The 110,464-nt window shown below is 44.4% G+C and overlaps 3 protein-coding genes across 5 annotated transcripts; 2 read left to right on the plus strand and 1 right to left on the minus strand.

The window, feature by feature from the left end:
- Nucleotides 1-4,134: 4,134 nt before the first annotated feature.
- ZBTB7A (zinc finger and BTB domain containing 7A) lies at nt 4,135-28,508 on the plus strand. Of its 3 annotated transcripts, none has more exons than XM_074204033.1 (3): nt 4,135-4,223; nt 21,221-22,446; nt 24,865-28,508. In XM_074204033.1, exons 2-3 carry the CDS (start codon nt 21,236-21,238, stop codon nt 25,301-25,303), a joined length of 1,650 nt encoding a protein of 549 aa, XP_074060134.1. In that variant the 5' UTR covers nt 4,135-4,223; nt 21,221-21,235; the 3' UTR covers nt 25,304-28,508. The 3 variants fall into 3 exon arrangements, with proteins under 3 accessions (XP_074060134.1, XP_074060133.1, XP_074060132.1); XM_074204032.1 differs by lacking the exon at nt 4,135-4,223 and adding an exon at nt 5,488-5,515; XM_074204031.1 differs by lacking the exon at nt 4,135-4,223 and having other exon boundaries at nt 21,043-22,446.
- A 10,468-nt stretch (nt 28,509-38,976) lies between these two features.
- Nucleotides 38,977-92,281, minus strand: PIAS4 (protein inhibitor of activated STAT 4). The gene is made up of 11 exons (XM_074204034.1): nt 91,734-92,281; nt 86,581-87,004; nt 73,541-73,625; nt 69,621-69,662; nt 69,143-69,233; nt 68,775-68,903; nt 68,588-68,693; nt 58,148-58,221; nt 57,518-57,678; nt 40,779-40,909; nt 38,977-39,472 (listed from the first exon to the last, which is right to left on the minus strand). Exons 1-11 carry the CDS (start codon nt 91,758-91,760, stop codon nt 39,258-39,260), a joined length of 1,485 nt encoding a protein of 494 aa, XP_074060135.1. The 5' UTR covers nt 91,761-92,281; the 3' UTR covers nt 38,977-39,257.
- On the plus strand, nt 72,231-72,462 carry LOC141500648 (small ribosomal subunit protein uS14-like). Its single transcript, XM_074204035.1, has one exon. It carries the CDS (start codon nt 72,275-72,277, stop codon nt 72,443-72,445), a length of 171 nt encoding a protein of 56 aa, XP_074060136.1. The 5' UTR covers nt 72,231-72,274; the 3' UTR covers nt 72,446-72,462.
- Nucleotides 92,282-110,464: the final 18,183 nt, after the last annotated feature.

Genomic DNA, 110,464 nt, shown 5'->3' on the forward strand with positions numbered 1-110,464 from the left:
GGTCTGGAAATTATATAACTAAAGTAAGTCAATGAAGTTGACTTGGCATGATTCATTCTGGAGTCAGGAAAATCTGAGTTCAAATGTGGATTCGAATGCTTCCTAGTTGTGTGCACCTGGACTAGTCACTTAACTTCTGTCTGCCTCAGTTTTCTTGACTGTAAAATGAGGATAACCATAATCCCTCCTTCCTAGGGTTGTTGTGAGGCTCAAATTGTAGTTGCAAGAATCACTGTATTTAACACAGTATTGGGTCCATAAGAGGGGCTATGTACATGCTAGCTATTGTTATCTTTCTTCTTAAGGAACCCATGCTAGTTCCTAGTGATCACTCAATGATTGACAACTCTCTGGTGACTAACATGTGGTGGAATTTGGCAGGTATCAACATGAAGTCTGTTGTTTCCTGAATCCACTTTTTTTTCCCTCAGAATTTTGAAGGTTTGGAAGATATGTCTGTCTACAGGTTTTTTTTTGGGCATACCTAAAATGAAGTTCTTGCCACACAGTCTAAGAGGACAGATGCTAGCCAATTCCATTGTAATTTTTTGCTGACATGTAAATTTCCTGGTCATGTGTCAGATATGTAGAGGACACCCCATTGGGCTTAAGGCAGGATTCATTATGACAGATCACTCTCAGTTCATCAGCTCCCTTGGAGGATTAGAGTATGTTGGTGATGTACATGCCTCCATGTTAGTGGAAGAGAAGCTGGGGCATGGATACTCCAAAATAATAGATAATCAAAAATATCATTATAATGTAGTTAGCTTTTGAAGGCAGTTTGTGATGATTATTTTGATTGGACATAGATTGAACTCCCTATTTGTATGTGCTTCTGTTTCCTATTCAAAACAAACTGGAAAGGATCCTAGAGAGGAGGGGAGGGCTTACAGGGGTGGAGGCAAGTTGGCCTGGGAGTTAATTTTTTTGGTCATAGTCAGTGGTTACCTTTTGAATTCCCTATTTCCTCCCTGCTTCTTCTACTGGTAACTCAGTCCAATTTATCTCTCTCCTGTTTTATAGAATTTTTTCTCCCTGCCCCCATTCTTTCATGCTTTTTTGATCCATCTCTCCCTCCCACCCAAAAGGGTAAACTGAGGCACTTAAATGGGAGCTGCTTGTAAAAGACACCGACAATTCCTAGGGTAGAAATATAGACCATCTACCAAGGATAGTTTTGGTTATTGTCTGCATAAAGAAATGAATTGCAAGCCCTCCATTAGACTGTCAACTCCTTGAAGGCAAGAACTATCCTTTGGCTCTTTTTGTACCTGGCACATAATAGGCTTAATAAATGTTTATTGATTGACTGATTGATTGGAAGAACAATTCATCCATACTTTTCTTTAGCCTTTTATTCCTGAGTCTGATTTTTGTTAAGACCTCCTGTCCTAATCAGCCCAGTTCCTAGAGGAATTCCCACCAAATGTGGGTTTTTTACAGCAGAGGACTGAGGTCAGGAGTGATTTCTCACAGCAGAGGTAGAGCTGGGCAAGTTTGGAATAAACTCTAGCCTTGGTAGAAGGCAAGGTGGCCCCCGGGAGTGCCACCTGGAACAGAGGAGAGAGCCTTTGCTGGACTCTGCTCCTCAGCTTTCTAAGTATAGCTCAGAATAAGAGCATGAGCCTGGGGATTATAGCAACAGGGATGCTAATTTCTCCCAGCTCTGGCCATCTTGGACTGTATCTCCTAGAAACAAGTTAAATCCCTTTCTCTGTACCTGTTTCCCTTCCACCCCCCTCCCCTAAATGGAGATAATGGTATCTTTTCTCCCTCCCAGGTCTAAGTCAAATCAAGAGACCATAGTTCTTTGTTTAGCTGGAAAGATGCCATATATATTCAATCTATTAAACCCTGCCTCAAATATTTAGTAACTGTATGACTGTGGACATGGTTGTTGCAACCACTCTCAGCCTCAATTTCCTCATCTGTAAAGTGAGGTTAGAAACACTTTCCTCACAGGAATTTTGTGAGGATTAAATGAGGTACTCCAGGTAAAGCTTTTTTGCGAATCTTTCAAGAGCTCTATAAATGCAAATTATTTTTTTTCCTAAGTGGAGACTGAAGTCCAGAAAACTGGGTTTAAAACCCATTTGTTAGCTGTAGTTCTTATGGCAAGTCACTCTCGTCCCTGAGCCTCATTTGCCTCATTACAAAACGAATAAATTCATAGGGCTGGGGTTAGGAAAGGACTTTGTAAACTTTAAACATTGTAGAAATGTATTTCTATCATTGTTATTATTATTATTATTTGCTGTTATTAGGGACTGAGCTTGTAACTTCTTTTCTATGAGGAAGTCCTGGTGGAGGAAAACCCTGGTTCCTAATGTAGGTCTGCAACTTCTCTGTCTATTGTTTCTAGTCTTGAGGAAGTCGCCTACACAGGTTCCCTGAGAGCTGAGGTGACTTGCCCAGAGTCACTCAGCAACCATGTCAGAGGTGGCCCAAGTCTTCTTGGCTTTAAAGATGGTTTGTCTTTCTATTACTTTGTGTTGCTTATGCGTGTGAGATTCAAATTTAGGGATGAACAATGCTTGACAGAGATCATTTAGTCCAACCTCTTCATTTTACAGTTGAGGAAATTAAGGTTCAGAGAGGGAAAGGAACTTGGTAAAAGTTGCAAAGATTCTCCCTGTTCTCAGTTGCTCATTCTCGCCCCTTTCCCTTATGCCTTCTTCCGGGGTACTTATTCCTCAAGCCCCTATTTTCTAAGAATCTAAAAGTTCTTATTGCCTTTCCCCCTTCACATCTGAAATTCTATAACCTTCAAGTTCTCTCTGCTTTCTGACAGAAGGTAGTTTAGGGTGGGGCGGCTAGGTGGCACAGTGGATAGAGCCCTGGCCTTGGAGGCAGGAGGAGGGAGTTCGAATCCAGCCTCAGGCACTTAACTCTCTTTAGCTGCGCGGCCTTGGGCAAGTCCATCTCTCCCCGATGGCCTCACACCCAGGGCCATCTCCAGCCGTCCAGATTCCTATCGGGCGCTGGACCCAGATGCCTCTGGAGGGGAAAGTGAGGCACAGCATCCCCTCACTCAAAAGTGTTTGTCATGACATCACCTGACGTTGTGGTCTTCTTTAAAAAAAAAGTTTAGGGTGAGAGTTTTTGGGGGCTTTTTCGCCCGTACGCCAACCTCGGGGCCCGCTAGAAGGGAGCAGGTGAAGTCACCTGTATTAGAGGGCCCGGAGGCAGTCAGAAGCACAGGCGCCTCGGAGGTCGCCTCGCTCCGCAGTTAGGGGCATGTGGGATGATGGTGGGGGTGGGGCGTGGGAAGTGACAAGCCCAAGGTCACTCGGGCGGCCCAAGCAAAGTTGGACTTCCCCGGGTGCGATCTTCCATCCGCTCCTCCCAGCACTTCTCACGACGGAGCCGGCGCCTGCCTTTCTGGCCCCCGGCTCCCGCCTGGGGTCTGGGTTCGAGTCCCGCCGCGTGGGCGGCTGCCCGTGACCTTCAGCACGGCGGAGGGCGTCGCCTCCCGGCCCCCCGGCCCCCCGCGTGTGAGTCCGGAGGCGGCCCGCGCCGGCCCGGGCTCCGGAGCCCGCAAGCGCCGGCCCGGCAGGGCCGCCCCGGGGGGCGCTCCGCAGGGGGAGCCACGCGGCCCGCGCCGCCGCAGCCCCCCGCCCCGCCTCGCGCCCGGGCCTCGCCCAGGTGGGGGCCGGGGGCCGGGGCCGGGGGAGGGGCCGGGCCTGGGCCGCGGCCAGCTCTGCCCCCTCCCCTCCCCCGCGCCCCCCCCCCCCCGGCGCCGGGCCCCAGGGCCGAGACGTGGCAGGAGGGGGCGTCCTGCCCTTGGCCCGGGCCCCGCGGGCCAGCGCCAGCCTCCGGGGGGGGCGGCGGGGGGGAGGCGCGGGGGCCGGGAGCCGCGCTGCGGCACCTTTAAGAGAAGGGAGGACCCTCTGCCCCGAGCAACCAGGAAGGGAGCGGAGAGCATCACACGGCTCCGCACCCGTCCAGCCACAGTCGGGCCGCGGCGCGGGCAGCGCGGGCAGCGCGGGCAGCGCCGGAGCGCGGGCAGCGCGGGCACCGCCGCCAGGCCGCGGGCACCGCCGCGAGGACGGCCCGGCCCGGCCCGGCGCCCACTGCCCGGGGGGAGCCGCCAGGGCCGCCCCCGCCCCGCCGGCTGCGCCGGCCTCCTCCCCTCCCCTCCCCTGCTCGCCTCCTCCTCCTCCTCCTCCTCCTCCTCCTCCTCCTCCTCCTCCTCCTCCTCCTCCGCCCGGACCGGCGAGGTAAGAGCGGGGGGCGCGGGGCAGGAGCGCCGGGTCTCGGCCCGGGGGAGGGGGGGCCCGTAAGTTGGGTCCCCGAGGGCTCATCGGAGCGGAGGAGGGGGGCGCCGCTCCGAAGTCTGGGCGCCGGGAGAGTTGGAGGCTCGGGGGAGGGGAGCCGCCGCGACCCCCCGGCTCCTTGCCCTGCCCTCGCCGAGGAAGAGGGGCGCCCGCCGCGTCCCCGAGGCCGCTGCCGCGAGAGCGGGGTGCTCGCTTCGCGGGGGGGGGGCGCGGGGTAAGTTTGCAACCGGCCTATTGGGGGGGGGGAGCGGGGCGGCCTGCGGGAACCCCCAAACGCTTATTCTGTGCTGCGTTGCATACGTTGTAGTTGGCCGGACCCGAGCTTCGTGGGGGCCGAGGGGGGGGAAGGGGGGCCAGAAAAACAGGGAGGGGGGCTTTGCGAAGGGAGGGAGGAGGTGGAGTGTCGGGGGTGGGCGATCGGGGCCGGGGGGGTCTCTGGGGCTTGTAGTTCTCCCGCCGCCTCCCGCCAGCAGGTGGAAGGGGTCGCCCGGACTACCCGTCCCAGGGTACCCCGCAGGGGCGGCCGGAGCCCGGGCCAACCGGGGCTCGGGGGAAGGGGCGGTGCGGAGGAGGGGCGATGAGCGGCGGACCAGTCGGCCAATGGGCGCCGAGGGCCGGACTCGCCGGCCGGCCAATGAGCGGCCGAAGGAGGCGGGGAGAGCGGCGGGTCACAAGTCCCCGGGAGAGAGGAAGGAGGGGAGGGGGGGCGGGGCTCGCGGCCCGAGTTCCTCTCGCCAGCGGCCGGTGGCGGTCCCCCGACTTCCGGCTGTGCGGCCGCGGGCCGGCCCCCTCCCCTTTGCCCCCTCCCCCGGGGCCCCTCCCAGCCCCCCCCCTCCCGCCTGGTTGTGTAACCGTCCTCGGCCGCCCCCCCCCCACCTCCGCCTGGGCCCCGGGGGAGGGGGCGAGACGCCGGCGCTGCCCGGGGAGGGCCCGGGCCCCCCGGGGCGCGCCTCTCACGAGAGGCCGGGGCTTCGGGGCCTGGCGCGGGGCGCGGGGCGCGGGGCGGGGGGCGGGGGGAGGCGGACCCAGATCCGGGCTCATTTGCATCGCCCTCCCCTCAGCTTGGGCGGGGATTGGCCGCCGGCGGCGGCGGCAGCGGGGGGCGGGGGGTCGGGGCCAGCCCCAGCCCGGCCCCGGCCCCGGCCCCGGCCCCGTCCTCCGCCGCCGACTCCCCGAGCGCTCGGGCCCGAGCACAGCCGCCGCCGCCGCCGCCGCCGCCGCCGCCGGGGAAGGAGGTAGGAGCCCCCCCCGAGCCTCCCCTCCGCGGCGCCCCCTCCGCGGGGCAGGGGCGGGAGGGGACGCCAGGGGTGGGGTCCCCAGGGCGGAGGCCCCGGCGCCCGGGTCGGCTGACGGGGAGGCCACTCCCTGCCAGGCAGCCCCTGGGCCGGGGCGCCCGCTGGAAGGGGGGTCACCGCGCAGCCCAGAGGCCTGGGCCCGGGCCTGCCGCGTGGGGGTGGGGCTGGGCCGGGGCCGGGGCCGGGGCCGGGGCCGGGCCGGGCCGGGCCGGGCCGCGCCGCTCTCCGGCCGGACGCCCCGGCCTAGTCGGGGCACGTAGGCCCCACGGGGCCCGCCAGGCGCCCGCCGCTGTGGGGCCCCCGGCCGCCCGGCCCTGGCTCCTGGGCACCGTTTCCCCGACCTCAGTGTTCCCGTCTGTCATCTGAGGGCCCGGACTAGGTGAAGTCCAAGGTCTGGGCCGGCTCCTGCGGCCGGGGTTTACCCCCGGTCCTGCGTGCCGAGGGCCCCTGCGCCACCACCCCTGCCCCGCTCCCGCATTCGGCGTTCCGTCTCGGCAGCTGGCACTCTAGACTCCTACCCCAGCGGAGGCTCGCTGCCACCTCTCGCCGCCTTCCTCCCTCCCCTCCCCCTCCCCAGCAGGAGGCCTCGCTTCTTCGCCCCTCCGACTCCCAAGACCCACCCTGGGGCTAGTGGCCTCTTCCCTTACCATTCCTGATCTCTTGGGTGCCGACCCTGGGGGGTGCTTCACTTCCCTCCCAGGCTGTGGCCCTGGGCCTGCCCTGGCCACTCTCTGCCTTGACATTACAGTGTGGGAACCTTGAGCCCCCAGTGACTCAGGAGTGAGGGGGTTGGAGCCCAGCAGTCTCCCTCTCCCTCAGTCATAGGCAGAACCTGCAGAACCCATTAGATGGTTTTGAAGGTTGTCAGACATACCCTTGGCTGAAGAACCACCTTCTCATAAAGCCAGCATTCATTCCTCCTTCCTTCCCTCCGACCTAGTGCTGCTCTAAGTCAGTAGAGAAAGGGCAGGAACGGCTCAGATCCATTCTCAGAGATTTGGGGATATCATGTTCCCCAGCCAAAGTGGGTCTGAACCACCCCAGTTAGGAATTCTAGATCCTCCGCTTCATTAGTTTCCAAACATTTTATTCTTCCAATCAGGTTACTGGAATTCATCAGGGGCAGGATAATGTTGTACTTTTTTTCATGACTTTCTCATGAAGATCCTGATTGTAGGACATGAAGCTATAAGTCTTAGAGATCTTTTTGGCTTACCCTCCCACACCTTCCATATTTCAGATGAAGAAACTTCAGCCCGAGAAGTGACCTACTCAGGATCAGTCACTTAGATTATTATTAGTGGCAGAACCGCACTCTCTTCACTTCATGTTCTTTTCATTTCACCACTGACTTTGTGGTTGTGACGTTAAATCAGAGGTTTTTCGGTTTTTTAGGCCTAAGCATGGAGCTAAGGCTCCAGGTAGGACTAAGGAGAGGGGAGTGGCAGGAAGAGAGCTGGTAGTGAAAGGGTGGGGAGTGGTAAAGAAGTTGCCCCTTGGTGGCATCCATGATGGAGTTTGACCTCCCCCTCTACTAGGCAGGGAGTTGTTTTGTTTATCCGTCTATTTTTTAAACTTTCTCTGTTGGCAGTTTATGGAGGGGGTGCGTGGTATCCACAGTAGTAGAAAACAGGAAAGTCTTAAAAGTGCTTGTCAGGCCTCCTCTGCTCACTCTCCCCTCCCTATCCCCCCCTCCTCCTCCCAGCAGAGCCTGGGTGGAGCCCACCTAAGGAACCGCACCCACTCCAGGGGGCCCTCCCTCTGGGACCCATCCATTCACTTCCTCTTGGCAAACAGGTTGATTGGAAGAGGTTGGCTTTGGAACAGTTTACCCCCAGATACCACTCTGAGCCTAGACGGAAGTCTTGTTCCCTGCTTTTGTGTCACGATTAAGATTTCTTCAGAGTGTTCAAGGGACCCCCAACTCCAAATTGGAGAAGAAAAATAATAGATTTTATCCCCCCATAGGCTAGAACTAGAAGCAAAGATTAAAAATCATGGAGAGGTAAATTTTACCTTCAAATCGGGAAAGACTGCTTTACAAAGTTGTAAATTTCTGGTTTTAACATCATTAAAAGAGGAATGGACTAATAATATAAATGACAATGGGTTCCCCATAACTCATTACGTAAAACAGAAGTCTTCAAGAGCAGGGCTAGATAACCACTTCTTTGGAATATTGTCATTTTAGAGATGGTTGGATTCCTGTTCAGCTTGAAGTTGGACAGCATAACTCCTGAGATTCCTTTCAACTTTGAAATTTTGTGATTCTGTGAATCCAGTAGAGCAGAACTGGGGTCAAGGATAGGATGAAATTGGAGGTCCGAGTCTTTTGAAACCAACTTGGGTTATTGCTTAATTGGAACTGGGGGCTTGGTTTTGTGTTTACTAAAAGCTATCTCTGTGGTAACAGGAGCCTAGGGGAAGAAATACCTGTGAATTAGATGATGGATAAATGAGGCCTGCAGCTCCGAATGCTTAATGAAAGGAAGAAGAGCCAACAGGGACAGTGGAAATTTAATTCATGGGTTGTTTTGGGGGGTATTCATTATTCAGTCCTGATTGGCTAGCATGTTGGCAACTTAGCACTGAGGTAAGCTGTTCATTGCCTGTGTCTGAAGCATTAAGTTAAGACTGGATAGAGTCCAGTAACCATGCTCCTATGGAAGCAGAAAGATTCTGGTTGTCTGCAGTAAACATTTTGTGTCAGTACTTCAGATGGGGAAACTGAGACCTTGGGGAAAGACATTGGCTTCCCTTGGAGAAGATGAATAATAGAAGTTATTTTCTGTAGTGTTTTATTGTACTGTTTTTCTCTGTTAATCCTCATGTTAGCTCAGGGAAATTATTGTCCCCATTTTTCAGCTGAGGTAATGGAGGCTCCTCTAAGTGATCTCAAGAGTGGGCGTAACTTGCTCAAGGTCACAAAGCTAGTAAGTGACAGAGTTGGGATTGGAACCCAAGTCTGTTGTCCTTTCAGTTCAGTAAACATGTTAATGCTTGCCTGTTAAGTTCAAGATGCTTTCTACTTCCTATGCCATGGCAGCCCTAATTGTAGAGCCTATGGGGAGGCCCATGGGACCGGGGCCTCTGTCGGTAGTAATAATACTACCTAGTTAGAGGATGTTGCATGTGTTTCAGAGTACTTTCACCTCCATTCTCTTATTTGATTCTCACAAATTGTTCTGAGAAAGACAGAAGAGACGCCCCCTCTCTGCCCCCGTTTCTTAGGCGAGGAAACTGAGGCAAGGAAACAGCAAAAGAGGAGCCAAGCCCATAGTCCCAGTGCTCTTTGTGCCCTTCCAGGCTGCTTCCCTGCTGAGGAGATGGGATAGGTATTAGCCTAGAGCTTGATCAGCCTGTTTGCCAGTGCAAGACAAGGAAGGTTGTTTTCTTGGTCCAAATTTTCACTCTATTGAAGACCCCAAAATCAAACAAGATGACTGAAATAAAGATGATGATGATAATCCTGAACTTTGTATGGCCCTTTTTATACTTATAGTAAATTAAGTTTTTTCCTATGTTTGATCCTCACAACTTGGTGAATTTGGTAGCAAAGGAGTTGCTGACCCCCATCTTGCAGATGAGGACATAGAACCTCTCAAAGCTGGAATGGAATTATAACTTCTGTGTGGCTTCCTGCCCTCCTTTCCTCCACCACCCCCCCTCAAGTTGAAAAAGCACAAGGCTCAACCGCAGACAACCTCATCCCAGTTTCTGCCCCTGCCTCCCCTCACCCTTTGCCCCAGCCCCAGCCCCTTCCTCGGCTGGGCAGCCAGGTTGGTTCCAGGCTCTGATCAAGGGTGTTTTATTTGAGTGTCAGGTGCAGGTCACAGCCAGAGAGACAGTTCTGCCAATCTAATAGTCAGAGAGCCTCAGCCGGTGTCTGATTTAATACTCTCCAAGCATGTGTTAAATAATAAACAGCACCAAAGGCCGAACATTCCCCAAACTCAAATATCACCGGTGACAGTCTGTGCCTCTCTGCCTCCCTGTCTCTTTTGATTGGCTACTGTCACTCTCATGACATCTCTGGGGCCACAGCCATACACCGGTTATGCTGGTTGTACGTTGTCTTCTCCTTGTTGCCTAATATTATATTTAATACTCCAGCCTTTCCATCTGAGGTCCCTGAAAAATAGCCATCAGTGAAAGCTATGATAGTGGGTCACTCTGGGTTAGTTATCACCAAGTGGAGGGTGGGGGAGGGTCTGGTGTGACTTCATTGTTCCACTGGAGCAAGAACAGACAACAGTATGCAATTTAGAGTGATACTGATCTGAGTTCAGTGGTGGATCATACTTTCTAATCAGAGAATATAAATGTCAGAGCAAGTAAGGACCTTTAGAATATAGAATGGTAGAGCTAGGAGGAACCTGGAGGCAGAATATTAGAACTGGTAGTGTTCAGGGTAGAGAATATTCGTCACAACTAGGGTGGATCTAGAAGTTACTGATATCAGTGGTGTTTATAGCTCTCTTAGGCGTACTGTATTTGACACTTCAGGGGTTTCAAAGAAGTATAATTTAGGAAAACATTTTCAAACCCTTAATTGTGTATAAGGCCACTTGGATTGCTCTTGTAGCTGATCATTTTGTGAGTAGTGAAATAAGCATACGGAGAAGTATTATGAAAGGAAGGTTATGATCAGGGCCACAAGACAGGTGCAGAGTTTTGTGGGGTTTCAGAGACAGCCAAATGACTTCTTGATCTCTTTTGATTGGAGTGAGGGGAGAGATCAAGGAAGGCTTCGTAAAAGGCCCTGCCTTCGGTGTGATCAGACTCATAGCACCCCAGGTCTCACAGGCTCCAAGTGAGCTCAGAATACAGAAATGGATCTGAACAGTAAACGCTGGAGGAGGGAGAGGCCTCTGTGGACCGATCTGGGAAGCTGTAGTAAGATTCAGGCTCCTGGACAGAACTCCCAACAGTCCTGGATGCCATCTAGTCCAGTGCCCTCATTTTCCAGATGAGGGACATGAGGCTGGAGAGAAGCGACTTGCTGGTACCTGTAAAGTTCAGAGTGAAGCCCAGTCCCTCTAAACTCCAGACCTACTGAGCTTTCTACTAGGTTAAGCACTTGGAAACAGTTCAATCAGTTAGAAAGGGGTCTTCAGTCATCTCTGGACAAACAGGAGGCTTCTTGAGGGCAAGGTCTGTGTCTTCTTGCAGTTTTTCTTCTAGCCCAGATCTAGGTCCATTGGGGGACTCAGTAAAAGTAGGCCTGACATGGAAGGAAGGTTGGGTGGGAAGGGGAAGGGAGTTTTGTTAGGGAGTTGAGGGTGGGAGACTCTAGTGAGCCAGAATCAGTCTAGGCCAGAAAGAGGGAGTGGCAGGGGTCCTTGAGCCAGAGCTGAGTTCTTGGTGGGGGAGGTACTCCAAGGGTTTTTGGCTAGGACCCTCCTATTGGTTGGTTGATGTTCTCTTGTGCAGATAGATGCAAGTTGAAGCAGTCTCCTCCCTCCTCTTACTACCTTCTCTCCCCTCCCTCCCCCCCCCATTTTCTCCCTCTTGCCACCCCCAGTCATCTATCTTAATTCTGCTCTCTTGGTTCAACTTGGAAACTCGTTGATCATTTCCACCTCTGACTTTCTCTGACTTTGGAGCTTTGAGATGGGCTTTAATGCAGACTTGTAGCTACAGGTACCATCTGCCTCTCTTCTAAAGCCTCTTGCCCCAACAGGCCAAGAGAGTTGGGGAGCTGATCTGCCCTCCCCTCTTCATCTGGGCTTCTGAGCTTGGAGACTCCTGGGGGGCAGAGGAGGAGGGGCAGGTGCAGGCTTGTGAACCCGTTTCTCTCCAACTTGCTTCTCTCCAGACTTGTTAACATTTAGAGAAAGGAAAGTAAGAAGTAATTTTTTGTTATCTCTCTGTCCTTGAGTGAGGTTCTCAGTTCACCCAGGTGCTAGGCATGCAGGGCTTTATCCAGAAACCCTAATTTTTCTGTCTTCCCCTTCACCTCCCCCGCACTTTCCCAAAGTGGAAAAGATCTCTGCCCTGAGAGGTGCTATTCACGGCAAGTAGAGTAAAATCTAACCTGAAATATTGTCATTTTTACTGCCAGAATGAAAGAGAAAGAAGTTGGGAACTGTGAGTAGAGAAAGAAAGTCTCTCAAAGTGGCTATTAGTATAGATCACCCCAGGGAGGAGTAGTGGATATCTCTGAGGAAAAGAGGCCTGTTCCAACCTGCTATATTCATTTGTACACTTGTGTTCGATGGGGGTATGTGTGTCTAAGGCATGGGGTTGGTACACCTGGACATTGAAGGAGTAAAGAAATTGGAATGGGAGGGGATATGATAAGAGTTAGAGACTCTTTACTTTGGGGCCTAAACAGAGAATAGCAGAGTGGTAACATTAGCCATTGCCCCTTTATAGAATGCTGGAAGAGACCTTGAAGAGCATCTAGTCAGACTTCCTGTCTAGGGCAGGAATCCCCTCTGCAGCTTCCCCTTCGGAAGACTTGGGGTGGGGTGGGGTGGGGGATGACCTGTTGGCAAGTTTGGGGCAAGACTGTCATTTAGAAGAGGAACTAGCTTGGTTCCGCTTGGCCCCAGAGAGCAGAACTGGGTCCAAAGTAGAGTCCCAGGGAGACAGGTTTCAGGTTGATATAAGTAAAACTTCCTTACAATTAGAGCTGTCCAGCAGTGGAATGAACTGCTCTAGGAAGGAGTTCCCTGTCCCTGGAGACCTGCAAGCAGAACCTGGGTCATCATTGGTTGGGATGTTGTTGTAGGGCTTGTACATCAGTTATGAGTTAAACTGGATGATCTCCAGGAGTCTTTCCAATTCTTGATTTTGTGATTAAGGATAGGAAGGTCATGACCTCTGCCAATGCCCAAGTTCATTGTTGGATAGTTCTTGTTAGAAAGTTCTTTTTAATGAGGTGAAATCTGCTTTCCTCTGATTTCTCTCCAACTCTTGGTTTGAGCCTCTAGGGCCACAAAGAGCAAGTCTGCTCCCTCTTCTGTATGCCAACCCTTCAGATATTTGTTCTGCTCTTCCTCAGGTTTCTCTAGGGCAAACATGCCTAATCCCTCATAGTTATTTGGTTTCCAGCCCCCTTCTAATCTTGGCTGTTCATGTTTTGACACTGAGGAAACCCACCAGCTTTTGGTCATCTTCAAGGAGGATCACTGCTCTCATTGCCTTGGGGATTTCTGACTTTTCACATTATGACCTTAAGCCTTGCTGAATTGGAGGTTTCTGAAAACTCAGGGCTTTCTATCTGTGAGGCCATTCTGGGGACCACAGTAAGTGAGCAGGGCTAAGGGCCCTTTGCCAGCTCTTCCTGGCTTCTTGCAGAGAGACTCCCTCCCATCCCTGAGGTTGAGACCAGTCTAGGTGAGCTGAACAGGTGGAATTAAACCCAAGGGCCCTCACCCCACCCCTCTGTCCCCACCCATCTCCTGATTTCCACTCCAGGTGGGTTCTACAAGTTCCCAGATACTCCTTCCCTTTTTTCCCCTTCCACCCCTCCCCAGTACAAGGATCTGCCCCTTTAAGGCTTAGGGCAGGAAGCCCCTCCCCATTTGGTTGCAATAAATCTGTAGATAAAATGTCTCCCTGGTCTGTTTGTTCAGGGCCCTGCCAGAGGCCTTAGAAGGCCAGACCAGCCTGGCAGGGGCAGGGTAAGTGCTGCCCTCACCCACTCTCCACGACCCCCCACCCCCACCCCACCCCCCCACTCATCAAGAGGCATTCCTTGGTGATTAAATGTAGTCGTGATGACACAGTTGGGAATTGGCTCGGAGGTCAGGGTGGAGTAACCAGTTAGGAGGAACCTTGCAACATAGGAGAGCTTAATTATGAAGGGGGGTGGATTGGGGAACAGGATGGAAAGACTGAACCTGGGACTCTGGGGGTGGGGTAGATCCTTCAGCCTTCTCTCCCTCCGTATCCCAAGATCTGAGAGCTGGTTGGAGATCTGGATTTAGGAGCCCTGTGCTAGGCGAGACAGAATTGCTGTTACTGTTGTGTCGAGGCTCCCCATGAAGAGTGTGGGCCTTGTGATCCTTACTTTATAGAATGTAGCGCGTGGTACATAGTAGGTACTTGACGGACTGACATAGTATTTGTTTGATAAATGCCTGTTGACTGAATCCATTTGCCCACCACACAGCCAGTAGAGAGCCACTCCACATCCTGTAAGTCCAAATTCAATGCTTCCCCCCCCCACTCTGCTCCTCATTTACTTCTTGACTCTGGTTCCTGATTTCTGGGTCTTGATTTGCCCCCCTTCAAAAGTAGTTTGTGGGTGGAATCCCCCATCTCTGATTATGCTGGGATGGACTGTGTGTGTTCTGAGTTCTGGGGTTATAGGCCAAAATAGCAGAGCCAGTGCTCTTTTGTCTTAATTCCCTTTCTTCTCAGACCTGGGCTTCCTAGGAAGATGAGTTGGGCAGGGGAGAGAACAAGGGGAACAAATGGCCAAAGCAAACTCTGTGACGCCTCCTGCCTCCAGTCCTAGGGAACTCAAGATTTCTGCCACAGCTGCCCTTGGTTCCATACCCTGATGTATTACTGGCATTTACTACCAAGTAGTTGGGGATCTAGTGATTGGAGGATACCTGGAAGGGAGGTGAGGATGAGGTGGGTTTTCTCAGCTTTCTGAAGCTCATTTACCCAGTTTGTGGACTCCCCTTACCCCTGGGAGGTGGTCTTCATAGGATGATGGAAACCCACTGGCAGAGTTCACTGGGAAGATCTGTGAACTTGAAGTCACAAGATCCTGCTCTGAGTCCCCCAGCGGTGATGCTTCCTAGAACCTCCAACAAAGTCCTCATTTTTGAGCTTTATTTTCCTATCCTATAAGATCTGTACTACTCCCCTCCCTCTGTTGTTGTGAAACCCTAAAGGGCCATAGAAATGGAAGATGGTGTTATTCTGAAGAAACTATCCCCATTTCTCATTTAACCTTCACAGCATCCCTTAGAAGGAAGGCAAGGCAGGAGTTATTATCCCCCAGAAGATAAAGGGACTGGGCCAAGGTCAAACATGTATCAGTGGCAGAACCAGGATTCTTTCAGGGTCCCTTCCATCAGGGCAGAGCTGCTTTATTCACCACCCCCAGTCTGTTCTCTCCCTCAGTTTTACGGGAAGTCCCCCACCCTCATCACCTCTTTCTGCCTTTCTGTGCCGCACTTGTTCTTCAGCCCCAGGGGTCAGGGGATAGAACTCAGCATTTAAATTCTCCTTAGTTCTGGAGGAGATGTAGCTGGGTGACAGCTCTAGGCCCCCTTAACCTTTCATTAAGCTTAGGCAGAGTGCCTGAAAGACCAGCTTTCCTCAGGGAGGTTTGGGGAGGATAGGGAATGCAATTATCAGCTGTCATCTCTAGGAAGAGGAGGGTAGAGGAGAGCTGAGTGGGCCAGAGCCAGGGGTTGCTGCTGGCTGTAATTAGCCCTGTTTTTCTAGAGTTCTGAAAGCCCCTCCTGGACCCACTCTTTCCCTTGTGCCAAGAGGACCCCCCCCAACTCCCCCTGCACCTTTCAGCTGTCTTTCCTCCATAAGCAGAGCAGACCACTCTGCCACCAGGGAAATGAAACCTGAGTTTCAGGCCCCAAGGGGTCTTAGGCTCTTGAAGCTTCCTGGGAGTAGGATGCTTTGGGTAGATGTTGACTCTGGATGGGATGATCGGAGAGGTTGGAAGGTAATGAGTCTCCAACTGGGGGTCTTGAGGCTGTCCCATTCCACCTCCTGCCAGGGACATTGTCAAGGGATTGCTTAATTAAGGCCATCCCACACTGGGGATCCCAGTTCCCCATCTGACAGATGATCATCTTGGGCCTGATGGTCTCTAAAGGCCCTTTTGGACAGTGTGTATGCTGTGTTCCAAGGACTGTTGCAGATCATTTAAGATTGTGACCCCAGAGAATAGAATAATAACAATAAATAATAATAATAATAATAATAATAATAATAATAATAGCATGGAGTTCTTACATGGCTCAAGGTTTACAAGATGTTTTACAAATATTATCTCATTAGATCCTCACAAGAACCCTGTCAAATGGGTGCTGCCATTTATCCCATTTTACATATGGGGTAGCAGAGGCTGACAGAGGTCACACAGCTATTGTCTGAGGTGGGATTTGAATTGAAGTCTTTCTGACTTCAAGTCCAGCACTTTTCTCTGCTGTGCCTCCTGGAGAGCCTATGGGAGGAGGCTAGTGAGGAGCTTGCAAGAAAAGGGTTAAAAAGAAGTCTTCAGGGATAAGTTAGAAAGGCTGACCTATGGGGTAGACAGTGAGCCCTCTTTTTACATCCAGAGAAGATGAGGAAAGGACCTCTGGTGGTGAATTTATGGGAGATTATGAACAGGAGTGGCTCATCCAGGGGTTGAGACATACAGGTCAGTGAGTAGCTCATGGAGCCAGATGAGCCCCTAGGGGGTGGGCTTGGGTCCAGTCCTGCCAAGAACGTGACCACTCATCCTGGTCTCTGAGGTCAAAGGTTGCTGCACATTCCCATATCCCAGATTGGTGGAAGGCTTGGAAATATGGGAAGGATTTAGGGAGGATGGGGAAAGAGGACAACACTGTTGCAGACATTGAGTCATGATCACAAAATATTTTTAAAACATGTTTTTATTTTCTGAATTTAGCTAAAACCAAATAGGACGGGTGTTTGCCTATACACAGTAGTACAGAGAAAGAGAATCCTACTGCAGTGCAAAGAGCATGACTGTGGTAGGGGGCCAGGGTGAACCTGGGGCTTCTGGAGCCCACCTGCTTCATATCTTTGAGGACAGGGGAACAGGGTAATAGGTGGGTGGACTGAGACCCTCCCTAACTGGGCAGGTATTGAAGAGTCAGAAAAGGGGGTGCAGGGAAAGCTCTTGGATCAGAGGATCAGCTTCACATCACAGCTGCTGCTTAATACCTGCATGACTGTGGACTTCCCTTCTCTGGGCCTCAGTTTCCTCTGGATTATGTTTGGGTCCCTTCTGCCTCTTATCATTCTGTGATCCTCTCATGATAATCCCTCACATTCATAAAACCCCCTTGGAGCTGAGATAGATATTTCCTGTCTGGTCTCTCATCATAACGACTGTTTTGGAGATGGGGAAATGATGGGGGGGGGGTTGATGGCTTGTCCAGTGTCACATGGCTCATAAGAGGCAGCACCTCCTGATTCCAGGTTCTCTTGGATCTCCTAGGCTGTTCTGGGCAGTGGGCTTAGGGGTTAGAGTGGGAGCACTCATCTGGTGTAAGGTCTTCAGGCTCTTGGGCTTTACTGGGGACTAATGATTGGCCATTCACTGAATAATCAACAGTTGACCCCCATTGCCCATGGAGGTCACCCTTGGGGTGAGTTCCTACTAAATTTGAACTCTCATACCCTGGTTCTGCCACACTAATGGGATGGCGGAATGGGGAAGGAAGAGTATATATGCTTCTGCCTTCTCTCTTTTCTGAACCCCAACTGATCCCCCATTCTCATCATTCAGACAGACTTTTCCTTCGTCTGTTGGGTCTAGTCTAATGCTTGGTCCATGATGCAGCAGCCTGAAGCAAGGTTAAGAGGCCTAGACAGATTGCTTTGCTCCCTCTTAAGCTCCCTTCCCTTCTCTAGGTCTCGCTTTCCCCATCTGTAAAATAGTAATAATAATAATAATAATAATAATAACAGCCATTACTTCCTCATCCCAAGGACTGATGGAAGACTTAGTGGGTAATGGATGGGAAAATGCTTCACCAATATAAACATCAACATGTGAGGCGGAGCCCGAGCCCTTGCTCCTGGGGCCTCCATGTTAGAGAACAGCTCCAGGCAGCTGGGCTCACGTGCTGATTGGTTCCTGCTCTCTGGGCTAGTGCGGCGCTGAGAAGGGGAAGGGAGGGGAGGGGCTGAAAGAAGAGGTTGGAGGGTCAGGGAAGAGTAGCAGGGAGGAACCCGAGCGAGGCCGGCAAATGTGGGTAATAGGAGGACGAAGCCACATCTCTCTTGTACCTTTAACCTGCAAATCTCTCTGCCCCCTCTCTGGTGGGCTAGGTGAGGGCTTCAGGTTATAAAGCCCTTGTTTTACAGAAGAGCAAAATAAAGTTCCTCATCCCAGCTGTGGTGGGAGCTGAGGTCTGACCCCAAGACCAGCATTTGTCCCATTGTCCCAAGTTGAGATTAATAGGGGGGAAAGCTTGGGAAAGAGGATTTTTGGAGCTCCTGGTCTTTTGAGTGGGCCTGCCAATCTGACCTAAGGGTATAGAGTCCAGAGGAGGGAGGTAGTGGGACTCGGCCTTGTTAAGATCGCTGGAAGTGGTGCCAGCGGCAGATCCCCCTTCGCTCTGCTTATGTCCTTGCAAAGCTCTTCCCTTCTCTCAGTTTCCCCATCTATTAAATGGAGTTGCTGGCTTCTAAGGTCCTTTCCAGCAACTAGATCCTATGATTCGCTCTGGCCTGGAATCTGAGCCAGCATACACACCCTGCCCCCCACTATCCTCTGCCCTTTCAAATTCTCTCACCCCTGTCCCCAAGCAGCCTTGCAGTAAATGGCCAACTTTCCTCCCCCCCCTCCATTATATATATGAGGAGAGGGGGAAGTTGGAACTGAATGGGAGGGGAGTAGAAAGGACCAGGCAGCTTTGATAAACAGCCAGGATGAGACAGCAGGGACGGAGAAGGGGGAGGCAGTAGAGGAAAGGACTCCTGGGAAGTGTAGTCTCCCATCTTGACTATTTTGAGGCTCACAGGAGGCCAGCCAGCACAAAAGGCACTCTGTGCATCCGCCTGGGCTGCTGGGCAGGGCAGAGCCGAGCCCTCGTGACCTGTTGGCTAGCCCCCCACTTACCCTTCTTGTAGCTGAGCTGCAGCTACTGCAAACAATAATGACTGACATTATATACTGCTTTAAGGTTTGCAGATTGGCTTACATACTTTAACTCGTGAGCTGCAAGATACTTTCATGGAGAGGGGACTCACCTGCCCAGCCTCTCCTTCCTCAAGTCTTGTTTTCCCCCTGGAAGCTCCTGGTGCCAGGCTTCTTGCCTCTGAGGGATTTGAAAGCCACTGCTTGAGGGATCCGGGTTAGACCCTAGGATGAACCTCCTGGTGCCACAGTTGGGCAGTGCTTAGTCTGGGGCCCTGGGACCATCGCAGCTCTTGGCATTGTTAGGGAAGATCCTAACCCGGATCACTACCTCCAGGCCTTGGGCCCTGATGCCAGAGACTGGATTTCCTGGACTCCTCTCAGGGAAGGGCCTCACTGCCTTTTCTTTGGTCCTGGCCCCAACTAAAAGGAAGATTGGGGGTCCTTGCAGCCATAAAGTAGAAATGGTTCCCCTCTTGGGAGGCCTGTGGCCCACCCTTTCCTGCTGGCTAAGGGGAGGAGAGTTGGCAGGGCCCCGGGGGAGGCAGGAGGGGACAGGGCTTTCTCACTCTCCCCCAGCTCCGGGTGAGATTCTGCTGGGAAGGGAGCTGGGTGGGTGGGTGGGTGGGTGAGTCATGACCAAACTGGAAAAAGCTGAGAGGGAAGAAAGGGAGGGAGGGGGAGAGAAAAAAACCCAAATTCTAGAGAGCCCAGGAACGAAATGGGAAGAGCCTAAAACTGAGCCCCTTAAAGCTGGGGAAGCCTCTTCATGTTAAAGACTAGAGAGGCCCAGAGAGGGGCAGGGCCTTCCTGAGTTACCCAGCAGTTGGGGCCAGAGGCAGGCCTCTAGCTCCCACGGCTGACTGCCCGGCTGGGCTGATTTCTGCTCAGCTGCCCTACCCCCATGCCGCCGGCCCTTCAGGAACTGACCTTTCTTAAGGCTCTTGCTAAGTGGAGCTGGAGGAGATGGGGGCAGGGGCAGGGGCAGAAGCTGCATGTCTTGAGGGGTGTCTTTCATGGTGGGAAGGGCCCTATCGGGGAGTTCCAGATGGCAAACAGCCTGATTTCCCCATGATTACTCACAGGGAGGGCCCAGTACTGTGTCCTCGGGGGCTCTTTGCATCCAGAAAGCAGCAAGTTTATCCTGTATGGTTACTGAGGCAATGTCCTCTGTTACTTGGTCTGTGTGTGTGTGTGTGTGTGTGTGTGTGTGTGTGTGTGTTGGCAGGTTCTAGAAAGTCCCAGTTTTAAGGGAAAACTGAATGGTAGACACTGGGATCCAGGCAATAGGCTGCCGCTTGGGTGGCAGAGAAGGAACCATGACTCCAGTATCATGATGACTTTATACCCACCACTTCCTTCCTATCCTGGCTTCTCACCCTAGACCCCACCAGGCCCAGAGATGGTTCACTGTTCAACTGCTGCTGGGTCCCTAGATATTGTGGGGCCCATACCTCCAGTAGTATAGCAAGGTGGGCATCAGGGTCCAGCTTGTGACTGTCTCCTCAATGAACTGCCTCAGTTCCTTCTAACTCTTGGATTTTGGGACCCAGTTGCCCTGTGCCTCCCATTGATTTTGACTTGAAGCTGTAGCTCCAAACCCTGCATCAATCCGTGGGGGATGGGGAGGAAAGAGGAAGGTTATCTTCATTATTGCTTCCTTGCTCAACTTGTCTCTTAGAAGACAATGGAAAGAGAACCCTGCAGTGAAGTCAAATCCTGGGTTCAAATTTTGGCCATTTTCTAGCTTTATGACTTGGGTGAACGTCATTAACATTCCCCTTGTTCAGAGTTTGCCTGTAAAATGAGGGAAATGATTTTGTGCTCATTCATAAAATAAGGAAAATAATTTTGTACTACCTACCTCCTAAGGTTTAAGAGAGAAAAGTCTTTTCGGAACTAAACTTGATTATTTTAGTCTCGGTTCTGTGTATGACTTGTTTCATGACCCTGCTTAGGTCAATTCCTCTCTCTGGGCTTCATTTTTCTCTAAGAGGACAATCTTGTGAAATCTTTCATGTCGTTGGTGTGCACCTGGTTGGGCCCTGGCATGGCTGGAGATCTAGGTTTGGGTCTCAGTGGGTCTGCTGCAACTTGGCCCCTCCCTGTCCCTCTGACTCATCTCTAAAGGGGCTTGGCCCTGCTCTTCTATTTTCCCTAGGCCAGACCCTCTGCTCAATGAAGGAGTGTTAACTGAAGGGGACCCCCTGCATCTTTGCTCTGTTCTCATTGAAGAAGTTTAGTGGAACAGAAAGTCTTTTTTTTTTTTTTTTCATTTTATTTAAGACAAAATGGTTAAGTGTCTGAGATCCGATTTGAACTCAGATCCTCCTGACTCCAGGGCTGGTGCTCTATCCACTGCACCACCTAGCAGCAAATCTTTACAGAGCCTTTCGTGTCCTTAGCCTAGTGCTCGGTTTGGAGTGGGATAGTAGATATCAGTCTAGTTGGAGTAGAATCTTAACAGAGAAAAGCTTGTCAGAGGCCATGAGGGTCCTGAGGAGGGAACTGGGGGGAGGGGGCAGGTCTGAGGACCAGAGGACAAGAAGTTCCCTAGAGCAGCTGACCTTGAGTTGGGCCCTGAAGGTCATTTCCTGAGGAGGCAGTAGAAGTCCTAGAGGACAGGGTGGGTGGGTGGGTGGGTGGGTGAGCAAGCAGAGGGACTGGCCATGTGGGGGGTCATTGAGGAACTAGGTTTGGCTCAAGTGAAACTGGCCCACCCAGTTCTGTTCTTCCTGAAATGGGGAAGAAGGGAAGCTGGTGGTTGAGGGTGGTCGGGGGGCAGACCCTGCTCCATGGGCACAGCTTCATTTTCCCCTCTTCCCCGCCCTGTCCAGATCTTGGCGTGGAAGATGGCCGGTGGTGTGGACGGCCCCATCGGGATCCCCTTCCCTGACCACAGCAGCGACATTCTGAGCAGCCTGAATGAACAGAGGACCCATGGCCTACTGTGCGACGTGGTCATCCTGGTGGAGGGCCGAGAGTTCCCCACACACCGCTCCGTGCTGGCTGCCTGCAGCCAATACTTTAAGAAGCTTTTCACATCAGGTGCTGTGGTGGACCAGCAGAATGTCTATGAGATCGACTTTGTGAGCGCAGAAGCCCTCACCGCCCTGGTGGACTTTGCCTATACAGCAACCCTCACCGTCAGCACATCCAATGTCAGTGACATCCTCAACGCTGCTCGCCTGCTGGAGATCCCGGCCGTCAGTGATGTTTGCGCCGACCTCCTGGACCGCCAAATTCTGGCCAAGAATGACCAGATGGATTTAGTAGATCAAATTGATCAGCGGAACCACCTCAGAGCCAAGGAGTACCTTGAATTCTTCCAGAGCAACCCCATCAACAGCCTCCCTAACAACTTCCCGTGGACCAACCCCAACTATGCCGGCCCGGAGGACGAGGAGGATGAGGAGGCGGCGGCTGCAGCCGCGGTGGCCACGGCGGCCACCGGTGGTGAATGCAATGGCCTGGACTTCTATGCCCAGGGTGAGCGACCAAAGGCCAACGACGGTGACCCAGACAGCAGTCAGGGCCTGTGGCCCGACCGTGACGAGGAAGCGGCCTCGGGGCCCAGTCTCTTCCCCCCCTCGCAAAATGGGCACTACGGAGGCCGCAGTGGTGGTGCTGGGGGTGAGGAGGAAGCAGCCTCCCTTTCGGAGGCACCAGAGCCAGGGGACTCCCCGGGCCTCGTGCCGGGGACGGCTGACGGGGAGGACGGCGACGGGGCAGAGGTGGATGGGCTGGCGGCCAGTGCCTTGCTGCAGCAGATGATCACCTCGGTGGGGCGGCAGGCCGGTGGTGGGGGCAGCGAGGAGGATCAGCGCAAGGAGGATGAGGGCGTCATGGATTATTACTTGAAGTATTTCAGTGGTTCTCATGAGGGCGATGTCTACCCGTCATGGTCCCAAAAGGTGGAGAAGAAAATCAGGGCCAAAGCATTCCAGAAGTGCCCCATCTGTGAGAAGGTGATCCAGGGGGCAGGCAAGCTGCCACGGCACATTCGCACCCACACGGGGGAGAAGCCCTACGAGTGTAACATCTGCAAAGTCCGATTCACCAGGTGAGGTGCGGGGAGGCTCACGGGGTGGGGCTCTGAGGGGCGACTGGGTGGATGCGCTAGGGGCCAGGAGCCACTCTTTCAGGGCTCAGGTCCTGTCAGCTCTGTGGCTCTCTGGGAAGTGATCCCATAGGCCTCTTCCAGCTCTTGACATTCTGGATATGGTTCTTTTGAGTCCTACACGAGGCAGGAGCTTATGAGGCCTTTGGGAAAGCTGCAGAAGGGATGGGGTTGTGCCTCTAGGGAAGAGCAGGGGCCCATTGGGCCACAAAAGGGTGATGGAGGTCTGAAGTCCAGGGTCCTCTGCTCTGATCAGGAAGACCCCCCCCCCCAAAAGAGAGGGAGAAGGGAGGACAAGAGACAGGTGGGGCCAGGCAGAGGATCTCTCTCCTGGGGCAAAGGGAACCTGCTCCTTCCTGGTTTCCCTTAGCAAGGCCCAGCTGGTTCTGCCACCAACCTTTAACTGGCCTTTCTCTTCCCCTGAGAACTCCTCCTCCAACCAAACTCCCCACACCCCCTGCCCCCCTACTCTTTGGGGCCAGTGAGTCAGCTCTCCCCTGGACCCAGCCTGGGGTTCCCCCAGCCCCACCCAGGGTGAAAATGAAGAAAAAATGCCATTGTTCCAGGTTCTCTGGGGGCCCTTCCCCCAAGGGGCCCTCCCTGTACCCCTGGCTGGCCCCCTCCCCAGTTGTAGAAGGAACAAACCTTCATTCCCAACCAAGAAAGCCTAGAGGGGTAGGAGAGGAGCATCCCCTCCCCATACCCTAGTAAAAGGGGAGGCCAGAAAGACAAGGAGGGGTGTGTCCTACTCTGGAGGCCTGGAATGTTAGTTATGCACCAGGAGCCAGCTTGGGGTGCGGGAGAGAGCCCAGGCTGGTCAGGAGGGCCAGCTTCTAGTCTGCTCCTGCCTTTTTATCCACAGGCTGATTCTCCCCTGGGCCCTCAGTTTCCCTTCCATCTAGTAAGGGGACTAAGTGGTATCTGAGGTCCTTTTGCCCCTAGAGAGAAAGATGAGCTGGTAGGTGCCGCTCACTGTTGCCGGGGTCTGGGGCTCAGGGGCAGCTGCCTGGCCTTTGTCCCAGGAGAGGTAGAAGCCACTGTTTCCAAGCCCACTTAAGTCTCTCCTTCCTCGAGCCTTCTTTGGCTTCTTGTGGTGAAGGGAAGCAATGAACCTGGGAGTCCAGGATGCTGCTGAAGGAATCAGTCCCCACCTTGAGGATGGGGAAAAAAAATCCAGATCCATTAGTGCCTTAGAGAAGGGAGGGAGACCCTGGGGGTGGGGTGGGGGGAGAGGCCCCAGGGGAGACCTGCAGAGATGGGAGGAAGAAGCCACTTGAGTTTTTGTGAAGGTCTGAAAGCACTTTCTGAGCTGCATTTCCATTATCAGAGGTCAGGTGTCCTATGTATGTGTTACTCTCCCTGTTCTGTTCATGAAGAAACTGAGGTCCAGAGAGGATGAGCAGCTTATTCAAAGCCACGGAGCTAATAAGAGTCAGAATTTGAACCCAGAGGTTTTGACTCTCAATCCTGGAAACTCCTGGGGCTCCTGTGGGAGCCTCAAGATGCCATGAAGAGTAGATGTGTACTCTTCCCCCTAGCTTCCCTCGCCCTGAGCTGTGGGTCCCCGGGGCCCACTGGGGACTTCCCTTAGGCCAGAGCTCAGTTTCATTCTGAACCAGAGGCAGCTCTGCTACAGGGGGAGCAGGTGAAGGCCTCGTCTCCTGGTTGGGCAGAAGCTCCAGGGTCCCGGGGCCCTCCCTCCTCTGTGTCTGGGATCTTTGGGGGCCCTTTTGTCATCCCACCATTAGATAGGTCTGTCACCTGGAGCATCGGCCGGATGGGGACGGTCGAGGACTTGGTGAGACCAAAAAGGCTCTAGAAAACCATGAATTATTATTAGCCCCGAGTCAGAGCCTCCGACTTGGCGCCCCTCAGAGCACCACCTTCTCCACTGAACATCCTGGTCCCCACCCTCGGGTTCTCTTCGTCCTCCAGGCAGAGCAGGGACCGTTGTTTGTGTTCGATTCTGGCTTCTCCCCACATTGTCCCCCGGGTCTTGGGGTCCCGGGCGGTCCCTGGTGCTCTGAGACCTGTCCCGGGCTCCCCCGCCCCAACCCTGGGCCACATTTTTCCTCCCCTCCTGGCTCGGGGCTCGAGGTCTCCCCCGCACCATCCCCAGCAGCCTGGCATCGGAGCAGGGGTCCGCAGGGCCCTGAGTAAGAGGGGCCTGTGGGGAGCCGGGGTTGGGAGACCCGGGCAGCTGCCAGGCCGGAAGGGGCCCGGCCCCTCGCAAGGTGCTGTGGGGGGCCGGGCCCTGGAGGATGGGGGCGCCGGCTCCTGGGGGGGGAGGGGCCGTGCCCACCTTGGTGTCTCCGCCGGGGGGCCCGGGGCGCCCCGCTGAGGCCGCTCTCTGCCCCGCAGGCAGGACAAGCTGAAGGTGCACATGCGCAAGCACACGGGGGAGAAGCCCTACCTGTGCCAGCAGTGCGGCGCCGCCTTCGCGCACAACTACGACTTGAAGAACCACATGCGGGTGCACACGGGCCTGCGGCCCTACCAGTGCGAGAGCTGCTTCAAGACTTTCGTGCGCTCCGACCACTTGCACCGGCACCTCAAGAAGGACGGCTGCAACGGCATCCCCTCCCGCCGGGGCCGCAAGCCGCGCGTGCGCGACTCGGGGGGCGCCGCCGCGGGCCCGGCCCCCGCGGCCCAGGACGGCCGGCGCCCCCGGCCCGAGAAGCACTTTAAGGAGGAGGAGGACGAGGAGGAGGAGGAGGAGCGGGCCCGGCCCGAGGCCCCGGGCGGCCCGGCGGTGGCGGCGGGGCCGGCCGACGGCGCCGAGGCGCCCGGACTGTCCTAAACCAAAAAGGCGGGCGGCCGCGCCGGCCCGGCCTGGCTCCTCGTGTCCTCCGACTTCTCTCCGCCGGCCCCCCGCCCCTGCCGGCCCGGCCCCCCGAGACCCTAGAAGACTGTGCCCGGGCCGCCGCGCCGGGGCCGGGCCCGGGGGGCCCGGGGGGCCCGGGGGGCCGGACGTCGGGTTTTTACTTTTCACTGGTTGGTGGCCCCCCGGCGGGGGCAGCGGGCACGGCGGCGCCCCCCGAGTCTAAGAGACGAGACCTTAAAAGATGTCGGTCCGCCCGGCGGACCCTAAACTCGCCCCTCCCCGCCTTGATCTCGCTCTGCACACCGCTGACCCTCCCCTTTCCTCAGGGCACTTATGGGGGTTGTCCCCACCCCCCCCTCGCACAACTTTCCCGTCCCCCTCCCTCCCCCCGACTCCTGCTTTTACTCTCCCGGGGGGTGGGGGAGGCCGAGAATGGGGGTCCCGGCTCCTAGATGCCTACGGGGGCCCCTTCTCTCCTGGCCTTGGAAACCCAAATATATTTATTTTCTTGGGCTACTAAAGGAGGAGAGGAGGCGGGGGGGGGGGGGGGGGGCTGGGGTACACCGAGGGCACCCTCCCTCCCTCCTGCCTCTGCACTTAACTACTTAGTGTGAGTCCCTGCTCTCTGGGCTTCCTCTCCATCTCTGCACCCCCCACCCGGCCAGGGTGAGCCGTATCAGGGACCCCGTCATCTCACCCTGCCAGGGGAGGTGGGGGGCCACTTCACAGCCCGCGTGGCCTTGCCAGCCCCCCCCCCCCCCGGGGAAAGAGATGCTCAGAGATTAGAAGCCCTTCCCCTCAAAAGCACTTTTTAGATTATTTTTAAAACACCTTTCCAGAGAGGCAGCACAGGGTGAATGTTGGCAGAGAGAGTTGGGAGGGGGGGAGGCAGGGTGGTCAGGGCAGCTGGTGCCAGGACCAGGGCCAGGCAGGTGGGGGTGGGGGAGGAGAAAGAGTGGAGATGTTTGATGCAGTGAAAGCAATAAGTAAAAAAAAAAAAATTATAAAATGGAAGAAAAAAAGTAGAAAAAGACAAAAAAACCAACCACGTTTGAAGTCTTAGCACTTTGTGATGGAACGGGTACTACACTTTATCTGAATTCTTAATTTAAAAAAAACATGTTTACAAGTTGCAACCAACTTATATGGAAAATTAAAAAGACAAAAAAGTGATTATTACAAAAAAAAAGAAAAAAGCAGAGAAATTCCTTTAAAATCAATTTATTTTTGTAAAAAACAATAAAAAGAAAAACCCACTGATGCAGAATCCACTTCTGTTTCCCTCAGTAGAACCAGGAACTGGGCTTAGGGGGTTCTGTAGTAGGACTAGAACCTCCTAGAACACTTGCCCATTGCAACAAAGCTTGAACCTCAGGCAAGAATACGGGGTTTTGTGTTGGGATGATTTTTTTGTTTCTCCTTCCCTCCAGTTTGTTCTCTTATTTTTGGTTCTCTCATGGTTTTCCTCCATGTCTTAGTTGCCATAGTTGGCCAGAGATGTGGCTCCTAGCCCCCGAGGGTCTCTTGAGAGAAGGGAGTTCTGAGAAAGGGCTCCGTCTAGATCACTCACATTACGACCAGCTAGACCAGGCGGAATGGTCTCTCTTTCATGCCTACCCCCCTCTTTGCCCTCAGCCCCTCGGGTCCCCTCTGCCCCACTCCCCGATCCTTGCCCACACTCCCTCGGGACCTTTTGGCTTCCTTCCCTAAAATCATGGCTAACGGTCTGCCTGGAGCAGCCAGACTGAAAAGGCCTCTTAGCATTCGGTGGGGGCCCCAGGATGGGGGTGGTCCCCAACTTCGGGGCCACTTTTGCCCCCCGACATCCTTGTTTTTATTCTAAGGCACTGACTGTCAAATGAGGGCCTCTCCCTGGGACGCCTATCCCATTTAAGCTGAGAATGGGGAAACATCTCCCAGAGACCAGAGGCCCCGGGCAGGACAGGTCTAGTTGAGTTCCTACCTGTCAGCACAGCCCTGGTCCCCCATCCCCCCCCCCCAGGGTTTCGGCAGTTCCCTGGGAGGAGAGGGTTTGGGGGTACCCCAAGGCTCCTGGCTCTGCCCCACCCCCATTCCCCGGCCACTCTAACCTATCCTCCTAGAGGGCACCTCTGCTTAGCACTGGCCCCCCTCACACATATGCAAAAACCCGGTGCGGACTTGTAAATAGACGCAACTTTGGAGTTCTTTCTGGTAAAGCCCCCCCCCCCCAGTGGTGGTATCTGTTTCCTTAGCTTCAGCCGCCAGCATCCCACCTCCTCCTTCCCTTCCCCTGCACACCTTCCACAAGTTTTTAAAGGAAATAAAAAAGGGAAGTTTTTCATAGAAGGTGGCTTTAGAAAAAAAAAAAGTCCTGTCCTCCCCCCCCCCCAGATGTCTCAGGATCCCTGGGATGGGGCAGGCAGAACCTAGATGTAGGGGCGGGGACCCCCACTTCATCCTTTCCACTCCCCAAGTGGGAGCTGGAACCCAGCCTTGGCTGACTCCTCGGGCCCCTCCCAGCCTCAGCCTGGCCTATTTCACACCTGAAAAATCACAGGGTGAGCTATTTTGGAATCACCATCTGCTCCAGGGAGGGAGGGAGGAGTGACAGGCTCCCCAGCAAGGGGGAGGGGGAGCAGAGGGGGGCATTTCTGGGGAACATCGCCCCAGGTGCGGCCTCAGGACCTCCCTCTCCTCCCTCCCTGGGGTCCCTCAGCAATAAAACTTAGTCCAAGCGACTTCCCGGCTGAAGCCTCCCTGTGGGCCCGGAGCCTGCCCTGCCCTGGCAGTGCCCAGCGGAGCCGGCAGCTGCATTTGGGGGACACAGATACCACCCCTTCATCTGCATCCTTAGAAGGGGGAGGGGGGACAGGACACGTAGGCAACACTTTAACACAAGCCTCAAGAAGGTTTGCACTAAAGCCCAGCTCCCTTCTCCGCTGCTGCCTGCACGCCCGCCACCTCCTGTGAACCTCCTGTCCCTTGGCCCGCTCTGCCTTAACCTCCTTCCCTGTGCATGGGACCTCAGACAGGCTGCCCGGCTCTCCCTGCTCATTCACATAGTGTATATAGACCTGGATTGATTTTATTTTTATTTTTAAATTAAGGTTGTGATAAAGTGTTGCCAAAGAATTATTGCATTTCAGGAAAAAAAAACACAGAAACGCAAAGTGTGTGTGTGTGTGTGGTGGTGGTGGTGGTGGTGTTGGTGGTGGTGGTGGTGGTGGTGGTGGTGGTGGTGGGGAACATGCTGATGCATCAACAGAAACAGCAAAATTGATTTGTTCCATGGTTTTGTTTTTAAATGACGACAGCAACAAGACAAAATTGTTCCTTCCTTCCATCGTGGTAAAGCCGTGTTTGTGCGTCCGCTACTGGGCCAGGGCTCACCGGAGGCTAGGGCCCTGGGGAATGAGCTCATGCTCCCCAGGGGACCCAAGCCCAGGGGGATGTGGAGGAGGCCCAGGCCAAAGGTGCTCCCTCCATCCCCCCCTGCCGCTGATGTCTCTAGACAGGGTCAGCCAGAGGGGAGCTCCCAGCTGGCGGAGGGGCTTGAGGGTCTTGGCCATGTTGCTGATGCTGCTTCTCCCCTCCTTCTCTCCCTCTGAGATGAAAAATAGAAAAAACTCACCAAGACCATGCAAAAAGACTATTTAAACCAGGAACCAGTGAATGTAATGTGATGGAGAAGGGGCAGGAGCAGGTGGAAGGGGGGGGGGTCCGCACTGGCTGAACTGGCAGTCCGGTCTCTGTCAGCCAGTAGAACCAAAGTTTGCTGTCCCCTCGCCGGGCCAGAGTGCCTGAGGATGGGCAGGGATGGGGGACAGCCAAGGGCGAGGCCCAGGAGGCCTTCCGGGCTTCCTGACGCCTGGCCCCGTCAGGGATACCTGTCCCTGCCTCCATGTTTAGGGTCCCCACAGCCATTCCACAAACTTAATCCCACCCCCACCCCCTTCAGTTACCTTTGTAACCAAGCTTCTTGCATCTATCCCTTTGACTCCCCTCCTGGGGGGGGGGGGCTCCCGTTCTAGCCCCAGAGGTCAGAGTGGGACGAGAGCTGGGCCCAGGCCCTGCTTCTGGGACAGAGGTACTTTGGAAGGCGGGGTGAGGGTCGGGGTGTTGTTCTTTGCACTAATTAGTAGACCCACTGACCACGAAGGGAGTGGTTCTGTTGCACATGGCCAAGGCTGGAGGTCAGCGTGGAGGGAAGGGTTCAGCCCAGGGACTTGAGGGCCAGAGAGGAGGGCCGAAGCGCTCCCAGATGACAGGTGGGGAGCAGGGGGAGGAGGCCTTGTACTCTGGGGAAGCCATTCCTCCCCTCTCCCCCCACCCCCATGCCAGCAGGGAGCTCCCCAGCTCCAGAGTGGAGATTGTTCAGGCAGCCGGATCGGAGAATAGAAACCTATTTTTTAAGAAAGAAAGATATTTATATTTGCAGTTTATTTTAAAGAGTTATTTAAGCAGAGGAAGCGTGCGGCTGAGTTCGGCTTGAGCTTGGGGGAGCAGAGTGTCTGCAGGACGACCGCGTCCCCGGAGCCAAGTCTAGCTCTCTCTATATATCTATATATACAGATTTAAACTTTATTGGGGCGTGTGGGGGAGTGGCTGTGTGGAGGGGGGAAGAGGCACAAAAGAGCTTCCAGCGGGTCCCTTCCTCTTGATGGTGGAGGAAGGGAGGCTGGCAAGGTGGTCGCTGGGGTTCAGAGCCCTGGGGTCTGGGGGGGGGGGTTCCCAGCCAGCAGATTCAAGCACAGAGAAGACATTCCATGGACTGTATCTGAGTGTTTATAACGTGTGGGAGAAAAAGAAATGGATTAAAATGCACTTTTGGGGGAGGGGGGCTTTAAAAATAATTTTAAAAACCCAAAAAAAAGGACAAAAATGAAACGCAAAACATTCATTTTTCTTGTATATAAAGACCACTAAAAACAGCTGTAAACACCCCTGTTGGTTGCCTCCTTTGTCTCATTCTGCTTTATCCTAGGGTGGGAGTGTGTGGGGGGGAAGGGATGGTTTGGGGATGCTGGGGACTCTGCCGCTTCATAACATATTGTGGGAGGGGTGTGGGGGAGGGTAACATGCAAAACTTCCAGAGAAGAGATGAAGTCATAAGGCCTTAGTCTTCCCTTCCCTCCTCTTCCCTGGGCCACTCACATTCCAACCTGGGGAATCACTCAAGGTTTGGGGGACCAGGATTGGACCTGCTGGAGTAGATCCTTTATTGGATAGGAAGGTAACTCCTCTGGCCTTTCTCTGAAAGTAATCCCCCTTCAGTGTGCCACCATCTCCAGATTTGCCAAAAATCATTCCTGGGTCGGGGAAGGGGACCTGGTAGCAGGGCCCGCCCCCCTGCTACCATGGCATCCCTTCCAGCCCCAGGAAAGCCCCAGCTTTCCCCAGTGCTGGATGATCAGATGAGGGAGTTGGGAGGCACTCCCGTTCCTTGGTTTAGCCGCAGCAGTAGCCTGAGGACCAGGGGTGGGGGGTGGGCCAGGGAGCCCCACATGGTACATGCGCTCCTTTGGTGTGGGGCTGGTCCTTGACCCAGAAAACCAAGCGGGATCGCTTGTACTCTCCACAGCACTTGGATCGCGTTGTCCTTTGAGACCACCAAAGCCGAAAGGTGGGTTATCTCCCTGGATGGATCCACTTCCGCTTGCCCCTCTGCCTCAGTTGGTCCCACCTTATTTCAGTAAACACCTGTGTGTTAGAGGACTCAGCCAGCCCCTGCATGTTTCTCTAAAGACTTTGCGGTTTGCAAAATGGTGTCCAAATGGGCCTGCCACGCTTCACATCACACCCACGTCCATTGAGTCTTGGTATCTGTAAGATCTACCAGTGGGTATCTCTTACGGTCCAAATGTCTCACTGGATCTTCAAGGCAAACCTGGGAGGAAGGTTCAATTGTCATTTCCACCGAGGCAGTCAGGAGTGATATGACTGGCCCAGGGTCACACAGCTACTCATCTTCCTGACGAGGCCCAGGGTTCTATCCACCGTGCCAACTAGTTGTCCTCAAATGCCAGACCCTGTGGGCACACACTTCAGATCAAGGGATAAAAATAGTTTGAGGGCCATGGTAGATAGGGAAGAGGATAAAAGAAATCCCTCTATAGAATCACTAAACTCAAAAATGGGCCAAACCCTGGAACCTTGGAAAGCAGCTAGTCCGAATGCTTCGTTTTACAGAGAAGGGGGGATGTGGGTAGTCGAAAAGTTTTTACAAGTGGAAGCCCTCTTAGTCCACGGATGGGCCCCACACCCTGAGCTGAAGGCTGGGGAAGGTGATGGAGCACAAAGAACTAAAACTGGACTTTCAGCCAGTATCCCAAAGCCCATTTGTCATCAGGTTCTCTCTTCCACTCAGACACAGCCTCCTCTGCAGAGACGGAAGCAAGGTCAGGTCCTTGGAGAGGAGCAACTGGATTGGGAGCAGCCCCTCTGCAGGCCCCCCCTAAGCCAGTGCTAATTGCCAACCTCTCCCTGGCTAACCTGCCCTGATGCCCAAGGACGGGGACCACACCATGAGATTAGCTTGTGTCATAAGCCGCCTAGTTTTTAAGGCTGAAGGGAGATTTGGGGGCTCAGCAGCTTAGGCGATCCAGTTGTTTCTGACTGGGGTGGGGGTGGGGGAGAAAGGACCCCAATGCATTCTTCTGAGGCCCGAGCTGTCTCTTTCATCACAGGCTGTTGGAGGACTTCACAGGAGGAAACTAGGCTGTGGGCTTTTGGGAAACTCCCAGGGAAAAACTGGCCAAGTGATGAAAATGGATTGGCAGGTCCTGATAGGGACTTAGAGAAGTCAAAGCACTTCAACGCACCTCTTCGGTACCTACTGACTATTTCTGTCATGAAGCTCTTCTGAAAGGTCCAAATTTACCAGAGACTGGAGTAAAACCCAGGCTGAAGGGTGTCTGTGTGTGTGTGTGTGTGTGAGAGAGAGAGAGAGAGAGAGACACACCAGACCCCTGTGAGCCAGCCTGTTGGATTAATCTATAAAGTAGTATGGACTTTCCAAAACTTCCACCACTAACATTCCCAGACTTCCTGACTATTATCAGAGCCATCTCTTACAGGACAACAAGGAGCCAGAATTCTCCTTTTGGGGCTCCTGCCAGATATTCCTTAGTAAAGGTTAGGTCAGAGATGGACAAAATCGAAAACTCCAAAGTGCATCTTGGAGACTTCCAACCCTATTTTACATAGGCCGGAAATGAAGAACCCAAAGGAAGTGACTCCTTAGGTCACCTCGCTAGAAGGCAGCAGGGTCATGCATTCAACCCAAGCCTTCTGATTTGCACAATGCAGGGCTTCCCCTCCAAGCCTGGCAGCCTCGAGACCTTTTAAGAGCATTTATTTTCTGAGGTTCTTGTGGACCAATAAGTCTATTCAGTTTAGGAATGAGGCTATATGATGGTCTACAAGCATAGGTAGTATTGGGGCAGGAATTCTACCCAAACCTCAAGGGCTTCCAGTCAGCTATTCTCCAGGGTCAAAGAAGGAAGGGTGGTTAGGGAGTGGATAAAACCCTATTACTATTCATTGGACCAGTCCTCTTCGCCCCCCAAGAATAAGGCCTATGTGCTGAGAACGGGTCTACAGTCAGTGACAACCTGTGTCTCAATTACAGGAAAACTCTTGGGCATTTTTTGGTCTTTGCTTTACTTCTGAGGGGCAATGGGGTTAAAGTGGTTTGCCCAAGACCACAAAGCTAGTATCAAGTATCTGAAGCTCGATTTGAACTCAGATCCTCCTGATTCTAGAGTTGGTGCTGTATCTACTAGGCCTCCTAGCTGCCCAATTATAGGAAATCCGACACTGGTCTCTACCCCAACCACCTTAAATTACAAAAAAAAAGTAAACAAGCTGAGATCAAGAGATGGGCAAATCAAATCTCTCATCACATTTAATTCTAGGTGTTCAGGACCTGCAGAATCAGAGGTGGACCATGTTCCCCTTGGAGCTGTAGCTCCAAATGAAAGGCGCATGACAAATTGAAAAAGACAAAAGGGATGCACCCAACCTAAATCCTAGAGAAATGGAAGGGCCAGTGACAATTTAGGGCCAGTCTTCCTTTCTTGGTCCCAGGGTTCCATTAGAAAGGACCTCCAAAGTGAGCAAGGCCAATCTGGGCCTGAACAAGACTGCCTCCTGGAGCATCAATCACAGACCGTGACGGGATCTCTTTCAGCATTTGCAGTGAGGACACAAGACCAAATCTGCCTCTGCAGCTTCAGTCTGCTGTTTCTCTTCCAGTTTTAGCCACACTCGGTAGCTTGCAGCAACATTCCCAAATTCTCTTTTAACTAAAGGTTCTCGGTCTTTCCAAACTCACAGGATTCAGAGGTAGAAGGCACCTTCAAGTTCATACAATGTAGTTTATAGAAGAGGCAGCTAGCCCACAGAGGCTGCCACAGAGCCAAGGCTATGCAGCTCTCAAGTCATTTTCCAATTGAATCTGAAACTTCAGGTCCCTGTGGTCCTCACCAGGATGTGTTCCTGCAGAGCCATGCATAAACCTAAGGGCAAGCCGCAGGTGTTTTGGCCTGCTGGATTCCCTCCCTCAGTGAGGGCCCACTTAATCCATTGAATAGATTTATCAGTTGCAGCTCTTGTGATGGAAACAACTCTGGGTAATTTTAAGCTTTAATAGCTTAAAACTGAACTAAGACTTTTCTTGCACACCTTTTATTTGGAATCATGAGACTTGGGTTCAGATCCTGTCTCATTTACTATGTCCATGGTGTGTCTGGGGGATCATCTTTGAATCAGGCCAGGAACCACTGAAAGAAGCTTGGCTTCTCACCTCAACTCGGCTTTCACCCAATTATACCAAGCTTTAAGGTAGCATAAGGACTATTATGAGGTGGCACTGTGGATAGAGTGCTGGGCCTAGAGTCAGGAAGACTCATCTTTCTGAGTTCAAATCTGGCCTCACTTATTCACTGTGACCCTGCACAAGTCGCTTTGCCCTGTTTGCCTCACTTCTCATCTGAATGATGGGCTGGGGAAGGAAAAATGCCAGTATCTTTGCCAAGAAAACCCTACATGGGGTCATGAAGAATCAGACTGAAAAGGGCTGCACCATGACAAAGGATTATTATTCAAAGCTGACAAAGGAGAAAACAAGCTTAGAGGGAGAGGCAAGGTAGCCGGTTCACAGACCTCTGAGGCCATCGTAGATCCCTTCCAAGCTCATTTCTCTGGCCTGAGGTTCTGATTGAGATCAGAACCAGTAGGAAAGGAGCAACCAACCACATGGGTGGACCTAGGCCCACCTGGGAAGATGCTTTTGGCTCCTCCAGCTAGCTGAGTGGACGGTAGCCCTTCGCCCTTGGCTTCCTCTAGCCTTGACAGAACCCTCCTTCAGAACCCACTGTCGGATGTTTTTCCTTCCAGTCTTATCTCCTGGGGATGTGAAGGATGGAGATGGGGTGCCAGGGAAGCCCCATTTCTATTTACAAACCACTTTGCTCACAACCAGCCTGTGAGGCAGATAGCTAGGCAAGCATAGATCAGTTAAATAACTATTAAGCATTTCCTATGTACCTAGCCCTGCATAAGGTTTTTGGAGATAAAAAAAAGTTCCTGCCCTCAAGGAGCTCACATTTTATCCAGGAGACAGGTATTCCCATTTGCAATGGGGAAACTGAGGACCAGAGATCAGAAGTGACTCCAAGAGCCTAGGGCCAGGCCTTGCCTTACTGGACTAGGAAGAGCAATCCAGGCTGGTTTGGGGACAGTGTGGGCCTTTGTGGTTCTACCTCCCCCACTGGTTGGGGGATGGGCCCAACAGAGAAAGCTGCCTGAGCTCCTCTATGGAATCTTCCTCCCCAGCCTAGTGGGGATGTTGGTTGTCTCACACAAGCTGCCTGCTTGTTTGAGAAAGGTCATTGTCCCTGGTCCACTTGTCTGGGGAAGTCAGGACAGTAGCAGTGAGGTGGTCGTGGAAGCTTGTGCAGCTTTGTCCTTGGGGGACTGGGGGTGGGTGCCCCAACACCAAGTCCTGGATGAGACTAGGCCCTCGATGGCTTCCCCTTGTCAGTGGTTGAGGGAAGCCTCAATTATGTCCTGACCCCTCAGAGCTCCATGTCCACGGCAGTGACTGAAGATTCTCAGAGCTGCTTCTACAGGACAGAGGAAAGGGAGTGGGAAAGACCCACCTAGTGTCTAGCGCACAACTGGAACTTCCTAATTGTGTTCTGATGAATCTGTCTTGTCATGTAATGGGCTCTTGCCCTTAAGCCTAAGATCTAAAATGATTACATCACATCAAAGTCCAAGAATTCATTCAAGGAAATGGAAAGAGCAGGACGAGCTAACTGCAGACTATTCTCTTAAAAAATCTAGTTTCAGGGGTATAGCTAGGTGGCGCAGTGGATAGAGCACTGGCCCTGGAGTCGTGAATTCAAATCAGACCTCATACATATAACTGCCTAGCTGTGTGACCTTGGGCAAGTCTTAACCCCATTGCCTTAAATTAAAAAAAAAATCTGCTTTTTTTCAAATCTCCCGAGATTGGTACTAGTCTAGCCCAAGTGATTTAGCTAAGGTTAAGAGACAGAAAGGGCTTTGAAACATAAAACATCAGAAATACAAGTATATCTAGTTCAACCATGAAATACAAGTCTCAAGAAACCAGAAATTAGACCTGTCCAAGAACATATGTCAAGTTACGGCTGGAAGCCAGACCTCCAGAATTCAGGGCTATGGAGACTCCAGCATGGAACCAAGCAGCTGTGAGCAGGACAGGGGTAGGACTGTGTGAAGCCCCTGGGGGCTGCTAGGCCTCATTTTCCTGAGAAAAAGGGCCAGGGAGCAGAAGACTGGCACATCAGAGGCTGGTCTTTGGTGATCCACAGGCCTCACATGTAGGTCCTGGGGACCCAAGCCAGGTCTTTTCCACCACCCTCCCAGCTTCCAGGTCATTGCAGCCACTGGAACTGGACTACCGGCAGAGTGGCCCAGCCCTTTTTGGGTAAGGTCCAGTAGTTCCCTCCCTGCCCTGCTGTGGAAGAGACACACCCCACACCTCTGAGCCGGAAACAGTGGGCACAGGCCTCGAAATGTAAATCTTTTTATTTAACAAAACACTATACTTTTGAATTCTGAAGAATGTGTACGGAAGGGAAAGAAAAATATTTCGGGTTTTTTCTTTTTTTTTTTTCTCTTTACAAAAACAAAACGAGGATATAAGAAAACATATGTACAGAACAGCTGGCCAAAAAAAATCAACCCAAACCAGGAACTGAATCATGATGTTTCTAAGTGGCTTGGCCTAGACCTTTTTTATTTTCATTTTTAAAAAACAATTAAATTAGGATACAAATATTAGAAAAAATTGGACATGAGCTGCCAGTGCTCCTGAGGAGTCAAGCTGAGCAACCTATTTTATACAGTAAAACTTAATTGGAGCTCTACCACATTTCCCATTGTTACCTGAAATGATATTGCTTCCTTGCTAGGAGAGTTGTTTATATAAAGGAAAATTATTCTGAGTTTGGAAAAAGACAGGGAGGACTGGAGGGAAAAGGAAATGAAGAAAACTGTTTAAAAAAAAAAAGATGGAAATCAGGTCCAAGGCTCTCCCTTCCCACCTTGGGGAAACCCTGGTCAGTTCAGTGCCACTCCAAAGGTCCCCAGAGTGCCCTTTGTGACCCTTCAGCAACTGGGTGGGGATCTCTGCCCACTTTGGGGGTGGGGCCGGGCCAGTAAAATCCCAACAGGAACCAGCACATCCCCTCTCCCCTCCCCATCTGTACTTCCGGGGTGAGTCATCTGAGGATCGGGAGGAAAGGCCCCTCCTATTGGCAGCACCCAGCCTGTGGGTGGGGGTGGATCCCATCCAGTCCAATTTCCTTCGTTTGGGATTAGATCAGGCAGAGGATGGCCTTGGTGGCGCCCAGGCTCCCAACAGGCCTTTGCCAGGCACCTCCATCTCGATCTCCCAGAGGTCTCCTGCCTAGCCCCATTAGATCCAGTAGGAGAGAAGGGAAAGGGGGAGGTAGATGGATGGCTTGAGGTTGCTGGAGTCATTTCAAAGTCATCGTTCCCTTCTTCCCCATCTCCCACCCCACAACCTTCCTAAGCCAGGCATCTTCCAAGTGCTACTTAAGAGTTGGGTTTTTAGAGATGTTAGGAGCGGCGACTGGAAACCCACTCCTCACCTCTCGGTGGGGAAGGGGGAAGGGGAAGAAGACCTAGGAGGAAGATCCTAGACCAGTGTCTGACTTGGTTACTCCAGCTCAGGAAACTTGCCAGGAATTGGAGAGCAGAGGAGTTTGGGACCAGACCCTTCCGCACCTGACTGCATTTGGTTTCCAGGCCACCTGAGTGGTAACTAGTAGGGGAGAATGGGGCAGGCTGAAATCTCCCTCCTCTGACCCCCCTCCTAGCCCCCCCCCAAAGTCCCACCTATGGATGGGCTCTGGGAAGCAAAGTCGGCCAGATTTCAGCAAGAAGTGTTTCCAACAATATTCCTACTGTGAGGGAAACCTGTAACTGCTTGTAGACTCAACCCCCAACACCAAAGAACTAAAACAAAACAAAATACTGAGCAGGAGAAAGAGAAAGGAGAGACAGAGAGAGAGAGAGAGAGAAAGGAGAGAAAGGAGGGAGGGGGGGAGAGGGGGAGAGAGAGAGAGAGAGAGAGAGAGAGAGAGAGAGAGAGAGAGAGAGAGAGAGAGATGCACAGAGAAGTCCAGGAGCTTGTGGCTACTTCCCTCCCCGACATCCCCACCCCTGACCTGGCCCCAGGGGGGGCGGGGGGGCAGAGCCACTTGGGGGGGGGGGGGTCTGCACTGTTTCGTACTGAAATAAACCTGAATTGGAGTTACCGAGGTAGCTGGCTAGAAACTGAGAATTTCCACACCTGGCATTCTTGAAGGGCCTCCTCCCCCCCAACGTGCCCCGCCCGACCCTCCCCGTCGTGGCCATCCTTGGAGCCCCCCCCTGCCCCCCCGGAAGCTTCCTTCCCAAGGGAAACTCATCTACGTGCTTCTGTCTTCAAAATGCCAAGTTATTGCACTTTCAGAAATACAACAGCTCTGTGGCTTAAACCCTTCCCCTCCCCCCCTCACCACCTCCCTCCCCGACCCCTCACCATGGCTTCTTCTCAACTAAAATGATTCACTACGAAGAAATTCTACATCATCTTCAGATTTGATTCAAAGGTTTCAAAAAGGGGTGTTTGTTTCCATGAGGTGCAGAGCCGTGGGTGTCCCCAGGAGGAACAGCTTGTCTCAGGAATCCTCTCCCTTCCCAGCCCTGTCCCACCCCCCTCCCCCCACCCAGCGCCCCTCCCCAAACCTTGCCAGGTTCCATCGGCCGCCAGTCCCGTCCCGCCCCCAGCCCTCCCCGCTCATCCAAAGCCCCAGCAAGGCGTGTAGACAGTCAGGAATGGTTATTCAACAAGAGAGAAATGCATGGAACTTCGGAGATGGCCTGGAATGGAGACATGGTCAATGGAGATGGAGGGGGCGGGGCGGAGCAGGGAGGGAGGATGGCCGGGGCTGGCCACCTCTTCTTGGGCATCTGCCTCCCTCGCTTACTGCAAGGTGGACTCAGCGGGGCCCAATATGCCAGCCTGGGGGCCCCACTCCTTCCTCCAGGCTCAAATTTGTCTTTTTTTTTTCCAACTGGGAAGCAGCTCAATTTTGTTGTGTTTGTGTGTGTGTGTGTGTGTGTGTGTGTGTGTGTGTGGTGTGTTTTGTGTATGTATTTTGTATGTGTATTATGTGTGTGTTTTGTTTGCTTATTTTTTTAATTGTTAGCTTTGTATAGTAAAGTCCAAAGAAACTGAAGAGGAAGAATAGGGTAAAAGGGTGGGGAAAAAAATCCCTCCTCCCTACACACCCCTTACCCCCAACCAACCTGCCTCCCTCCCAGTTTTGTAAGCACCAGAGTATTCAAGTCTGTCCCCAAGGACAATGCTCGCTCCAGGCCCCAGTCAGCAGGCGGAGACTAGACCTTTTTCATACGTGCATCGACGTTTGGGTTGGGGGCCGTCTTCCTCCTCATCATCTTCTTCTTCTTCCTCTTCCTCCTCCTCCTCCTCTTCTGAGGATGAGCTGTCCAGTGTGAGGTCCACCACATCAGCACTTGGCTTCCCATTTTCACTGTTACCATTTGGGGTGGGTAACAGCCCATTCACATCAGAGGATCCTGAAAAGAAAGGGCCAGAGTGTTTTCAATGTCCCAGGAAGTCCACAGGTCTGCACCAAGGAGTTGCGTTTCTTGATTTTCCCTTTGCTTCACCTACCAGCTAACCTTTAAATACCTTCTAAACCCCACTAAGATACAGGCTTTGATTACTGTAAAATCCAATTAAGCAGAATTGTCAACAAAATGTGCCAGTGAAGTAGTGTGCCAAATGTAAGGTTTTATTAACACTTTTAAAAGTCCTGGTGTGTGTTCCCCAAATCTGAGTCAGAGATTCAGAGTTGAAAGGGGTCTTAAGAATTATTTTAATCTCATTCACCCATTTTACAGATAGGGACACTGTAAGGCACTATTTAAGGTTTGGAAAGTGATGGCAGATGTTCACAAGGACAAGCACTTAAAAAGGACATTCTTTAGAAATAACACCCTATAGTTTTCAAATAGTTTTCACACAAAGTATTGAAACAAAAGTTTTCTAATTATTTCTCAGTTAACTAAAACTTGCCCTTTCTGAAAAAGCAGAGGTATAATAAATATACCAATCTGAACAGATGGTAGACAAATGACATCTAAAATATGAAGCAAAGATCTGACTGAATTAGATTAAAACTCTTTCCAACCTCCTTGTCCCTCACTCAGCAGTAACTATCCTAGCTCATTGCTCTTCCCCAAATATTCTCTTCCATCTCTTACTTCCTAATCCTCTTCCATTCTATTCTATTTGTTTTTTTGTCGTTTGTTTTTTTTGCAAGGCAATGGGGTTAAGTGACTTGCCCAAGCCCACACAGCTAGTTAATTATTAAGTGTCTAAGGCTGGATTTGAACTCAGGTCCTCCTGACTCCAGGGCCGGTGCCCTATCCACTGTGCCGCCTAGCCACCCCTTAATCCTCTTCCCAACCTCTTAGTCTCTTCAAGGAAAGCTCTAAGCCCTCCTCAGTTCATTCAATTTAGTACTGGAGAGACAAGATCCCTTGGGCCATCCCCTCCTCAACTCTGCTTCTGACCACTGAGTAGAGTTAACAGTTTCTGAGAAAGGGGGAAGACTTCTGGGGAAGCACATGAGCCTTGGTCATTGCTTTCTGGGGAGAGAGAGAGCCTATTACAGGTGCCCTAGAAACAGACTCTGTGAATGGACAAACTGTTTCTCCTCAACAACAAAAGGCTAAGGAGCCTTTCCTGGTAGAGAGCCATTAGCTTCCACATCTGGGAGTGGAAAGGGCCTGGTCTGGTTCTTTCTTGTCAAGTGACTCACAGCACCCTTTCCCCTCCCTCTAACTTCTCCCAGACCCTGCTGCCCACTTCACCTACCAAGGACAAGGATTGGGCACTGGGGGCTGCAGCTCCTCTCCTTCTCGGCTCGGATAGGACACCAGGAACCATCTACCAGGTACTCAATCTCGTCTGCATCCTCACACTCGCTCAGGATCTTGGACAGGAGGCTGTGGATCAGAAAAGGAGGGGAGGGGGAGTGAGACCCACACAAAGGTATAAGGTATAAGTCTATCTACATTGCTGTCTAAAACATGGGATCTTAAGCTCTGGAGATTCTAGTTACTAACCCTTTCTTTATGGATGTTTTCACATCCATATTTCAAATTTTGTCATGTAGTAGGAAAGGCCCTGGATTTGGAAACAGACATCTGTGCTCCAACTCTTGACTCTGGCACTTGGGCCAGATTACCTAGCTGTGTGGTCTTGGGCAAGTGTAGGAAAGTCACTCTTCCCCCTCAAATCCTCAACTTCCTCATCTATGCAATCTCCTACAGTGACTGTGAGGAGAATATGAGGCTTAAGATGAGAAAACATGAAGCATTCTATACAATATATGACACTGCCGTTGACCTTGGGCAAGTCCCAGTGTCCTAGGCAACAATTCAGCACTAGCTGATCTGTATTTTCTCACTGGGAGTTCCCCTATACCAAGGAAGCCCCAGGTTTAGATTCTTAAACAGCACTACAGAAAATATTGCCTAACAGAATGATGACCTCATTTGATCCTCACAACTACCCTGGGAGGAAGGGGCCTGCCCAGGATGGCATAACTATCAAATGTCTGAGGCTGGATTTGAACTCAGAGGCTCCTACCATCCAGGTCCAGAACTCTCTCCACTGCGCCACCTAGCATCCAGGACAGGGAGGGCAGGAGAGCTCAAGCAGGCTGCCTCTCCTCCATACAGGCATTGTCCTTCTGCTCTCCCCTGGAAGCTTCCATGGCCTGTGGCTTCCTAAGTCAATCCCTAGCATTTTCCTGCCTGTGACTGAGATGGGAAGCCAACCACTAACTTTGCTCTCCATCGTCCAAGTCAGATGCTGCACACACACATATCAAGAGTGACAGCACAGTGAAAATGGATCTGCCAAAGGGGCGGCTAGGTGGTGTCATGGATAAAGCACCAGCCCTGGAGTCAGGAGTACCTGGGTTCACATCCGGTCTCAGACACTTAATAATTACCTAGCTGTGTGGCCTTGGGCAAGCCACTTAGCCCCATTTGCCTTGCAAAAAAAAAAAAAAAAGAAAATGGGTCTGCCAAGACCAAGGGTCAGCCTCTCCAAATAGCAAAAAAACCACTGCATTTAAGGTTCTGAAGATCAACTGAGGTCCAGCCTCTTCCCTCATTACCCCCCTTCATTTCCTTCATGACCCTGTCCTTTGGTATTCTGACTCAGGCCTTACCTGAATAAATTCTTATTGTTTTATATATAACATATACATGGTCTAATTATTTTGTGAAATCCCTTTAAGCCCTATAACTGTTGTTAAAACAATAGGCAAGTTCGTTGGAGAATAATTTCAACTTGGTGGTGGGAATGGTCTTACATTTAATCACTGTGACCTTGGACAATTAGTTTCTATTCTAAGCTCCAACTTCTTCAACCCATAAAATGAGAATAAATACTTACATTACCTCTCATAGGACTCTTGTGAGCCAAGCATCATAGAAAAATCTATTCTTTCAAAATAAATTCTGGAGAAGTCAGTTACTGAAACAGATATGGAATGTGACTGAGAATCTGTTTAGTTCTCATTTCTGGCACTGCCTAAGCATCAAAATCTTTTAGATATTTAATTAAATCAACAAGGAGATTACCTTTAGGAAATTACCTTGAAAATATCACATTTTAATGTTCAGAAACTCTTAATACCATAACATACTCCAAAGACCACAAGTGAAGTGGGTTTTATGAGATTGTTCCAAAAGCTTCTTCACCTCTGCCTTTTATAATTACCCCTCCTAAGGGGTTACCCCTCCTGCCCTTCCTCAAATCAGCTTTTATCCTGTAGTAGAATGTGTGTATGTCTCCAGGACAGGAATGTTTTCAATGATGCTCTGCATTTGGATCCTCTGTATCTCATGTGAGGTTATTTGTTATATGTCATGTGCCTTCATGTTAAGTCTTGCAATGGCTTTTAGTCAAAATAACCTATGACCTGGGTAATATTATTCCCAGTTTACAAATGGATAAACTGAGGCCTGCAGAAGATAAATGATTTGTGCAGTTACACAAGAGTTAGATGGGATTTTCAGTTCTCTGCTTTCTTTCATTAGATCACAGCTGCCTCACCATTAACCAAAAGCTCCACTGTTCTTACATGTCATTAGCGATAGCTTTTTTAATAACTGCCAGTCTGAACCAGTTCTAACCATTTTGAGACATTCTACCTCCCTAGAGGGCACTTCTGCTTTCAAAAGATCAGGTTACTATAGAAACCACTAAGTAATAAGCTTACTATATATTGGTCATGCCAAGAAGGGAATGGTCAGGGTACAGCTCTCCTGTTGAATCTACCTTGGCAACATCTCTTGTATCACCCCCTTCTGCCATCATTTGGGATAAGGCTCCTTATAAGCTTTTGTTGGGGCTCTTACTCCAAGGTTCTGATTTCCTTATTTCCAGTATCTTCTTTTTTTCAACCTACTCTCATCAACCTGCCAAAAATACTCTTACAGATATACAATCCACATCATTTCCCAGTTCACAAAACTTCTGTGACTCCTCACTACCTGGACCTTAGAGAATAAAATACAAAATCCTTAGCCTGGTTACAAGATCTTCTAATATCTGGCTCAAATCTAATTTTCCTAGTCTTATTTTCATTCTATTCCTTCAGACTCTTGATAATCTAATCAAACAGATGGCTAGCTGTCCTATCTCCTATTCTTCTGTACATCAGCTTGAGAAGCCTGTCTCTCCATGCTTGTAGAATGCCCCCTTCTCCCAATATCTCTCTCACAGAAAATCCCTGCCGGGAAGCTTTCTCTGATGCCCCCAGCTCAAAGTGAACTATCCCTCTTCAGATTTATCACAGTTCTTAGATCAGATTCTGCCCCACTTGTCTTAAGCAATCTATTTTGTACTCTGTTTATTGTGAACATGTCTTATTGGAAAGGTAAGCTCTTTGAGGGTAGAAATCAACTTCCTTTTGTTCACTTTTGTATCCTTAAAGCAACAGGGTCCTGAGAGTTGAAATGATTTAAACAAATATTTCTCCAACACTTCTGTGTACAAAGACTTTAGGGATGGTAAATTTTACTTGCCAAAAAGACTATTTTATGGAGAATTTACAAAGGGCAAGTCTCACATGGTAGTCAGAAAAAGCGATACAAGGATATTCTCAGTCTCTCTCAGAAACTCTGGAATTGATGATGTGACATGAGAGACATTGGCACAAGACCATCCAGCATGATGTGCCCCCATCAGAGAGGGTGCTGGACTCTATGGGCAAAGTTAACTCAAAAGAAAGAAGAGATGTGCAAATTTAGAAAATCCACCCCAAATATTCATATGGCCTATTTGTGCCCAATCTCTGGTAAAGTATTCTGAACTCCTAATGGTCTGATCAGCCACAGCTGACACAAAGCAACTTGACTCCAACATAGTGATGTCATTCTGGGCCTGTTCAGCAACAATGGACAACCAACCAAGTAGCTGTAAAACTTTCCTTGCAAAAGTTTCAAAAGGGACCTCTCTCCCTTTGTTGTGGTATTGATGAACAAGTCTTTGTTAACAAGTTACTTTCTTGATTTTAGTTACATTCCACTTGTCTTCTTCTACCCACCCTCTGCCCCCCACTCCCCAAGGCTGTTATAAGGAAAAGCACTTTGTAAACTTTAAAGGAGAATAGGAACAAAATTCATCTTCATCCTCCTCCTCTTCTTCCTCCTCCCTCCTCTCCTGGGGCTGTCCCCAATCTTTCTTTTAGACCCCAGGAGTCCATGTGCTTTCTGTCCAGGCAGTGACACTTACTGGCTAGGCTTCACAGATTCCTCACCCCAGGGCTGCTCCTCAGGCATCCCTCACAGAGCTGGCATTCACAGCATGTCATGTGCCCGGCAGTGCTAGCCCCTAGTAAGAGGTCTCCTCCACAGAGACTGGCGATGGTTCTAAAGGGGCAGCACCCAAGGTGGTCTGCAGTAGTGACAGGAGTAGTAGTAGACCAGAAGCTTGACTGAGGGCTGCAGCCTCTGGGCTGAATGGTCTAGGGGACTGGGAGAGGTCCTGACTCCAGTACACACTGGCTGAATGGCTCTGGGTGAGAGCCACTTGACCTCCATTTGCCCAGATCACCTTATTTGTAGAACACTGAAAACAGCCCTGCACTGGCCTCCCTTAGAGGGTCATTGTAAATGTGAAAGAAATGGGCACTTTTATCTCCAAGGCATGGCCTAAAAGTCCCAATTGGACCTCAGATTTTGTCATTTCAGTCAAACAAAACAAACAAGTAAATAGCTACTGGACCCATGGCTCTTGTTACTCAAGGTTTTTGCCTCTAAGGAGGACTGGTTAGGTTCAATATGGCCTCTGGGCAAAAAGCAGGAAGTCATTTTTCAAAGGGTCACAAAGCCCACTGTTCTCCCTGTCCCCCACTTCTTGGGTCCTTGGTCCCTGCTTCCCCTGCCATCTCACTGCCTTCTCTATAACTTCATCCCACTTTGGAATATCACATTCATATGAAGTAGTTTTTCTTTATGTTGAAACATCATCTGCCTCCCTAGAGTTTCTACTCAATCTTGCCTCATTCTGACCCCTGAGGCCAAACAGAATCAGTCTAATTTTTTCTATACATGGTATCCTTTCAGATTCATGTTTCCCAAAGTCTTCTCACCTCTCGAGGCTAAATATTTCTTTTCTTTTTTTTTAAGGTTTTTTTTTGCAAGGCAAACGGGGTTAAGTGGCTTGCCCAAGGCCACACAAGCTAGGTAATTATTAAGTATCTGAGACCGGATTTGAACCCAGGTACTCCTGACTCCAGGGCCGGTGCTCTATCCACTACGCCACCTAGCTGCCCCTTATTTATTTCTATGTAAACATTCCCCAACCAAACATTAAAAATGACTTGGGTCTTGGTTCACTTATAGTTTAGAAGTATCTCGATCCAATTCCTGATTTGTGCAGTAATTCTTTCTATGGCAAACTTGACAAGTGACCAACTAGCTTCTGACAGAACCACTTCAGTGACAGAGAGCTATCTCATGAAGATATTTATTATTAGAAAGCTCTGGTCACTAGAAAAGGTCTGCTTCAGACCATGTATCAAGGAGTCAGGAGACATATTGTAAACTCTGCTCCTCTTCCTTCTTGTAAGGTAGCTTTGGAAATGATGTTCTCCTAATCTGTTTCCCATTAAAAGGCCTAGGTGAGATGATGAGTACACATCACTTTAACTCTAAGTGCCAGGTGATTAAATGAGCCACAATCTTACATCATTTGAGAACTGCAAGATACCTTAAGAGATCATATATGATTCAATTTGGATCAATGTATACCATGGAAACAATGTAAACTGGCAAATTGCCTTCTGTGGGGGATGGGGAGAAGGAAATAAGATTAGGGGAAAAACTGTAAAACTCAAAAATAAATAAAATCTTAAGAAAAAAGAGATTGGGGCAGCTAGGTGGCTCAGTGGATAGAGCACCGGCCCTGGAGTCAGGAGTACCTGGGTTCAAATCTGGCCTCAGACACTTAATAATTACCCAGCTGTGTGGCCTTGGGCAAGCCACTTAACCCTATTACCTTGCAAAAACCAAAGAGTCAGAGAGAGAGAGATATCATACATGTTGAACCCTATCATTTTACATGATAAAATTGAGGCCCAGATTTGGGAAGTGGTTTTAAGAATAAGAATTTCAAAATAGCAAAGGACCTCATGGTGATCTGTCTGATCTGACCTAATCTGTTTAGTAATTAAGACAAATAAGATTTGCTCCTTCTTTTTAGAAAGTTTAAGTGTCCTCTGGGGCCTTTCCTGATGACCTCAGGTGCTCCTTTTCTTTTCTATATACTCAAATCTATACACGTCTCCTCAATAGAAACATGAGCTCTTCCAGGGCAGACACTATTTCATATACATCTCTGTAACTCCAGTGCTTAATAGTCTGTCAATTAATTCAAGTCACTTATCTAGACAAAGTCAAGTGTATCTTGACTGTCAAGTCTTTTTGCTTTTGGCAAACATTTGCTAGCTGAGGCAGCTTTCAGTCTAACCTACTAGAACATTTTAAAATGAAGTATATGAAGCATATTGTCAACATATCACAACAGATTTGTGACCTCAATGATGTGAGTACTTCCACCTCATGACATGGACTGCAATCCATCCATTTCTCATTCTGAACAACTCTTGCCTGTGTCTTGTCATTACAGTCTACTCAAGCAGGCTCTCCTTGAGTTTCAAGGAAAGGAGACATTCAAGATGTAGGCTGCCTGGTTAATCTAGCAATGAGGTGGAAGAGAATCCTTTTCTAGACTTCTATCTCTGATAGCTCTTGGGTCACTTTGGCTTCATTAAGAAGAATGTCTAGGAATAAGGAAGCAATAATTCCATTATATTCTGTTCTAGCTAAAAATAATACATCTGGGAATGATGTGTTGACTTCTGGACAAATTTTAGAAAAGAATGAAAGCTGAAAACATCCAGGGACAGATAACTAGGAAGGTGAAGAAACTCAAGTTCATGCTCTGAGGTGATCATCTGAAAGAACTACTGAAATTTAGTTTCGAGAAGACTAGGGAGTTAGAAGAGGGGATGAGTTTTGGGAAGGGAATGAAAACTTCCTTCAAATATTTAAAGAGCTGTCAAGTGAAGAGGGAATAGATTTGTTCTGCTTGATTCTAGAAGCATGAAGAGCAATGCAAAAAACTAAACAAAAAAACAAACCAACAACAACCTGACAAGAAATACCTTAGGTTTATGAGCTTGGAATCAGGAAGACCTGAATTCAAATCTGACTTCAGACATTTACTAACTGTGTGCCCCTGGGCAAGTCATTTAACCTGTTTGCCTTAACCCACTGGACAAGGAAATGGCAAACTATTCTAGCATCTCTTTTTTTTAGCTTTTTGCAAGGCAAACGGAGTTAAGTGGCTTGCACAAGGCCACACAGTTAGGTAATTATTAAGTGTCTGAGACTGGATTTGAACCCAGGTACTCCTGACTCCAAGACCAGTGCTTTATCTACTATACCACCTAGCCACCCCAATTATAGCATTTTTGCAAAGAAAACTCCATGGTCAATTCTGAAATGCTATATGATCCATGGGATCCTGAAGAGTTGGACACTACTAAAGCACAACAAAGGAAAAACACTTCCAAAACTCAGTTATCTAAAAGTGGAATGGTCTGGTTCACAAGGTAGTATGTTTTCTCTAAGTAGAATTCTTCAAGAAGATGGTGGATGATCCTTTCAGATATGTCATAAAGGGGACTCTTAGTATGAACAGGAGTAGAGAGATGTTTAGGTGACCCCCAACCCCGCGCTGAAGTTCTGTAATATGTCACAGGTGGTATTATTACCTGTTATGTCTCTCCACTGCCCTAAACAATGACCCATAAGTTTTAATCTACAGAAACTATAGTACTGCATGATTTAAAGGGATATGGTATTATGGGAAGAACTGATTCAATAAGAAATTTAGAAAGCATTACAGAATGATAAAAATGCTCTCTTCTTATCTTTTTTGGCCCAGCTTAATGTACAGATTCCTTCCAACCTATTTCTACTGATGGAGAGTTCAATGAACCAATCAAAAGGCATTCTTAATCCATTATATGGTTTATCAGGCTGAACTTGAATGGTTAACAATTTCATTTAGGAGGCTCTGGAGTTTTCCAGGACAAGATACAACACACACAAAATGTCATTTATGAACAGGAGTGTTTGAAGAATCTAAAGGGATCCAATCTGTGGTTCTGGACTAAAAGAAAGCCTCCATATTATGGTGGAAAATATGTCTTCCTGCTCTTTGCCTCCTGTGATTATTGGTAATCAGATGATTAAAATTCTCACTGACAATTTTGCTCTGATGCAAAAACTTTAAAAAAATAAACAACATCTTGTACTTTTTGCACTTTTAAATCCAGTGTTTGGTAACTGACAACTACTTTACAACATCATTTGTGCAAACCTACTTGTTCTCTTGGTATGTGGTCTTTGATTATTATCAAAGATTTTTGTGGAGGAATTATGAAAACAAATGAAAAAATTGTAAGGGATAGTGGACAGAGAGCCAGACTCAAAGTCAATTAGACCTATGTTTAAGTTTCCCTTCTCGACACATCCTGGCTTTATGACTAGGCAAGTCACTGCAATTCACTGCAGGCAATTCCCTACAAAGTTGTAGAACCAATGTCTCAGAGTAAATGCTGACACTGCTTCACCCTCCCAACAAATCAAAAAAAAAAAAAATAGGCATATGGATTGGTAAATTTGTTATGTCCACTCAATAATCACTTTTGCCAAAAATATCCTGATGTTAAAAAACAAAACAACCTTCAGTAGCTTTCTTTTAAACTTTTGCAAAAACCAATTCTTCAATGCCTCTCCACAATGAATCTATTCAATATATCTTTAGTTTGAACCAACAGCTCTTTGACAATTTAATTCTCTTTGGGGCAATTCCTACTTCTTCAAGTGGCACAACTGAGACTGAATTACTATTAAAAATCCAAATATTATGTCTCCAATGATTTTCATTTTTCATTTATTTGTTCTCCTATTTTCAACTTTTTAAGTGTTCTTCAAATAGCTTTCTACAAATGTCTTCCTCTATTTAAAGATATTATATTACTCAAAAATTTGCAACTCTGTTTTAAGATTTTGAAAATGAATTTATATTCTAATAATGCATGACCTGGCCTGTGACCATCATGTTTCTTGGATCTGGCTAAGGTGGTTTCTTTTGGTCTCTTTGTGGCAGGTTATACAAACAAAAGAAAATGGTGATTATTCCACAATGACATCTAGTTTTATAACCATTTCCCATTTTTTGGATTATTTAAATATTGCAGAATGAAGCTTTTAATTACATGCCATATTTTCATATTTTTATTCCTTTCTAATTTGATGTTGATTTTGATCTCTGTTCCAACAACAGTCTGACTGCACAAAGATACCTAATAAGGAAGGGATTTCTACATCAGTAACCAGTTTTTTTCACTTTTGGCATTTAGGCTAGGTCCTTACCATGTCGAATATCTTCTGATTATTCTTAAATATATTCACAACATATGGTCAAGAGACTTAAATTATATATAAATCTTTGGCCTCTTGCATTTCTTAATCCTGAGGAATAATTTCTTCAATTAATGTCATTTATTTTTACATCATTCACTTTTTAAAAATTTATTTAAGGCAATGGGATTAAGTGACTTTTCCAAGGTCACACAGCTAGGTAATTATTAAGTGTCTGAGATCGGATTTGAACTCAGGTCCTCATGACTCCAGGGCCAGTGCTCTATCCACTGCGCCACCTAGCTGCCCCACATTCATTTCTTATACATTCCTCCCCCTTCTACCTTGAGACAATGATTTTGTTCAATAAAACCCACACAATGATCAACACATCTGATATCTGCATTATTTCACATCCACATAAGTACATGATGGAAAATTTTGTTTTATTGTTCTTTATATTTTCATTATCATAACCACTACATATGTTTTTCTGGTACTGCATGCTTCACTTTGGATCAGTTTAATTAAATTAAGTCTTTCCATGTTCCTCTTTAATTCTTCATATTCATTGTTTCTGATGGAATAATTATCATTATTTTTACATACCAGAATTTGTTTTACTATTTCCCTGTTGATGAGTTTCTACTTTTTTCCTAGTTCTTTGCTGAGCTGTACAACTTATTTTTCACCATCTTCCCCTCTTTCAACCTTTGCATTGATATTGAAACATTAAAGTAAGTGCTGGCTCTGAGGAAGGGCAGGAGGGTTCTGTAGTGTTTTCCTATATATTTTCTCAATCTCTTCATCTTCTACAACAGATACTGGGAGACAAGCTATTAATCTGCATACTTTCATTCTGTTTTTCCTCATCAACACTGCAAAGTGAGCTAAGTGTCCTATGAAATGTTTCTTGTTGCTTTTGGACTAACTTTATAAAATCCTTTTAATTTCCTTTCTTTTGTTTTTGCAAGGTGATGAGGTTAAGTGATTTGCCCAAGGTCACACAGCCAGGCAATTATTAAGTGTCTGAACCTGTATTTGAACTCAGGTCCTCTGGACTCCAGGGCTGGTGCTTTTATCTACTGTGCCACCTAGCTGCCCCCCTTTATTTGTCTTTCTAAGGAACACTATCTATAAGTAGTACTCCCATTTACCTAAAATTCCTATTTGAACTTCTGGTTTTATTAGTAGCAAGACTATTGATAATTGATTTCATTTGACTCCTCTGATAGCATGTGGATTTGCTGATAATTGGACAAGGGAACTACATTCAAAATAGTTAAATTCATTCAAGTTTCAAACTTTAGCACTATTTACTTCTATCACTGTCACAATGCAACAGGGCCATTTTGTATTTTTGTTCTGTGTATTCACAGAGCCCAATAATTCATCACTCGAGGACCAATTTACTAGTAATGGACTCGGCTAGACTGATTAAACAGTTGGTCGCTGGAATGACAGACTTGAAACATTTTTATCATGAGAACTGCCAGAGCTTACACTCTGAAAGGTCATTTCCATACTACAATAAATGGTTGTTGTAGGCCTCAATAATATTGGATAGGCATTATCTAATTTCTACTGGAAAATTTCCACCCAATGGGAAATCACTACTTCACACTGCTTCTCTTCCATTCAGATGAAGCTCAAAAACTATCTTCTGTACGAAGCCTTTCCTAATCCCAACTGCTATTGTTCTCCCTCTCCAACTACCCTGTATATAATTTATAGATGCAGATTTCTTTTTTCCCCTAGGCACAGCATTTTGTTTTATTTTATTTTTTATATTTTTTGGGTATAAATATTTTGTTTTCCAACTACAATAGTAGTTTCTACCTATCATTTTTTTGGTAATGTTTTGAATTTTACAATTCTTTCCCTAACCTCCCTTCCCTCCTCCCACAGAAGAAGGTAATCCGATAATCTTTACATTGTTTCCATGTTACACATTTTAGATGCCTGTTTCATTTTTTTTATTTATTTAAGGCAATGGGGTTAAATGACTTGCCCAAGGTCACACAGCCAGGCAATTATTAAGGGTCTGAAGCAGATTTGAACTCAGGTCCTCCTGACTCCAGGGCCAGTAGCCAGTGCTATCCACTGTACTACCTTACTACCCCCAGATGCATATTTCTTAACTCTATATTTATGTTGTATGTATTTTAACATGTACTTGTACTAGACTTAGACATATATCCTTCATAAACAGGGTCTGGCATGTAACAGGGGCTTAATACATAACTGCCAATTGACCCGTTGATTCTATTTTTTCAATAGCTGTGATTTCACTTAAGAATGAGAGAAAAATCTCCATCCACTGTTCCTACTTCTTACTTAAAAGACCAAGAAGAGTAAGTCTATTCTTCCTTGTACCCAATAAATCCCAAAATATTTGAAGAAAACTATCATGCCCACCACATGTCTTTTATTTTATTTTATTTATTTTTTATTTTTGAAAGGCAAATGGGGTTAAGTGGCTTTCCCAAGGCCACACAGCTAGGTAATTATTAAGTGATTTGAACCCAGGTACTCCTGACTCCAAGGCCGGTGCTTTATCCATTACGCCACCTAGCCACCCAACCACATGTCTTTTAGACTAAGCATTACCAATTCTTTGGCTAATTTCAAGTTCAGCTTTCTATGGATGTAGTCCAGCTGGTCAAAATGTCTTTAAAATATGACACTAAATTGGACAATGCTTTATGATTATGTTTCCTTCTCCTGATCCTGGGCTTCTACTACCAAGGCCTAAATCACATGAGTTTTTTGGCTGCCACATCACACCAAATCTTTACCATAAGCCCCAGTTCCTTTTTATACGAACTGACATTTAGTCATCTTCACCAGTTCCTGTACTTGTATAGCTCAATTTTTGAATGCATGTGTAAGACTTTACATTTTTCATGGTTAATTTTTCATTTGTTTAGAAAGTGAATTTGTGGAGATTCCAATTTGTGGAGAATCTCTGTTCTATCCAGATTCCATTGTCTTACTTGAAATTACATTGTCTCACATGCCTTTGGGTCATATCGAGAATGATGCAAGATCAAAACCCTGGCCTCAGGGGAAGGCCACAGCAGAGAGGAAGCTTGGCATTCTTTACACAGTCAGTGGTCAAAAATAACATAGTAGCGGCCCAGAAAGAACAAGGGGGCCTGGAGGATCAGCCACCATCCCCTTGACCATCCAAATTTTGCCTTAAAGCTTTTATTTTTAGGTTTTTGCAAGGTAAATGGGGTTACGTGGCTTGCCTAAGGCCACACAGCTAGGTAATTATTAAGTGTCTGAGACCAGATTTGAACCCAGGTACTCCTGACTCCAGGGCTGGTGCTTTATCCACCTAGCCACCCCTGCCTTAAAGATTCTGATCTAGGCTCACATCTTTTATGAAGCTTGACCCAAATGTTCCACTCCATGTAATCATCTCCCCATCCCTCTTGCATCCCCACATCATTTACAGTCTGCAGACACTACCACCCCGGAATTTCATCATATACAGTTTAGATTTATGTGCCATGGTTCACAATTTTTGCTTCTTTTGAAATTACACCTAAGATGGAAGGAAGTACTGTAGCTACTGCTAGGATTGATCCCAGGTACTAAGTATCATAGAAGTTCTGTCCTGCTATGGTTTTCTCCCCTGAAAAGGCAGACATGTCCTAGGACAGACATCTGGCTATTTTCTACTAGACTGAGGGCCTACCTTCCCACTTCTTCTCTACAGTGAGTCCTTCTGTGTATCTAAGTGCACAGAACAATCAAAAGAGTCACAAGACCTGTGTTAAAGTCCTACCTCTGTTCTAACTCCCTGAGTTAATTGGGGCAAGTCAGCTTCCTCATTTCTAAAGTGAAGAGACTGAACTTAAGGATTTCTAAAGAGCCTTCCAGTTATAATTTTAAGTACTTTACATTACTTATTATCTCTGAATCTCAGTTTCCTCATCTGTAATATAGGAATAATGGTATTAGCAGAGATATTGTGCAAAAAAGCTCAGTAGAGATGCTGAGTGAGATGAGCAGAACCAGAAGAACACTGTACACCCTAACAGTGGGGTTGACAATCAATCTTAATGGACTTGTTCATTCCATCAGTGCAATAATCAGGGACAATTTTGGACTATCTGCAATGGAGAATACCATCTGTATCCAGAGAAAGAACTATGGAGTTTAAACAAAGACCAAAGACTATTATCTTCAATTAAAAAAAAAGTCTTATTACTATATAATTTTGCATGTCTAATATTTTATTTTTTCCTCAAGGATATGATTTTTCTCTCAACAAATTTAATTTTAATCAATGTATAGCATGAAAAACAATGTAAAGATTATCAGACTGCCTTTTGTGGGGAAAAAGGGGGGAGAGAAGGGAGGATGGGGAAAATGTGTAAAATTCAAAACCTTATCAAAAAAATGACAGAGAGAAGCTACTATTGTATATAAGTGGAAAACAAATAAAATATTTATATAATAAAAAAAGAACCCACAAAAAACCTCAGTAGATCTTAATTCACTGTGCAAATTCATTTCAAGGACCTTCACGATCATGACCCTAGCCTGCACAAGCTTTTTCTTCCCCCTAACGTCTACCCAAAAAGGGACATCTGCTTTGCTCATTCTAGACATCAACACTGACACAGCTGGGCCCATGTTCACATTTTTTTCCCCTAGAACTAAAGAAAGGATGCCATCGATTGACCATATAATACACTACATTTTTCCTATTTCTCTACTTTTTCTCATGCTGGGTTCCTGCCCTGAATGCCCTCCACTTCTCAATCTATGAAGCCTACCCTTTCTTGTGAAGTTTATATTCAAATAGTGTACATTCCACATTGTATACAGAATGAAGTACAAGGACAAGGAATGAAGATCATGACACCTTGATTAAGATCATGCCATCCTGTATACCACCTCAGTAATTATGTAACCACAGGAATGTCACTTCATCTCCTTCAACCTTAGTTTCCTTATCTGCAAAGGGGATAATCCCTGACCCAGCTACCTCACAGAATTGTAATAAGGTATTTTATAAACCCCAAGGTGATATAGATATACAGACTGTTTCTGTCCAGAAGTATTCACTATCACACCATTCACTGGTGAAACATGAATATGTCAAGTCATGAAGAATCAAATTTTCAGGTAATAGACATGTGAAAAACATGAAAACATGAAAAATAACTCACATTGTGCCTCTCTACTAACAAAAATCCCATGCAGCTTGGTCCTGTCTATCCCTAGCTATGACTGTACAAAACCTGGCCCTTCATTATATATTGCCTACCAAGCTTCTCCAAAGAGGTGAATTTAGGCTGTCTCCTAAGGCCAATCCCTTTAATTGGGCTTGTGGGTCCCACCCCTCTCTTCCATCTTTAATCTCTCCTCAACCCTACTACCTACAAAAAGACTGGGTTTACCTCTGCTTTATAAAAGACTTTACCTACTTGCTTGAGGTGAGTAGACCCAGGAAAGCAATGTATACAATGACAACAATACTGTAAAGACAAACAACTTTGAAAGATTTAGGAACTCTGAACAACATAATTACCCCAGTTCCAGAGGACTTGTAATGAAATGTGCTACCCACTCCTTGTTAGAGGTGATGGACTCAATGCAGACTGAGACCTATCTGGGGACGGAACATGGTCAACGCAGGAATGTGTTTTGCTCAACTATAAATATTTGTAACAAAGATTTGTTTTTCTTGTTTTCTCAAAGGGAGGTGGGAGGAAGAGGATAGGGACCTGAAAATAAAACTGAATATTGAAAATAAAAAGGAAAATCTTTTCCCAACCCTGTCACCCTCTCAAATTACCCAGCTCCTCTTCCTCTTTTCACTGAAAGTCCTACAAAGTTTAAATAAACTACATTGACTGCCTTCAGTTCTTCTTTTTCATTCATTTCTCAAATCCATGCATCTGGCTTCTGACAACAGCTTGTGACAAAAACTATGCTTTCAATTTCCAAGATTTTTATACTGATACGTAAACCTGATGGCTTTTCTTCAAGTCTCACCCCTATTTGACCTCTCTAGTTTTTGACATATCATATCAGTGTCCCTTCCTAGATGTTTTTCTTGCCCTTACTTCTTCCTCTTCCTTCTATCCCCCCCTTTCCCCCAGCTTAACATGCTCTCCTTTGTTTTCCCTCTTATCTGCTTGACCTCTCCCCTCCTAAACTGTACTAAGTCAGTACCCATCCATATCAGACCCCCTGAAAAAAAGGTATTCCCTAGAGACAGAATCTGGGACTTATTCCCTTCCTTTTCACTCTATATGTCCTAATTACTTTTCCAAGTTCTAGTGGCAAGTTATCAACTGACTAGTGAAAAATCTATTTGAATGAATGTCCTGCAGGCATCAAATCTGACATGTCTTAAAAAGAAACAGCCCTTCTAATTTCCCCATTTTTGTGAAAGGTATCTTCATCCTTCTACCCAGGTTTCTCTCTTTCTATCTGTACATCTTCTACATCACTATCCTTTTCTCTATTCCAAAACAGCTCTGAAGTTCAGGACTTCACTTCTTGCCTACCTTAACACAATACTCTCCCTAATTTATCTGCTTCCAGTTTCCTCCATCTCTGATTAATTCTTCACTGAGCTATCAAAAGAATCTTCCTGAAGTGCACATCTGACCATGTTATTCCCTGCTTAAGAAGCTACGGGAACTCCCAATTTGTTGCTTTAAAAAAAAAAGGTAAAATACAAAATCCTCGGTTCAACATTTAAAGACCAACATAATCAAGCTGTTTCATAGTCCCCTTTACATATAACTCCGCATCAGATTGTCTTGGCTGACAATTTCCCATATGCAATTTTCTATCTTCTACCACTAGGTCCTTGAACATATATGTGATCTTCCATGTCTGGAATATACTTCTTCACTCCACATCCTAAGAGCCTCTAGTCTGGGTCATCTACACCATAACTTCCTTGACATACACACATGCATGTACACATACAGAGGCACATACACATACATTCACCCACTAAATCTCTGGATTCACTTGCCTATGTACCTATCATCTCCCACAAGTACAATGTAAGTTCTCTGTGGACCCAGACCACTTCATTTTTGTCTTTGGATCTCTATGACCTTGTACATATTAGGTTCTTAATAAATATTTCTAAAACAGAATTGAACTATAGTTCATGTTTCTAGATCATCAAACATGTCTTCCCTTATAATAGCATAATGAAGGCTAGTCACAGAATTTAGAGTTAGAAGAAACCTTAGTGATTAATTATCTAAGTTAACTTTTATTTAATGGAGGAGGAATTTTGGACCCAGAGATGGGAAACAACTTGCCTAAAGTCAGTTAAGATTGGAAATATTAAACACAGGATTCAAACTTATATCCTTAGACTTTTGAGTCATGTACTCCCACCACACTATTTAAAAGACTGGGGTTAAGTTCAGCTCTATTAAGACATTAATGTTGGAAGTAGGAAGGAAGAAAGAATACTGATCCTGGCAGAATACACAAGGATAGATAAAATGTAAAACTGTAGAAACTGTTCCAGAAGTAGTAGTATGAACACAGAAAATTCTAAAGGGATGAGGCCATCAATTCTCCACCAAGCAGACTCACCCATCTATTATCAGCTGGTCATAGGGGGCTGGTTTGTCACACACAGGACACATCCAGGTAGGTTTTTTCTCATTCATCTGGAGGTAGAATACTGCATCAAAGCATTGCAGGTGGGCACAGGTCTCAGCTCGGCAAGGCATGGAGAGTCTCATCTTGACTAGCTATAGACCAGATATAGGGACACTCAAAAATGAGGAAGCAGATAAAGAGACAGATAATTGGGCTAGTATCCCAGTCCTCTCCTACCACTCAAAGTCTAGTGCACCATTCAAGGGGAGGCAAATCTCACCAGCCCTACCTCTTCCACTACTCCTATCCTCTAAATACTAAACTTATTCTCTGAACTGGTCAGAAGACTGAACAGTCTTCTCTGCCCCCATCCCTCATTTTAAGGGCAGCGTAGAGGTCTTTTTTTTGTAATCCTAATGTCTCTCATCTGATCAATTCCAATGGGTTAGTCAAACAACTGAGGAGAAGGAGATCAGCAATGACTACTAGCAATTTACTTGCCCCTACCAAGAGAAACAGTCTACAAGCTGAGAGAAGTCTGTACTCCTTTTATTGCTTCATCTGGGGTGGGAAAATTGGACTCTCCAGTCAAAAGCAACACAAGAGTTTGTTCAGACTTACCGGGCATATGAGAGACACTCGGACACCTGTGGTAGCAATTTCACTGTCAGGATCAAGACGCAACTTCTCTTTAACTGAAGAGACAAAAGAAGACCAACAAAGGTTGAAAGGGTAAGCAATATACCTTTTATCCATGAGCTGAGCAGAATGCTATACCTCTAGTCTGGATCTTCATATGCCTCCTAATTACCAGTCTTGCATATGGAAGATGCAAGATAAGGAGAATTGAGGGTAGCCAGTTTCTCTAGTCCCTTTGAGGGAATGTGGGAGAAGGAGAGGGGAGAACATCCTAATCTCATCTGTTTGCTCTTCATTTTGACTCCAAATTCTGCCTACTACCTCCAAGAAAGAACGAGTAGAAAGGGTTCACAATTCCATTTTAAAGTTCAGATTAGGCTACTGGCCAGCTCTGTACATTAAACTGACCAGAAACTGTAAATGGGGGGGTGAAGAGGAAAATAAAAGGGCAAGAGGGAGAGAAGGGTTGATGATAAACAGGACTCAGGCTTAATAATTACCTAACTATGTGATCTTGAGCAAGTCACTTAATCCCACTGCCTTGCAAAAGCAAACAAAAAAAGTCAATGGTAGTAATAAGAGAGCCAAATTTCTATCAGAGCATACTGTTATTTAAATGCTTCTCTCTGACTGTCAAAAGCTAACCAAAAGCATTAATTTTCAAAAATTATTAATAAGATATAAACAATAAGATAACCAATTACTTTTATATTTCATAGGCTTATGTGCTAAGTATATTTTAATAATAAACACATCACAATTTATATAGCTTGGTACTTCAGTAACATGCAGCAAGAATCAGTCTCCCATGGGTGCCAAATAAATAGCACAGGCTCCAGAACAGTTGATAGGTGAGGTCAGACTCAGGCCAGTCTCAGAATGGCTTCTATCAATCTCAAGTTATATTGGACCTTTAGAGATACCCCAGAAAGAGTTTGCCCACAGGCAGCTCAGATTTAACGAGTCGTGATTTCCAGCAAAATTAAGCACAAAGGAGAATTTTTAAAACTCTATAGGACTGGGGTATATGACAACACTTAAGAAAAGGAAGCAAATGAGAACCTCCTATGGTCTTCTGATGTCCCCACCTTTGTGGAAAGTAGGAAGAGAAGAAATGTATAGAAAGGGAAATATCTCAGTTATTTAGAAGCTATGGTATTGTCAAAAATCTAATGTGTCTACATCCTGTAGCACTCAAAATATTTTTATTATTTATGTGGAAACGTTCAATGTGTATGTGCAAAAAAAAAAGGAAGAGAAATAAAGCTATTACTGAAGTTAAGCAAAAAATAGATTTAAAAGCACGAAGTATCCAAGTAGTTCAAGTAACTGGTCTGAATTATATACTTAAACAAAAACTACATACATTAAAAAATTTTCCTGACCAAGACTTCAATAGGAAGTCCTTTACTCTGTATTCTCTCCTACTGTTGTTTTTAATAGTAGTAAATCTGTTTATTTCTTCTAATTTATTTCTTCTTCACTTTGGGACAAGAAAGCAAGTCTTTTCCCATTTCATTTTTCATATCTGTCCTTTTGCACAATAAAATAACATACTGATAATTATTTCAAACATTGAACAGTTGAACATATTAGGAGGTTCATAGTAATTTTATCATTACACAGAAAAGCAGTAATGAATATTTTATAGATAGTTCCCCTCCCCCTTTTAATAGCATCTTTAGGAAATAATAGCCAGATTGCTTGATCAAAGGTTTTAATTAATTTTATAATTCATTGTGTAATTCTAGATTGGTACACAATACTTTAGGGATATGTTAATCTGCATTTCTCTGAACATTTCAACGGAATATCTATACTTTTTTTCTTTTCAAAAATTCTCTTTGTCAAAGAACAAGCTAACACCTACTTATGGACTTACCAATTCTGTATGTTTCTGGAAGCATTCTAAAGGCTAAGTTACAATTCATTCATTATTAAGTCTCTATGTGCAACCCACTGTATTTCATGCTAAGGGAGATACATACAAAAACCAAGTAAGTCACTGTAAAATTCTTAAGGGCAAGACAATAAGGAAGGGAACCAATTATACTTCTGACAGTTTTACCTCAGAAAAATCTATTCACTGAGCTTTGGTAACTAATTACTCAGTTTTTTCCCAGAGCTGACTGAATGACTGCTAACTTTTGACTTCTGCATCTCAAAAAAAGAGGATGGTGGGAGAGAGATGACTGGTAGATTGAAAACCAAAGTGTTTGATTACCAAAGAACCAATGGTAGAGGGCAGCTAGGCAGCACAGTGGATAGAGCATCAGCAGTAGATAAAGCATCAACCCTGAAGTCAGAAGGACTTGAGTTCAAATCTGAACTCAGGCACTTAATAATTACCTAACTATGTGATCTTGAGCAAGTCACTTAATCCCACTGCCTTGCAAAAGCAAACAAAAAAAGTCAATGGTAGTAATAAGAGAGCCAAGTTTCTATCAGAGCATACTGTTATTTAAATGCTTCTCTCTGACTGTCAAAAGCTAACCAAAAGCATTTTCAAAAATTATTAATAAGATATAAACAGTAAGATAACCAATTATTTTTATACTTCATAGGCTTATGTGCTAAGTATATTTTAATAATAAACACATCACAATTTATATAGCTTGGTACTTCAGTAACATGCAGCAAGAATCAGTCTCCCAAGTTCAAAAGCCTGTTTCTCTCACTTATTAGCTACATGGTATCTGGCAAGTCACAATCTTACCTTCCTTAGTTGTGTAATGAGAATACTATTACTTGAGCTATTTGGGTCACTGAGCTGTTGCTGGAAGGAAATAGGAGTAAATATAAATGTAAACTACTGTTTACATGCACAGTACCTACTGTTATTCTAAAAAACAATACAAAACAAAAATCCCAGAGCAGCTCAGTCTATTCATTGGAGGGCAGCTTGGGATCATGACCCCTCCCACCTCCAACATTCCAGTACTCAGTGGGGCCCCTATTTGCATAATTTGCTGAAACCATAGCCAAGGTCAAGGGGACCTTGTAAGCCTGAGTTGTAATATACCTCTAAACCTGTGTACACTGTGACTACATTATCCAGGACTGTCCCTAAATCATCTTCCTGGATCCTTTCAACCACCAAGGTGGTAACAAGTACTGTCCCCAATTTAGAGCTGTGAGTGAGTGTTGAATCTATTCATTTATTTATTTATTTATTTAAGTTTTTGCAAGGCAATGGGGTTAAGTGGCTTGCCCAAGGCCACACAGCTAGGTAATTATTAAGTGTCTGAGACGGGATTTGAACCCAGGTACTCCTGACTCCAGGGCCGGTGCTCTATCCACTACGCCACCTAGCCACCCCATGAGTGTTGAATCTAGAGGCAGAAATACTGAAGTTCAAATCCTGATGCTGTATTTGAATTCCAGCTGTGTATGACCTGAGGCAAATCAGTTTTCTATATCAATTTCTCATGCCTAAAATGAATAATACATAATATATGTAATAAGAAGTATACATTGATAATGAGGTGGACACTTGGATTGCTAGAGCTAGCTCAGTATTTGGAAGACTCCCAAAAAAATGTGTGGGAGAAAAAGAGGTATTAGACTTAATAGCAAACTGAAGGTCTACAGAGCCACTGTGCTGACCTCATTACTATATGCCTATGAAACCTGGACAGCCTTGAGGATCACCAGGCAGGAGAAGATACCAGACACTGAGGTCCTTTCTTGAGCTAAACTGCCTAGCATTTCAACATTACTACAGAGAGGGCAATTATGATGGGCTGGATATGTTGTTAGAATGCCAGTAGGCTTGCCAAAAAAACTATTTTATGGAAAACTCATACAGGGTAAATGCTCACAAGGGGGTCAGAAGAAGCAATACTTGAGACATCCTGAAGGTTTCATTGAAGAACTTTAGAATTGACTGTACAGCTTAGTAGATACTGGCACAGGACTGCCCAGTAGAGCATGCCCTCATCAGTGAGGGTGCTGCAGTCCATGAGGAAGGCAGAAATGAAGCAACTCAAAAGAAACCTTTGTAAGTTTAGCATACCCACTCCAGGTGTTCACATAGATAATTAGTGCCCAACCTGTGGTAGAGCATTCCAAGCTCATATATTGATCTGATCAGCCACAGTAGAACATATTGTAATTTGTCTCAAACATAGTGATGTCATTTTATTTTGTTTTTTAGGTTTTTGCAAGGCAAACGGGGTTAAGTGGCTTGCCCAAGGCCACACAGCTAGGCAATTATTAAGTGTCTGAGGCCGGATTTGAACCCAGGTACTCCTGACTCCAGGGCCAGTGCTCTATCCACTGCGCCACCTAGCCGCCCCTAGTGATATCATTTTGGTTGTCTTTGATAATGAAGGAGAAGAACCAACCAATAATGGTGTTATATAAATGTTTACAAGTTGTTATTAATGTTTCACAGAATCAAGGTCTGAAATCTAGGTCTTCTGTCTACAAGATCAATGTTCTTTCCATTATACTACCATGGTAGAGGAGGTACGAAGTTAAGGTAACAGGGCAATGCCATACCATAGTCCTATGTCGCAATACTATTGTGTTGTAAAAAATGATGAAAAGGGGGAGCGGCTAGGTGGCGCAGTGGATAGAGCACTGGCCCTGGAGTCAGGAGTACCTGGGTTCAAATCTGGCCTCAGACACTTAATAATTGCCTAGCTGTGTGGCCTTGGGCAAGCCACTTAACAACCCCATTGCCTTGCAAAAACTAAAAAAAAAAAAAGATGAAAGGAACAGTTTCAGAAAAACTTCAACTACAGACATCAATCTATACAATAATAATAACATTATAAAAACAAACATCTTTGAAAGACTCAGGAACTCTCATCAACCTAATGACCAACAATTCCAGCGAGTTAATGATAAGACATGCCACCCATCTCCAGATATGATGGACTGAGTACAGAGACATATTTTTGGACATGGCCAAAGCAGGGTTTTGCATTGAATTCTGCATACATATTTGTAATTGGGACTTTTGTTTTTCTTGATTTCTTACTGGGGGGGGAGGGATGGGGGGAGGGAGGAAGGAATAAAGGAAAGGGAGAGAAAGTGGATTTTTGTGAAAAAATTTGTTTTTTTACTTGGGAAAAAAAGTCTCATTGTACAAATAACTTTCTAACAATCAAAGCTGTCTAAAAACAGACAGAACTGTGTTTCATGGGTGAAGAGCTACCTATCTTTTTAACAATTGACCTGCTAGGAATACTATGAAGGAACTCCTGTATTGGGTAGTGAGTGCTCTATAATATTCTTCCTAGTTCAGATTTTTCCTCTAAAGATTTGTTAGGCCAGACCCAGGCTGAGTCTCTGGGACAACTACTGTTTTCTGCTTTTCTTCCACTGCCTTACTTAGAAATTTGGTAGCCTTACCTATTTTAAGTTTTGTTTTGTTTTGTTTTTGCAAGGCAAACAGGATTAAATGGCTTGCCCAAGGCCACACAGTTAAGTAATTATTAAGTGTCTGAGACTGGATTTGAACCCAGGTACTCCTGACTCCAGGGCCGGCGCTTTATCCACTACACCACCTAGATGCCCCATTATCCTTACCTATTTTAACAGTGTTTTTTATTACCTGGCAAAACCTCTTCTTAGAAGGGCTCTGATGTAAATTTACGCTGAGATTTAATTCAAATCTTGTAATATTACCCTGGAATATTTGCATTTTCAGAATGATATTTCATTTGGAATGAAAGGCTCTCTGAAAATTAAAAAAAAATGGTAAATAATGGGGATATAGATGGGGCAAACATTTTGGAAGGAGTGCCGTTTTCTAAATAAGCCAAACTCATCCAATGTGGTGAAGACAAAGGACAAAGGATATGCCATGAGATTTAAAATTGGAAACGATACTAAAGATCATCTAGCCCAATCCCTTCATTTTTACAGATAAGAAAACTATATCTACTATACCTATGGTCAGAGAAATCCTGTTATACTAAAGGGGGAAAAAATCCTTATTGCTAGTGAGGAACAATCTTGAATTTAGGCATAAGAATTCGATTAGGTCTGTGTAAGGAAATTAATTAGACTGGTCAGGATACCAATTAAAGAAAACTTGTAATGGTTCAGAGCCCTTAAGCTTCTTCAGTCTTTGTTACAACATAGTACATCTGTGAGCTGTTACAGCTTTGTAAATCTGAAATAACTAGATAACAGTAACTAACTATATACTACAACTGAAGATGCAATATTGGGTTCCTAAGGAGGATTTTCTTATTTCAGACATACTCATAGATTTAGGGGCCTCAGAGATCACTGAAACCCAATCATCTCTAGTTGACACAGAGAGAGTGCTGCCCCTGGAGTCAAGTGTACCTAAATTCAAATCCAACATCAGATACTTACTAGCCATGTGACCCTGGACAAGTCACTTAACCCTGACTGCCCTGCATCCAGAGCCATCTCCAGTTGTACTGATTCATATCTGGTTACTGGATTCAGATGGCTCTGGAGAAAGAGAGACTTGTGACTTAGCACAGCAACCCCTCACTCAAATGCAATTCATGCTTGTCATGACATCACCTCCCTGATGTTTTTTATGGTCTTCTTCAGAAATGAAGGACAAACCTAATAGTACATGATGAAGAAAATGGATGCCCTAAAAGGTGAGGTGAATTACCCCAAATTCTACAGACAGTAGCAGGAGAGAGATGGGGAATTAGGCATACATACACACACCTCCTTACTCCAAAGTCAGTCCTCTTTCCAGAGTATAAGAAGCTAACTCCTCAGTTCATCTGTCACTACAAAGTCCCCTACCCTGTTTTCTGTCCCTCAGGACAGAATAAGTGGCATCTCCTGACTCTCTTGGCCAATTCTTAATGGGTCAGAAACAGCCTGTTTTGGGTGACAGTCAGTTTCCTTTCTTTGCTGCTAGCAAGGTGGATTGGAGAGGTAGACTTTTGTTCCATGCAAGGAAACTGATCAGTGAGAGATATGGAGTAAACTTTTTTTTTACATTTTTCCAAGGCAATGGGGTTAAGTGTCTTGCCCAAGGCCACACAGGTAATTATTAAGTGTTTCAGACCGGATTTGACCTCAGGTACTCCTGACTCTAGGGCCGGTGCTCTATCCACTGTGCCACCCAGCTGTCCCCAACCTTATTTTAATGTGAAACCAACTGCAAAGGCCAACAAACCTGTGGCTAGTACAAGTTAATCTCCCTCATACTAAGGCCTTAGAGCAGTACCTAAGTCACTACAAGTTAGGTTTAGAGGAGCAGGCTTTGAGATTTCACCAGGAGAAAAAATGATCAATATTTGGAGCAGGGAAAAGGGAGGAGTAATGAGAAGGAGAAAGACAAAAATGAGAGTAGCACTGCCACCTTTGGCATCTGGATCAGTACGAGATTGGACTGACAAATTTGTTTTAGGTATAGTGTTCCAGATGAATGTGTTTTAGGTTAGGAGACATGCTCTAGGCTGATGGAAACTTTTTAGTGGAGGCTATGGAATTTCCATGCTAAAAAGTTTTAAGGACAGTACTGACCCTTAATTACTTGAGATGGCTTTGGCATTGGCCTGCCTTTCAATTTGATCCTAAAGTCAAAGGTCTGCTAACTTGGATTTAGTGATGCAGCTCGCTTTTGTTTGGAAATGGAAAGAATACCTTACTAGGAGTCAAAAGACCTGGATTCTTCCAATCTTGAGTCTATCATTACTTGTATGCCCCAGGTGACCCAATTCCTCCCTCTTTTATTAAAAAAATAAACATTAAGGGGTGGCTAGGTGGCACAGTGGATAAAGCACCGGCCCTAGAGTCAGGAGTACCTGGGTTCAAATCCGGTCTCAGACACTTAATAATTACCTAGCTGTGTGGCCTTGGGCAAGCCACTTAACCCCATTTGCCTTGCCAAAAAAACCCATTAAGCACCTATATGCAAGGCCAAGTATTTGGCTTACAAAGATGAGAGACACAGACCCTGCTCTCAGGGAGATCCTCTTAGCTTATGCATCTGTTAAAAAAAAAAAAAGGCAGCAAGAAGTCCTAGGAGTATCATTCTGGCATTAGGAGACCTTGGCTTTAAACCTGGCTCCAATATTTGTTTCTTGTATGACCTCTGGAAATTCACTTTACCTCAATTTCTTCAGTTATAAAAGGACCTCTAACCTCTGTTCCAGGTTTAAAATCCTCTGATCCATTATTTTATCTCAACTGGGTAAAATGAATCGCCATGGTCAAGTTCTAAGTTTTTATTTCAAGTTCTAAATTTACTCTTCTGTTAAGTTTCCAGAAAGTTCTGAAAAATGGCAGCATCCTTGGAAGCAACTCTCATTTGGATGTACAAGTTCTGGCATGTTTGTTTACCATAGTCATCTTACTTTGAAAGCATAATTTTAGGAAAATGATTGCCAAATTTTAGATGTGGTATTATATTAGTTATTATAATTATACTATTTAGATATTTAGTCCAGACCTTTATTTCAATAAGGAAACTGAGATAGGACAGAAATGACTATGGAAGGGATGGAGAAGGCCCCTTTTTACAAACAGATGCTGTTAATATGCCTTTAACTGGGTCATTTTCCTCTTTAGTAAAAATTTGTTGTTCAGTTGTTTTTCTGTCATATTTGACTCTTCATGACCCCATTTGGAGTTTTCTTGGCAAAGATACTAGAATGGTTTGCCATTTTCTTTTCTAGTTCATTTTATTTTTTACAGGAAACCAAGGCAAACAAGATAAAAGTGACTTGCCCAGGGTCACCCAGCTAGTAAGCAATCAGTACAGATTTGAATTCAGTCTAACACTCTATATCTACTATACCACCTGGCTACCCCTTAGAAAAGATAGTCCTTAGGAAATTTCATTTACATTATTTCCTAAAAAAGACTTGTTTTTCCCCCTACAGATTACATAAAGGTAAACTTCAATTCTATCCTGTCCACCAAATGATCATAACCTCATAGTCTCTTTGTGTTTAAAACTTCATACCACTTCACTTATCAGATTGAATAAAATGACAAAAAAGGAAAATGATTAGTGTGGGGTGGGGGGGATGTGGTAAAACTGGGACACAAATGCCCAGTTGATGGAGTAGTGAACTAATCCAATCTTTCTGGAGAATAATTTGGAACTATGTCCAAAGAGGAACCAAATTGCATACCCTTTGATCCAGCAATACTACTGCTAGGTTTATACCTCAAGGAGATCATTGAAAAAAGGAAAAGACTCATACATACCAAAATATTTATAGAAGCTCTTTATGTAATGGCAAAGAACTGGAAATTGAGAGGATGGCTGAACAGAGTATGTGAATGTGATGGTATACTATTGTTCTATAAGAAATCATGAGCAGGCAGACTTCAGAAAAGCCTGGAAAGTCTTGCATGAACTTGCTGAGTGATGTGTGCAGAACCAGGAGAACATTGTACACATTAACAGCCAACATTGTGAGATGGTCAATATGACAGACATACTCCTCTCAGCAATTCAGTGATCAAGAACAATCTTAAGAAACCTGTTATAGAAAATGGTATCCACATCTACATCCATTTTGTTTGAATACAGAGCAAAGCATATTATGTTTACTTTTTCTTTCTTTCCCATGATTTATTTTCCCTCTTTAGTTCTGATTCTATTTTCTTAACATGACTAATATGGAAATGTTAAAAATGATGTATATGTATAACCTATATCAGGTCACTTGTTTGTCATGGGGAAGGGGGAGGGAAGAGAAAGTGGTAGAAAAATGTGACTCAAAAACTCAGAAAAAAGAATATTAAAAACTATTTTTGTATATATAACATTTAAATAACATTCAAAAAAACCCTGCAGAGGTCATGTATACTTCCCACAATTCTAAAGTAATACAATTTCATTTTCCTTTTAACAATCCTCCCATTTGGTCAATTCCAAAGAAATCTCCATCAGAACTGAAGATGGGAATTCTGACTTAACCAAATTAGGAATCCTTACTTGCAAGGCTCTTCACTTTGTTCACATATGTAAACTTAAAAAGGAATTCCAACCAGAGAGTTAGCAATAAATATTACATACTACTGCTTGGTTCACTCCCTCAATAAAAGCTCCAAAAGAAGAAAATGCTTACTTGCTTCTAATAGGTATAGTAAACTAATGGGAAAAGGGAGTAGTAGCCTAGACTCACAGAGAACTGAGGAGGAATAGATGGAACATCAGAGACTAGATAGTCTAATCCTCTTATTTTACAGATAAGGACATTAAGGCCCAGAGAAGGGTTAGCATTGAAAACTTCCTGACTCCAACTTCAAGGTTTTTCCACTTTATTTCTAATCTTTCATTAACTTGATAATTGGCACAATAATACCACAAGCAACAATACTACAAGACTGACTTTGGAGGTATGAATATTCCAGAGTTGTTAAGGCAGGGAAGCCCTGGTATGAGGCATACAACGTCAGACTTTTCACTCATTTCCCAAGTCCCTGTTAGGAATAAGTTCAATTGCTTACCAAGTGCTTTGCAGAGCTCTGGATGTTTGATTCCGATAGTTTTCAACCTCTGCAGTAGTTCTGATGAGGTCAGCTGCCGTACTAAGTATAAACCCACTGAGTAACTCTGGAAAATGAGAACAAGGAGTCAGTGAACAGAATAAGTAGTCTTAGGCAGTCCAATCTTGCCCCTGGTCATATTACTCACCTTTCCATAATTCCCCCAAGTAACAGTGATTCGGTTTGTTGCTGAAGATAGATACATGAGGTGTGTGAGATTAATGGGGCGACAGGGCCGCTTTGGCTCCACTCCAGGTTTATTTGATGGATAGTAGCCCTGAAATCAGAAATTATTCTTTATTTTGTCCAGAAGAAGGGAAGGAGATGGTTAATTTTTTAAAAATTCAAACCATCACCCAGTCCAGAGTATTTTATGATAAATTTAAAATATTAGATCAACTACACTCCTCCCACTCCCTTCAAGTCCATCTCTATTAATAGTCCTTTTAGCAGTAGGCCTGGCTCCTTAGCAAATACCAACTAACAGAGAGATCCTGGGAGTCTGGGATGACTTACCGGGACTGAGCAGTAGCTGTGGTTGACTTTCACTGCAATGTTAGGAGGGTACTGATCCTCCTGGGGACAGCTAGTGTCTGTGTAACAGATTCTGCAACAGAAGGAAGGACTGTGTGATGCTTCACTCCCCCACGGATACCCTCCCACCCTTCTGAGACTCCAGTTCTGTTTTGAGATCAGAATCCAGCATACCCTACCCGCTCCCCATCAGAATCCAGCATACCCTACCCGTTTCCCCACTTCCCAAGGCCTTCATCTAGGCTTAGGCAAACCTAGATATCCTGAGCCAAGTCAGTAATATATTGTTAGTAGGCAAGATGCAGACAGACTGCAGAGAGCACACAGCTTTCTCTCCTGCCTGCTTCAGCATAAGAACTGCTTATCAAAAGAACTTTATGGGGTTGCTACAAAGTTCTTTCTGGATTTCCCTATAAGCTTCTTCTCCTTTTATGTCTTCTGGACTTTGGAATTCACTTACCTTAGTACCACTTGAACTGATTTCACTCCAGGCTGCAACTCCCTGGCAAAGTAAATCCAACGGAAAAAGAAAGAAGCTAATAAGGTAAAGAACATTCCAGGACGTCAATACTATATCCAACATTGACAATATTTTTTCATCTTATCTTGTAATCTAGGTAGTAGCCTTCTTCCAAAGGGCTCAAAGTGATTATACAAAACCTTTAGCCAAAATACAAAAAACTCATACTACAATACCACAAGGCCAGAATCCATCTATGAGGTAGATATAGAGTTTCAATAAACCCACAATGTGTGGAGTTGTTGATGAGAGACATTCTTCTCTGGCCCAGCTGGGTCCGAAAGCACCAATGGAACTAGAAACAGCCTGGTGCCTCTTCCCAACCAGCCAGTCACGGCCATTTTAAAGATAAAGAAATTGAAGCACCACATGGTAAAACAGTTTGCCTGACAGATAATGGCACAATGTATAGTTCCATACTCCAAGTTTTCTCTGGTCTGGCTCCTCAGCTAGGACAGCAATTCAAAGTCTTTTCAGTAATAGTGTCTACTTTTTCTTTCCCCCTGATGAGACAGTGGGCAAATTTGTAATGGCTTTCACCCAGTCTTTCCTTTGTGCTATAACCAGATCAATTCTGTCCAATCCCTGAGAACTGAAGTAATATCTGCTGAATGCCTGTCACTGGACTACAAATATAAAATTAAAGACTCTCTGCCTTTAGGGAGTTTACAATCTACTGAGGGAAAAAAGTAAACATGTATCTAAAGAGAAAGCCTCTACAAAGTTTTTTTTTGGGGGGTGGGGGTGGGATGGGATAGATCAGGTCTAAGAAGGATAGTTTACTTACATGAAGAGTCTCAAGGGGGCCCAATGATAAGGTAGGGAAGAGTAGGGCAGAGACTCTGTAGGGATGGAGCTGACAGAGAGGGTGGTAGTTACAGAAGTGAATTTCAGCCTAGATTGCCCATGGCTTTGAATTATAGGAATTCTGAGTACTTTATTATTATCATTATTATGTCTTTAATAGAAGCAAAAGAAACTTGGATTTCATTATCAATCCCTGGAAAACAGTAAAAAGAAGGCAAGACAAGTCAACTTCAAAGACTGGGTAATGGGCACCTTGGGTTGGAGAAATCTAAATTCCATACTTTTCTTTCCTTGATTTTGCAGCCCCTGATTACTGGGTATATGCCATTATAGGGACAACTCAAAATGCACCTAAAAGCTTCTGGCCAATTTGTTTTTCTGTTTTCTTCCTGGCAGTACTTCTAACTATATGAGAAAAAATTCTCAAAAACACTAATGGTAGGGCAGCTAGGTGGCACAGTAGATAGAGCACTGGCCCCAAAGTCAGGGAGAACAGGAGTTCAAATCTGACCTCAGACACTTAATAATTACCTAGCTGTGTGGCCTTGGGCAAGTCACTTAACCCCATTGCCTTGCAAAAAACAAAAAAACGAAAAACTCCCTCAAAGTACAGCATCCTGGGTAGACACTAGTCAAATTTTAAGCAGGGGAAAGAAGAATCTTTAAGCAATATGATCCATGAAACTATTTGGTCAGGTAGGGGCCTTCTTACTCTAAGATGCTGTGAGCTTCCCCCAGCTGGCTGACCACATGACCAAAGGAAAAGCTACATGGTAAAACAAACAACTGCACAACCAAGAAAAATAGTATATCTGTTACATAAGCTTTTTTCTTCAAAATGGTATCAAGATTTAGAGTGTTTCTAAAGTCTATTCCAGTTCTAACATTATATGACTAATCTGGGTCTTCCTGAAGCCACTGTTTGTCATTTCAACCTTATCCGTTTTTTTAAAAGTAATACCAAAGGTAGGAGTTGAAAAAAAATTAAACTTAGTTCACTGTAGCATGAATAGATTTTAGGATGGCTAGATAAAGAAGGAAATTGGATTCAGTGAAGGAACCATCTAAATCTGTCCCTAAAAACTGTCTTGGCAAACATTAATCAAACACAGCAAGCAGGTTGACTCCTGAGTCTGGCTCCATTCCCTACCACAAGTACAGCAGTAAGGGCACTGATCTGATACAGAAAAGCATCATCATTCTCAAGGAAGTTGGCTGGACCATTTGGAAAAGTCCTGGAGAAAAAGCCATATCCCTACAAAACTTAACCTGGCATCCCAGGAGAGTACAGGAAAGAGTCATTTCAGCTTTACTTCTGAAATATCTGCTTTGCAAATAAAGACTCTTAGAGTCCCGGCCATGTTTTAGTGAAGACAGAGCATGCAGAAGAGTGATAGTTATTAGAATGTACTGTGAAGGAGAGTGTTCCTTTGGATGTTGGGGGAAATTGTTTGTCCTTCTATTTTTGGTGTATCTTCTCAGTAAATATATACCTTTGTTTAAAAAAAAAAAGCACAGAGATGCTTTTCTGAGGCTCAGTTCAAAAGTACTGAGGCTACAGCAAACTACATTCAGATACTGAATCTTCCCAGGAATGGACCTAAAGAGTTCATTGTTCTGGGATTTCCACTACTCTCTTGTTCCTCAGGTAGATCCATCCAATCCCTTTTGTGACTGGGTCACAAGAAGTAGTAAGTTGAAGTGAAAAGGTCGTTGGATTTCTAATCAGAAAACCTGGATTAAAATTCCAACTCTTCCTTTTGTCTCGCGTCTTTGCTAGTGGCGCCATGGGTCACCAGCAGCTGTACTGGAGCCACCCTCGTAAATTCGGCCAGGGGTCTCAGTTGTGCCGTGTTTGTTCCAACCGCCCTGGCCTGATCTACAAGTATGGCCTGAACATGTGCCACCAGTGCTTCCGGCAGTATGCAAAAGACATCGGCTTCATCAAGTTGGACTAAGTCTTATTTCCGGACCTCTGCTTCATTAATTACTCTCAGTGGCCACCATTGGATTTCAGTCTGTACAACTATTTGATCTACCCACCTGAAGATTGATTCTGTTGTGCCTGCAATGCTAATTTGTATATGTAATTAAAAAAGGTCATCTCAGTTATGACTAAAATTTAGTATGAACTTATTGACCCTTCAACGAATATGTGAAAATAAAAAATAAGATATTAATCATAAAAAAAAATCCCAGCTCTCAAATAACACCAATGTGATTTTAAGAAAGCCATTTCCCCTTCTGTGGACTTCAATTTTTCTCTTTTATTGGACAAAGGGATTGAAATAGGTATCCCAAGTTGGCTTTCAGCTTAAATCCTATGATTCTACTAACAACAATTAGCTCTAATCTGAAGACCACTCTTTAATTAGACTTGTATAAGGGGAAGAGTGCTGGATTTGGAGGCAAGAGCTAAACTTCTGTCTTGGCTCTGATGTTTACTAGTTTTATGACTGGGCAAGTAGATTTACAACTGTGAGTTTTAATTTCCTCTTCTGTAAATGAGGATAGCAATATTTGATTTACTGACCTCACAGTTGAAAGATGAAGTTATAAAGCTTAAGACATAAATATGCCAGTTGTTATTCTTATCAATGCTTTTGTCAGAGTGACCGTCAGGTATATACAGTATATACAGGGCAAAGAGCACCAGGCTGCCTTTAAATTCCTGACCTTGCTACTTACCTCCTGGTCAGAACTGCTCACCTTCTCTGGACCTCTCAAGTTCTATATAATACTAGGTGTGTGAGAGTGGGGTAGAGTAGGTGGGGAGGGATAGGATTAGGTTAATTCTGAGATCCCTTTCAGCTTCATAAATTTCTGACTTTTTCATTTTTCCAACATCAACTCCAGACATTTGCTAACAGTTATGAAATGAGATGGAGGTATCTAGAAGTTCCTCTAGAACTCTGTGTCATATTTAATAACATCCGGAGACCACACTACCTTATGAGGTAGGACAGAAACATGAAATAAATGTTATATAGTTAGAGAAGTCAGGGAAAGAACTCTAAATGTAAGCAGGAAAGTGAGAGGTGAGGTAAATTTACCTGGAGTTTCTGATCAGTTCCACTTGTCTCGGCGTCAACGCAAAAATGCATGGGCTCTCCTGCAGCTTCTCACTATTCTGTGGGACTAAAGACAAAGGAAGAAGTTTTATTTTTCAGCACCAAGCAGGTTGATAAGCACATTTCTGTGCAATAAAAGAGCAAACAGACTAGGCTGTACACTAGAGAATTAGATGAAGAAGAATCTCAGGACTAAGAGGAAAGAAAAGAGGGAAATCCTCCAACACTTTCTTATGGAAGACCAGATACAAGATACAGTTATTTATCAATGGGTACTCATTAGATTAACAGAAATCTGGTGTTAGAAAGGTGCTTGTCCTGATTTCCACCCTGATCAGACCAAAACTACAATGTCAACTTTAGTTCTACAAGTCCTGTTTAAAGAACCCTGACAAACTGTAGTGAGTGCAGAAGGTGATCAGACACTGGGATCATACAGTGTGAGGATCAGTGAAAGGAGATGGGGAGGTTTCCCATGGAGAAGGGTTGATGTGGAGGAAGCTCTGAGCACCATCTCTAACTCTCTCTAGAGTGGTCACGTGGAAGAACTCCTGCCTACCAGGGTACTGCACGCTTCTATTATCTGTTGTTCTGTCTGCCCACAGAGGGTAGAACCCTAAAATGGAAGACCAGAGATTTCAACCTAAAGAGGATCAGACCTCACAATTAAAATGGACCAGGAGGTAGGGCAAGACCAGGAAAAGATTAGATATGATACAGAGGTTGCTTGCTTCAGGGGTTAGACTGTATGACTGCTGACCAATTTCCTCATTTTGCCACTGGACCTGAATGCTTTAGGGGGGTTATGTCCTCCAAACTGAGCTTTGGCCTTTAGTCAACTTCAAAATCCTGGACTGTTAAGCCAGAAGAAGGAAGAAAAAAATAAGTAAACCTTTCTCTGTAGCAACTCAAATTTTTTCCCACAAGAATAGGGATGTAAAGGATTTTAAGAATCATTTGTCCATTCCCCTCATTTTATAATTGAGAAAATTGAAGCCTAGAGAAGCTGTGACTTGTTCACAACCCATAAAAAGATGGGGAACCCAAGACATTTATTTGACTCTAAATTTTTTTCATCATCCATGATACAAGCAATTAAAAAAAAACAGTGGTCTGGAGTTGAAAAGTTGAAAAGAGGACCAAGTATTTTGCATCTAAAAGGATAGCAAACAGTTATCCATAGAATGACAGTGAGAGTTGATTTTTCTGGTCTTCTTTCAGCCCTGTAAAATCAAAGCACTTCTCTAGCCAAAACCAGTTCAGTTTCTCCTGCAGCTGTTGGTGTCAGGTTGACAGAGGGGAAGGAAGAATGGAGGCAGCACAGGTGGGGTCAGGAGAAATATATGGTAGGAGCCAGAGCCAGGTACTAAATATTGTGAAGGGTAAGGGACTTCATTACCTCCTTTGAAATTTCCTATTTCTTGAGAACAGCCGAGAATAGAAGGGGGGAGGAGGGAACGTCTGACATTCACTCATAAGGCCACTCAACTAGCAATGTTTATGAATTTCATATTTCTAATTTCTATAAGGCTATGAATGCAAGAAAGCAACAAGATGGCTTTCCGATTCAGAAATCTGGAAGAATCCTTGGGAGTTTACTTCTCTGGAGTACATCTGAGGAGTCAAAGTTTGGTCCTAAAGTCTCTTACTCTTCCCCAAAACAAGGTGTCATCCACTTATGAAGTTACAACAAACCGGTTTGAGTTTCCTGTAAAATATGATGTCATGGGGGCAGCTAGGTGGCACAGTAGATAGACCACCAGCCCTGGAGTCAGGAGGACCTGAGTTCAAATTTGACCTAGGACACTTAATAATTAATTACCTAGCTGTGTGACCTTGAGCAAGCCTTGCAAAACAAAAACAAAACACGATGTTATAAAATCTATTCACAAGCGATCAAAGAAACATAAGAGTCGAAGACTCCTCATCTAGACCAGAGATTCTTACTGCAGCAGTCTGGTGAAGTCCTTCAATCATTTTGAAAAAGTATAATATTTTTAAATGCATTTTCCCATAGAATCACAATGGAAACTAATTATATTGAAATACAGCTATTTTTGGTTTTGATTTTTTAGTCCAGGTTAAGATCTAGACCAATCTGATTTGATAAAGGCCAAAAGAAGTGGAGAGACTTTGCCAGCTAATCATGCACCGAGTCTGGTTCTAACAAAGAGTCGTGAGTCTAGAGCTAATAAAGAGTCACAAGTCAGGTCTCAAAATTAACTCTGGGGACTTTTCTACAAACGTGACATGAGAAGTTCCAGAAACCCTGGTTACTTGTCATCTCCTCAATCTCCGCCTTCCCACTGTCACAAAGCCACTCTTCTAGACTGGAGCCTCAGACAGCTCTGGGGAAAGAAGTGGCCTGTATTTCCCCAAAGTCTTAAGATCTTCAAGAAACAGTGATTAAAAAAACCAAGGATGGGGCTGGCAGGCCAAGCAGCTGCCATCTAGTGAGCAATCAATGGAGACTTCTGTTTTCAGCAAATACCAGAGAACTCAATATCCATGGCATGCATGAAAAAAGAAGCCTAGAATAGATTCTCAATGTTGTAAACATGTTAACATTTTTTAACATGTCTGTTTCCTAAAATGCCCCCCCCTTCCTTTGACTTGCTCTATAGGATAGCAAGAGGACAATACAGAGCAGGTAAAAACAAAGGATATCAATAATAATTTTTAAAATGTGTTTCTAGCAATCTAGTTCTAATTGGAAATGGATGCAAAGACACAAAGAAATATCCTTAATTTGTCATCTATGGCAAAAGGTGTAAAGACAGTAAACAAGACTAGTATTCAACTGAAGAATACAGTCTTCAGAATGGAATGGTCAGGGAAGCTGAAAGATGAACTTCAGACCTATAAAGATTATTCAGGCTCAGATTGGGTCCAAGGCTGGAAGGGACCAAAGAAATAATCTAGTCTAACCCTGAAAACATTTCTAGCAGGGAAAATATGGTGAACAAAAACATAAGGGGAGAAAAACTGTGAGACAGAATAGGATGAGATAAGCCTAGAAAACAGAGAAGAGACTGCAGAAGGTCTTGAAGCCAATCTGAAGAGTTTAGTCTTGAACGCAGAGTTTTGTGCTTCTCTGATTATATTACACTTTTACACATCATACCGTACATTATAGTGTTGTATCTGGCATGTCTCCTATTATAAACTTGCGGAGGCCGAAGGCGATCACATCATTTTTTTATTCTCCACAATACTTCATTTCTCTACAGTAGGTGCTCAACAATATTTTGGATGAACAAATGATCCTGAACTTTTGTTGTGATAAGTTACTTTAAAAAAATGAATAAAGCAAACTTCTGTTATCTCCAGTAGAGAAGTCAACTGAGAGTCAAACTAGGGAGGCCAAATTCTGAAGAACTGGAGTAAACTGTTTCCCAGGCTTTGATGGTTCAGTACACAGTACTAAAAGTAACAGAATTGGTGTCAGGAAGCATGACATGGGGAAAGAAAGGAAAGGTGGCACATATCAGGTCAGAAGAAATGGTATGGTAGTTCTGTGATCTTAAAAGTCAAGAATTGGTACTAGAGTCACGTGGGCAGAAATATAAAGCGGCATTTTTTCCATTCATCTAAGTTTTGGCAAAGGAGATGTCTTCTCATACCTGTTCTTTGGGACCAATCTTGACCATTATAATTTCAAAGCATTAGATTTCTCTTATTCTATTGTTCTTTCATTTACATTCTTGCAATCACTGCATAAATTGTTTTCCTGGTTCTCCTTATTTCACTTTATATCAGCTGATAAGTCCTGACAGGTTTCTCCAAATTTTTTCCTTTACAGTGAGATAATATTCTAATACATAGACATGCCATAATTTGTTCAGCTATTTTTCCAACTGATGAGCTTCCACAGCATCTCAATTTATGCTCTAATGAAAAAGGACTGGCTTGAAAGATTTTGATACACACAGGTCTTTTTCTCTTTTATCTCTCGGGGGAAGGAAGAAAAAATATAGACCTTGTAGTGGTGCCACTAGATCTAAGGTTATACACAATTTAGTGACTTTTGGGATATGGTTCCAATGTGATTTCCAAAATGGTTTAATGGTTGGGTCAATTCTTAATATACCCATCATTCTAGAATGTCTCTATTTCTGCCAATCAGATTCTAGGTATAAGGTAGAGCTTTTTTTTTTTTTTTTTTAGGTTTTTGCAAGGCAATGGGGTTAAGCAGTTTACCCAAGGCCACACAGCTAGGTAATTATGAAATATCTGAGGCCGGATTTGAACTCAGGTACTCCTGACTCCAGGGCCAGTGCTTTATCCACTGCACCACCGAGACGCCCCTATGAGGTAGACCTTAAGAGTGTTTTTAGTTGGTATTTTCTCAGTGATTTGGAGTATTTTTTCATATGGTTGTTGAAAGCATACTAATATTCTATTACATTCAGATATCAAAATTTTTTTAAAAATCTATTCTAAATGCTTTTTTTCCTACTACAAAGAGACACTATAAATACTTTTGGTGTATGTGGGGACTTTCTTTTTCATCATTCACCTCCCTGACATATATGTCTTCTAGTGAAAACTCTGGGTCAAAGTATAAAGACATTTTAATCTCCTCTTCGCATAATTTCAAACTTTTTCAGAATGATTGTTTCAATTCATAACTCCACATATTTAGTGTGCCCATATTTCTCCAGCCTCTCCAATATTGACTATTCTGAGGGAATATTTTTAACTGGGTCCCACTGAAAAAGTCAGAGTTGCTCAGTTTCCTTTCAATTACATTCCATGCTTAATTATTTAGAAATAGGGACAATAAGTTTAAAGACATAGGGCAGAAGAAGGTTTGGGAATCACTTAAAAACTTTCTAATGATTAAATAATCTGATTAAGCACCTACCTATGAACAAGGTACAGTACTAGGTATCGGGGGTTACAAAGATGAAAGCAACAAACACTTCCTGTGCTTACAAGGCAGGAACAATTAAATAATAATTCTTAACAATCAGAACAGTACATTAGTCAAACAGGCAGTTGAGAAGAATTAAATTATACAAGCTTGGATGTCTTTTTTTTTCAAGGCAAACGGGGTTAAGTGGCTTGCCCAAGGCCACACAGCTAGGTAATTATTAAGTGTCTGAGACCGGATTTGAACCCAGGTACTCCTGACTCCAAGGCCGGTGCTTTATCCACTACGCCACCTAACCGCCCCTTTTTTAGGTTTTTTTTTTTTTTGGATGTCTTTCATAGAAGTAGGTTGATGATTTGTTGAGCATGTTATAGAATAGAAGCAGGGAACAATCTGGCCCCAAAAATTTTTGATCTGGTACTGCCACAGCAACCACAGGTAGGTTGCAAAATTCAATAAATCTAGCAGTTTTTAAGGTGTGAATTAATTAAATGTTTGACCAAAATAACAGGAGTGGCCCTCAAGTGATGTTATAAATATCCAAATGGCCCTTGGCAGGAAAAAAAAAAGATTCCCCACCCCTGTTGTAGAGAAATTTCTGCTCAGGGACAGGTCAACCTAGATGTCCCCTGTGGTCTTTGTCAATTCGGTTTTCCAGCTACTAGCACATATAATATCTGTTCTAATAATTTCTCTGCTACTGTAGATCACTATGATTTTTTTTTCTTCCAGTACAATCTTTTAAATTCTGTCTGTCTTTCCATTGCCAGGATACTTAGCTAAGTCCTAGTCACCTCTTGTTTATATGTTCTATTAAGTCATTTTTATATAATTTAATGTTTCTCTTTAAATACTTCAGTCTTTTCAATTCCTTCCTCATGTGGCATGATTCTACAAGTGGTGGATTCCCTATCACTGGACAAGTTCCCTGGATTCCTGAAATCAAGTTCTGAGATGCACTTTCATTTGATTTTATTTGACCTCAAACTCAAACTTGCTCCTCTAATGAGACAAAAATTTTATTTACCTGCAAACATCAATGTATTGTTTCCCAAATTGGAATATATATATATATTCAGATTCTGAACCTTTACAAAATGTTGGTTAAAAAATCTAGGAAAGAACTACCATAGTTTAGAGAGAATGAAAAAATTCATATTCCTAACTGAAACATGTTAAAGTAGCTACTGTGTTAACTACATAAATTATATATATGGGGTGGCTAGGTGGCACAGTGGATAGAGCACTGGTCTTGGAGTCAGGAGTACCTGAGTTCAAATCCGGCCTCAGACACTTAATAATTACCTAGCTGTGTGGGCAAGCCACTTAACCCCATTGCCTTGAAAAAAAAAAAAAAAAAAATATATATATATATATATATATATATGTGTGTATATATATATATATATATATAACACACATATTTGTATATATATATAAAAGAAATGTGTACATGTATGTATGATACATTTATAAAATAACTATATTTCAAGATAAATGAGAGGCTACCTGGCAACATGTCAAGATGGTGACAGAACACACAGGAGAAGGCTTCAGGGCTTTAAATGACTGGGCTTTAACCTCCTTTCCTGCTATAAGGTTTTCCTAATCTTCTGAACTTATCTGAACCTTATGAAATCTCAAAGCCCAGTGAGCTTCACTGCCTCTGGGAAGTCTTCCCTGACCACATTCCTCTCCATCTTCCTCTTATATTTACTGTTATTGCTGTCAGGAGACAGCATCTGAAAAGCAACATGGAAGAGTAGAAGGACCACTTTGAGTCAGAGAAATGTGGGGTTCAAATTCTAGTATTGCTCCTAATCAGCTGGATGATTCTGGTTAGGTTTACAAAGTCTCTCTGAGCATCAGGTTTTTTGGTTTATTTGTAAAATGAGAAAGTGGGACTCAAGGGTCCTGTATGTTAATAGATCCTATCTTGATGTAGGGGGTAGTTAGGTGGCATAGTGGATAGACTGCTGGGCCTAAGGTCAGAAAGACTCTTCTTCATGAATTCAAATATAGCCTCTGACACTAACTAGCTGTCTTTAAACTAGTGCGCTTCCCCAGGACAGGCATTTCACCTCAGACTCTTTATCTTCACAGACCTAGGATCCCACCACATAATAAACTTTTTCCTAAATGACTGTTAATATTCTTCCTATTACTCTACTGATAAGAGCTAATGGGCCAAAAAGAGACCAGAAATTAGGGATATGGGCTCAAAACTCCATGTGAATGCTATGTGTTACCCACTCTTAGTCTTAGACCATTCAGAAATTATTTAATTAATAAATGGATTACAATGTCTGTTGAGGGAAGGAGTTCCCACCTCAAACAAAACTAAGAGTATTTTAGAGGAAGTCTAATCTCACTCATAAATCCTTCTTTCTCTTAGCATCTCTTTCTCAAGTCAAGCCCTTTAAGGGTACTAAACACTAGAATGTTAAACTCTGATATGGAACTGGAGTACTGAGAAGAAAGACTGATATTGATATGTTCAAGTTTTAAAGCCAGAAACTAAAGACTCCAGAAGATGGAGCTATAATGTGGGAATGATGATACCATATCATATTCCAAGATCCCTGTGAGTACATGCTGAGCTCAAGAAGAAAACACCCTTTGCTCTGTAGCCCCACCCAACTGACTGAACCTATTTTGGGTGGGAATGAGAGAAATGTACAAGCTTCTCCAGGGTATTTGATGAGTGCTGAAGACAGGAGCACTAATTTAGAGGGATCAGCCAGCAGGCCAAATGCTTATTCTGTACCAGTAAGGCCATGAATCAAACTAAATACCTTCAACAGTGATTCTTATCACATATTTGAGAGTAAACTGTTCAGTATGGTTAGAAATGTAAGAGGTTGGAGGTTGGGGGATTTAAGAGGAAGAGGGAGAGGAGAGAAGGAAGAAAGCCAGAAATGCAAAGAATGAGCAACTAGGTATTGAAAAGCAATAGGGTACTGCTGAAAACACACCAAACTGTGTAACTCAGGTTCTAATCAGAGCCCCTGTCACTGACAGGTTAGATTGCCTCTGTTTCTTCAAATCTCAGTTTTCTAACACATTAAAGGAGCCAAGTTCCCTTTCAGCTTTGATGTTTTTCAAATCTATTCTCTTTTGTGGCCTCCCCATCCCCCCAGCATCAAGCACTGCATTCTATTTGATTTATGTTTCTTCTCTGCCAGGACATTCTCCATCAGGGATCCATCCATGGCGGTCTGCCCTTCAGAAGAACACGACCACTCAGGAGAACTGGATGTTTCACCAGACTGCTATCAGCCAGTGAATACAGAGGAGACAAATGGAAGGCAAAGCTTTTTTTCTCCTCTGTTATTCCCCAAAAAAACTAATATAAGATGCCAACAATGCAGGATGATGCCTCAATACCTAATGGCAAAAGATGGTATTGGAAGACTCAGGAAAACTATTTCTTATTCAGATCTCTGATTTAAAAAAAAAATGGCTTTTTAGTTTTAGAAAAACAGGTACCCCTAAGAGTCACATGATTGTATGATTTAAAACTGGAAAGAACCTGAGAGATCTAGTTAAACTCCTCGCACTCTTTTAAAAGTATTGATGTCTTTATAAAAAATCTAAGTCATTTCCATTCAAAATCCCCCAGGCACCACTTAGTGAGCCTTTTCTTGTAACAAAGAAAAACTATTAAGCGAAATCAACCTCAGCAACCTTAGCTGAGAGCACACATAACATTGCACAATGTTAATTCTTATCAGAGAAAAAGAAAAGGAACATTTCTTTTCTTCTCCATTGGTAATCATAACATTTAGCTTTCCTGTTAAGTATAATGACCAAGCTCAGCCTCTTAGAAAAAGGAGGTATAGGTACCTCCCTTTTTTCTTTTTCCTTTGGCAGGGCTGAGGGTAAAGGACTATGGATATGGAACACTATGTATACTGTCATTTGTTTGATGGGCTTTGTTAGCTCTACTCTGGAGAATGAAATGAGGAAGCTATATATGACATGAAAATAGTATCAAAATAAAAATAGCAGTAAAATTTAAAACTCAACAATTCACAAGGTTCAGTTTCATTTTAGTCCAACCTCCTCATTCTAAAGATGAAAATTATAGAGAGTAACAAGGTAGAAACAGGATTCAAACCCTGGTTCCAGATTCTACTTTACCAGGCTGTATTCCTTTCCTATTTCACTGTTTCCCTAGGAGAATTCTATTGGTTCTGTATCTTCAAGATTCATCTAAAACCTCCAATTCTATGGGGTAAAATTCTCAGCCCACTTTCCCTTCTCTGATGTTTCAGCTGGAAGGGCTGGTTCATTTCTTATCTTTTAGGAAAATGGCAGTTAGCTACTTTAGACTGGTTTGGTCTAAGACAAAATTCTTTCCTTCAGTTTCTAACCAAGAGGTGGTCTTTCTTCATGCTAATCCCTCTAAGTCTACACTTGATCCTATTGCTCCTCCCATCTTCTCCAACAGAATGCATTCTCAGTAATGACCTCCTATGGAATCTTCACCCTCACTCGAACCTTCATCCTGCTATTTCTTCAGTAGATGCTTCTACTCACTCTCTCCTTTCACTTTAACATCTTACAATCTGGTCTCCAACTTTATCAGTTCACCAGGACTCCCCTCTCCAAAGTTACTAATGATTTTCAAATTCAATGGTTTTTTTTCTCAGTTCTCATTTTCCTTGAGTTCTCTACAATCTTTGACAAATTGATCACTCTCTTCTCCCTGGGTTTTCTGGACACCCCTCTGTCCTAGGTTTCCCTCCCATCTATCTGACCGCTCCTTCTCTGTCTCCTCTGCTGGATCTTCTTCCAGAGCATGCTCACTAACTATGGATATCCCATAGAAATCTTATCCTCTCTCTTCTCTGTACTACTTCACTTGTCTTATCAGTTCCAATGGATTTACTATCTCTATGATGATGATTCTCAAATCTTTCTGCCCCAAATTCCAATCTTGAATCTCCCAACTGCCTTTCAATAATGGAAATCTAGTAGATATCTTAAAAGCAGTTACAAAATGGAACTCATTATCTTTTCCCTTAAGTCCTACCTCCTCCCAGTTACTGTAGAGAGCTACACCATCTTCCCAATCCTTCAGGCTTGTAACCTATGAGTTATTCTGGACTCCTCACCACTGTTCACCCCTCATTTGGAATCTTATACTAAGGTCTGTCCATTTCACCTTTGCAACATCTCTTAAATATACCCTCTCTCTCTTCTGATATTACCACCACTAGGGCAGGCCTCCATCACCTCACACCTGATTATTGCAATAAATAGCCAAATGATGGGTCTTCCTGCCTCAACTCTTGTCTCCACTCCAATCCATCCTCTATTCAGCCACTAAAGTGCAGGACTGACTGTGTCACCACACTACTCAAGAAACTCCACTGGTTCCCTAATGTCGTCAGGGTCAAATTACAAATTACCATTTGACACACAAAGCCTTATATAAACTAGCCCCAACTAATTTTATATCTTAACCTAAACCTTTATCTCCAGCCTCACTGAATATATAACTTCCATTCCTACATGGTGTTATCTGCCTCCTCTGCTCTCATGACCTTTCACTCGATCTCCACTGCACTGACTATCCATCACCATGCCTGGAATTCACTCCTTCCTAACATGTGACTGACTCAAAGTCCTTTAACTTTAAGATGCAGTCCAAGTACTGTCTTCTGCATAAAGCCTTAAACTGCTTACTAATACCCTTCCTCCTGAACTGGCTTGTATTAATTATTTTGTTTTTATTCATTTTACAATTACGTTTCACATACTTCTCTCCACTATTAGAATTCCAGTTTTCATTTTTTTTTACTTCTATTCCCAACAGGCAGCACAAGACCTGTTACATGGGAGGTATTTAAATATGCTTGTTGTTGGCCAATGTTAAAACAAGGTTGTGTGGATTTTAGGAAGAGAAGAACTGTTTTTTGAAACAGAAAAATAATTCTTCATGAAGACTAGAGATATATCTTCTCAGAGGGGATGGGGTGGGGATCCCTTCACAAAAAGTGATGCACAGGGGCAGCTAGGTGGTACAGTGGCTAGAGCACTGGCCCTGGAGTCAGGAGAACCTGAGTTCAAATCCAGCCTCAGACCCTTAATAATTATCAAACTGTGTGACCTTGGGTAAGTCACTTAACCCCCACTGCCTTAAATAAAAGAAAAGAAAAAAAGAGTAAATAGTGATGCACTATGGCAATTTAACTCCACTAGTGTCCAGCTAGGGGGTTGAACAAACATTTTTCCAGTTAAGTTCAAATTTATCCCCAATATATTTAATTCAAGCCAGTAGTTTTTTTTTTAATGTAAGCCCACCTCCAAAGTTATTTTGCTCTTTCATCAACTCAAGCCTTTTTTAAAAATATGTATGACTTTTTAGGTAGGGATAATAAAGTCCCTCTTCCTCATAATTTGAAAGTGCTCAAATTCTAAATCAAATCATCCTTAATTTAGTGAAGCAAACAAAATTTTATCCCTTTGCATAAGGTGGGGAGATGGGAAAAGCCTAATAGGGAAAAAAATACAACTGCATGTTTGAAAATTAGAAAAGTATGAGAAAAATTATGGAAAGAGGAAGAAAAAATTGGTAAAAAGAAGGTTCAGTGAGTCCTTTTAAATTATGGTAACAAGGGGCAGCTAGGTGGCACAGTGGATAGAGCACTGGCCCTGGAGTCAGGAGTACCTGAGTTCAAATCTGGCCTCAGACACTTAATAATTACCTAGCTGTATGGCCCTGGGCAAGCCACTTAACCCCATTGCCTTGCAAAAAAAAAAAAGCCACCTAAATTATGGTAACAAACTAGCACTTTGAACCAATTTGTTTTATGCCAGTTGGGTCTTATCACACCAAATCAAAACTTATGAAAGAAAACACTAAATTCAAAGACTGATTCTACTCTCCTTCCATTGTCAATCCAAATATTTCTTTCTTCCAAGTTCACTCAAAACCAGTACCCCAGAGGTGGCTAGGTGGCACAGTGGATAGAGCACCAGCCCTGGAGTTAGGAGTACCTGAGTTCAAATCGGCCTCAGACACTTAATAATTACCTAGCTGTGTGGCCTTGAGCAAGCCACTTAACCCCACTGCCTTGCCAAAAAAAAAAAAAAACCTAAAAAACCCCAATACCCCATCTTAAAGACTATTACACTGGTACCACTGGTACACTTAGTTTAGAGAATGAGGACACCACACACACACACACACACACTCACACTCTCTCTCTCTCTCTCTCTCTCTCTCTCTCTCTCTCTCTCTCTCTCTCTCTCTCTCCCCTTAATGACCAATAACCCCAAATCCTAAACTCTGCTTAATATTATTCATTCTTCACTAAAACGTTTGTGAGAAAAAAAGTGTTCATGAACATGCTAACTAGCCTCTAAAACCAGATAGCCAGCCACTTGGTAGTTGGAAAACTAAAAGCCGGAAGCCTAGCAACTGAATTCAAGGGAAACTGTTAAAAAAAGTTTTTCTTTCTGGTTGTTTAGTAAGATGGAATGTATGGTATAGACAGTATGGAAAATTAACAAAAGTAAACAGTATCTAAAAGATGAGTCAAACAAGACTGAACAAATACGCAATAAAAAGAAAGGTTCTTCATTTTGAAGAGACTGTAGCAGATGATCAATTTTTGACAATCTCTTTAAAAATGATGTGACAAAATTCTGACCACTCATTCTCCCCCTCACCTCCTTTTCTCTTCAAGGGCTGAGGAGGCAGAACAACTGCTACTGTGCCCACTCTGGAGGCAGGTGGCAATTCTTATGTACTGTGGGCGATCAACCCACATACTACTGAAAATAGGTTTGCGGGGCCAAAGGTTGTCAACCCCTGGACCACAGTTGGAAAATGAAGCCTACATATAAACATTTGAAGAAAGCTATTACTCTGATTTTACCTGTAGGGTAAAGGTGCCTTCATGAGTGCAGAAAGGATCTGAATAAGATAAGCCCATAGTTAATTTGAACACAAAAAGCCTTAAAAGTTTTCTTAAAATGTTTGTTTTCACACACACACACACACTCTCTCTCTCTCTCTCTCTCTCTCTCACACACACACACACACACACACACACACACACACACACACACACACCCTCTCTCCCTCTATGCATATCACAGGCTCAAAGCTAGTCTCACTCAAAAGACTCACCTAACTCTGTTGGCTTCAGCAATTCATCCAAGATATTAAAGAAGGGCAATTTCACCAGGCGGACTTCTGGCTTGACAACTTTAGAGGGTAATCGTCCAAGTCCATTTAGATATTTCCCATATAGCACAGGATAGTCAATGTTTGGAGTAGAAATAGAAGTCCTGGGGACAGTGCTTCCCCTGTCATAGGAAGAATGTATTGAGAGTGGGTCCAAAGGCCGGTGAGGTTGCACAGGGTCAGAGCTCTTCTTAGCATATCGAGTCTCATAGAGTTCCTTAATTTTCTTGAAGACTTCAGGGCTGCAGTCAAACTGGACAAGTTGTAGTGCCCTGGTGACAAGTTCATGTTTAAGTCCACTCTTACTTCGGCCAACAAAACCAAGAAGCATCTGGAGATCGGAGACTCTAAAACTCATCACCATGTTCTAAAGAAGAAAATCATGGAAAAAAAAGTTAAAAGCATTCCTGTAATCTGGAAGACCAGATTTCAAAGTGTTGAAGTGAAAAGCATCTTCAATGCAACACCTCCTCTTTTAAATTCATCAAACACCCTCATCTAGTCATGTCCTCATGGAGGTTGCTTAGAAGGCAGATATCTTTCCAACTTTTGTCCTACTATTCACTTCCTCCAGTCAATAACCCACATCCATACCTTTGCCTAGGCCATCCTCTCTCTACCTTTATGTACATTCTTCATTTCTGAATCTGTCTTCCATGTTTCAGCTCAAGAACACTATATCTTCCACTAAACTGTTTCTGACTACCTCTCCACTCAATAACCTTTCTCCCTCCCCTCCACCCTGAATTTATAACAAGTGTTCTCTCTATGCCTCCGAAAAAGTCTTTGTGCTTAACTATCTTGTATTCCCAGACACACCTTACATTTATGTAATTTCCACCATATGAGGATCATAGTAGATACTAAATGAATACTGTTCATCAGATCACAGTAGCTGCCTTCTGTATTTTTCTGATAGCACCAACTCAAAGAGAAAAAAGTATGCAAAATCAGATCAGTAGATTGTAACAATTTATGTTGTCAGAGAAGTATTTTTCCAGTCTTTGGTAAAATGGGGTTAAGAAGAGTTACTGAATATTGATAGTCAAAGACCATATACACTCTCTGTAATGTTCAAAGTCAACCATGAGAAATAAAATGTGATAGAAATTTGAAAAACTGAGGGGTCACAGACATGAGAATTAGCTAAATTAGCACAAAAATCTAAAAGAAATACATCACTTTACTAGTACTTTAATTTTGGTTTGCTGGGAATGTAGTGATGATGCTTTTATAAGCATACACACACACACACACACACACACACACACACACACATATTCAACTACACCAGAATATATATGCTTTATAAGCATATATATATATATACACATATATATATATTCAACTCCACCAGAATATTTCTCTAATTTCTGATTATTTAAATAGACAAGCACAAGCCTGCATTGATACATTTCTAAATCTTGTTTAAACAGCTTTTTAGTGTAATAGAAAGAAAATTGGACTAGGAGGCAGGGAACTGGGCTGTGCCACAACTAGCTATGGGACTCCATAAGGCAAGTCAGTCCACTGGATCTTGGGTTTCTTCATTTATGAAATGCAGGATTAGGTTGGAAGTCCCTGCAATGACCCTATGTATGTATGGACATCCATGATCTAGTTGGTGCTTAAGTATCAATACCAATGCAAAAAGATTTGTTCAAGATATTGCTTAGAGCTCTTCAGTTTCAAAGAGTTATGAGGAGAAAAATGCTTTGTAAATTTTAAATACTTGGTAGGTGAAGTTTTGGCGAATGTGAAACTAAAAAGGAACAATTTAAAATAGATTTTATGCTCTAGTTCTCTACAAGGGAAGAGGTCTTAACTTGTGGTCTGCTAACTTTTTTTTTAACATTTAACATTTTGATAACTGTATTGGATTCTTTTGCAATCCTATGGGTTTTATTTTATCCATTTAAAAATACTGTTCTAAGAAGGTTTCTAAAAATTATTCTAGGTTTCATCAGACTGTCAAAGGGGTCTATGACACAAAAAGATCAAGAGTCCCTACTCTAAACCTTCGACTCTAGTCCAGTTACCTGATATACTGCATCTCTCAAATAGGTAGGACATTATGGACAAAAAGAACTAACCACTAGTAATAACCACTCTGTGGTTATCTGTAGAGATAGCTACAAAGAAAAGGTCTACTCAAGGATGAAGCTAATTCACATATGAACATGAAGCACACTACACTGATAATGCTGGGTAGATGGATAATGGATAAGGTTTTCAACTCTGTATGCCTTCCCCAAACTGCTTGCAGGCCTGGAACAGTCTCAAGCTCTTAGAAAGGGCTGTCACACTGAGTCAGAATAGTAACAATTGGAGACTGACCCTTTGCTTCCTGAATATGAAAAAGGATTCCAAAGGAAATTATATGAATTGCAAGCCTTAAAGAATAATATAAACACAACCTATTAATGATATGATTCAGACCCTCAAAAGGGCCTGCCTATCAACCTTGACCAAGATAAAAGAACTTCAAATAATGATACTGGAACATCTAAATTCTCCCTTGCTCAAGAAGCTTCAATGACTCTCCAGTGCCTCTTGGATAAAAATCAACCTTTTCAAACATATCATATTACTCCTCTTTAGGCACTATCCATTTCAGCCAAACTGGGCCTTTTTGCTGTTTCCTAAACCACATTCTGTGTCTTTCATTAGTGCCCATCCTTCATGTCTAGAACATTCCCCTCCTCACCTGTCATCTGAAATTCCTAGTCCTATTAAAGACCCACAGAGGAATTTCCTGATTTCCTCCAAATTTGGCATCTATTTATTTACCCTTTTGTTTATTTCTCAGTAGAATAGAAACTCCTTACTTAGAGAGATTGTAAATTTTTGGATCCCCATTGCCTAACAGTACCTGTCAACCAAGTAATAAGGATTTATCAACCACCTACCATGTGCTAGGTAATGAATTAGGCACTGGGGTATACAAAAAATAAACCAGTCTCTGACCTCATGATGCTTAATTTCTATTGGAGAAACAACATGTTTCTGGGAAGGTATCTGGGAAAGAAGAGAAACTACATTAATATTTGAGCCGAATCTTGAAAAAAAAAGCAGTAATTGAGGAAAGACAAGGAGACAGCCCCAAGCTCATAACAGAAGATGCTTAATAAATAATTCTTGAATTGAACTACTATTACATACTCTTTACTCAAAGCTATTACTAGAACCCAGCCTTCCTCAGACTTTAGGGAGATGAGAAAGAAAACCAGGAGGGGGGAAAAAAAATAGCAAAACATCACCTGTAAGGGGCAAAGACTCAGCCCCACCTCATTATAATCACTTCTGACTCTGGCTAGTTCCCATCAAAAGCATCAGAAAACTCCACTTGGTGTCACTGCACAGGCAAGGAGTCTAATCTTAAAATTCTATCCCAACTTTTTCACAAGTTTATCTTCCTTGATATACAGCACTCCCCCAAAGCCTGAACTGGTCAGCAAGCAAGCCAAATCTCAAAATGGCCAAAAGGACTTAAAAAAGCATTTTCTCCTAGGCTTTTTTTTTCTGGGGGGGGGAGGAAAGGAACTTAATGTAGTCCTAAATCCTCTTGAGAGTTTCCCTTACCACTTTTTTGTATTACGTATAGGAAAAATTTTAAATGAATACAATAAGTGTGAAATAATATGAGCTAGATGAGGCAACAATGTAGTAGATAGGGATATAACTTTGAAATAGGGAAAGCTGGGTCCAACCTAAGTGCCTCCTAAGGATTTTAGTCAGCTATGTTAAATTCAAATAGAAATGTATCCCAGGAAGCCACAAAATGACTTTGAAAACCATTAATTAACACTATCTAGGTTGTATTTTTATTTTGTTTATAATTATCTAAGTGGTACTTTTATTTTATTTATAATACTATGCTGTATTTTTATTAATTTCGTCAAGTATTCCCCATTACATTGTAATGTGATAATGAACACATTTCTGCTTTAAACTTGTTTAACTTCTCTGCTAAGTCACAATACAGCAGTTCTTTGGTTTTCACAAACCTATAAGACCTACTGGTCCCCAGGGGACAAAAAAAATAAGAAATACAATGAAAGCTATGTAGGAGCTCAAGACTAAGGGAGAGAGAAACCTAAAAAGAAAGTTCCTGCCCCTTCAAAGAGTTTATAGCCTAGTAGAAAGTGAGAGAAGTCCATGTACACATCGTGTTGATGGGATGAGGAGCAATGGGGTGGGTGAGGGGACTGAGAGAGTCAGAAGCACAAGCTCCCAAACTTCTCACTCCACACTGACAATCAGGTGGCTCCTTCCTCCTGGGTCCCAAGGGAGCTGAAGGCAGGTAGGGGTGATGCCCCAGGGAGCTCCCCTCCCCCCACCCTGGGAGTCACCCCGAGAGATGGGAGCACCCCTCCAGGAGAGAAGAGCGAGCCTCCAGATGGGATGCGACCTGCGCCAGAGGAGGACCAGGGCTGGAGGCGGACTAGGGGGCGGGAGGCCGGCAGTCCCCGGAGAGTAGGGGGCGGGAAGCAAGGTTGGGGCGACCCTCCCCAAGCGGAAGCCAATCCCCCGAGACAAGGGTAAGGGGGGGGGTTCAGAAAACTGGGGGCGGGTCAAATTCCGGACACGGAAAACACCTGTCCCAAGAGAGCATTTGAGGGTGTCGGGGGGCCGGCGGGGGGGAGCAGGTGTCGGGTCGGAGGCTGAGCCGAGGGGGCAGCAGTTGGGGGGCGGTGGGGGAGGGGCGGGAGCTGCCAGCCCCGGAGGAGGAGGGGTTCCTGCGGGGGCGGGGGAGGGGCGACCCGGGGTCAGGGAGGGGGTAGGGGCCGGCGACGGCGGGGAGAGGGGGCGCCCGCAGCCCCGAGGAGGGGAAAAGCGGGCCGGAAAGCCGGCAGCGACCGCGGCCGGCGAGGGGGGCGGCAGCGGCCGCGGCGTCCCGGGCCCCTGGGCGGCAGGACGGCCTAGGCAGGCCACCGCCCCGGCGCCCGGAGTCGGGGGGCGGAGGAGGCTCAGGGGCGGGCTGGGGCCGAGGCCCGGCCGCCCCGGCTCTCCCCCGGCCGGCCGCCCTTCGGAGCCCGCCTCGGGGCAGCCCCGCGTCCCGCCCCCGCCCCCCCCCCAGCCTCTCGCTCACTTACTTTGGCCTCCACCAGCTCCGCCGCCATCTTGGCCACCAGCGTCCCCCGCGCCGGGAGCCCCAGCCGTCGCGTCACGTGAGCGCTCGCCGCTCGCGGCCGCGGCAACCAATCGGCAGCCGGCGCTCCGGCCCCCCCCCCACGCCGCTTCGGCCCTTTCTTCCTAGGGCCGCTCGGGCGCGCGGAGCTCCGCCCCTCCCTGCAGCCAATGGCCTCGGCCCGCGAGCTCCCCGGGCTCCGCCCCTCGCCCTCCTCCCGCCCTCGGCTGGGGCTCTTAAAGGAACCCCGGCGCCTGCGAGCGGCGGGGCCGCGCCGGAGCCCGAGCGGGGCGGGGGCGGCCGCGGCTCGGGGAGGGAACAATGTGGGCCGAGCCGGCCGGGCCCGCGGCCGCCTCCGGGGGGGGGAGGGGGCGCGGCCTCCCCGAGCCCCGGCCCCGCCTGGCCTAGTGCTGCCGGGGGGCCCGGGCCAGGGCGGCCGGCCTTTGTGCCGCCGCGGCGGAGACGCGGCCGGGCCCGGGCTTGTTTGGCTCGGCGCAGCCCCACGAGGCGGCGGGGAGGGGCGGGGAAGGCCGGGGCGGGGGCGCCCCTCGGAGACGCGCCCTTCGGCTCGGGCGCGGGGGGCGGGGGGCGGGGCCGCCGGCGGAGGGGCGGGGCCGCGCGCGGGCCGAGCCTTTTGTTCCGCCGGCCGCGGGGGACGCCGGCTGCTCCGGGCGCCCGGTCTGCGCCGCCCCCGGCCGCCCCCGGCCGCCCCCGGCCGGCCCCGGCCGCCCCCGGCCGCCCGCCTTCCTGATGCGACTGCCGAGCGCGGGGTCGGCGAGGAGAAGCCTCCCGGGGCGGGTGGAGGACCCGCGGACAATCCTGCACTAACTAGCCGGGAAATGGGGGGCAGCCAGCGAAGACTTGGGAAGAGAGGTACAGGGCGGGGGAAGGAGCCCCGGCCCGGGAGTCAGGAGCACCTGGGTTCACATGCGGCCCCAGACCCTTAATAACGTCTAGCCCTGTGCCCTTGCCAAAACCTGAAAAAAAGGGAGAGTTACAAGGCCCGGGCCACACCGGATCGTTTCAGATCTTCCCCTTAAGAATGCTATTATTGAACACATCGGCTCCATAAGAACCAGGATTTAGATGGAAGCTTATGGCTCTGCTGTGTAAAAGTTGCCTCATTTCATCCTCACTCCCATCCTGGAAGCTACCGCTTCTATTAGCCCCGTTTTACAGATGAGGAAACGAAGCAAACAGATTGAATGACTTGTCCTGTTAGTGTCTGAAAGCAGAATTTGAATTCAGCCCTCCCTGCCTCCAGGTCCATTGCCTGTTTTCTTGTTTGTTTTTTTTTTAATTTTGTTTTAAATGTATCTTCTCAGCTCATTTGAGTCTCTTGAGGATACGGGTGTCTTGGAGTCTGTCACTGCCACAACATGTATGGTATGATTATGGCAGCCAGAAGGGACATGTGAAATCAAATCCAACTTCTTTGTTTTATGGGTGGAGAAACTAAGGCATAGAGAGGGGAAATGATTCATTCTAGGTCACCCAGTCATAATAGATTTTGAATTAAAACTTGGGTTTCCTGAATCCCACTGCACCGTAATTCTAACTTTGCCGACCTTGGTTGATCTATCTACCCATCTTTCAGCATCAGCCAACCAGTCAAGTGATTGGTGGCAAGTTGCACAATTATATTTATCATAGTGAGGGGTAGGTGTGCTGTACAAGGCCTACTTCTCATTTGCCTTTAGCAGAATCGTTGCATTCCATGGCTGATTTGTAGGAAACAAGCTATTGGAGATGGTCTGGCTGCTGTGGGAGTCTCTTGGCCTTAAATTGGTTTCACCTCATCTATCAGTAGGGCATCATGGCACATCATCCACTGGCAATCACAAGCATGTGATAAATCCTAAACTGTCTCTTGATGGACTTACCATCAATATGGCCTTTCCTCTTAGGCCTTCCCCCTCTGAGCCACTCATCAGAATGCCTGTATCTGCAAGAATAACAATCTTGGACATGATTATGTTTCCATATATTGACAATAAACAATTCTTCTTTATTGGAACTTTGATGTTTACCTTATATTTCTTTTGATTCTTGTATATCAAATTTTCTAAATTCAAGTCTTTTTGCATCAAAATCCTGAAAGTCTGTCAATTTGTTTAATGTCCATTTTCCCCCATTCAGGATTATGGTTAATTTTGCTGGCTATGAACCAGCAACCCCAATTTTTGGCCACAGCCCCAATCTTCGTGTTCTTCAATATATGTTCTAAGACCTGCAGTCTTTTAAGAGCTGTTGTTAGGTCTTGTGTAATTCTAATTACAGTTCTGCCATATTAAATGTTTTTTTCTTGTAACTCTTAATATTTTCTCCTTAACCTGAGGGTTTTGAAATTTAGCTTTAATATTCCATCAGTTTTCCTCCTTAGGATCCCTTTCAGGTGGTGATCAGTGGTTTTTTTCTATTTCTTTCCCTTCTTGTTCTAATGCTTAAGGACAGTTTTAATTATTGTTATCAAGATTATTTTTTTTTTATTGTAGCTTACAGATTGCCTGCTTATTCTTATGTTTTCTCATCTTAACCTGCTTTCTGAATCTGTTGTTTTACTTGTCAGGTGTTTCACCTCTTCTATTTTTTCATTCTTTACATTTTGTTTTATTCTTAATCTTTTTTAACTTCACTGACTTCCCCTTGCTCAATTCTAATTTTCAAAAAATCAATCATTTTCTTAAGATTCTGTAACTCCTTTTCTAGGTGGTTTATTTTCTTTTCATAATTTTTTCCCCTAGGATTATTCTTATTTTAGTTTTTCTCAATCTCTTACTTGATTTTTAAAGTCTTTCTTGAGTTCCTCTCTAAATTCTTTTTGAGCCAGTAGCCATGAGGTTACTTTTTGGGGTAGGAAAGACTTTTAGTTTCATCTTCCTCTGAAAACTAACTCCAATCTTCTCTGTTTTCCATAATAATTGTTTATGGTTAGATTCTTTCTCCTTTGCCTGCTCATTTAAAAAAAAAAAAAAGCTTTTTCTTATATATTCACCTCAAGTCTTGTGCTATGGGAGACCTTTGTCTTGGGTTCAACTTTTGCCCTCCTTTCCCCCCTCCAAGCCACAGCTGAGGCCCTTCAGCACATCCCCCCTCCAAGCCACAGCTGAGGCCCTTCAGCACACTTTGCTGGAAAATGATTTTAATTTAAAGTCTTCAGAACCCTCTAGTGGTTTTTCACTTTCAGTTTTCCCCTCTGGCCTGGAATCAAGACCAAGACCAGTGTTCCTGTGTCAACAGCCAGCAGCATCCCCTCGGACACTTCTGCACTCACCAAGCTGGGGCTAGTTCCTTGCTGAGAACTAAGTCATATGCACAGCTGGGCCTGGTGTCCCTTATCAGTCAAGGTCCCCTCTCCCTCTGCTCAGACACCAAACTTCCCTCACTGACTGGGAGGTGAAAATTCCTGTGACTGAGGTGGAGGCTACCTCCTAACCCTGCTGCCCCTAAAAGGGTTGCCTCTCTATTTCAGGGAGCTAGCCTGGAGGTGTTTGCACTTCACTCAAATCCTTAGACCCAAGATCTTCCTTCAGATCTCCTGTTGTCCCAGAAGGAACAAGGAATCTTCTCTGGACACTGTTCTACCACTTTTGTTTTTGCTGCTCTATTTTCACTCTAAGGTGTTTTATTGACTTGTTGGTGAAACAAATCTGGAGAGTTTGGAATTTTCTGATTTTGCCATCTTCCCAGAATCTCCTCTCTACTACTGATAAAACTGTGAATAGTTTTTACCAATCTGGAAAGCAATTTAGAATATTAAAAAGAATTGATCAGCAGTGGCAATGGTGGAAAAATATGGAAGTAACTTTTGTGATGGACTTTTGTGATCCACCCATGACAGAGTTGTTGGTGTTCGAACAAAGACTCAAGCACATTTTTTATTATTATTATTTGGGGGGGGGGGTACAGGGCAAATAGGGCTGGGTGGCCTGCCTGGGGCCGCATAGCAGGGTGATCCTTGGGTGTCTGAGGCCAGATTTGGACCCAGGTGCTCCTGGCTCAAGGGCCAACGCTCCATCCGCCACCCAGCCACCCCTACTATTATTACTATTTTATTTTATTTTGGGTCTTTTTTTTTGTTTTTTTCAGGGCAGTGGGGTTCCGGTGGCTTACATATCACACAGCTGGGTGATTGTTGGGTATACAGGGCCAGATGTGGGCTCGGGTGCTCGTGGCTCCAGGACTTGTGCTCTGTCCATTGCACCACCTGGCCATACCTACAATTATTACTATTATTTTTTATTTTAATTTTTTTTCTCTCCCCTTTATTGCTCAAGCAAGTCTACATTTATGGGGGGAGGGGTTATTTTGTTTACTCTTAAATAAGAATATTTTACTAATGTAAAAAAAATTATTTGTACAAAATGAGAATAAATATTAAATTAAAAAAATTTTTAAAAAAAAGAATTGATCATACTCTTTGACCCAGATCCCATTGCTAGCCATATACCTCCAAGGAGACTAAAGATAAGAAGAGAAGCCTCACAAAGCCCCAAATATTCATAACCACCTTTATAGTAACCAAGAATTGGAAACATAGTAGATGCTTATTAATTGGGAAATGGTTAAGCAAATTTGGTACATGAATGCATGTACATGTACATTTTGATACATGAATATTATTTCACCAAAAGAAGCAACAAATGTGAAGGATTCAGAGAAGTATAAGAAGACTCATATAAACTGATATCATGAAAAAGATGCACAATAGGACAGCTAGGTGGCAGAGTGAATAGAGTACCAGCTCTGGAGTCAGGAGGACCTAATTTCAAATCCAGCCTCAGACAGCTGTGTGATCCTGGTCAAATCACTTAATCCCATTGCCTTAAAAAAAAGGTTAAAAATATGCACAGTAACATAAATGGAGAAAACAAATAAATTCACCATACTTATAATGACTAAGAATTTTGGCCCTTGGGAAATTAAAAAAAAAATGTAGACTCCTTTCCCTTTGGAAGAGATGGAGACCTAGGGATATAGATTATTATTCATACAATCAACATGCTATTGATGTGTTGTTGGCTTTTCCTGGATAGCTTTTCCCCCTCATTTAAAAAAAAATTTATTACAAGGGATAGTTCACTGGGTAGGAAAGGTGGGAGGAATATATTTGGAAATTAAGGTGATTGTAAAAATAAAAGTAATAAAAAGATCAATTGAGGGTGGGAGAGACCTGAAATTATTCATAGATAGATAGACAGATAGATGATCTATCATATCTAGATGGATGATAGTAGAGATAAATATAAAACATTTCAAGAAATTTGGAACAGCAATTGAAACAGTTCATACCTTTGACCCAGCAATAGGAGTATTGGACCAATATGCCAATGACATCAAAGACAGATGAAAAGTCCAAAATGTTCCAAGAAATTTGGAACAGAACTAAATAGCTCATACCTTTGACCCAGCAATATTAGTACAGAGCCAGTTGGCCAGTGAGTTCAAAGACAGATGAAAAGTCCAAAATATGACATGTTTATAGCTGTACTTTTTCTAATAGTAAGAAATTGAAAACAGAAATAGTTTAATAAATGTATGAATGAAATGAAATATTTCATCATAAATTATGAATATGAAGAATCCATTGAAATTTGAGATTTGTATGAACTCATGCAATGAGAAACCATCAGGGCCAAGGAAAAAATATAGACAGTGACTTTAGTAATGTAGAAAAACACTAAGAAAATTCAAACTTAAGACAAATGACTAATCTTGCTTGCAGAGGAGTGATGATAAAATGTATCTTCCTTTTCTCAAGAGGGATGTTTAGCTATGATAGGACAGCTATGTGATGCAGTGGATAGAGCACCAGGCCTGGAATGAGGAAAATTTCCTGAGTTCAGATCTGGTCTCAAACACTTAATAGCTTGGGTGACCCTAGGTAAGTCACTTAACCCTGTTTACCTCAGCTTCCTCATCTGTAAAATAAGTAGACAAGGAAATAGCAAACCACTCCAGTATCTTTGCCGATATATATAGATATAGAAATATACGTATGTATGGAGACATAGAGAGAAAAGATAATTGTCATGATGTGTTGGACATGATTGAAACAACAGCAACAAATTATATTTACCAAATGAATCACGCAATATCAGACATGGTTCCTATGTTGGCTTATTTTGCTTAACGGTCCTTTGTAACAAGGATATGTTTCGGGGTGGGATGGGAATTAGGAAATAACAGTAATTCAAACAAATCAATACCAATAAAGAATTTAAAAAAAAAGCAAAAGGGAATTCAAGAAAGTAAACAAAGCAATGGCACTGAAGAAGAGAAGCTCACTATTTTTGCTCCTTTGTAACCTACCTGACATAATTTATAGCTACAGAAAGATGGGTCATTTTCCCTGATAAGCTCCAAAAGGACAAAGACCTTTTTTTATCTAAATATATTTCTTCCAGTTCTCATCACAAGCCCCTGAAACATATTAGTCACTTTTCAATATAATCCCACCAATTTTTATTTATCACATTACAATGTTAAGTAACATTCTAGTCGTTGGGAAATAGAAAATATGCCTATGTTTTATAGCTGCCTCTTCAGTCTAAGATTAGAAGCAAAAGAACTTTTTTTGTGGCACCAAGGAGAGGAAAAGCATACATCTGGTTTATTGTCTCCAAAGAGACAGAGAAACAACCTTGCTTTAATATGAGGCAGGTTAGTGGGAATCTAGACCAGGGGAACCAGGATCCTCAGGATGCAATAGGAGAAGGAAGGGACTGCTCTGGGATCCGAGTAATGTCAGGTTCTTGTCTCACAAAAGAGGGTTGCTCAGGGACAGTGCTTTTATGGAGGGGGTAGAGTCTCCATCAGACAATCCCTTATCAACAAAATAATAAATCTCTGCCCTATCCTGAAAGATTAAGTCTTTTAGCTATATAGCACCTATTCCCATCCCATTGTCCTCCATTAGACAGTAAGCTCCTCAGGGCAGGGACTGTCTTCTTTTCCTTGTCCCTTATAATAATTTTCTCTACTCCCCCCCCACACCCAGTGGTCTCCCCTCTTCTTTGATCCTATCTTTTCCACATGCTCCAAAGAAGTTGTCCAGGATCTCACCAAGCACACACACACACACACACACACACACACACACAGTGTAAAAACTTCAAAGAAGTTTCTGCTCATCATCGGTACATGGAATAGTCATAGACACTCATAGACAACAACATAAGATTCAATTGACCTGAAAGAGTAACAGCTTTTGTTGCAAGAGAACTCAACAGGAATCCAAATAGCAGCCCCGAGTGAAACAAGGCTGGCAAAGGATGCTTACTGAAGTTGGAGCTGGATAGATATTTATCTGGAGTGGCCACAGTGAAGGGGAGCACTGGGAAGCTGGGGTAGGTTTTGCAATCCAAAGTAATCTAGTCACCAAGCTTGAATCCTACCAAAAGGAGTGAACAACAGGCTCATGATAATAAGATTTCTATCTGCATGACCATCATCAATGCCCACGTTCCCATGATAAACTCTGAGGAAGTCAAAGAAAAACTTTATGAAGACTTGGAGACTCTCATCATCAATCTGTAAAATGGAGATAATACCTTAAGGTTGTTGCTAAGGATCAAATGAGGTCATTGTAAAGTGCTATGACAGTGCTTGGTACATAATAATCAGGATATGAATTTATTTTTATTATTATTATTGTTGTTGTTGTTAATTTGAAAGACCCAGAAGATTCCTTGACTGTTCAAGTTGATCCCATCAGGGACCATCTAGCAGGGAAATGAGTTGGCTTAATGCTATTAGGAACTAAGTTAATTTGAACCCCCTTCCCTCCCCCACCACCCTATCTTCAGAGATCAAAATGGTATAAGAGTAGGCATTGTACTCCCCTTCACTGTAGCCATTTCAGATAAATGTGCATCCAGCTCCAACTTCCTTTGCCAGTCTTACTTCACTCAGGGCTACTATTTGGATGTGATACTTGCTGAGTTCTTTTGCAACAATCCTGGAGATGCTGGGAGAAATGTTTGTACAGTTGTTTTTATTATATTTTAAAAGTAAATATGTCGGGGCAGCTAGGTGGTGCAATGGATAAAGCACCAGCCCTGGAGTCAGGAGTACCTGATTTCAAATCTGGTCTCAGACACTTAATAATTACCTAGCTGTGTGGCCTTGGGCAAGCCACTTAACCACATTTGCCTTGCAAAAACCTAAAAAGAAAAAGTAAATATATCTAGGACAGGTTGGTGGTTCAGTGGATAGAGCACCAGCCCTGGAGTCTGAGTTCAAATCTAACTTCAGATACTTAATAGTTGCCTTAAAAACTGATTTAACCCCATTGCCTTACCAAAAAACAAAAACAAGTAAATCTCTCATTGTAAAAGTTACTGTGATGTTGTCAGATCAAGACAGTAAACAACAGAATGCCCTCAAGGAGTGACAGGAGACAGCATCTACCCAATAAATCAAATTATCACCCCTTTGACCACCGTTTCTCCTCAGACCCTGATGGAGATAGTCTAGGACCCTGACTGAGCCAAAGAGACCTGAGAATAAGTGTCCTCATCAGACCTACTTCTACCTACCTAGTCCAGCTCTCGCAGCTATCATTGAGGGGAGAAATTGTGGAGAAGAGGACCATCTTCTTTTTCTTTTTCTTTTAATTTATTATTCCAACAAAATGCAAAGATAGTTTTCAACATTCATTTTTTAAGTAAGATTTTGAGTTCCACATTTCTCTCCCTCCTTTGCCTCCCTCCTCGCCTTGACAGCAAGTAATCTGTTATAGGTTATATTTCCATATTAGTCATGCTCTGAAAGATGAATCAAAACAAGAGAACAAAAAGCCATAAGATGGTAAAAAAAAAAAATCTAAAAGGAAATGAAATTTTCAAATGGAAAATAGTATGCTGTAATCTGCAATCAGACTCCACAGTTCTTATTTTTTTTGGGTTTTGCAAGGCAACGGGGTTAAGTGACTTGCCCAAGGTCACACAGCTAGGTAATTTGAATTCCAGTCCTCCTGACTCCAGGGTCTATGCTCTATCCACTGTGGCACCTAGCCACCCCTTCATAGTTCTCTCTTAGGATGGGGATGGTAGTTTCCATCACAACCCTTTAGAATTGCCTTTGATTATTGTACTGCTGAGGAGATCTAAGTCCATCAGAGTTGATCATTAAGTAATGTTGCTGTTAGTGTGTACAATGTTCTGGTTCTGTTCACTTCACTCAGCATCGGTTCATATAAATCTTTCCCAGCTTTTCTGAAATCTGCCCATTCATGATTTCATACAATAGTACTCTAACACATTCATGTACCACAACTTGTCAGCCCTGCCCCAGTTGATGGACATCCCCTCAATTTCTAATTCTTTGCCAATACAATGAGAACTGCTATAAATATTTTGTACATATAGGTCTTTTCCTTTTTTTTCTCTCTCTTTTTTTTACATATTTGTTTTTCCTTGATGGACTTGCTCATTCCAAGAATCAGGGACAATTTTGGGCTGTCTGCCATGGAGAATACCATCTGTATCCAGAGAAAGATTTGTGGAGTTTGAACAAAGACAAAAGACTATTACCTTCAATTTGGGGTGGGGGGAAATGTTATATTATTATTATGTAATTTTGCTACCTCTTATACTTTATGTTTCTTCCTTAAGGATATGATTTCTCTCTCATATTCAACTGAGATCAATGTATATATACCATGGAAACAACGTAAAGACTAACAGACTGGGGTGGCTAGGTGGTGCAGTGGATAAAGCACAGTCCCTGGAGTCAGGAGTACCTGGGTTCAAATCGGGTCTCAGACACTTGATAATTACCTAAACTGTGTGGCCTTGGGCAAGTCACTTAATCCCATTTGCCTTGAAAAAAAGAGTTTGAACAAAGACCAAGGAACTATTACCTTTAATTTAGAAAAAAAAAACTTATCTTATTGTCTGATCTTGCTATCTCTTGTACTTTATGTTTCTTCCTTAAGGATATGATTTCTCTCTCATCACATTCAATTTGGATTAATGTATACCATGGAAACAATATAAAGATTGGCAAATTGCCTTCTGTGGGGAGTGGGGGAGGGAAGTAAGATTAGGGGGAAAATTGTAAAACTCAAAATAAATAAAATCTTTTAATTAAAAAAATTAAAAATAAATAAATTTGGTTTTCCAACTACATGCAATGAGAGTTATTACCAATCATGTTTTTGCAAGATCTTGAGTTTTACATTTTCCTCCCTCCTTCCTTCCCCCTTCTCCCTGACTGAAAGCAATCTGATATAGGCTCTATATAAGCATTCTAAGCATAGATCCATATTGATCATGGTGTGAGAAAAGAATCAAATCCAAATGGAAAAAAGAAAATACTAGAGAAGGAAAAAAAATGACAATACATAAGACTACTTTTAAAAATTGAAGATAATAAGCTTTGATCTTCATCTAAACTCCACGGATCCTTTTTTAGATATGAATAGTATTTTCTATCACAAGTCTTTTAAAATTATCTTTGATTATTGTATGCTGAAATGAATAAGTCCATCATGGTTGATCATCACCCCATGTTGTTAGTATGTATGATGTTCTTCTGTTTCTGCTTATTTCACACTGCATGAGTTCATGCAAAATTTCCCAGACTTTTCTGAAATTCCATCCCTCATGATTTCTTATAGAACAATAGTAGTGTTCCATCATATGCATATCCCACAATTCATCCAACTATTCCCTAATTGATGGGCATCCCCTCAATTTCCAATTCTTTGCTACTACAAAAAGTTGCTATGAATATTTTTGTACATATGGGATTTTTACTCTCTTACATGATTTCTTCAGGGTACAGACCCAGTAATGGTAGTGCTGGATGAAAGATTATGCATAGTTTTATTGCCATTTGCACATAATTTCAAATTGCTCTCTAGAAAGGTTGGATCAGTTCACAACTCCACCAACAATGCATTCATGTCCTGACTGTTGTGAGATGGTACCCCCCAGAGTTGTTTTAAATTGCATTTCTCTAATCATATTGATTTAGAGCATTTTTCCATATGACTATAGATAACTTTAATTTCTTCATCTAAAAACTGTCTGTTCTTATCCTTTGGCCATTTATCAATGGAGAATGAATGACTTGCATTCTTATAAATTTGACTCAGTTCAATTTTAGAAAAGAGTCCTTTATCCAAAGTGCTAGAGGTAAAAATTGTTTCATAACTTTCTGTATTCTTTCTAATCAAGGTTACATTGGTTTTATTAGGGTAAAACTTTTTAATTTATTATAATCAAATTATCCATTTTGCATTTTATAATGTTCTTTGTCTCTTGTTTGGTCATAAACTCCTTCCTTTTCCAGAGATCTGACAAATATACTATTCCTTGTTCTTTTCATTTGCTTATGGTATCACCCTTTATGCCTTAAAAAATGTACCCATTTCAATCACATCTTGATATAGGGTAGGCACATCTTCTTCATCACTACCAGCAATAACCATTATCCAAATGATACCAACAGGCAGAAAACCACAAGGGTCCTGGGAATGGCAGCACCCCCAGACCATCATTCCTGTTTCCAACTCATCTCCCACAGCCATCATGCAGGGAAGCAACTACTGTGGAAGAGGAGCCAGTCATCCTCATCAACTGCCAACCATCTGCCACACAAAGGGAAGGGATGCCAACTTAGCTGAATAGGGCACCAAAAAGGAAAGGGAAGGGACAAATATTTATCAAATACCTATTATATGCTAAGCACTTTACAAATATTATCTCAGTTGAGATAACAACAAAGCACAGCATGTACCAGGCATCCAACTTGACCACCATCTCCCTTCAGATCCTGATGAAATGAGCCCAGCACCTTGAGCCCAAGAGCTTGGGAATAACACTGCTTCAGTCCAGTGTCAATCAGGGAATCAACCCCTGTGGAGATGGAGCTTGGCAACAGTCAGAGCTATAGGAGATCCAGAAAATTCTTGCCACTGAAGTCCTCTGATGGTTTGACAGAAACCATCAGAATCTGTTAGAATTTTATTTGTAGAATTGACATTAAAGAAAAGGCAGTACTTGGCAAATAGGAAACCCTTAATAAAGGTTTCATTCATTCATCTATTAAATTCTTACTAGTATCAAGCATCTGGAACTACAAATACAAGTTGCAAGAAAGACAGTTCCTATCCTCAAGAATTTTACATTCTCTCAGGGAAAGACAAAATATATAAAGGAAAAAGAAAAGGGTAGAATGGGGCAGGGAGGAGATATTCTGAGTGGGAGAGTAGAAGTTTAAAATAGAAAGCTCAGAAAACTAGATTGAATTAAGCAACTGATGCAAAATGTAAATGAGGTATAAACAAATTCTTTTTTATTTTGAAAAGTTTTAAAGCTCTTTTAGATATTGGATAAGGGGGCGGCCAGGTGGCTCAGTGGATAAAGCACTGGTCCTGGAGTCAGGAGTACCTGGGTTCAAATCCTGTCTCAGACACACCTAGCTGTGTGGCCTTGGGCAAGCCACTTAATCCTTTTTGCCTTGCAAAAACCTAAAAAAAAAAAAGATATTGGATAAGGACCTACTTGCAGGAAGGAGAGACCCAGGCTTAGAGATCCAGTATCCTTGGTACATATTATCAATGGAAACCACTTTTTTAGGAATCAACTACAAATACAAAATGGTCATAGATTTAGAGCTAGAAGAGGTATTAGAAAGTATCTAGTCCAAACCATTTAATAGATGAGGGTCAGAAAGGTTACAGATCTTGCAAAAGAGATAAATACAGGTATGTTCAAGGTCTTAAAATTGGAAATAGCAGAACTAGGATTTTAACTCAGATTTTCAGACTCCAAAGTAAGCAGACTTCTTTCTTCCAAGCTACCTTAACACTTGTATACCTTCTGTGTCTGCAGTGGATAGTGAGGATTGGCAAAAGGGGACAAATTAGCAAAAACATTAATCTCACCATTTGTACTCTAATAGATCTTTGCCCACTAACCAATGAATTGATACCATCTTAGAGGAGCTGTCCTTTCCATCCTATCTCATCCAGCCATCCCTGAAAACCTCCAAGTCTTCTTGCCATCTGCCCAGTAGATAGCTAAATATTTCCCATCTCCCAGTCCACCTCTTGCTCTAGGAATGGTAATCAATTCAGTACTTCTATTGCTTCTGGAAAGGACATGTCAACTGACTACCTATATATGAACCCATCAGCTCTATGACTTCTCAGATTTCTTTGGAACTCAATAGGTCTGTGACTCTCAAATTAAGAACCAACTCCTGTTGATTTTCCCAGCAAAATGTTTTCTGTGTCCCTTCCTGTCTCTTTTCAGTTCCCTAGTACATGTCCTTGTTATGACCTGTCTGGATTATTGCTCTCATTCTCTCCATGGGCTTTATACTGAGGCCAAACCAGACTATATTCTAATTCCTGAATTCATCATGTGCTTTTCCTCACCTGTGCCTTTGCTCAAGCTTTTCCTACACCTGTAAAGTTTTCTGACACTCTTCTCACTGGATATATAACTGAGGGTTAGAAAGTCTGACCTCATAGGTATCATTAAGACTCCTTGGGAGATACATGACTGAAAAGGGAGATATCTACTTATGTATATCTATAAATATATGTGTGTATGTGTGTATATATGGATGAGAAATATGACTGAAAGAGGAGATATCTATTTAGCTACCTATCTACCTCTAAATTATATATATATATATGTATATGAATATATAAAATGTATGACGGATGAGATATGTGACAGAAATAGGAAGTCTATCCATCTGTCTGTCTACCTATTAGGTAGATGGATAGATAGATAGAGCTCCCTTCTTAGTCATAATATTTATATTTCTAAATTTATAAAGATATATATGTATAAATAAACACATATAAATATAAATATATACATCTGTTCTTTATGGTACATATCTGTATGTGTAAATATAAATATATATACATATATATATATATACACATGTGTGTATGTACATACTCACTTTATTCAAAAGGACCAAAAGGATATGAATGGGCAGTTTTCTAAGGAAAAAATCCAAACTATCAATAGCCATATTAAAAAAATGTTTCAAATTGCTAATAATTGGAGAAATGAAAATTAAAAACAATTCAGACTTGGGGCGGCTAGGTGGTACAGTGGATAAAGCACTGGCCCTGGAGTCAGGAGTACCTGGGTTCAAATCCTGTCTCAAACACTTAATAATTACCTTAATAATTACCTAGCTGTGTGACCTTGGGCAAGCCACTTAACTCCATTTGCCTTGCAAAAAAAAAAAATTCAGACTTTCCACTGCACACTCAACAGATTGGCAAAGTTAACAAAAGGTGAAAGTGGCAAAAGTTGGAAGGGTCATGGTGAAACTGGTGCACTATACTATTGATAAAGCTGTGAATTGATCTAGCCATTCTTGAAAACAATTTGGAATTCTACTCCAAAAGTATCTTAACTGTGCATAGTCTTTGATCTGGTGATACCAATATTAGTCCTATCCCCTAAAGAGATCAAAAAAAGAGGAAAAGACCCATACATACACAAATACAGTACCTCTATTTGTGATGTCAAAGATCTGTAAACTAAAGGGATAACCATCAATTGAGAAATGACTGAACAAATTATGGTACTTGAATATAATAAAATACTATTAAGCTGAAAAAATGATTAGGGGATAATATCAGAGAAATCTGTTGCATATTGAAATGATCAAAATCAAGGGAAAAATTTATCCAGGGACAATATTGTAAAAATAAATAACTATGAAAGATTTAAGAACTCCAATCAACAAAGTGACAAAGCACAATTCTATTGAATTGATAATAAAACATGTTACCTATATGATAGACTCCAGGTACATATTGGGTCAGAATTTTTGACATAGCTGATATAGAAATTTATATTAACTTTGCATATCTTGTTATAAGGATTCTCTCTCAGTATAAAAGAGGAGAGACAGAAAATAGATTTTTATTGTTTGACAAAACAGTAAAAAAAAAACCAAATAATACCTCTAAATACCTGGGTAACAGGGCAAATTACTGAATTTTTCTAAATTTCACATCTCATCTATAAAGTAAGGATAATAGAACATGGACTAGCTATCTTAAAAGGCTCTTGGGTGGATCAAATGATAAATAGATGTAAAGTTATGTAAATATCAGCAATTTTGTCTACATATTTGAAGTATCTAGAGCTCATCCCCAATATTCTATAAATTAAATTGAATCAAAGATTGAGGCAACATGGGATTATAGCTAGAGCACTGATCTTGAAATCAAGATGACCTGGGTTCAAGTCTTACCTTTCCCTGAGCCACTCACTAAACCTCTTAATACCCTGGAAATTCTCTCTGTTTTTTTTTATTTTTGCAAAGCAATGGGGTTAAGTTGCTTGCCCAGAGTCACACAGCTAGGTAATTATTAAGTGTCTGAGGATGGATTTGAACTCAAGTCCTCCTGACTCCTGGGTTGGTACTCTATCCACTGCAACACCTAGGGGCCTCTTTGATAACTTTGATAAGAGGATGGTGAGGAAAGAAGGTTCTCCCTGGGAAATCACCAGTCTAGTCTCTATCCCTTACAATTACAATGTGCTTTACTGCAGGGATTGTCTTTTTGCTTTTCTTTGTTTCTCTGGCAAAGGTAGGATCCCTGGCAAATGGTAGGTGATTAATAAATGCTAATGGACTAATAGGCTGATTCAAGAGATCTGAGTTTTCAAAGGTCAACCCCTTGGAAAATTCATCTGTACCAAACTCTCTTCTCACTGTGCCATCAGACTTCCAAATTCTCCAAGTTTACAGATGATCTCTCCATTGCTAAAATGGATGATCTTAGGGACAGCTAGGTGGTGAAGTGGATAGAGCACCAGCCCTGGAGTCAGGAGGACCTGAGTTCAAATGTGGCCTCAGACAATAATTACCTAGCTGTGTGACCTTGGGCAAGTCACTTAACCCCACTGCCTTGCAAAAACAAAAACAAAAAAAAAATAAAGTAGATGATCTTTCCTCACTACTTATCCTTCTGGACCTTAGAGAAGCATTTGCCTTGGTGGACTACTCCTACCCCTGGGTTTTTATAATATAGCTCCCTTTGTTCTCCTAATTGCCTATTCCTTTTAAGAGGTAGCTAGAGGCACTGGCTTTGGAGTCAGGAGGACCTGAATTCAAATCTGACCTCAGACTAGTTGTGAGTCCCTGAACAAGTCATTTAATTCCAGTTGTCTTGTTAAAAAAAAAAAAGAAAGAAAGAAAAGAAAAAAAAGAGGATGACACAGAGGATAGAGAACTAGGTCCAGAGTCAGGATAGACCTGGGTCTAAATTTAAAGTCAGACATTACCAGTTATGTGGCCTAGAGCAAATCACTTAATCTCAATTTCTTTATCTATAAAATGGAGATGATGATTACACCTACTCCTCCCAGGTCTATTGTAAGAATTAAATGGCATATTATATATATGATACCTAAAAGATACTTGATAAATGTCTATTCCCCTTCTTCCTTCTGTCTCCTTTACCTCTCAAAGTTCTGTACTGGGTCCCCTCATTTTCTCTTTCTACATGCTTTCTCTTGATGATCTCACCAGCTCCCATGAGTTCAATGATCATTTCTATGGGGTTTTTTTGTTTGTTTTCAATGATCATTTCTATGGAGATGACCTTGTTGTTTCTACCTTCACTGCATATCTGGTATATGTTCCCTTCTCTCCTCTTACACAACCAGAGCCCTAGTTTGGACTTTTATGTGGATTATTACAACAGCCATCAAACTGGTTTTCCTCCCTCAAATCTCTCCCCTACCTCTCCATCCTCCACTCAATTGCAAAGATGACTTTTCTAAAGCACAGCTATGACCATTTTACCCATTTCTGCTCAATGAGCTCTAAAGGCTTTCTCTAACCTCCAGGATCACATATAATTGTCTTTGGTATTTAAAGCTCTTTGTAACCTCTCTTCTTTCTACCTATTCAGTCTTCTTATGTTCTCCTCTCCTTTGTACATTCCACAATTCAGCCACACAGGCCTACTTGCCATTCTTCTGATATAACATTCCATTTCCCATTTTGGTGCTCCTATGTGACAAATAGCCTGGGATGCTATTCCCCCCCCCCCATCTCTACCTCTTGGTTTCCTGGGCTTTCCTCAAGATTCAGCTCTAGTCTTATCTTCTGGAAGAGGACTGGTGCCTCCCCTTCTCTGATGACCTTTCATCTTCTTGCTCTATAGCTTACATGTACTTGGCTATTTATATGTTGGCATCTGCATTAGAATGGATGTTTCTGGGGGGGAGGGACTGTTTTTGCCTTTCTTTGTATGCTCATAACTTAGCATAATACCTGTACGTGTTGTCCAGTTGTTTTAGTTGTGTTAGGATTTTTTTGGTGGAGATACTGGAGTTGTTCACCATTCCCTTCTCCAGCTCATTTTAATAGATGAGGAGACTGAGGCAAACAGGGTTAAATGACTTGCCCAGGACTACACAACTAATAAATGTCTGATGCCAGATTTGAACTCAGGAAAAGGAGTCTTTCTAACTCCAGACCCAGTGTTCTATCCACTTTACCACTTAGCTGACCATCCTAGCACAAAGTAGATATTTTATAAAGTTTGTCAATAGGCTGGCTGACTTATTGGTTGTATCTGACTCGAGTCTCCCTTCTGAGTTCAATTTGCTTCATCATCTACCTGATTAGACATATGCAAGTAGATTTCTCATAGGTATCTTAAAAACTCAACATGTTCAAAATGGAACTTATTATTTCCCCTAATAAATCCACCTTTCTTTCAAATTTCTTTATTTCTATTAAAGACATCAATCACATCCAAGTCCTCAGCTCTCATCTCCTGTTCCCAGTTAGTGATCAAATCTTGTTGATTCTTCCTCTTCTCTCCACTCACAATACTATCACACAATAGCTTCCTAATTGGTTTCCCTGCTTCTGTTTCCTCTTTTCAATCTATTAATTACACAGATGCCAAAATAATCTTTTTAAAGCATAAGTTGGACCATATCCCCTGTTCAAGAACCTTCAATGGTTCTCTGTTATCTATTGGATAAAATGCAAAATCCTAAGAGTGGTCCTTCACAGTGTGACTCAACCTACCTTTCTAGACCTGTATAACTCTCACATCCTCTACATTCCATCCAAGATGGTCCATTTGCTATTCCATTTCCTGTCTTCTTGCCTATACATAGGCTCTCATCCCTGGAGTACACTCTCCCTTTGCTTCTACCTTTTAGAATTCCTCAGAATCTCCTTTTACGTTTTAGAATATACTCAATGCTCAGCTTGGGTTCATTTTCCAGAAGAGACCTTTTCTGATCTCTAGCTAGTAAGAATAGTCTTTCTTTCCTTTTTTTTTTTTTTAACATTTTATTTGTTTTTCAATTATATACAATAGCAATATGTACCCATCATTTTTTGCAAGGCTCTGAATTCTACAATCTTCCCCCCTCCTCCCTTCCCTCCCCCCAAAGGTTGTCTGACAGTCTCTACATTGTTTCAATGCCACACATTGATTTAAATTGAATGTTATAAGAGTAAACATAAGAATAAACATAAACCCTCCCCCCAAGAAGATGGGGAAACCTCAAGAATAGAGAGAGAGAAAAGAAAAAAAATGTACTTTAAGTCTGTGTTCAGGTTTCAATGGCTCTGTCTCTGGGGTGAGTTGCTTTTCCTATCATAAATCCACCAGAGAAGTTGCTTCAATATTTTTCCTTCAGTTGCTATTACCTCCACTCTATT

Source organism: Macrotis lagotis, chromosome X (assembly GCF_037893015.1).
Source record: "Macrotis lagotis isolate mMagLag1 chromosome X, bilby.v1.9.chrom.fasta, whole genome shotgun sequence".
In the NCBI taxonomy this organism is placed as follows: domain Eukaryota; kingdom Metazoa; phylum Chordata; class Mammalia; order Peramelemorphia; family Peramelidae; genus Macrotis; species Macrotis lagotis.

Bases quoted from the DNA above. Each gene is read 5' to 3' on its own strand.
- ZBTB7A (XM_074204031.1), top strand. From the start codon at position 21,179: ATGGGCACAGCTTCATTTTCCCCTCTTCCCCGCCCTGTCCAGATCTTG. The intron at 22,447-24,864 runs GTGAGGTGCGGG...TCTGCCCCGCAG, and splicing joins TGCAAAGTCCGATTCACCAG to GCAGGACAAGCTGAAGGTGC.
- LOC141500648 (XM_074204035.1), top strand. From the start codon at position 72,275: ATGGGTCACCAGCAGCTGTACTGGAGCCACCCTCGTAAATTCGGCCAG.
- PIAS4 (XM_074204034.1), bottom strand. From the start codon at position 91,760: ATGGCGGCGGAGCTGGTGGAGGCCAAA. The intron at 40,910-57,517 runs GTGAGTCTGCTT...TCTGATCCACAG, and splicing joins GACCAGCTGATAATAGATGG to CCTCCTGTCCAAGATCCTGA. The intron at 39,473-40,778 runs GTAGGTGAAGTG...CTTTCTTTTCAG, and splicing joins GTGCCCAATCCTTGTCCTTG to GATCCTCTGATGTGAATGGG.